Source organism: Phaseolus vulgaris, chromosome 7 (assembly GCF_051622355.1).
Source record: "Phaseolus vulgaris cultivar YP4 chromosome 7, ASM5162235v1, whole genome shotgun sequence".
Classification (NCBI taxonomy): Eukaryota; Viridiplantae; Streptophyta; class Magnoliopsida; order Fabales; family Fabaceae; genus Phaseolus; species Phaseolus vulgaris.
In genome coordinates this window covers 9,314,804-9,458,982 of record NC_143504.1, presented here as the reverse complement: position 1 = coordinate 9,458,982, position 144,179 = coordinate 9,314,804, and the positions used below count along the sequence as shown (strand labels likewise).

The window sequence follows — 144,179 nt, the reverse complement described above, 5'->3', positions numbered from 1 at the left end:
CATTAATATCCATTATTTGATAGAATTCATATGCTTCACTGGTGTCAATTTTTTCAGTCTCGTCTTGTATACATGTTGTCATCCTTTCCATATGTTCTTCCTTGATAATATATCCATTAACTACATATAAAGCCACAATACATCTAAAATCTTAGTCTGTAATGCCATTATTGCAGACACACCCCAATTTCAATGGTCATAAAAAAATCTACTCTAGCATTGAATGAAACTGTTTCTCTAAACTTCCATTTAACATTTAAAAAGGAAAAACAGCAACCAACCATCCCTAATACATGTCTTCCAAATTACATCATATTAAAAAATTACTTCACAGAAACTTGTACAGGAAACATTATAAGCTCTTCTAGGGTTACAAAAATTATAATCAATGAAAAATTAACAGCTACCACAATCTAATGATGAATCTCTAATCTATACAAAACCATTTTGCAACAACCAGTGAATGTACAATACAACTCATGTTATCTTTGGGGATTGGAGAAAAAACAAGTTTAATAGCCATTGCATGTTAGAGAGAATGATGAACAAATGTGGCTTCTATATAAGAATTGATCATTACTCGCAACCAAGACACCGTCTTCTTCATTGTCATAGACAATTACAGCTTCGAAGCCAGCCTTTTGTGCCCTTCTGACTTTCTCCTCAAAGCTACATCCCCCTCTAACCACCAAAGCAAAAGGTGAACTCACATTGAGAAGTCGTTCAACTTTATTTGTCAGTTCTGTACACGCATCAAGTGGCTCCGCCAAATATAAGACCCCATATTGTCCAGAACCTTTGACTGTTGGAGCTGAAACCAAAAAACTTTCATGTCAACAAAAAATAATTTATAAAAATAACATCCACACACCATCACATGCAAACAACAACATGACACACATTTACATTCTTCATCAGTTCTTCACCACTATTTTTATTCCACACAAAAAATAGACAACATGAATTTAGTATTACAAATACAAAAAATTTGAATTCACTTTACAATGATAGGCATATGCATAAAGCACACGCTTCGTTAATCCATACTTCATACCACATATAAGCATCTACTGTTTGATACATACCCACCCCCACCCCCAAGTCATTTCAAAAACTCTTTTTTTCACTTCTTCTCCTCTTATCCACAGTAAATCGGTCATACACTTTCTCTCTCTTTCTCTCTCTCCCTTCAGACAGGATTTTAAATTTCTATCATGACAAAATGCTTCAGCAGAACCAAATTCTTAGCTGAACAAACTTGCCTTCATGATCCTAGATCGAAAAGTTGAACTCGTTTCCCACTGAAAAAGCTGCCCCAAATTAGTACCCATCACCCAAATGAAATTTTCAATACTCATATGGCCCAAAGACCAAAACCACATCCTCCCTTGACCAGAAGAGTTAATACACAAAGCACACTAAATCCTAACCTGGTAGGAGAAGAAATAGCCTAGAAAACTCACCAAAATTTGCTTCAATATCATCGAAGGATAGAGTTATATTGTTCCCAATAAGCACCACCTTCGCAGCAGCCATAGCACACAGACTCACCAAAGAGAAGAAAAAGAGTAGATTCAACGTACCCATCAGAGCAAAAGATTCGTTAAGAAAAAAGCACAGATTTTTTGTTGGAAATCATTCGAGGGAAAGAGGGAAAGGGGCAGAATAATAAATTGGGATTTTTGAAATTTAGGGTTTTGAAAACACAGCAAAAATAATAGAAACATCAGCTTCCATCTCAGAAAAAACTGAATGTTCTAAATCTCCATTCCACGATCCTTCTGTTATAATCTTTTTCTGTTCCAAATTGATTGCTAATAATAATGTTATGTCAGCAAAATGGGAAATTTAATATCAGAAGATAAACTAAACACTAATCTAGATCAATATTGTACGAGAAATACGTAAATAAATAACGTGACTGAATCAATTAAAAATATTATAAACTGAGCCAATTGTTGTTTGTTTCTTATATCAGAACAAATATTTTATCAAAATAAACAATAAATGATAATATTCAGAACAAACAACCAAAATCTTCTAAAATATATGTATATAATAACATTAATTTTCTTAACAGAATTTAGTTATATTTTAAAAAATTAAAAAGTTACCTAATGAAAACGTGGGACATGTATTATTGAAATAAATAAAAATAAATCATGTCAATTATATATTAAAATTTGATAGTTTTAGTTATCGCTGTCCTATCATTATCTTTAACAAATAAAATATTATCTAATATCTAAAACTTATTAATATTATCTTATTATCAAAAATTTAGTCCCAAGAGTCTTCATTACTCTGTCCACCTCTGCACTCCAATCTCAAATCTTAATTTATTTATTTATAAACTAATAATAGTTTAAAGTATTCATAAAATGGAATATTAGAGGATCGAAGAAAACAAAGTACAATGTACTTAATCAGTGTTCTTTTATTACATATTGATATGTATTTATCATAGTTTATAATTAATTGTAAGAGTATTAAATAATCTTTTTATAATTTTTATATTTACTATTTTTTTGTATATTGATAAAAAAATTAATATTTTCATTTAAAATGGAATTAAGTAAACATATAAAATGTTGACTTCATAACTTACTTTGTTATTGAGAAAAATTATGTGTAAATTAATAATAAATATTGAATGTAACTTTTTTTATAAGTGAATTAAATTGGTTTATTCTAATATAAATAGTTAATAAAAAGGTGTTGATTTGGTGGATGCACAAGGACCCATGGCAAATGATTTGTACAATGATAAATAAGGTTGTGTCATCTTTGCATCTTTGCCTCTTTTATGTAATTAGGTCATCTTCTTCTCCTCTTCTATTTGTGTTATTCTTATCTTCTTCTAGGTTTATGTGTGTACTTCATTCTACTAAGCTTCATCCTCATGCAATTGTAATGTCTTACGGTTGCAAAACCAATGTAATTCCTCTCATGATTATGGGAGTAGGAGTTTTGGGGTTGCACCTATTTGTCATTGTGTAGATTTTTAAGTATTGAAAACAATTACAACTGTTAAGAATGTTGAGAAACAATTTTGGGGTTATCCTAACTGCAAGGTTATAGTTATGGAACTTTGTTTTATTAAATTTGGGATTTCTTTATATTTTATGTTTTATTTTTGGTTTTGTGAAGATTAGTTGGATGTGTGTACTTGATTTGTTTTATGTTATGGTTCTATTAAAAAACATAGTGGCGGTAGGGTGTAATTTTTTCAAAATGTTACATTAAAGAGGTTGGTAATGAAAGAGATGCATTGTGAGACAAATAGATAAAATATATAATCTAGATAAATGTATAAAGGTCTCTATAAAATTGGTGCAATTGTTGTTAGTCATTGTGTGTTTTCTTATTGTAACTAACATAATTATGGTGGTATTGTTCATATTACCCTGAGATATTTTAAACCTAGATATGTTTGTGGTCACATTGTATTTGCATTAAGTGTAGTCAAGACATGTATCATTTTGTAATGTAATGCTAAATGAGTATATGTAATATTGACTATAAGCAATGAGTATAAGGTTGTTGTTATATTTGTATTTAGTATTGATCCGATCGGTCATCGGTCGCAGATGACGTCAGCAGTAGAGAACCACGTGGGCCACTCACAGGGTGACACGTGGACCAGGTGACAGAGAGACAAGAGAGACGATCGCCAAGAGAGGTGATCGGGGGGTCCGTAACCAAGTGACCACCGACAGATCAGGCGGCATAGAGGTCAGGGGACAGATCATCCAGAACGATGATCGGTGGTCAGTACCCAAGAGACCACTAGCAGACCAGTTCTCAGACTAACGCCTGGGAGCAGAACGCGAGAGGCAGATAAAGCACTGATCAGTCTTCGGTGCATAGTCATCGGGGTTTTGTGTTACACGCAGTTAAACTAGGACTGAGGTTCCCAGCGAGAGCGTTACGCATAGACCTCGCATGAGCACATCCCAGGGAATCATGCACGAGAGTGGCCTGAAGGAACTAGTAAACCAGTCAGTGACTGGTGATTCCCTCAACCCATTACGTGCGTGACACTGTGAAGGGTAAGCTGTATACGCAGAGAGCAACGATCGGTGAGTGTGCCTAGACCAGCCACACCTGACGTTCTCCTGAGAGTACACACTTACACAGTTGAGAGAGATATCCTTCGTTACTCCGCAAGGGCGTAACTTAGGCACACAAAGAGAAGCGCCAGAGCCCCTCCAGTAAGTGAAGCGTGTGTGGTTAGATGTGAGTTGCAGGCCTCCACGTGTCACCATCTGAGAGGAGCGCGGTCCAGACAAAAGTGCACTCCGTACCATCAGAGGTACAGACAGGCGCAGCCAAGCGCAGAGACGCGCAGACATGCACAGACTCTCACGCTCCCACTATTGATTCTGAAGGTACGCTTTCTCTGAAAAGCATAACAGGGTTCTAACACATGCCAGAAAAGCATAACAGAATTCTGTTATGCCAGAAGCAGGGAAAGAGAGATAAAAAAGAGAATCAGGGTGAGAGTGGGGGGATACGAAAAACAGAGAGCAAGAGTTTTCTCATTTGGTGGTTTTGTGGACTAACTTGATCGTCGGAGTGCAAACGGCCGCTAGAGGCGCCGTCTGTGTGTTTTGCAGGCCACGTTTGGAGAAGCAAGAGAAGGTTCTAAGGGTGATTCTGCAGAAGACGCAGACGCGTAGACAGGGCAGAGAGTGCTACGAAGCGATTCCTCCACGTTCGAGTTGCCGGCAGGATCAAGTATATTATGAAGGGAACTTATGGAAACATGGACTTATCATATAAAAAAGAACCATGATAAAAGAGAGATGTTTAGGTTTAGTCGAACTTCATAACTTAGTAATAATAGTGTTTGAAAGATGCATCCAAATTGTCCTATAAATACGTGAATACATCCCAATATAGAATTGTACTTCAAAATACATTCAGATAATAAATATATCTGAAAAATAAAATTGTACTCCAAAATACATGTGAAAAACACAATAAATTAAACATAGTCATGACTTTCAAACAACTTCCCTCCTATTATGCAATTTATGTTTGTTGTTGGATCTACCATTTGTTGATCTTGATGAGAAACCTCTTTTGGTTGTTGTTCTATTTTGAATATTGTCACTATTTGGTGCATGGGTTGGTTGAGAAGACTCTGATGGTTGACATGGATGAGTTGAGATGGTGAGATGGGATGGTTGGATGTGTTGGTTCAGGTGGTTGAGAATGATGGATTGAAATAGAGGAGTATTCTAATTGAGAAATTTCAAGGGCTTTTGGAGGAAGTTGTGGATACGATTTTATTTGTGGCTATCCCTTGACAAATGTCACACCTTTTGCGTACACCATCTTTTTCCTAATTGGGTATTATCATTCTTCAATTCCCTAGGTTCCAACCTCCTTTTTTTTTGTCTTCCAAGCTATCTCTTTTCTTGCAACAAGTGGAAACATCTCATTATATTCAATTCTATATTTTTGCATATAGCTTTTTGCCACCAATCAAGCATTGTGCTTAGCTACCTCTCCATTCTCCTTCAGCTTAGTCTTGTAAGACCCATTTAACCCTAATTTACTTTGCACCAGTCAATAATTCAGTGTAAGACCCATTTAACCCTAACTTACTTTGCACCAGTCGATAATTTAGTGAGTTGTCATGTGTCATTTCTTTCAATAGCATCCATTTTAGAATCCATAGTTGACCTCCATTTCTCATATTACATAATTTTTTCAGAGTATATTAGATCAATAGAATAGATATTTTTAAATTAGATTCAACATCTTCCTCTAGAATATTTTTACCGCTTATATAGTCTTTCATCCACACTGGAGCGCAACGAATCCTTGTTTCATTGGTATCAGATGACAAAACTATATTTGTTGGAGATCCCACATCGACTAAAGATGAGAGCCTTTCATAGTATATAAGTGGGTGCAAACCTCATCTCATTGAGCCGATTTTATGGGGTTGAGTTAGGCTTAAAGTCCACTTCGTAATATGGTATCAGAGCCATTTTGAGCCTATCCTAGCGAGTGTTTGTGTTGGGCCTATCGTGCCACCCGCTATCGGGCCTCTATCGGACCACCCATAATGTATAGTCCCACGCACGAGTTGGCAGTCTCGGCGTGAGGGGGGTGTGTTGGAGATCCCACATCGACTAGAGATTAGAGTCTTTCATAATATATAAGTGGGGGCAAACCTCACCTCATTGAGCCGGTTTTATAGGGTTGAGTTAGGCTTAAAGTCCACTTCGTAATAATATTTTCTAAATTGAAAGAGTTGACCCTCATTTCTTCATTTTTCTTATTCTCATTTTCATTCTTTGTGTAATCCACTATAGTTATATCTTCATATCACCACATTCCAAATTGACCAGAACTTGCTCATCATAGCTTCAATCCCAATTTCATGGCTAGTCTTCCTCAAACACAATGTCCCTACTAATCATAGTCTTTTTTGCTCTTAGGTCAAAGAGTCTATATGCTTTAGACTTCTCACTTACTCCAAAAAAGACACATGGAAAACTCTTATCTTGCAACTTAGTTCTCTTATCATGTGTATGCACATGTATCACACATCTAAGCATCATGAAGTGTTCAAAAATGGCTTGTTTCCACTCCAAGTTTTTAGATGGGTCACATTCTTCACAATTAGAGTAGGAATTTTGTTTAAAACATATGTTGTCCAATTCACAACTTTAGGCAAAAAATCTTGAGAATCTTCTTCTCAGATAACATGTATCTAATCATATTCATAACGGTTTGATTCTTCCTTTCAACAATTATGTTATGTTGTGGTGTCTAAATTGTTGTCAACTGCTACTTAATTTCCTACTTCTTTTAAAATTCATTAAACACTTTATAAAACAACCAGATTCCTTATTAGATTATGAGTTCTTTTTTAGGTTTAATGATTTTGTCGTCCTTAAATATGTATAATAATTTTTGTAAAGTCTTTAAATATATCAAAATTTAAAATCAATCCCAAAAATAAAATTCATTATTCACTTAGTTCTTAGGATGTATGAAGTTTTAATTACATGACATATTATATGAAATACTACCTTTCATGTAGGTGCCTGTCACTTATATAGAGATAAAACTGAAATATAATCAAACTTAATACATATTATTTAAATAATTTTTAATTTTTTTTCAAACAAGTCATTTTTTCTCTCGTTCTATGTCTTCTCTCCTCTTCCTATTCTTTCCTTGTTTTAATTTATTGTTTTTCTTTAGAAATTGTTATATGTGAAAACATGCTCTTCTATAATTTTGAAATTTCTTAGAAACTTAAAGTGGATTTTACAATCTAACTTTGTCATTTATTTTTGTAGTGGTTTTGTTTCAGCTTTAAAAGTGACTTCCGCGTAGTTTTTACGAGGGAAGTTTGATGTTTTTTAATTTATTTTTTTAGGTAATTGCAAATTAGAATTTTATGAAGTTGTTAGAGTTGATGACGAAGTTGGGAAAATTTTGAGTTTTTGGATTGTTTTTTGGAGTTTAAATATTGGTGGTGGATGGTGATGCGATTTAGTTTTATAAAGTAGGTGATATTGTATTATTGAGAATATTAGAATTTGGAATTGGAATAATAATGATGATGGGTTAGGAGAATGTTTGGGTAGAAAGAAGAAAGAGGAAGATGAAAACAAAATATTTGAAAAAAAAACCTATTTAAATCGTATATAGATAGAATTTAATTATATGTTAAATTTAATAGCTCTAAACATTTTCAACTTTTCTTTCAAGGAATTAAAATCGTAAAATTAATCTCGACTTTTACATTTTCTTATAAAAATATTAACTCTAAATTTCTTTTTCGTATTTGTGTGAAGGATGTAAAAGATTATTTAACGAAAAGATGTGGCCACAAGAAAGTTCTATCCTTGTTTCTTCCGGATTCCTATCAAATTCCAAACATCATATCAATTTTCAAAACACTTTTTATTTTATTTTTTAAATGATTTTTGAATTATCTTTTTTCAAAAGTTTTTCAAAACATTCTTTCCAGAATTTAACAAATGTATTTCTTGAAAAGATTTTCTGAAAAAAATAAATTTGGAATAAAATTTTCAGAATTTATATAATACATTTTTTTAGAATATTTTTATGAAAAAAATTTCTAAGAGCAAATTAGATGGGACATTTTATGTATTTGATAGGGGTACAAGAAGAATTTTAATGGATTTAGGAAGAAAAACCCTTATACTAACTAGTCAAATGCTTCCTATTTTATAAGACTTTTTTGTTCTGCAACTCTATAATTACTAACTGCATGCTTATAATTTGTAAAATGATCCTTTTACCTTTTGTGTAAGCTACTTTTAAATTATTTGTTTTGAAAAAAATTTAAAACGAATTTTTTAAAATTCCAGGAAGATGATTTTATAAACAAAATTTCAAGAATTTCAAGAACATGATTTTCAGAATAGGATTTCTAAAACATGTTTTTAAAAATATATGAATTCCAGAAAACTTTCTAGAACAAAATTTCAGAAAATTTTGAGAGGCGGTGGCATGGTGCGGTAAGCAAAGGTATTTTTATCTTTTTCTGTATAAGGGTGCAATTAGTAATAATAGGGATGCAAGAATATAGTCTTTTATACTCATTGACCTTTAAGGGTTCTTTTTCACACAAAAGAACGATTACTTCAGTATAATAGAAAATAAATTACTAGTGATAAATTTTACTAAAATATTCTTTCTTACTCACTTTCTGTGGTTTCCCTGTTAAATATTCCAAGATATTTGTATTTATTTAAAAGTAGAATTGAAATAAAGACTTTAATATTTCATCAAAAACTGAAAACATCAATCAAAATACATATTTTTTAAATTTTAAATGACAATTAATGTGAAATGAAGAGCATAATTACTAACTAATATCTAGGAAGGATACAAATAATAATAAAGCTAACACATCACTGTCATGTTTAAAGTAATAAATAGTCCTTTTGGTTCATCTTAATAGCCAGTGAAAAAGTGTAAAAGAAAAGGCGAATCTGGGCAGTACTAAAAAATTATGGAGATTCACACTCAAATTATAATATTTACACATACCAATAGGTATGGTACTTCTAAAGTTTCTAGAATGCTCCTTATCACTGCACTGATTATCATTCTATATGCTAATTTAATCTTCCTTGTCACCTGGTTTATACTCTTTGCTTTCAGCTTCTGAAACTGAACTGCTTGGATCATCTTCTTGAACTTGATTTGGTACAGGATGGTATTCATCATCTTTACTGAAGGTCTGAATAAGTATCAGTACTGCCACAACAAAAACAATGATGTATACCATTCTAATGTCAAAAGACCGATGGATAAATTGCATCAGAGAAGGTCCACTAAATGTTTTATTTATGGTTCTTCCTTCCCTATACCCTTCCAGAAATTTAGAGATTTTAGTTGCCTGATCCTCCCCATCAATGCTTTCTGAATCAACAACCTGAAAAATCATTTAAAAAATGACATTGCATACATATGTACACAAAAATCAGCAGATTGATGTCTATAGGACCTTGATATGAACAAATAATTCATGTTACCGTGCATTAATTTAACGGTGGAAAGATGTATCTGAAAGTTTTGAATGAAACAATGACATTGATAATATATCATAGACCAATGCCTTTCAATTCTTCATAACTGATGAGTACAGTTCATAGTTTATCTGGAAGACATATATTATATGAAAGATTTTTCTAACACAACTCCATTATATTGAAGTTACTAAAACATAACAGTGAAACTAGTACATATTCAATAAAAGCTCCATTTGACAGTATGACGGTACGTTCCCTTGAGATATATACAAAAATCTTGAGAGGAAGAAAGGTAAGATGTGGAGAAGATATTTGATTCATTTGAACAAATTTTCCAATAAACACTTGCCCCAAATAGGTATTAAAACCCATTATGAACATACAACAAGATTGATAACACTTCAACATCCCAAATTGGTTTGAGTTACTAATTTTAATAAATTTTCCAACAATCACTTGCCCCAACTAGTTTGAGTCATTATTTTTTTTAAAGATGGTAGAAGTATGTAAAATCCCATCAACATCGTCAACCTTAAAAATGAAGAACCAATATAGGCTAGTTCATGACATTCAGGTGAAATATCACAAAGCAACCTATCAACTGATGATCAAAGGAGAAACAGATTTATAGCAGTAAACAGAAGCATTTAGTATGCTCACAAATCCTCACCAAAAAAGCAAGACACCCCATATTTTTAGGACACTAATTTTGAAATGCTGGGTTAGTAGGAATGTGTAACACATGGCAAGAGGCAACCCATAATCTTATTCTAGTGTATCCCAGCTATAAATGAAATAAAGTTTAAGCAAATTAACATAGGGATATTAAGTTCCAGGTATTTTTAACACCAGGGAATCTCAATGCACACTTCTATTTTAGATTCAATGTCAGAATAGGAGTTTTCTCCAGCTTCACAACTCATCTTGAAAATACACAAGTATATAAATATAGGTTCAAATTGCTAAAAGAATAAACATGCAAGAGAAGAGTATCAGCACGTGAAGACAAACTTAAAACTAGGCATGTAAATAAGAGTACAAGACAACGAGGGTCCAAACTACACATCATTTAGAGAATTAGAATTTGATGTACTAAAATAACTTTTAAAAGTAAAGACCATAGACTTACCGAAAGGTAATCATCACTTTTATCCCAAACGACCATTTTTGGTAGTTTGGTACTAATATCAAAATTTTCAGCAAATTCTTCCATCTGTTTTACTCCAACATAACCAAATACTAAGTCACGATTAGCAGATGCAGCAGCCTTCAATAACTTAGTCAGTTCTCTTGATCTTTCTTCATCTTCATCCTCAACAATTGTCAAAACTATTTTCCTACCATCTGCTTTCACCAACTTAAGTGTTTCGTAGGATACAGGCACAACCAAAGGAATCAGGTTTTGTCTAACAAAATCTTCCAAAAATTCATCTGCTTTATGAAAACAAACATTATTCATCAAATGATTCCTACAATGCTATATTAAACTTTAAACATTTAAAGAGTATACAAACAAAAACAAAAACATTCCAGCATAGAACAATGCGGGAGAAGAAAAAACAAAAATATGACACTTAATCCAAGAAGTGCTACGAGCTTTGGACATCATAGTAACTTCTAGTCACACCCACACGAAAGGCATTCTTGATTAATAGCTAACATTTAAGCTCAGATTTATTTTTAAAAAAAAATCACTGAAGTGTTTGAGTTCAAACTTCAATTCTTACCAAGAATAAAAAAAAAAACTCTCAAATGAAATCACTGTGTTAAGCTTAGATTTCAACTTCAGTCAAATTTTCTTGGTAATTTCTTCATACCTTATTCACGGTCTAGACAAAGAAACCAAAGGCAGAAATACAAAAGGATGCCATAAAAGTTACCTTATCCCACAAAAATTGCAAAGATGAAGACACAGCATCAACTTTTATTATCATTCCACTCAAGTAAAATGCAAACATCTTAAAACACTAGAGACTGGGAAATACGAAAAATGTCTTAGAGTTTAATTCTCTCTTAGCCGATTCATTCATTTATAAGGAAACTTACATCAGTAGTGAAATAAAAAAAATATGATGATCTACACATAGATGTAGATAGGTGATACAAAGGATAAGTTAACTTATTCTAACAAGTTAACTCTTTTACATAAGCAATTCTGACAAAAAGCAGAGCTTAGTTCCATAGATATATACAATTTTTATGCCTCCAGAACCTGGATAGTGGTGCTATGCACTCCAAATTCCAAATAGCCAAACAGACCCAAAAGTAGCAAAATAATTACTCCAAAGCTTCCAAAATATCTTAAAATGTGATAAAAGATTATTTAATGACTACAAGTTCTGTATCCACGGGGAAACAAACCTGACTCTTCAGAAAGAAACAGTGCGACTTGGGGCTAAATTGTCACTCATGGGTATCAGATCAAGTACTTCCTCCGTTCCTATATACAAGACCCTTTACTAATTGCCTGTTTCATTAAATATTTTTCCCTAAAGTACCATCAATTAATTAACAATAATAAATGCTGGAAATTAATGAGACAAACTCTTTATCCCTGTTAATAGGATTGGAGAAAATAGGTACCCAAAAACCATTATTCTCTCTCAATATTTATGAATTAGGTGAGAAATATTTAAGAGGACAGAAAAAGATTATTAATTTAAAAATATTAAGAGTAATTTTAGAAGAACATACAAATTTAAAGTAAATAACTAAATTAACCAATTTTCTTAAAGGTCGTGAATTACTTGAAAATGTATTCTAAATAAGGACTGAGGGAGTATTTAATAATTAAATACAACTAATTAGGCACAATGGATTTGTTATGGATGATTATAAATACTAGACTAATGATTTTTTATTCTATAGAGACACTCACCAAATACCAATATCTAAATAAGGTGTGACAAATAATCAAGTGAAGTCAGCACAATCACAAAATATAGTGTTTAAACATCATTATTGGGACTCCATGTAGCAGCTTTAGCATTACGAGAGTTGGTCTTTGACAGGAAGACGGTTCCTCTTTGACCAAGTAGTTAGAGTTTGATCCATGACAACACCATTCTTGACTCTTCAAACTGAAGTAAAAACTTCAGCACAAGCACAAGATAAAATGAGGATTTGCATTATCCATGCTTTAAGCCCAAAGGGATCTTGTATGAAGAGGTGTATTAGATACTAAGGTATATAAAAATCATTCTAGATTCTCTACCAAGCGGCTTCAGCTTTTAGGAAAATTAACCTGTGACATACACTAACAGGTCTCGGTCCATCAAGCCTTTTTACCAAGACAAGCTGTGTTCAACAGTGTGTGAAGTCTAAAAACCATACTTAGAGAAAATAGTAGAACAAACAAATCAACTACCGTTGTCTATGTTTATTAAAAATGTAAACGAACCAACATTTCACTATCAAAGCAGCACATATTCTAGGATGTCAAATTCAACTCAAAGGCATGAATCTTTAGGAGAAGTGAAGATGGACTAAGTAGCACATAAAATAACTATACACGATAACCTCGATTATCGAATATCAACCAACCTTCAAAGGGTCCATAGAATGTGTTCCTCTCACTGTACTGTGGATTCAGGGAAACCAATGCAGGAATCTTATCAAAGTCATACAATACCATGAGATCCTCTGAAAAATCCTTTGCCACAGAAAACCATGCCTGTTTCTTGTACTTTATGCCAAACTTTTCTATTAGCATGTTGTTCAAACCAAAACCTATAAAAACCGGGAAAAAAGTGCCAGCTTCTGCAACGAACGTATTCACAGCGGAATCTGAATCCAGAATGGAAACATCAGAAGCAGCAAACTTCTTCAGATATCTAACAAGTAAATCTGCCTTCCTTGGTCCACGGTATTCTGTGGGGATGCCATGATTAAACAGCAAAATGGTTGGATATGCACTACGAAACAGAATAGAAGTATTGTGAGTTCATTCATGACATACAAGCATTTGTCTCCTCAATTGCTGAACCAAAAAGTAACACTTATATGTCATAGTTATTGAGAAACAAAGTCAGCTCCATCAAGTCATATAACTCTTGGGCCGCAGAAACATACCTGACATCATATTTTTTTCCAAGGCGGGTATGCTTGTCTGCATCAACTTTTGCAATGACTATGGGTTTGTTCAAGGTTGCAAGTACAGGCGCAGCTGCATCTAACTGCAAGGGAGAAAACCACAGCTATTATCTCACACAAGCAGCAACGACAACAACAACAAGACTTATCCCACTAGGTGAGGCATTATCCTCACAAATAAATGCAACATAAAATGACACTCGTCAATCTCTCGTCAAGCAAAATTAAACATGAAGTGCAATGTAGTATAAAACTCACATCACAAGTCAATTACTATCTCAGAGATCTTGACAAAGTTCACACATAATAGAAACAAGCAGCGCTGCTGCAACATTTAAAACCAACACTCGTCGAACAAACCACTAAAGAAAAAAAAAATGAGCAACATGCTTGAGATGTACTGTCCATCAATATCAAAACGAGGAGCCCTAATAACACACTAGAAACAACAAAATCATGACTGAAGTTCATTCCCACTTATTAAATAAGGAGTGAAACCCACAAAATTTTGCAATTTCAGATAGATTTCAACCAATAGCAGAGTGTTAGAAACAGTACATCAAAGAGTGTCCTGCTGGCATTTCTCTTATCAAGATACATATGCTTCCATAAATACATTACATACTATATTGTCAAGCAAAGGGAAATAAAAAGAGAATTATGAAAGAGTTTGAAATCAAAAGGAAAACTTGAAGCGACCCATGAAAGAAGGGTATAGTGGGCACCCACCTCGGGAGCAAGACGCTTGCAGTGACCACACCAGGGAGCGTAAAAGTCAACCAAGATGTTATCAAAGGAGGCTATGGCGGAATCGAAGTTGGACTCGTCCAAAATCAAAACCCTTCCATCCACCGAAAATGTCTCAGCTTCACCAGGCCAAAACTGGATCAACAACACAACACTTAAAACAACCGAAACCCTCATCCTCATGTTCTCTCGTTAGTTTGTGTCGGATCCCAACACGACACGACCCAACACAACACTTCCAACTCTGTTCTCCGCCTTTCAACTTTCTAACCACTATTTCCTACTTTGCATGCTTAATTTTCATTTCTCACGGATCAGATCGGATCACATAATGGGATTGGATCAAAACTTAAACTTAATTTCACTTTACTATTCAAAATATGACCTTACCATGGCTGGTTCGGTACATGAGACGTGACTAAAGTAAACTCCCTCGGAATTTCTATTAAATTTAGATATTGTGTGTACAAATTAAGTTATACAAATGATAAATAAATTAAAATTAACAAGTGTTTTATAATATATATTTTTTTATAAAATAAAATTATCTTGATAGAAAGTATGCAAAATATATTAGTTCAAGTCAAGAAAATTTGTTGTTGGTTACTTTTTTTCTCTAAACGTAAGGTTTAATATATTTCCACACATTTTCCTTGATTCGTATATAAAGAAAATACCGTCGTGTAAAAGGGGACGTATTAAATCAGATTGGACCAATATAAAATTACTCAAACTTCACTTGTAATATCATAAATTTTCGAAAGATCAAACCCAACCTATTGTTCTTTAACACAGATTATGTAGGTAAAATAAGGATATTTTGGTTTAGAAAAAAAATAAAACAAGGAAAAGAAAAGTAAGATGATATTTTTAAAAATAATTTAATATGGAAGAAAATAAAAAAGAGAAGAATAAATTTTTTTTTGTCTTATTTGAATTTTATAGAAGGTGAAAGAAAAAAATGTTTAATGAAATAACACATATTTTATAAAAAAACAATCTTATTTATTTTTTCTTAACTTCATCTTCCTTGCCTCACTCTTGTTTTATATGTCGTTCAAGCTATCCGTCATGTCACTTGAAAATGTTGACTTTTGTGAATCTCTATATGTTCACTGATAGTGGATGATCCGATCTAAGAAGGTTTTGAATTACATAATTTAGAACCAGTTTTAAATTTTTCTGTACATTCTAATAATGTATTTTTGTGTCTAGAAATGCATTCCAGAATGTAAAATCCATAATGTATTAAGACATTTTGGATTGCACAATCCAAAACATAATACATCTTTAGATCTGGAGATGCATTCCAGAATGTGCAATCTGAAATATCTTATATATTATGAAATGGAAATTCCATAACACATTTACAGATTCAAAAGTGTTGAGTGTGAAGTCATGACCAATTGGGTTGAGCTGACTAGACACCATGTTTTAGTGAGTCAGCTTAATTATTGTGTCCCATTTATAATCTCTATTTAAGAGATCTTTGTGCTTGTAATAAAATATGTTAAGTCTTATGTTGTTTATTTTCTGCAGTTGATTTGTGATTGTGTGTTGCTTCCGCGTGCGTTTTTCCCCATCAAAAAGTACATTTTAGATTGTGCATTATGGGTTGTATTCAAGCATTCAGGATTGTACATTCTCCAATGCATTTTTGGATCTGAAAAGGCATTAATGATTATTAAAGAATATGGATACAAGAGTTATAGAAGGATGCTAATATTAATTTTGTCTTTTTTAATTCTTAGTTGTTTATCTTTATAGAGGTGAATGACCTTTATTTTGTCTTTCCACAATGACTGCAAATTTTGGAAGTATATCCTCTTCCATAGCTTCCTATTTCGTATCCACCACCTTTGTCATAGGTTGTAGCATTGTTTTTATAACTTCCTTTGCTAGTAGGAATCATTGTCTTGGATTGATCACCAAAAAATTGCCTCTCTTGTTGTGTAACGAGAGAGCAAACTCTATTCAAGGATGAATTATCTGATGAACTAACATGTTAAGGTGAACAAAGATCTTGTGAGGGGTCAACAACTTTACCCATGGATAAATGTAGCAACCAGAGCTCTGATAGCATATTATTTAATAGAACATAGATGAACAAAAGAGAATAGAGATGAACAAAAGAGAACAGAGATGAACAAAAGAGAACAAAGATGAACAAAAGATATGAGAAATAGTCTGAATATATACAAGCAATAGACTCATTCTAGGTCTAGCTAAAGAGAGAAAGAATCAATCAATAAATACTAGAATCATAACATACATAGACAAAAAGAGAAACAACTAAGAATTAGAAAAGACACAATTAATATTTAACATCCTTCTATAACTCTTGTATCCATATCCTTTAATATGGATTGTAAATTCAAAATTATTTTTTTTTCAAAAATAGTTTATTAATAAAGAAATTTTGGCAATTATGTATAGAACTAGAAGTGATACATCTTAAGGCAATCTAGATAGAGACCAATAACATAGTTCATAGAAAAGCTCATAAAGAAGTTTTCATTGACATTAGTGGTGATGTCTTGCATGAAACTACAGGAAGACATGATGAGCAACAAGGATTCCTGATAGACCTTCTGACATGCATTAAGACTGTGGGAGATTGACATAAGAAATAAAACCTTCAATTAATGACATTATGTTTGCTCATTTATTATTTTTTATAGTTATAAACATTGATATATTTATTTTAGGATTGAGAGGAATTAAAACTGGCATCACATGGACACAAGTTAAGTAAACTTGGGATCCCTCAACCATAGATCAAGGTTGTCGTGTTTAACTTTGGATTATTGTTTTAGTAAAACATCAATTATGAGACTGCTGATAAGGGTCTCATATCAACCTTTATGAAAAAGTGACATCGGGACACCAACATTTTTCACCTTCTCATTGGTTAGATGACCATCATGTTAGATGATGTGTCTATGTTGCTATATATCCCATGGAACAATTTTGTGGATGTGTAACGTTAGATTTCACATCATACATTGTTCGTAAAGCTTCTTAAATTGGATTTGGGTGTGACAACATAGTTGAGGCATCGTGGTGCACATGTCAGGCTTAGTTGGCAATGAAAGGTCTATGAGAAATATTACGTCGACCAAAGGTGGGGGTTTGGAGCTTGAGTTTATTTGTTGCATCTTGTGAGATGCCCAATCTTTATAGATCAAAGTGCAACATCTATTAATATGTCATACTTGTAGGTGTTTAGTAATTTGTGCATGTGTGATGGGTACTCATGGGGTGCTGCTACACTCATCCACATGTCTCACCAGTCAAGAAATGTATGCTTTGTGCACAAAAAACAATTTGGTAGTTATATCACGCTTTTGCAAGTAAATAATATACATTATCTGAACCACTTAGATTTATGTCCAATTAAATACATGAATATTGTATTCTTCAAATTGCAACAAGTCTTAATATATGAGAACTTTCCAAGAATGGGAAAAAAGGATATGAATCCCCAGTATTAAGAGGTTCACCCTTCGTCTGCGTGATACATATATATGTATAGTTGACATTGTACACATTTATTTAAATGGTCTCACCCATAATGGTATGATCTACAATTCTTACAAAGATCATTGTTACAGTAGATCATTCAAGTTGATATTGATGTTCTTCAGATACATCTGTATGGATAGTGCATTCATTGTCATTTGTCCAAGCGTGTCTTGTAACAATATGAATATTAGCAAACGGTTCATCAACCTTTTGTTGCATATGAGGACGATGTTGTGGTTGTAATAGATGATAAGTTGTTGCACTTTACCAACCACCTTGTCACGGGTGTGATATACACATTCATCTATGTGTGCAGCCGGATACATACGTTGATTCATATTTGTTGCACTCCTACATACTTCATGGGATGAAGGAAGATTGACCGTCAGCTGCATAGTTCAGATGATGATAAGACATGACTTACGTTAGAATGAGTAATTTAGCTTTTTATATATCTTTATTTATCATAATTATTTATTTCAATATATTCAGTAACTCATGTCAATTCACTGAAAGCAAGACATATTCAGGATGATTGCCAACATCCAGTAACACATGATTAACAGTAGGCATGTTTACGAAGATACTTCAACATGTGAGAGAATCTAGAATGCACTATAGCTGGCCCATGACATCACAAATAAGAGGATAGTCTACAATAAACGTCCACATGTTATTTGCGACGTGACCAGACATAGTACCTAGATACTTCTCTTATGTACTTAGATTTTTCCTTATCTTAAGTTTCAAATTATATTGTACATTAACTTTAATTTATAGAAATATTGTAATTATTTAATTTATGAAATTTTTTTATTATTAATAAAAAACAATTCTGCATTAAAAATATATAAGTTTTGTATAAAAAAATTAAATTCTATATTAAATAAAATTTATTTTATGTTAAAAAATATCATATTGTCTTAATAAAAACCTTAAAACATAAATAAAATTTTTAAAAATTTATATTCAAGAAAGTACAATCTAAAATATATATGCATTCTGAAATACAAAATACATATCTCAGATTGTATATTCTAAAATACATATTCTTATATGATAAAATTGAAAAGTTAATCTTTATAGAGAAGCAACATGAATATATGAGGGTGCAAAATGCAATTACCCTAGTAAAGTGGAAGAATTTGGATCCAAAATGTTAACGAGAACCCAATTTACATTAGCCTTTTTTCAATAAAAGTAACATAATTTTGAACTATATGTATAAGGCCTTTGATTTGAAAAACTTATTATTGAAAATAAAATTCAGTCAAAGAGTTTTAAAATAACTATTTTAAGAAGTTAGACAGCCAAATTAAAACAAATGAATAATAACTCTTAGTTCACTAATTAAATAATCTAGATTCATAAATTTGTATTTATATAAATTTACAAAGATGTAGACACAAGTTATATAAATAAGTGAAATATAATTTTAATCTGCAAGACCTGGAGAATAAGTGAAATAGAATAAAATTATTTAAATATTTAACAATAGTACACGAGAATTATTTCATTCTATTATTATCTGAAAAGAGGGAACAGAATTAATTGAAATAAACAATATTCATTTCAACAGATTAGGATGAAATTTGCAAATACAAAATAGTAAGCAAAAGAATTGTTATTGTTATATAATATAAAGTCCATATTGGAAGAGAAGGAAATCAATATTAAACAAACAAGAGAAGCAATATCCATTGTTTATGTTTCATTTCTGTTTTTTTTATAACTTTTATAAATAAATAAAAAAAACGAAATAACTTTTCCTTCCACTCATCCCTCCGCTACTGCCATCAATATGCATCCACCACCACCACCCAAAGTAACTTCATCCAAAATGTAACCTTTGGGGCTACGGTATTGATGTCGTTTTATTACTATCACGACACAATGGTTACTTGACTCCTAATAGGAATATAAATACCATTGAACAAGATACAGGCTACCAAAACAAGGCTATGAGATTTTCACCCATTCTAGCACAATTAGCAATAAATAAATAATTATATTTTACCAGGGCGTACATTTACATCCTAAAAGTCAGTAGGAACTGCTTCCGCCTTTATAAAAGTTGCGAGTGTCTGAGCAACTTCAAGCAAAGAATGTTTGAAGCATTCCCGGTATCATCTCAAGTCACAGCCAGCTGGGTAAGTTTCCTTCATCCAACGCAGGTTCTCTCAATCCAAAAAATGAGAGGGAATATACAATCGATATGGCAATCAACCTCACTGCAACTTAGCACGCTTAGAATTTGTTTCTCTCAACCATTCAATGCAATCCTCTGCAGTTCCAGATGGATGGGCAAGTTGCCAAGCCATTGCTTTATCCAGCTGCAAGTGAAAATGAAAATCTCAAATTTCAAGGCAGCGAATGAAAATGCATTATAAACCAAACAAAGTATTTGACTTACCCACTCCTTTACAAGAGGTCCTCCTTTAAGCTCTAAGGTATTCATAACATCTTTGCCATTGATCAATTGTTTGACGTCCCATACCTTCTCAAGGCCTGCTATCCACGAAAACGTGTTAGTTAAAAAATGTAATTTGAGGCATAGCAAACTACTTGAGTGGCGCCAGCAGCATACAAAATAAACACACCTCTTGTCAAACACGCTTTTGTGCCACATGATAAACAAACAATCATGTCTTTTTTCCCTATTACCCTAGCAGTTTTTTGTTTATAATTTTCTAGTGTAAACTATACTTTGTACCACAATATAGTTTCATTGTCATTCTCATTGAAACAGACAGTCACTAAAAACAGCCGCAGGCTTGCAGCATCAGGGGCAAGTGCAAAGTTTTCCTATACTAGAAGAAAACTTCCAAATTCCAAATCCAAAGGAAAAATAAGAAAAGGATGATTACCCAAATGAACATTCAATTATTCAGATCAAAGGAACACATATGACAAGTTCAGATATAATACAAAAAGAAATAGAATTCAACTGCTCTACAAGGACAGGATAATTTGTATGAATATAGTTGACAAACAAGTATTTGCCTTCTTAAAAAGATATAAAGCACAAAAACAAGAAGGTACTGAAACTAAAAGTTAAGACATCACAAAATAGACAATTGAGACACTAGGCTCACCGAGTTTGGTTATAGAATTATCCACAGTATTAAACAGGTCTCTTCTTTTGTCCAGCAGCGAGGGTCCATCTTCAATGTCAATAGGATGTAGTATAGTGGATATCAACAGTGCAACTCGCCAAAAATCTTTGAGCTCTCTCAAGAGAAACCCTAAATGAAAAAAATATAAAAAGCTCAGCCATAACAGATACAATTCATAATGCACAATAGCTTAGCATTAACTTCCTATACAAGCATATGGAAGAGCAGGCAAAAATCGCACACAATGCAGTATCACAACATTGAATTCAGCCATCATATTTCAAGGAAAACCCTAAACTTCTGTTTCTTTCTTTTATTGACACAATCTAGTGAAGTGCTTAAAAACTTTTGATGTCTTCTTAAAAGGTAAAGTATGACTGCAAAAGAAATATAAGGAAATATGGGCTGTAGGCTTTAGTTACTTTCTACTACAAATCCAATAGTACAATTGAAACTGCAACATCCGGAAACATAAAAAACTACTGTCTACAGCACAATATGTCAACATGAAATGACTATAAATGAAGATTAAGGTCAACAATAGATATTTGTCATTAAACAACTATGCCAAAAAACTTAAGCTACTATATTAATGTTTAGCATGTCCCTTTACTAAAAAGCCATTTGGGCTTGGGACATGGACAATGCCCAGGCCTGGCTGCCATGCTCTGGAATTTAACCTTTTTATTAGAAGAATGGGAAACAGAGATTAAAATCTAGACCATTTGGTCATAGAGGCTCACTGTGATTACCATGTCATGCCATGAACAAACGATTCCAAAAAGCTTAAGCTGTTCGGTGAAGGTCCATAAAAGGTTCTATATTAGATTTTTAACAATCCAAAAACAGCACACTGCAAATGCAAAACCTTGGTGGCAAAGCAAGAAAACTATACCTGTCAGTACCCTGACTCTAGAATAGACAGGGACATCAACCAAGTCTCCCATCCAATCATGATCCACAACTTGGACATCTTCATCAGATGCAAGACAAGGGAACAACGACAAGAATTTATGTGATGCTTGGTGTAAGTTAAGCACCTAGATTTTGAGGAAAAAATGCAAATATCAATACAAATTATCAACAAGAGTCAATAATACAAAAAATAAGTAACATTATAAAAGTAATTATACATCCTTTGGATCTTAAGAAGGCTAAAAAGAAAGAAAACTGACCGTTTCTGCATCCTTAGCTTTCCGTTTAAGTGACTCCCGGATAATATGATTGACAACAGGAATCTATAATTTAGAATCCAATATAAGGCTATTGAAGCAACATTTTATTTGAAATATAATTGAATGAATAGACACATGGTACAATGATCAGATGCAGCAAATATATTAGTCTCCATCTTAAGGAGAGGAGGAATTGAGACGAGCGCAAGACAACTGTCCAAATTGATGAACACAGTAACTAACTTTTAGATCAAGGCTTGACTGGCTAAGCTCCACTCAAATAATTATTTTTAAATGCTTTTTTCAAACTAGAAGTGCCTGCAATCTGCAATGCAGGTACTAAGACAATATTGTCTTATTTTCTAGTTTAGAAGAAGAAAGATAACTTTATTTCATATTCATTCAGATTTACAGAGATTGAGATTTATATGCAGAGTTGGTTAGGGATTTTCAAACCAGTCAGTTTACAATTCAAATTAAACAAAAAAAAAAAAGATAGATACATCAGGAAAAACTAAACAGAAAAGACAAGAATGAGATCGCTATTGTAAGGGTTATAGGATTCATTAATCTGAAATATCCCTAAAAACTTCCACAACCTCCCCTCAAGTTAGTGCATACATATCCAACACGTCCAATTTGCTTACAAGAAATTCAGAATTAGGGTAAAACATTCAACTGGTTAGAATGTCTGCCAACTGTTGGGAAGCTAGAACAGATGGCATACAAATAACTCCTCCATTAACCTTTGATAACTGGCATACAAATAACTCCTTCACAAAACAACAACATATTGTGCTAGATGTTTAAACTACTAAATTCAAATCCCAGAGCTCATAGTTACTTGCCGCTTAATGTTGACAAATCACAGATAGTACTAGCATGTAGAAAAAGTCTTGTTTATATACCTTCTTTGCTTTCTTTTCTTTGTAAGTGGTATTTCTAAGAGGTAGAAACAAAGCAGCACAAAGTGCTAACCTTTTTTGTTCAGCCTAAAATACATAGAGAAAATGTGTATCAGCACATAAGATACATCCCCTAGACTCATAAGCAAATGTTTGGTAGACTTAAATATAAAAAAATTTAAATTCCCAAAGCATATTTAATACTACTATTAAAAAATACCGTTACCTTGAAATCAAAACATCCAACTAAATAAATACAAATGAGGGTAATTTAGAAAAGTTAGAAAAGCACCTCTATTGTATAAAACAAAAATATTAAATTAACTCACCTTTTATTCTTAATGAATCTGAAAATAATTAAATTTGCTTATATTTGAGTCTAGAGGTAGTACACTGCTAAACAAACATAAAGTGATACAGGAGTAGCCATGCAACTCCTACTAGAAAAGAATAAAAAGAACAAAAGAATACATGGCAAAAATTAATCTTCCATTTATTACTTACAGTAAAAGTTGACTCTCCAAGTAAATGAATAAGGTTCCAAGCGGTTTGCAAGCAAGAAATGCAAAGCCTGGAAAAAATTTATAAAATAATTGATCAGCATGACCCACGAAATATCATGCAAGAGAATAGTAAAAAATAACAATTAAGCATAATGATAAGGTTTACATAGAGAAGTAAGAAATGAGAGTAAGTAGGTTCTCAAAAATACCAGATTGATATAAGGTATATATAATACAGGATATACCCAGAGTCACTCACTTCATACAAATAATCAGGTCAACTATTAGCTGTATATTGCCGTTACCAGCTAAGATAAATAAGGTTTCTAACCTAAAAATCATAATATTCTTACAGCATGGATGAAAGATCTTGAATTTGCACTGGACTGAACTCAAACCTCCAAAAGCTAGCTCATGAGGTGAGGATTACCCAAGCCTTAAAAAGCTTTATTTTTAGCCAGCCATATCTATAGGTGAGTAGCTTTTTTACTAGGACAAATGAATGGCCCAATATTAAATTTATGATAAACTCTTGTAACATCTTTAGGGTCTCAACCTCAACAGCTATCTCATGAAGTGAGGTTTGCTCAAGACTTCCTATATATGTTGGCTAAATAGAAATATCCATATTATATATGAGGATTCAATAACTAGTTGACAGAAAAAAGAAAAATAATTATGCCTTCCGTACATGCATAACAGTAGATACACATACACTTGTGCACATTTCAAAAGGTATACTGTTTCAAATGTGAAATTCATCACAAATATCAATCTTTTTTTTATCTTTCTATTAACTGCTTCTTTGTTTTCTGACAAAGTGGCAATAATATCCAGCTAATTCCTACTCTGTACAGAAGATGTAAATAAAATACTCAGTATTAATGGATTTGCAATCATTACGCACTTTCAACCCACAAAGAAACAATTTTTTTAATCTATCTACAAACAATACCTTTCACATCCATCTGAAATAGCAGGTTCGAATTCAGGAGGAAGACTGAATACAATCCAAAATAGTGTCAGATCACAAATATAAGTCATTGCTTTGACAGGCTGATTTCCAGATATCATAAGATCAATCTACAAACAGAGAGATAGCACAAGATTTTCAATGCTGAAGAAAAAGCACAAGTACATTCTTGTAATAAGAGGCACCAATAGCATTCCAGATTTTAAAATAACATTAAGGCACATAACTACACTAGAGTAATAGAAGAGTTAGAACATACCTCTGTTCCAATACGCTCTCTGCTAATTTTAGCAGCCAGAGCATCTTTCACATCATCACATGCAGCAGCTACTTTCAGATCTTCATCTAGGGTGAATTCAAATCTAGCACCTAGAAATAATAAAAATGTCTCTTCAATATAACAGGAGAACAAGTTCTAACTTCAAAAAAAGCAAGGGAAAAAAGATTCAGAGGATATACAAAAATAAATTGATCATGAAGATTAGAAAATACCAAATCTAATGGCTCGAAGAACTCGTAATGGATCATCAAGAAATGTGGCCTTTGGAGGTAAAGGTGTCACAATCTTTCCAGACTTAAGATCTAGGATTCCTGAAAAGTGCCAAACAGATTATTAGATGGACAAACAAGTAGCTCACAGAATCCTTGTTCAGTAAAGATCCATTCTAACCTCTCTTAGTGAAATCTTCAACCGAGTCAGTGTTGATATTGTAGAATAAGCTGCCATGCACAACTGAATCAATTTATGGAACTATCTTGTATAATGAGTACAAAAGGAGAAGAAAACTCAAACCAGCATATAGATAAAAGAAAGTTAACCAGCATAATTATTATGTATCATTCCACACACCATGAATGCTCAAATGTTAAGCAGATTTTTTTTTTAATTTCTCCCAGTTTTGTACTTCTTTCTGTTTTATCCAATGATAGGTTTCATTAAAATAGTACATAGAGATACCTGTTAATTGTTAAATCTCTCCTATATGCATCCTCTTCTGCTGTTCCAAATCTTTGCTGTTAGACATGAAGCATTATTTATTCTGTTGAATTTGACAAGGATATGGAAAGGACAGCCAAAAACTCCAAATGGCAAATAAATGTTTCATCTTAGCATAAAATTAGCTAAAATATCAATAAAAGAGCAACGTACAGATGCATTGAACCAAAACAACAATAATTTTTCTTCTTTTTAAAGCATTTAACTAATTATGAGAATGCATGTATGTGATTCCAACTAAGAAGAAAATGGAAGAATGTATGTTTTAAATGACCAAACTGAACCAAAAAAACTAATAAAGAAATTTAGAAGAAAACAAAAAAAAAATGCAAATATGCAACCACAGCAGAATAGATAAATTTGTATCGAAACAAAAGACTGGGCAATAATATACCTTAGAAGGAATGCGACTATTCTCAGTGTACTCTTCACTCCGTAGGTTAACAAAATCAATCCACATATCAAACAAACGCATCCTGGCTGTTTCCAAATGTTTGGACTGGTCAGGATTGCTGCAAAAAGAAAGGATAACAATTAAAGCTTTACAGAAAAAAGTAAAAAAAAAAAAAAATCAACCAAAAGTAAACAGCTTATTATATATATTTTCAAACTTGAACATTTTCCAGATCGTTAACACCAGTGACAAAAATGTGTAAACTTACTTCCTTACTCGTACTCCAGTTAAACACATCCTCCATACTCATCAAATTAAAAATCTAATATTAAATTCAACTTTCAGTTACAAAAACTTGCTTAATAAATTATGCGAACAAGTTTGGAAAAAACAAAAAGTGAAAGCCGTGCTGTGATTTCTTCGAGTTAGACCTCAATAATCTAATACTATATCTAAACACATCATTACTTTATTTCAGTTTACAATTCATCCGTATAATTCTTAGTAACGAATATCGAACATGTAGTTTCCCATTAGGTATTTTACGGCAGTAAGTTAGTATGGCCTGTTTGACAATCACAACCTAGTCCAGCAACAAGACCTGTAAAGAAACACAAAAGAAAAAGAAACAAAAAAAAACCTCTCGATGACACAAACTCCCTGTGCATCTTCGCCGATGGTCAACAAGTACTCCCTAACCTTATCCACAAACTCAGTTCCCATCATATTGTCCAGAGCGATATCGATGTCATAGCACTCTTTTCCCAGAAGCTGCAGAACAGAAAAAATCAAAAGAAGACAAGAAGAAAAACAAGGAAGGAAATAGGGCTGAAAATTAATGGAGTGTGTGACCTTGTCGCGAACCCAGCCACCGGCGACTCGGAGCTGAGTTTCGAGGTGAAAGTGGCGAAGAGTGGCGAGAAGCCTATCGAAGATGCTTCTCTCGATGTCTGAGAGGTCGATTCTATCACGGACCTGAAACGTAGACATTGGTGCGCAACCGCAATTCCGAAACGACGGCGCGGCGATTCGAACGAGGGTTTTGGCGGGACGGTGAGAGTGGAGAGGAAGAACAAGGGTTGGTGTTAATGTGTGAGACCGTGAGAGTGAAAAATTCGTCACACTCAAATTGGAAACGGGATGCGCCACAAGAAGCCTTGCAGCACTTTTCAAAGACACTCTCATCAAATGGGTTTTCTTATGTTTAAATACTCTCAAACCACTTCTCATTCGCTTCCCAGTCTCATATTATGACATGCGTTCGGCTGGGTTCTTCACCACTTTTTCAACTATCTTCATTGCCATGTCACTCATTCCACGTCACCTCCTCCCATTCACTCTCTCTCTCTCGTTTTTTTTTTCTTTTCTAAAATTAATTTAAAAAGGTTCTTATTTTTTTCTTTTTAAAACAAAATTGTTTATCCTGTTGTAGTATATTTTTATATTTATTAGAAGGTTATTAAAAAAAATACCTTTTGGTAAATTCCATTTTAAGAAAAATGCATTTTCTTTTATATATCCCAATGGCATTTGTATACATTTGTGCGAGAGGCTGTGGCAAGAAGTGGAACACTTGTTGAGGAGTGGTATTGCATGAATTGCCATGGCAAGTTCACATATGCACGACTTTCTAAGAAAAGTATACATTAACAAGAACACTTCACTGTAGTGTAGGTGGTGGCATCAACCACTTTCTATCTATCAGAAAAGGGGGAGGGAAAATAAAAAAAATAAAACAAATGGAATATGATTCATACTATTTTTCATCATCATGTGTGTTAAGCCTTTGTGATTTTGTTTCCTTTACAGTTCAAATGTTACTTAGCTAAGAGAAACAAGCAATGTGCCTCTATACAGGTCGCAAGCCTAAATCCAATGCATCTATTTCTCTCAAGCAGAGCCAAAAACTTAACCTATGTTCTTGCATTTCTTCCACCTCTTCTGCTAACAACCTCACACAATCGGCATGGCAATGTGTCAAGGCTCATGGCTCGGGTTTTTCCATAGTTTCCCAGCACACCACACCTTCTCCATGCATGGTATTCTGCATAGGCTACTGGGTCGTTAGCAACTGCCTTCACATACGAGGCCAACTCTTGCAATGAGTTGAATTTTCTACCATCTATGATTGAATGTGGAGGAACGAAATCCATGACATTTGGTGCACCAAAGTAGATTGGAACTGCACCAGAGTCCAAGGCATAGAATAACTTCTCTGTTACATAACTCTCTGTAAAAGTGTTCTCAATGGCAAGAACAAACTTGTAGTGAGACATGGCACAATGTAAATGATCCCACCATTTTGGGGTAACATTGACATCATTTGCGCATTCGGGATAAAGCGAAAGAGCTGCGTCTAGACCACCAACATTATTTAGGCACTTGCCAAATGAATGATGAGGCAGTAAGCTCAGGAGTTTCTTGGCAAGTTCATTCCTTTGAGAAAGACACCGTGATGAAGACCAATAAACAAGTATATCCTACAAATGATAAATGGGGTTATGTTACTGTGAATCCATCTTTTGTTATCTGTGATTGAATAATATATTCTTGATAAATTACTTACTCTGTTTTTATCACTGGAGACATGATAGTTTCGACCACTGTGAAAGAGTGCACCAGCATAGGTTGATTGTACATCATCCTCAGCATGATAACTAATATATATATCCTCTTCACCTGATCTATGTCGGCCAGCTTCAAGATCCATATATACACGAAGTGGTTCTCCCATGCGTCTCTGAAATAAAAAAGAAACCGTAACAAAGTGAGCAATATGCAATATTTATATGTTTTCTCAGCCAAAAAAATCCTAAAAACCATGCAAGACAACCACGCATGAGAAGCATTTGAGCAAGAAACGGTAGACAATAGAAGCACCCTTCACCACAAAAGTAAGGAGATGATTTCCTGGTGTGATTTTCAACTGCTTAAAAAAGTGCTTACTAAAGTCTTCTACAAAGATGATTGTATCAAGCTAATGAACTCAGAAAAGATAGTTGAAACTGTAAGCATGTCTTAACCAGATTTTAAAACACCTAAACCTCAAAGGAATACATGACTTCATATATATATGGCAGTGTAGATATTATCACATCACATTCATACCACCAAATAAATTACGCCTGGTTTCGTGTTTATTTTGTTTTGGTTATATTTTGTATTTTGAGACGGAAGGATCACGTTTCATGAAATAGAATACTTTGAAAACAACTAAACTAAAAGGCATTTTAGTTGTTGACTTACTTAAATCCGATCCCTCAGAACAGAACAATAAGTTAAAACCAGGCTCACAGTTAAAAATATTGAAGAAAAATGAACCCAGCCACAGCCCAAATGGAAAAAAGGGAAATATAATCACCAAAAGAATTTTTCATCACCTATAGTTGCAGTTAGTTAAGTTGTGCAAGGAACCAAGAAGAACTTCTTCTTGCTATTATTAACCCCAGAATGGTAGAGACACAAAGGAACAAAAATGGAAATGTAGCCGTTTTGCTTAAAAGAAAAGGAGCTATTTTGCTATTATTAGCTGCTTTTACCTCTATGCAGCATTCCTAAATAAAATGCATTTCCAACACATAGCAAACAATTACAAAGCTTTCTAGAACAACTACACGAAATCATGATGAATAAATGATGTCGCCAGATCCTACCCTAGCAAATAGTTCTTGCCATGAAATCATTTTGCCAGATATCTATTATATGCTACGACTAGCTTAAGTTCAATAAAAAAGGACTTTAACTCAGTTTTTGAGGCTTCACACAAAATCTCAAATTCAATATCTATTAACCCAATCTTCACACAAAGGCCACATCATACTTCCAGATAACACTGCTTAGAAATGATAACAGAAATGCCTAGGCTTGTTTGTTTTAAAGTAGGGTAGAGTTGATTTTGATAGAATTAATTTTGAATAAGTGAACATAATTGGAATGTGTTTTGATTAATCTCAGATTCTCAGTCATAGATTTTCATTGGAAAGTGCCAGACTTAATATTATAATTTATAACACCAAAACAAACAGGCTTAGTAAAATAATCTGCCTTCCAAGGTGCGAAGGCACAACTTAGGAGAGAACCTTTCAAATTGAAATGTTATTTCCTTCTAGTTATTGACCAACTGTTCCCCATATGTTCTCATAACTTTCTAAAAATCAGATCAATTTAGCTGTTTTTTCCAAAAAATAGTGACAGTCAATGATTTGTGAACATCTCCTTCTATGCTAGCATATTAACACACCATATGTCACAGATCTACTCCAATATCGAATCTTCAAGAGCAATCCAAGATAGATCATATGAAATTATCCCTATCTTGATCCAGTCGTGAAAACTGAAATAAGAAATGACAACCAAGTTTCAAAAGAGCCAACCACAAAGCAGGGATCATAAATCGAACTCTCAGCAATGGCAGGGTATGATCACCCAGATGATTCTACCCGAGATAAAACACCATTCATGTCCTTAATACATTCTCATTTTCCAATCAAAATGCGATTTTGCAAACAAAACTAGCACATCCATTTGCATTCCTACACATTCCAAACAACCATTAGAAGCAAAAACCCACCTGAACCGGAGGCGTGGTCGTTTCAAACAGCAAGGCATCAGGCTTGTCGGCGAGAACAGGCGATTTGGTCCACAAGCAGCTCAACCCACAAGTGCACGAATACAAGTTATCCAAGTTATCAGGAATCCAAGTCCACCCTTTGACCAAGACACTAACATGGTTCAGTTTCAACCCCGCACAGTTTCCAATCTCCTGCAAAGATGCGACCTTTGACTGGTTTAAGGGCACCCCGTTTGGTTTCTCTTTGAAGCGTGCGCAACCCACTTGCGAGTCCCATTTCCTGAAGGCCCCCACCAGATCAGTGAAGGGTTCAGCAGCCTGCGGCGTGATGGGGCGGCTAATGGGAGGGAAAGAGGAGGAGACGGAGGGGAATTGTAGGAAGCCGGAGAAGAAGAGGAGGAAAAAGGTGAAGGTGAGCATGATAGTGATGGCGAAGGTGTTGATGGGTTTGGGAGGGACTGGCATGGTGGTTCTATCCCTCTTTCGGAGAGAGAGAAGACATGGGAATGACTGGGTCGCAGTAAACGATCACGTATCAGTTGTTTCTTCTTCTTCTTCTTTAGTCTCACGTTTCTATGAATCCGTTTGGTGAATTTTTCAGGTCTGGATGAATTTTACATTTTCACTTGCACTAAGAAAGTGACACAATTATTATGAAATTCTCAGAATCATTGTACTTTATCAAAAGAAAATCTTAGTTTTTCCGTAATTTAAATTGGAAAAGTGGGTTTCTTCTGATTGGTTTACTTTTTTAAAAACAAACACTATCAATAATTTTTAAGAGCAATGTTAAGCTAAGTATTTTACATAAACATTCTAGTACAGGAAATGAAAAATTAACTTTCACAAGCTGAAAAACATGTTACTTTTTAAAATCATTTGATATGGCAACTATTAAAATTTTGAAAAAATAACATTCTTTTTTCATTTCAAAAAAATTATATAAATATTTCAAAAATATATTTTACTAACTTAATAAAATTATTAATTATTAAAAGAAGATGGATGCATGAAACGTACGATTTATATATAAAAAATTATGTATTTCATTAATCAGGTATGTATTTAATCTAACGTACACTACGACTATGAAATACTTATGAGCAAAAAGAATGTGAGGTAAGAAATGTAACTCGTGGTAACTCATACAATAAATATCTCTATTTCTTTCCCCTCTTCCATTTTCTCATCTTCTACACTCATACTATAAATATCTTTGACATAATATATTTTAAAATTACTTAATTTAAAGTATGATTTTAGATTAGTAATTTTGAACAGTATTTTAAATTGTATAAACTAAAATAAGTTACACAGTATAAAATATAATTTCAAATTATTTATTTTAGAATAATATTCTAAATTATGTAATTATAATGATGTTATATAATTATTGAATTATCAGAATGTAGGATCTAATTTTTATCAGGTGATCTAGAATATGTTTATTTTAAATTACACAATAAAAATATATTTTTGATAGGAATTTCTCGAATTAAGTGTTTCAAAATATTATTTTGAGTTGATTATAATATGGTATAATCGAAATAGGTGGGTATTTTTTATACTAGGGAGGTGCAGGAAGAAAAATCCTAGATAATAAACCTAATCAGCCCATTGTTGATGGCAAAAAAAACAGAAGATATGGCCCAGACCATTTGCAAACGCTACTTCAGGCTCGTTCGCTAACATCTCTATTTCTTGTTGGAAAAAATATATTAATAACGTGTTATTTAGATATAAATGAAAAGAATAATTATTTTTAATAATAATTATTAAAATTCATATTTATATATATAATATATTTATGAGTTATAATGATTATTATTAAACAAAAAATAAACATATTTATTCAATTAATAAATTTGTAATATTTCTTAATATTTAATATATTTTTAAAAAATTACTTTCGTTTATTTAACTAAAAATAATTAATAATATTTTTACTTGATATAATTAATAATTAATCTATTTAACATAATTAATAAAAATTATATTTAAGGTTAATAACTAATAAAAGCGATTTTCATAAGAATAAATATTAAATGAAATTATTAATAAAGTATTAATATTAATAACAAATCATAGATAAAACTAGAAATATGAAATAGAAGTAAACCAAAGTAGTGTTAATTCTTTCGTCATAAAATAATTTTCACTTTTAAATAGACAGATGACAAAGTCTCGTAGCTTTACCACTGAGTTGTTGCATAATCACCACTACAAGAAAATCATGAAATAAAAATTAATTTTAGAGACAAAAAATAATTAATTTCTATAATGATTAAATTAAAAATCATACTAGAAACTACAAAATTTGTTGGTTTCTAAATTAGTTTCTATTATTGTTAAATAGTTTCTAAATTTGTATTTAATTAACAACCAAAGTTGTTAATTAAATACAAATTTAGAAACTATTTAAGAATAATAAAAATTATTTTTAAAATTATTTTTTTTAATTTTTAAAATGGTGTCTAATTTAATTATTATAATAATTAATTATTTTTTTTATAATTAATTTTTATTTTATGATTTTCTTATAGTTCCTGAGTTGTTTCATGATCATAAAAAAAACACTTATTCATTAAAAAATTTCTCAAAATGAACAAAAGTGGATACCGAAAGATGTGGATTTATTGGAAAAAGGAGGGTGGAAGAAATAAAGTGTGACAGTCTACACTTTTGCAATTTAGAAGGATAAGAGACATTGAGAAGTTTCAAGACACATACATAGTTACTTCCTTTTTTGTGGGATTAGTTTTAGAAAAAGAAAGAAAAAGGCAAGATCTATTTATTTTTCACCTTTTTTACTTTCATTTCTAGCAAGCACATTAACTTTTTGACTTATTATTTCCAATATACTTTATAATTTTTATGTTTTTAAATAAATTCCACTATGAAAACTTTTGGGACCACAATCTTTTAGCAGATGTGGTTATAAATTGCAGTATTTAAATATTTGACATTGTGTGTAAGATGTTATTTAGACTTAAAAGTGGCAACCAGTTAATCTTATACAAAATATTTTATCTTATACAATAATCAAATTCTATTATTATATGTATGATATAGTTTAAATTTAAATTATTGCAAGAATGTTAAACTATACATTTTAGAAAAGTTACACTTGATGCTAAGTTGTAAAATGATTGCAGTGAACTTTTGAATTTAAATTTATTAAAATAATTGTATTTAAGATTTAACAGAGATGTGAAATTCAGATTTTGAATTAAATTAGGATTGAAGTGTAGGAAGATGCAATACTAGTCTATTTTTAAACTTAATTACCAAATAGAAGTAAGCTAAAAATGAAACTATTTATTGTTTTTATATATGCATTGAATAGAATTATTACCTTAATTTCGCAGAGAGAGTTGGTTTTGATAAAGTGTGCGTGAAGACAAGTATTATAAATTTTTCCAAGAGTCTATAACTTTTCGTTTTCTTTAGGGGTTAGTAGGGCTTTGAATTGAGAATCATGTCATGGAACTTGTAACCGAAAAGGACAAAAGGAGAAAATGTGAAGCAAAGGAGGGTGAAAAAAAATCTGGAGAATTCCTGAATAAGTTTCATGCACTGGCTTTCTAGATTAAAGCAATAAAAATTCAGATTTCAATATTTTAAGTAAAGAGTTAAGTAAATTTGATTTATTGAATGCTGGAAAGTGACTATAAGAAAAACCTGGTTAAACCTGTTATTTGTATTAGATTTATCAGTAGTTTTGGTATGGTGACTTTTGATAAACAGAAAGTGATGATAGAAAAATGTAAACAACGATTTTACTGAAGTTGGAGTGAAGTGATCTCAGCAGCATCAATTACTATGTTGGAGAGGAGAAAGATTCGTTAATCTCTCTTCTTCTGTCAAGTTCATCCATCATCACTTGCCGTGACATGGAAGTAGAAACCTTTATTTCAAGTCTTGCTTGGTTAACAAATTTTTTTATTCTCACCAATCATCACACCTAATTTAGCAACTTGATCGCTGCTGCTTAAACAAAATTAATGTGGTAGTGGTTGGTGCTTTGCTACGTTCCCCCAATTAAAAAACATGGTAGTGATTCTCATGCACTCCAAGTTGTAATCAAAGTAGTTTCAAGTGAGACAGCTAGATCTGTTCTCAAAATGCCAAAACCACAAGATTTTGGAAAATAAGTATATTTGCAGACTGAGTTAGAATGTTTGGCTCCACAGTTTATTTTTAGAAGCTTGTCCCATAATTGGTAATCAAGAAGCCTGCGAGTTAATTAGTTTGCTAAGAATTTTTTATCCATGGGTGATTGAGATGAATTGGTGTAAAAATAGGTGCAGTGTTATTTATAAAAATTGAAGGAAAAAGAAGAAGGAAGTGATCCCTTGGGTTGGTGGAATCCAGGCAACATATATGTTATTATTGGATGGATTAAGATCCATGCATTATGCATATGCATGGTAAGTTGAATCACTACATCCCCTGAGAACCCACAGTTACGAACTAATATATAAATAAAGACAGGGCTGGGTCCTGCTTCAACAGGGTTATGTACAGCCACCTCAAACTTTACAATTAAAATGACTGTTATTAGTCATTCATGCCACCAAAACGGCAATTGTAGCATTTCTTGGGACCTAAAACCCTTATACTGACGTCTTCAAACAAAACAAAAAAACCCTGCTCCTTTTTTCCATATTAAAACACTTGGACAAAAAAGAAAGATTATCAACTCATTAATGGAACCCTCCTCCGGTTGCGGTTGCAGCTTTCGCCAAATCCGGCGGTGGAGATGGCAGCAGGATTATGGATAAAATGCCACTCGCCGCAGCCGCCACGGCACCCACCACGAAAGCCGGCAAGTTGCCTCCGCCAAATAGAGCATCCCATGGTCCACTTATCACAGACACCACCATCTATATATACACATAGAGGTTGATAGTTAGTAATGGTAATTCACAATACAATGAAGGAATTGAGTGGAGCAAGATGAAATAAATGTAACCTGTGGTATGACGATTGCAAGATTGAGGACTCCCAGAGATAAGCCTGAAATTTGAACGCAACACAAGACGTTAAGCATTGACTGATTGATTATACATGCACACATCCCAATTCACTGAAATTGCTCAACTCACCTTGGCCTGCCCCTGAGGTGGTGGAGAATATTGAGGCCAGAGCAAAGGGTATGCTGTAAGTAATCTGAACACATGCACAAACAAAAATTGTTAAATGGAAACAACTTTCCTTCTACACGGAAAACCCACCTACGCTGCCTTTTCAAACTTACAACGCAGTACCTATATGCATTAAATACAATCACGATATGCATAAACAGGGACCTCAAACTTTGGATAACTAAAATAATCATATCATTCATTTATTGTAGTAGTAGTAGTACTTTTATAACATTTTTTTAAGTCTTTTATCACATTTATATATGTAAAAAATGAAGTGAGGATAGGGTACAATAAGTCCTCTACCTCAGCAGCTTTATGCCAATATTAATGTACAAGTGACGAGTGGGAAGGTATCTAGCATTTGTAATCAATCAAACTGGCAATCGCAATCAAAAGATACTTGAAAACAATTTGAGTATTGTTTTTTGCAGCGAAAACAAAAACAACAGCCAAACACACAGTTTTTATATCAGGTAGAGTCCAAATAAATATTGTCCACGTAAAAAAAATTGATAGCCCCGTTTTTGTAGTCACAAGGCGTGCCCCAAAGGCCTCCCTGCACTATCTCCCACCAAAAATATTTGAAAAAAAAAACTCCTTCATGCATGGCATTGGCATGCCAACGGTGAGATTCCAACCCCCTTCTAACATTTTTAATAAAAAATCTCCTCGTGATTATTTTTTAAATTTTCTAAAAAATGATTCAATTGAGGGAAGAAAAAGATGAGAGGAAGTTGAAGTTGATTGGGGAATGAGGATTACCGCTAGAGGGACCCCGAGGACGGAAAAGAGAGCCAACGCGCCGGCTTTGACGCCGGAGGGAGGAGGCAGAGGCTCCTGGTGGCCGTTGGGGAGGACAGTGTACTGGCGAGAATGTTGGGCCATCTTGGTGATCAAAACCGTCATGGCCAAACAAATAGCGAGCAAGAAGTTGACGATTCCCCAGAGCCTCTTGACGCCCCCAACTCCACGCGCGAGGACATCGACCCCCAGGGAGGTGGCTCCGAGGACGAGAGAGTTCAACATGAGACCCAAGGCACCGGCGCGGACGCCTCTATCGTAGGCATTTCCTTCTCCAACGGTTCCGCCGTAGACCTCATGGCCCATCCAGTCGGTGTCGAAGAGAAGGAAGGGGAACCAAGCAATCCAGTTCAGACACGTTACCAAGAGAAGGATCCACATGGGACGCTTCAGTTCCCGAAACGCACCGAATAACTGCCCGAAACAGGGCATGCCCCCGCGGGACCCATCCTCTTCCGCTACGTTCGCGCTGCTTTTCTCCGACGACACCCTTTCCTCCTTCACGTAAGTGAGGGCGATGGTGGCCAGAGTGAGGAGGAGCGCGATGGAGAGGAAGAAGCAGCTTTTGAGGTTGGCGCAGTAGACGTCGCAGGCTTTGGTTTTCGTGAAGGGGAAGACGTGGTGGAGGCCGCTGTAGGATCCCGCGGCGTAGCCCAGGACGTTGCCCACGGCCATGAAGAAGGAGAAGAAGGCGTTGGCGTTGCGCGTCTTGCGGTGGTCGCCGGCGGATAGGTCGGCGAGGAGGGCACGGCAGGGGCCCTGGAGCATGTTGTTGGCCACGTCCAGGATCCAGAAGCCCACCACGAAGATGGCGATGGCGCGTGGGCGGGTTTTCTTGGCGAGGGAGTCACCGAACATGTGGCCGAGGTCGGCGGCGTAGCCTATGAGAAAGACGGCGATGGCAACGGCCAGCGCTCCGGCGGCGATGAAGGGGCGGCGGCGGCCGAAGCGGGAAGTGCAGTGGTCGCTGTGGTAGCCGACGATGGGCTGGACCAGCATGCCAGAGATTGGGCCGCATAGCCAGATGAAGGCGGCCCAAGTGTGGGGAATTCCCAGGAGCTGGACGTAGGGGGTGAGAAGGGAGAGCTGTAGGGCCCAGCCGAACTGCACCCCCGCGGCGATGGACGCCACGACCATGATCTTCCGGAGAGGACTGGGCTCCGGCGGCGGAGCCTCCATGTGGAGGGAGGAAGGCTTGGCGAGATTGTTGTGGTGTTTGGTGGCAGAGAGAGGTTCCATGTTGGAAGAAGAGAGTGTGTGTTGTTTAGTTTTGTGTTGTGTGGTTTTGGAGAGTGTTGGGGGGTTTTATAATTGAGGGAGAGAGGAGTTGCATGTAAATATAATGGAGAATCTGTTGGCTTTGAAAATCGATAACTGTGTTACTGTTACTCTCTGTGGATATGGTAATTGGAAACCCAAACCTGCACCCTTATCCGTTTCGGTAAAACTTATAACTCACACTGCTCTCTCTAACTAATTTCCACAACCCAACTTTTCTCATTAAAACTCAACTCCACATTAAACACACCAACTATCAACATAATAATATTATCAAGGACTCATTAATATTTGCATTCATTGTGAAGGAATTAATAAGATTTGAGGAAATTAGGTGGGCTTATGAATCAATGCTTCATATCTAAGTTAATTAGAGAAAAACATAAATCATAGGAGAAGTATATCTAAACTGAACCCAAGTTAGATTGAGTGTGAATAATAGCAATAAAATAGTGTACATATATATTAATAATGAATGCAACGAATTCCAAGATGTATAAACTAAGAATTGATGCTGAAGACTAGACACTAACGTTTTCTACCTATTTATAACACAGAAGCAAATATAAGTTGAGTTCCCACGTGATTTTTGTTGTTGTTGTTGGATATAAGTTGTAAATCCTAGGAAATTATATCTAGTTTAGGATGCTGATACCTATAAAAAGTTGATAAGTTCTTTCTCTTCTCACTCACACAACCATCAATGAAAAATCTATATGGATCAAGTGTTAGGGAACTTGTCCTAGATATCCGAATCATGTAGCTCATTCTAAACAATAATTTCGCAATCCATTACACCAATAAATAAAGTTTAGCACGGTTTCAAATCAAGTAACTGATAACGGTTAAAGCGCATGCCTTCTAATTTTTTTCTTTTCACTTTTCATAAAATAACCAGATAAAGAAAAAAAAAACTCCTCTCTCATATTTTGTGGGAAATCTTGAAAAAGAATCAGATTCGCAAAAGTAAAAATAAAAAAATAAAAAAAATAAAAAATTGAAAGCTTTGATATGAAAGGTTGATCGTAAACCCACCGACACCCTTTGACTGGTGGACCCAGCAACCGTTTACGATGTAAGAAACTGTGCCAAACACCACGACGACGTATTAATGTGATGGCGTCACCCTTCCTCTAAAACAAGACTTTCATATTATTTCATACACTTTTTTTAAAAAGATAAATATTCTCCATGTATTATATATATGACGATAATGGTGATATATATAAGATAAAAAGAGTTGGAAAAAAAAATCAGAGTTGTGTTTATCTTTATATTTAATATAAGGTCCATTCTCTCTGCCTTTAGATTCTTCTTCTTACAAGGGTGATAAGATTTCACACATTTACATGCACTTTGTTCAGAATAAATTGAAGACGAAGGAACACTATGAAAACTCACTTTTTGATCACGTAGGAACATTAGCGAGAATAGCGAAGGCAATAATAAGCTAATCCTAAATAGTAGTGTATTTTTTTTTCTTATAAAAGTTTTTAAGGAAATATTGTAGAGTGTGTATAAATGTGGTTTATCTGGTTGAATTGTGGCAATTAATAACAATAAGTAAGGGTCATTGACTTTGGTGCATTGCATTGAATTTGCATTGCATGCAGAATACACATTGAATTTGAGTTATGTAGGGTAAGATGAGCATCAGAGATGGGATAAGGGGTTGCCTTGGTAACTGTGACCTCTGAGCATCATACCACATTGTGTGTGCTATCTTGGCTCAGAATAAATACTGTCAATTCTAGAGCCTCTATAATGATTCATTTGACCTTTTTTATGTTATAAAAAAACTTCAATTTCAACTTTAAAACAATTATTTAATTAAATACATTACACATATTATACTTTTATAGTTAATATTTTTATAAAGTATCCTATTAAAAATTAAAAAAAATCAAGATAAAAATATATTATTGATAAGATAAATATTATTATAATTACTAAGTTTGTAGTTTATGACAAGTTCTGTCCAGTTTATTAACTCACTCTAGATTTTAACTTAATACCTTTCTTATAATCTCATGTAAGTTTTACTTTTTCATAACAAATTGGATTATTTTTATATAAAGTTCTGTTTGATCGATTCTCATCCCTACTGGCCCTTTCTTAAAAAAAAACAAAGAAAAATATGTAGTGAAAATGTAGATATAGAGTGAGATTAAATGAAAAGTAAAATAAATATTATAAAGATATTAATAAAAAAAAAATTGCTTACCACTATTAGTACAAAGTAGTGTATTTAAAATATAAATGAGCCGCTGAATAACAAAAGAAAGATAATTATTAATCATGAACCACACCAAAAAAAATATAAAGCAAAATAGATATGAATAATTGTCTCATTTATTAATAAGAAAAACTTTACTGAAGTATATATACTTTAATTTTATTTTCTATATTATTCGTTAAGTAGAGTTATTCTTATTTACACATTATAAAAAATTATTAAATTAAGTTAGAGATAAAAAAAATTATTTATATATAAAATATTTTTTATTATTAATAAAAATTTATGAATAATTTTTGAATTGGTATTTAAAAGGTTGTAGTTACTAACTATTTTAATTCTAATTTTTTTAATTAAATTAGTGATTAATTTATAATTTAAAATAATTAGTAAATAATAAATATTAATTTAAAAACTACTTTATAAATTATTAATAATAATAACTACTCTAAATATCAGTAATTTATAAAATAATATTTATTTTAATTAATATGATGAATAATTATTTTTTATATCTAATAATTTTCTTATAGAAATAATAATACTTAAAATTACGTGACAACAAATAAGAATGCCTGCAGTATAATATTTACTCAACATACAATTGAATCTAAGAGACATACCTATAACTATTAGACCCTGCAAATTTTTGAAAGAATTTAGTATACTAATATTTACAATTTCAATAACCAGAATTTGTTAATAATAGATAAATTATAAGGAGAATGCATGAGTAATAATACTATTGTTCTAATTTTTTTTCCCCTATTGTGTGTAAAAATATATAGAAACTCACATTTTTATTTTATTTTCTAATTTAGAAGTGAGACCACTCAAAAATATGATTTATAATAGAGTCTCACTTGTACTTTTTTCTAATATACGTAGAAAGAAAAAAAAACAAGAATAAAGAGTTTGTCCAATAAAAAAATTCATTCTATTCATCCTGCCTAATTTTTTAAATTTAATTCTATTGATTCATATGTTCATATTTTATTTCACAATACGCATTATTCTTTTAGTTTCATAAATTTAGTTATAATTTGAATTTATTATTTAACTTGTATGAAATATATTTATTTTACTTTATTATATTTTTAAAAAATTGATATGCTCTAACAGTATTTTTTTAATTTTACTAATCAACTAATCTTACAATCTGATTTTGTAAACAAATTGATGCATCTCTTTTTGGGTTTACCTTTGTTTTTAATATCAGTTTTGTATAAGGGTTGAGACACTTCAAAAGTATTTTTTTTAATTTATTTATTTTTTATTAATAAAAAAAATAAAATTATTGATGCATAATTTTATAGAAGGACCAAATTAATTAATTTTATGAAGATTAGAAGAGGGATCATGTAGTTTCCTAATTATTTTTTCCGCATTATCTAAAATGTTCTATGATCAAAATTTTCATTCTACTTTTCTTTTTAGTTCTACGAGTGTGACATATTTCTTCCCAACCGACCATCTACTATAATCCCTTTTCTACGCCATTCTCTTACGTGGTTTCGTTCCTTCATAACTCATATCTCTCACTACCATCATTGTCTTTTCAATAAATAAATATATTTTTTAATATAATATATTGAATTTCTAAAAAATATAGCATAACCTTTAAAATAAAAAAAACATTATATATATTTCTCAATAGATTAATTCAGGATATTGATCAGAAGTTAAACCATTTTTTGCTTGACCAATTTGAAGATGTATAATCTGATTGCCAAAATACCTTACATGATCACATCCGAGCAAACAACAACACCTCAAGGTAGCACACACTATATTTTTCTGAGTTTCTTGAAATTCAAATTGTTATATTTCTCTGAGTTTCTTGAAATTCAAATTGTTATGGGTTGCTGAATTTGATGGGGTTATACATGTTATGGAAGAAGCTCAAAAGATGGGCTTACTAATGTTTGGTTGACTGTGATTCTTCTTTGGTTTGTGTTACATTTACTGTTATAAGACTAATGTTTTTTTGATGTTTCGTAATCAATGAAATATTTGTTGTAATTATTATGGAAAAATCAAGTTTATGGTTACTCATATTTTGAGGAAAAGAATGCGTACGCTGATAAGTTGACTAATTTATGATTTATTCATAGAAAATATTTTTATTGGTATAATAAGTTATCATCTAGTATGTTCTTATAATTCTTTATGAATATGTATAATCTACTCATGTATCGTATTTGTTAACATATGAGTTTTGGTTTAATCCTCCATATTTTTGTATTTTTTTTTAATAATATTTTTTTTCATGTAATGACAAATAATTGTTGTTACCGGATGTGTTAGCATAGTTGAGATGTCAAGTTATATAATTATACCTTACATAAAAACTTTTATTTAAAAAAGGTTGCAAGCCCTATAGCCATTGGTTTACACCCACTGTAGAATGAAACTACCAAGAATTAATGGACTCGTGAAGCACACATGAAAGAGATTGCCAAAACCAAACATCAGACTTACGATACTGAGCAAATCAAATCTATGTAAATAAATAGAATTCAGACCCTACCCGTGATTATTAAGTAAAAAGCAACTATCAGAATTTGCTTCAGATTAAATCATGATTCTGACAGTACACAGTTCAATTTGGATATAATTATAGACAACAAAGTTCTCTCTAAATGTTTCACACTGAAGTTGGAAATGATTTTGTTTTAATCAAAGAGTTGATGCCTATAAGAAATATACTGTGATGGAATTATGTATGACTTGTGGTGGCATTATGAGATGAGAATTTGAATCATGATGGAGCTGATGATTGCGAGAGAAGAATATATGGTTGTAAGAGAAGGGAATAGTGTGGACTGAAACCACCATGATTAGGTTTAAGGTAGACAATGAGTGTTGCAAACATTATGATATTGATGTTGGAATTAGTGGTGTCATTTTCCACCAAGCACCCTATTTTATATTTCCTCTTCGCATTTTCACGTTAGCAACACTTAGGATACAAGTGAAAAAGATATGTCAGTATTTTCAAATTAAAATAAGGAAACTCATTACAAACTACAGCATGTTTGGTTAATATTACCGCAAGTAAACTGAAATATATCACCCTTCTGATAATGCAATGTGATATTGGTTTTGATAAAACTAAACTCACTCTGCTTAGGATTTTAGACAGAATTTTAGATGGGATATTTTGGTACAGTGATTAGTTTTTATTTTGTGTTGTGCACTATATGAAGCAGAGAAAGAGCCAAATGGCAACAACTGGAAAACACAGGAGTTGAAACGAAACATAACCTAACTGTTAATGGGGACCAGCTAGGTAAGCCGTGTGAGGTCAATATTTGAGAGATCAAGGGTAGTGCTTGTGACCCATTGTGAAAGGACGTGCCTTTTTCTAGTTGATCTAATTATTCAGATTTGGCATGTGTGTTGACTAGAGAAAACCTTTGTCTGAAGTGGAACAAAGTGCAGTGCAAACACAAATCTGATTCTCTATTTCACTTTCATTTCACAGTGTTAACTATTTTTTTTCATTTGGGACCATACGGAACAATTAAGAGCCTTGTAATTCACTAGTGGACATAACCATTAATCACCTAATTTGTTTTCAAGACGGAGCTAATAGTTTTCGTTCATAAGAAAAAGAGAGAGAAGCATCCATTTTGATAGTGACAAATACATATAGATAGGACAAATGAAGTTAATTCAAGTAAACCCGTAATTTAAAAAAAAATTAAGAAAGTGGAAGAAGAATATGTATATTAAATAAACCACCACAGAATCCAGTGCTTTATGCGAAATGATAAGGTTTTAGGCATGTTGGTGGAAATACCAAAAGTGAAATGACATAAAAAGATTAAAGACAAGATCGGGGAGAGAAGAACTTAATTCACATTCTTACAGGCTTTTAATGTTCTCCATTTCACATCAGTTTCATTGTTCTACCTGTTCCAGTACACAAATTTTCAGTCCTTTCCAAAAAAATGTTTCTGTTTCTTCACTGTTTACACCTTTGTATCTGCATGCATTGATCATGCGCCAAACCATTATATTCGCATTAGAATTCAAGCCTCAGATATAAATAAAAAAAACTCTTTGTGCCACTCTTTTCTATCCATACAGGTAGATATGTTCTTTGCCATATAATTGAATATAAATATATGTATACTCTATATTGATGAAAGACCTTTTGATTCGCATTAAAATTTATAGAATATTTTTTTTTGTGGTCACACCATTGGCAATTTCTTATTTGATCACAATTTGCAGAATGTCTTAAAAGGATGAGATAAATCAGAGAGGGAAATATCTATGAATTCTCAATCTTTTTAGTACTCAATTAATGTTCCATATGACCTTTTTTGTCTGTTCCTCAGACATTGCAATAACTTGTATCCTTTTAAGTGCATATTTTGATCTGACTTTTCACCTCATACACGTATTTATAGTATCTAATTCGAAGCTAAAAAGGAAAACAAAACAAATTATTCTGGCAGTATAATTTTTCATTAAGTTACCCTTTTGTTGGGTCATCATTGGTGGTAATAAAGCCAACCTAAACAGTAGCAATTGCAGTATTTGAAGTAAACTCTATGAAGCTACTGTGATCTTAACCAGTTATTATGCATGTGTCCTCCTTTTCAGTGTTGCATTTTTTATAATCATAACCATCCACATTTGGCTTAGCAAGGTGTTTCCAATATTCTTTTGTGATAGAAGAATCAGTGCATTCTTGTTAAAAACAAGTGTAGTGTGGACAAATAAGCAAAAACTTTAGCCGTATCAGTCACGGGTGTTTACCTTCCAATTCCATGTTCTAACAGCAACCTCGAGCCACGAGAACAAATCCCAGGTCCACAATGCAAATTCTATGGAGCTTGATTCTCTGCCTGCAATGCTTTTTCATATACCCACTTACCCACTTCAGGTTTTTCTCTATGCCCACCTTCACTTTTTCATACCCAATTTTGGTTCATCTTCTCTTTCTCCCACAACTCTTAGCTGCTACACCACTTGCTTAATTAACTTTGGTTTTTCTACACCCTAAACTTAATATACACACTTCAAAACACTTCCCCACAACTTTCTCTTTCCAGACCAAAGTTTTAAATCAAATTTTCCAACACATGCATTTTATTTCATTAATTTATCGTATTTATCTTCACAAAAATATGCCAATAGATAAAACTAGATCACTTTTGATAAGTTCACAATTCAAAAATGAATACAAAATAAAAATTTTCATATTACAATTGTTAAAAATAAAATAAAAAATCTTATTAAAATATGAATTCCCGTGAAAAAGATGAAAAAACTATAAAAAATTGTTAATTGTTCGATTTCACTTATGAGTTGTAAAATTAACATTTTTCTAGATAAAAACAATAAAACACAGACATTTTTTTTTTAATTTCCAATCCTACGTAATTCTCTCAGCGGGACCAATGGTATGTAATGGTAATAATTGGAGTGATGGACCAAACATACCATACCATAGCAAAAAATAAATAAATAAAATTATATATATATATATATGACATGTCTTTTGGCCTCTTTTGTTTGGCAGGATTGACTTTCCTTCCTTAAATTCTGTCACTTTATTAATATTCAAACTATAATAGTAATTAATCATTAATTCCAACTGAGTACACGTACAATGGAATCTAACAGCTTTTTAATAACCCGAAAAATTATTTGTTTTTGTATAATTATCAAATTATTATCTGCTTGATTAGTTATTTTTTTTTCATCATAACAAAGTTCGCTGCTTATGACATTAATTTATAATACTTTTTCAGATTTTTGAAATGTACTCTTTGTTCCTTGACATGCATAGTGGCAATATGATAAACAAAAATTTAAATCATTCTCTAATATTATAATGCCAACATATTATTAAAAAAAGAAATAGAATAAGAGTAAATAGTTATATATTAGTCGTACAAATCATTTTCGCACTCTCATAAATTTATTGACTCCCATAACAATTTCATTAAAAAACCATAGTTTTTATTGGATCACGGTAAAATATGTTTTACGCGTAAATATAAACTAAATTAATCTTATATTAGCAATAATTTTTTAATATAATTGGGAACGAAAAAATAATACTAATTGTTAAACTTAGTAAATTTATATATTTTTTTAATTTTCTTTAGAAATCCTAAACTTGTCTTAATTCAGGTATTGATCAAATAATGTGATATTTTCTTGATGATTATACGAAATAGAAATCAATTTTTAGAGACAAAAAATAATCAGTTACTATAGTGACTAAATTAGAGACCGTTTTAGAGATTACAAAAATTTTGGTTTCTAAATTAATTTCTATTATTGTTAAATAGTTTCTAAATTGGTGTTTAATTAGCAACTAAGGTTTTTGCTACCAATTATTTAGATTTTAAATTTGGTAACAAAAATTTTGGTTGCTAATTAGACATCAATTTATAAACCACTTAACAATATTATAAACTAATTTAGAAATCAAAATTTTTTTAGTCTATAAAATGGTCCATAATTTAGTTATTATAGTAACTAATTATTTTTTGTTTCTAAAAATTATTATCTATTTCATGATTTTTTGTGATATATATAGAAAAATTTGTAATTTTAGTAGAAAAAAATACTTTTAAGTGAATTGACCTATCACATATAATTAAAGAAAATATTAAGAAATATAGAGACGAAGATTAAGGTAAAATGTAAATTTAAAAGTTAGAAGCCCTTATAATTAAGGTAGGTATAAGGGTATAAGGTGTAGGTTGTGCATATAGAGGTGTTTAAAGAAGTCTTTTTCACTTTTTGGAGAAGAATACATGAATGAAGTAAGGCATATGTGCCCTACTCAGATTTCGATAACGACAAATAAGGGTGACCCAATTCTGCCAGAAAACTACTCCTGCATCCATTCTATATTCTCTCTATGCAAAATTCCACTAATAATTGACTTCTAACAAAATAATTAAGATGCCTTATGACCATTTTAAATAATATTCTTTCTCTTATTTATTCCTAATTATTACCATTCACTAATAATATATATCTTCATCCAATAATCGTAATCTCACTCTAAAGGATAATCAAATTCGTAAACTCAATCAATGATAAAAAAAAATCAATAAATTAGAAATGCGTTCAAATATTTAATCTTCTTATCAATCATTAAAATTACTATTTATTTATTTATTTATTTGGAGGTGTTAATCCATTTTTCGCATTTATAAAAAACTTTTTTTTCATATATATGGATTTTAAAATTAGTTCAGGAATTGGTTATTTGAAAGAGTAGATCACCTTCCATTAATGAAAATGAATTTATAACCACTCGTTAATTTCTATTTTGAAACAGAGCAAACAATTGAATGGGTGATTTGGGGTCATCACCATGTAAGAAATCTCATTGAATCAGTATTATTCCTTTATTACCCTCATTCTCTCTACCTCTCGGTTAAGCACGAAGCACAGTCCCCACAAACAACCGGCTCGTGACTATCTCGACCTATTTGTTCTAGTAAAGTTTGAGTTGATCCTATAAAACAAGTTCAACTGAATATTATCATTATAAATATAATTTAAAAATAAATTAAATAGGTCAAAGAAAATTTTATCATCAGAAATGTGTATAAATAGATATCTAATGGAAAGATATAAAATATCTGTGGAAGTACCTACTTTTATTTTGTATTACGAAAAGACTAAGAAGATTTTCAACAAAGATAGAAAAGACCTAGAAAATCTCCAACTAAAAATAAAAAAATAAAAAAGACTTTTGGACGATGGAGATATCTTTAATTATAATTACGATCAATTACATTCAAATCAATAAGCGTTCATATAATATAATATTCAAGACATATAAATCAGACAATATCTGTCCATTTAATATTATATTTAGACACGTAAATTAGACCATAAATCAGTTATAAGTTTATAGGGTTTTCTTAATGATAACCATTCAATGATTTTTTTAATGGTCTGAGTCCAACCAGACCTATAAATAGTTGATGACTCTCTCACGGTGAGAGGAGACACAAAACTTTATTTTATACTCTTACTCTTAGCTCTTTGTTAAAAATTTATCATTATCTTTATGTTCTTACTGACTTAAGCATTGGAGAGTTTTTGCTGATAAACTTTCCTCTCTCATCAAAAACCAACTGAAAACTTGTTTTCTGAGAAATACACCATCCTCGCTAAAGTACCCTCCGAATCTATTTTTATAAGAACAGAGGAAAAGACAAAAAAGAAAAAACATTTTCAACCAAGACAAAAATAAATAAATAAAGAGAGAATGAAGCCGAAAGTAGAAGGAAACATAGAAAATTAATTGATAATGGAACTTATTCGTGCTTATAAAAACGAGTTTTATCTAATAAATAATAAGGTAGCAAAATGTGGATGTTGGTGGGCTGAAGTGGGAATTTACGTTTTATTTATAGGGTGAGTAATTAAATAGAAAAGGTGTGACGGTTGAGAAGGGGACTCCAGATCTCACACATCAAAGGTTCAGAATTGTGACCAGGAAAAAAGAGAAATCTATTTCATTGCTTATGTCATCATTTAGCAATGGCACCACCAAATCACCCAATTCCAACATTATTATGCTTAATACCAGGCTAATTACATATCAATTAGGAATCCAGATTTTAGTTACATTTAGATTAATACCAGAAATAGGTTTATTAGTTAGGACCTTTTATTTTTATTTTTCAGAATTACTAATATTTTTTTAAAATTAAATATGGCTACCGTGTGATGTCTCTATATACTAGATGTTGATGTACTAGATTTTTTTAACAATGCACCATTTCCTTTCTACGTAGAGAATGAATATTATTAACACTAGCGCGGTGTTTATGATTTTTTTTATTCAACTTTTATGATGATAGAAATTTAACATACATAAAGAATTAATTTTGGATGAGTTGAAAATGAAAAATAAAAAGTAACATGTAAAATATCATTTTCGGTTTGAGTCTCTCTTTTTCTTTAAGTCTTTTTTTCTATTGATAGTTTGAGATCAATAATGTAATGATGTTCAAGTTAATATTATGATTGACTTGATGGTAGATAAAAAAAATAATAGTTTTACTAAAGAATATAGTTGCCTTGAAATAAGAAATTAAAAAAAGAGTAGATGATGATTTTATTCTTTATCTAAAAAAAATTAAGTAAAAAATAAATATATGATTAATTTAATTTAGAAAAATATAATGTTTTTATATCTGTCTCTAGAATCAATAAAATATCAAAACAGTTTTTAAAATAGTTAATAATAAATTTAAGTCTTCCTCAATTTAGTATGAGATTAGAAATTTGTGAATTTTATAGAATAAGTACAAAATAACACAATAACAAGTAATATGATAGATTGAATAAGTTTATTAAGATAAAATTTAATATTATATTAAAAAAGTTTAGATTTATTTATGAACTAAATTTACTTATAAAATAATATTTACATTATTTTTATACATATTTATTGACAATACCATATTTTCACCATCAATCTTCCATTCTATATTAATTTTGCATAATCAATTTTGCACATTTCACACGTTGAATGTATGATTATGTGAATTAAAGACTAATTTATAATTTAAAGTATTTAATAACTAAAATCTTAATAGTTAATATCACATTCGAGAAATTTATTAAAAAAATTAATTTTATAAACCAAAATAATTACTTACTATTTGATTAAATTATATATCATTTTATAAAATAAAAAAACTATCGGTATCTAAAGTAGTTTTATTATTAATAAAAATTTATAAAATGGTTTTTAAATTGGTATCTAACCATTAGCTACAAGGCTTTAGCTACTTACTAATTTATATTATAAATTAGTCCCAATTAGTATTTTAAAGATTAATTTAGAATCTAAAATATTAGTTGCTAAAAATTAGATAGCTAATTTAAAATCATTTTATAAATTTTTATTAATTAAAAACTCACTTTATATAAGAATAATTGTTTAGTCTCTAAATTAGTATCTAATTTAGTTAAAATAGTGACTAATTATTTTTTGTCTCTAAATTTGATTACTATTTAATTATTTTTTTGTAATAACATTTTATAAATTAGTTTATAAATTTTTATTAATAATAGAAACTACTTTAAATATTAATAATATTTTAATTTATAAAATAATATTTAATTTAGTTAATATAGTAATAATATTTTAATTTATAAAATATTACTTATAAAACTAAACTCAAATTCACTTGAATCAACTGTGTTTCTTTGTGACTCAATTAAAAATCAGTTTGTTTGGTATTTCTTTAAATAATTATTATAATTCATAATCAGGTTTAGGATTTAAAGTTGATTTTACATTATATTCGTTTAAAAGCATGGCATTATACAAATGCAAAAGGTTTAACTTGGTGTGATATTTTGGGATTGGAGATAATGAAAAATAAAAGATAATTACTTTAACAATATGATTCTCACATATTGTTTATACGCGACAACACAATCTCAATCCTACTATAAATCATATTATGAGCAAAGTAATGTAAAATTATTTTATGTATTTAACTTCAAATCAGACGATTTCAACAAAGTTTTTTTTTATTAGTAATAAATAATAAAGAAATATAAATCACTTTAGAGATGATTCAATCTTTATATAGAACATACAACTTTTAACCTTTTTCTCTCAGACACGTCCCGCCAAAGTCTAAAGATACTACTTCTTAATTAAATTCGGAAAGAATTAAATTCGGAAAAAATCATCTACGACACTCATCTTTATTTCCAAAAATATATCATAACATCATTTTCATAAAAACCAAATGACAAATACACAGATAAAAGAAAGAGAAAAACACAAGAAGCAGAAAGAGAAAAACACAAGAAACTGTAGTGGTATTCCATAAGACTAATTATTCTCTAAGCACTTCTATAACTACATCTTCATGTTCTAGAAGAATTTGACCTGCAAAACCAGAGAAGCATGACACGAAGTCACATTTCCACTAAGAAAGTTATGAGAAATCGTAATTCAGAGCCCTTTGCATATGCATATGATCGAAGCTTCTTGGGACCAAAAGATACACATTTTTGTTTTCCTTAGAAAAGTGTCCAAAAGCAATGGAAAGTTAAAAAAAATCTGTGGTTTGGAATTGATAGCTCCTACACAAACTTTTGAGTAGGCTCAAACGTGGCCAATGCCGACATCTAAAAAGCTGATTGTGTTCATGAATATGAATTGTGGTTTCTGGATTACTCACGTGTTACAAAATCACTGGTTATCATAAATACTATTAACATAAACAATGCTTATTATATAACTAATTAATACTTATTATATAAAGGAGGTTGCTGCGTGCAATTAGGAACACCCACGTAGCTTTTCTTCAGATTTAGTATTCAAATTCGCACCTCCAGCATAAAAAAAAAACTAATTAAATGAATAATGAGGTCAAGTTTAATATTGTTTAAATTATTTATTAAAAAAAATCAGTGACTCTAACATGTTTTGTCACTGAAGTGAATTTATTTATTTATTTTCGGGATGGAAATAGATAAAGTTTTGGCTGGTTGAAAACATGACACCTAACTGAATTAAATTATATGGATATTTTTTGGAAGTTGGAAGTATGAATTGATTTTACTTTTTTTTTAATGTAAGTTGGAAAAATGTGATGAAATTGAACGGATACCGTACCTAAGGATAGAGACCTAAACCAACTATTTTTTTTAAAAAATAAGAATTAAAAATTGTGACGATAAAAGCTCAAATTAGCGAAAATTATAATCATTGAAATATTTTAGACCAATGTATTTTAAAGAACTTTATCACCGAAAGTAAAATATTCAATGCATTAAATTTTTGAAAATTTTATGAATTTGAAATTTTATCTAACTAAAATTAGAAGAAACTAAGTAATAAAAAGGTATTCATGATAGTTGGTTTATAGTTAATACTATCATATTTAAGCTTGCGTTTAAAAAATAATAGAAATACATATATTAAATGTTTTATGGTTTTAATCATAATTTTCCTATTAAATTACTGTACTAAAAATTAACATTAAGAAATTTATGTATTTACTTAAAATAAGAAAATAATTAGTTCTAGAATATCTTGACCTCTGCATTTGAATCTATTTAGCCTAGTGTATATCCGTAAGAAAAAAAAGTAATGGAACAGATCGTAAAAAGAATTTATCTAAACTCTAATGTTAAATATAGGAACAAGAAAACAAGTATAGAAAATAGGAAGGTAATTTTTTTATTTGATTTAAATTTTACCATCATTTAATTTTATACTTTAATATTTTATGATATGTTTCAATAAAATAAACATAAATTTTGTTTAGAGATCACAAATGTCCACATTATATGACATTACACTACAAAGTGAAAGATAGAGATTATTGTCAAGAAAATAAAGTGTTTTGAAACAAAGGTTTTATGGTGTTTTACGATAATTTAAGGTTTAACAGATTGTTTGTTAGTAAATATGATGTCAAAAATCTTTATATACATGTAAATAAAATAAAATAAAATAAACAGTATTTTTTTCTAAATTTTAGAAGGGTGTAAAAGAAACCTTAGACTTGGACATTAAATAAATCTTTCTAACTTAACATTAACTACAAGGTTATCAATTTTATTTATCATTTACCATTTTCCATAAAATGTAAATATTTATCTTTAATAAGTTTATACTTTAAATAACTCTTCGACAAAATATTTTTCTATTTTTATTTTTTAAAAGAACTTTCAATATTTTTTAATAAAGTGATGGAAGAGAGACAAGTCAAAACATCATGATTACCAAAAATAATTTATATTACTACGTAAAATTTAGATAAATAACTAATTTCAATTTAAAAATTATTTATTAACAATAGAAATGAATTTAAATATTAATAATTTTTATTTTTTAAAATAATATTTAATTTTTTTTAATATAATAATTAATTTTTTATTTATTTTTAAAATTAGTTAAAATAATTTTTATTTAATAATTTTTTTATAATTAGTCTCTTGAGTCACGTTAACAAAAGCACACAAATCAAAAGTTTCTAAAAGTTATCTTTCCCGCCACAGACCACACAACCTTCATCTACTTTCTAGAATAGATACAAATCAACGAAAAGCAATAGAGAATGGTAAGAGCTAGAACATTCCAATTTGGACATTAAATTAATAATATAATTATGTTCTTTTATCTTTTAATATTTTTCAACATGTTATCATAACCTTGCCTCTTCAACATAACATATAATCAAGAGTTCCATGCGTTAAATAGTAATAAGTATTCACTCCCTTTCAATTACTTATATCAACATTATAAATTATGATAAAATGTAAAATATATAGATTGTTGTAGTAAAAAAAAATTAAAGGATCAAATTAAAAAATTAAACATATTTTAGAAACTTAAACTAAAATAACCACAAATAAATATTTTATTTAAAATTTCAAAAAAAATATTTATGTGGAAGTAGTTTATGACTTTTTCCAGAAAATACTTCAATCTAGAATTTTTTTTATCGATACTTAGTTAACTTTTGCATGATATTGATTGTTATTGTATGATGTGGTGTATGTTTCTAAAATATTTTAAATTTAAGAGAATAAGGGGTTTATTTACATAATTATTTTAAGAAATATTTTTATGAGATAAAAAATTATTGAGTTAATTTATAAACTAAACATAATTATATACATGTTAAATTATAATTTTGAAACTATGAATTTTTTTTTTCAAATTAACATATATTTTATTTTCTAAAAAGTAATAAAGAGAAAATTTATATAAAAACCCAAACATCAAAAGTATATATATATATATATATATTGTTGATTTTGGCTTAATCCCAAGTCCCACATCGGTGGGTTCATTGTTTGGGAAGGAGGTTTGAGGGTTATAAATTAAACTCTTCTCCTTCACTGTTATATATCCCAATTTGTAATATCTTCTCTCATAATAATAAAAGGAAGTTGTTTTTGCTGTGCTCGGAGATTAGGCTAAACAGGCCGAACTCCGTTAACAATTTTCGGGTGTGTTTTTTCCTCTTTATCTCTTTTATTATTCCGCTTTATTTATTCAATATTATTTGTCGGGTAGCTCTGTTAGGGTTTTGTTTTAGTGGGAAAATTACCCGTTTTTCCCAACAAGTGGTATCAAGAGCCGAAGGTTCGCCTTGGGTTGTTTGAAATTATTTGTAATATTGAATATTATATTGTGAGTCTGTAATGGCAAATTCGGATCAAGAAGGGAAGGCTCTGCAAGATGCAAATGTTGCAGAAAGCAAAAGTGATGTGTTGATTGTCTCGCTTTCAGCATCATTGCATCCAGATGAGTGGATATTGGATTCAGGTTGTACCTATCATATGTGTCCCATTCGGGAATGGTTCTTTGATTTTCAAGAACTCGATGGCGGGGTTGTTTACATGGGTAATGATAATCCATGTAAGACAGTCGGGATAGGTTCAATCAAGTTGCGGAATCACGATGGATCCACCAGAATTTTGCGGGATGTACGGTACGTGCCAAAGTTGAAGAAGAATCTCATCTCATTGGGGGCTTTAGAATCTAAAGGCCTAGTTGTGACGATGCGAGATGGAATTCTTAAAGCAACTTCAGGAGCACTGGTGATGTTGAAAGGCGTGAGGAAGAACAATTTGTATTACTACCAAGGTAGTACAGTGGTGGGGACAGTAGCGGCAACAACTTCTAGCACTAAGAAGGATGCTGAGGCAACGAAGTTGTGGCATATGAGGTTGGGACATGCTGGAGAGAAATCCTTGCAAATTCTTACCAAGCAAGGATTGTTGAAAGGTACGAAGGCTTGCAAACTTGAATTTTGTGAGCATTGTGTTCTGGGAAAACAACGAAGAGTGAAGTTTGGCACTGCAATTCACAATACCAAGGGTATTCTGGATTATGTGCATTCAGATGTGTGGGGACCTGCCAAGACTCCGTCAATCGGAGGTAGGCATTATTTTGTCACTTTTGTTGATGATTTTTCCAGGAGAGTTTGGGTGTTTACTATGAAGAACAAAAATGATGTGCTTGGAATTTTCCTTAAGTGGAAAGCTCAAGTTGAAAACCAGACAGGAAGGAAGATTAAGGTTCTCCGAACAGATAATGGAGGAGAATACAAGAGTGATCCGTTCCTGAAGGTATGCCAAGATTGTGGCATAGTTCGGCACTTCACTGTTAGAAAAACACCACAGCAGAATGGGGTTTCGGAGCGTATGAACAAGACACTTGTGGAGAAAGTTCGTTGTATGTTGTCTAATGCTGAGTTAGGCAGAGAGTTTTGGGCTGAGGCTGTGACATACGCTCAACATCTCGTCAATCGTTTGCCATCATCTGCTATAGATGGCAAAACCCCGTTAGAGGTATGGTCTGGAAAACCTGCAACTGATTATGATTCTTTGCATGTTTTTGGTTCTATTGCATATTATCATGTGATTGAATCAAAGTTGGATCCACGGGCAAAGAAGGCTCTTTTCATGGGCTTTAGTCCTGGAGTGAAGGGATACCGTTTGTGGTGTCTAGAGGCAAAGAAGACGATTATCAGCAGGGATGTTACCTTTGATGAATCTGCCATGTTAAAGAAGGTAAATCCAGAAGGAGCTGATAGTACTCCACAACAGGTGGAGTGTGTTCGGAAGCAGGTGGAGTTTGAGCCGACAGTGGTGATCCCAACACGAAATACCACAAGTGACTCTCCTATGGCAGAAGAAGAGTCAGATGAGGAAGAGGTTCCTACCCAAGAATCTCAACAACAATCAGCGCCAATTGCAGTTAGAAGACAAAGACGAGATATTCAGAAGCCTGCTCGTTTCATGGATATGGTTGCCTATGCACTTCCAGTTGTTGATGACATTCCATCCACTTACCCAAAAGCCATTCTGAGTTCAGAAAGTGGTAATTGGGCGGGTGCGATGGAAGAGGAGATGCAGTCTTTGAAGAAGAACAAGACGTGGAAGTTGGCACAATTACCAAAAGGTAAGAAGGCAATTGGGTGCAAATGGGTATTTGCAAAGAAAGAAGAATTTTCTAATAAAGAAGATGTTTGCTACAAGGCAAGGTGGTTACAAGGGCCAAGTTTGAATATTGTTTAGACTTGGTTAATATTTTGCACATTTGAAGTTGGCGCCCGGAGGCGCAAATTTGAAGCACTGTAAAGTTTGTTTTTTGTTATGTTGTGAGAAGATTTGTTTTAGGTGGGACTTGAAATTAAGCCAAGGTGGAGATTTGTTGATTTTGGCTTAATCCCAAGTCCCACATCGGTGGGTTCATTGTTTGGGAAGGAGGTTTGAGGGTTATAAATTAAACTCTTCTCCTTCACTGTTATATATCCCAATTTGTAATATCTTCTCTCATAATAATAAAAGGAAGTTGTTTTTGCTGTGCTCGGAGATTAGGCTAAACAGGCCGAACTCCGTTAACAATTTTCGGGTGTGTTTTTTCCTCTTTATCTCTTTTATTATTCCGCTTTATTTATTCAATATTATTTGTCGGGTAGCTCTGTTAGGGTTTTGTTTTAGTGGGAAAATTACCCGTTTTTCCCAACATATATATATATATGACTTAAATTTATTAGGGAGTTTGAGAATGAAATATGTTCTATAGACTGAATATTTGAGTTGTGAACTTTAAAAGCAATACTTAGATATGTGCATATTAGTGTTCATTGTAAAGTAGTGTATGATAGTGTAGTTAAACTTTTTTTTCTCCATATCTATATGTTTCTCTGTCACACAATTCAAATGCAAATCTTTATTTTAAAAGTTGTGGTTTGTTCCCCTTAAATTCAATTATCAAACTTATTTAAGAATCGGTATAACAAATCTAACTCTATTTTTCTACCCTAATTTGATCAGACATAGACTTTATAACCTATTTGGGATTACACAAATTTTTTTAATTATCCTTTCACACCATTAACATAGAACATTATTATATGCATAAGTAAAATAATTTTTTAAATAAAAAAAAATGTTTCAAATGATTTGTGAAAATATTTTAGATATGAAAAACTTGTAATGTTTCAAAAGAGAAAACAGATCACGAGTCTTCAAATCTGGTGGTTATGCACTATATTCTTCAAATTTAAGCTTTAATCTAAATTTCTTCATAAATCTATTGTCAAATGAAAAGGAGTTTTGAAATCGAAATCTAAACTTTGAGAGTTCTCAAAGTCACTCAAAATCCATCTGAAATCGTTACTGTGATTTGAAAATATATTATCTAAATTTCCCATATATTTCTGAAGTTGCAACATAAATCTCTAATCTGTTTTTCAAAATCTACACCAAAATCTCCTTTTAATTTTTGAAAACGAAATCCCTATGAAATTCAGGAATGCAGTCACGATTTCTTCATTCGTAATTTCTTCCACTCCATTCGCAACCTTAGTTTTTGCAACTACCATCTCATTGTTGGAAGATGAAAGATGTGATGAAATAGAAAATTTCTTTAAGATTTATTAAAATGAAAATATACAATAAGGTTTATAGGGAATCGAAATGTTCACATGCGATGCATTCACACAGTACCAGGACTACTAAGGGACAATATAACAAATATTTATCCCAATTAATTAATATAATTTCTTAAGTTTTTTTGCACTTCATGTAATCCTCAATTTTATTCAAACAATAGATTTGATATTTTTGATAAATTTTGTTAAATTTGAGATGTGCTACATTTAAGCTTAGATGAATATTGTTTAGTTTTTAATGACCCGTGGCCATTAGGCAGGTGGTGGAGAGGGCGGAGGAGGAGAGCTGACAGGTGGTGGAGACTGAGCAGGAGGAGGTGAAAATTGAAGAGGCAGCAAAGAGGAGTGGTGGGAGTGAGAGGCGTAAGAGAGATGGTTGGGAAGGTGGATGGAGCCTATATAATTACTACAATTAATTAAAAAAATAAATCAACAATAATTAAATAACTATTGATCCTGTTGCAAACTCAAGCGTGGAGGAATGGATGCTCTTAGGACCTTCTCCGGGAACTTCAAACGCAACCTGCAAAACACACAGACGGCGCCTCTAGCGGCCGTTTGCACTCCGACGCTCAAGTTAGGTTACAAAACCACCAACAAAAAATATCACTGAATCTCTCTCTGTGTCTGTGCCTAACAGAATTCTGTTAGGCTATCCTCTGCGTGTGTCAGAATTCTGTTACGCTATTGTGCGAAAACGTACCACAACCATGATATTGACACGTGGAGGCATGCAACTCACATCTAACCGTTCACGTGCCACCACCTGAAGGGCTCTAGCGCATCTCTTTGTGCGCCCAAGTTATTCCCTTGCGGAGTAACTTAGCGCGTTTCTTCCATCTGGGTGAATCGCACACTCCCAGGAGAACGCCAGATGTGACTGGACTAGGCACACTCACCAAGCATTGCTCTCTACCTATTTCCCCTTCACGATGTCATGCACGTAATGGGTTAAGAGAGTCACCAATCACTGACCGGTTTACTAACTCCCTCAGGCCACTCTCGTGCACGATTCTACCGGCAAGCAGCTCCTCTTTCTTTGAGATATGATCATGCGAGGTCCATGCGTAACGCTCTCGCAGGGAATCTCAGTCCCAGTTTAACTGCGTGTAACACGAAACCCCGATGACCATGCACCCGATGACTGATCGGTGCTCTATTGCTTCTCACGTTCTCTCCCCAGGTGTTTGTCTTGGAACTGATCTGTCGGTGGCCACTCGGTTACTGACCACCGATCACCGTTCGGGGCGATCTCCTCCCTGATTTCTCTGCCACCTGATCTACGTGTCACCCTGCGAGTGGTCCACGTGATTATCTGCTGACGTCATCGACTACCGATGACCAACCGGATCAACTATATTTAATAATAAATGAGAATTATATAACTTTAAACTATCTCAAATAAATAAACAAAGAAGTTCCTATAAATAAAATTTCCACCAAATTTTCTCGATTAAAAAAAACAGATAACACTCTAAACAAAAAAATATCAGCACCTCAATTAAATAAAAAAACCCAATTTAGTGCGGCCAATAACAAAAAAAAACCCTAATTTCCTAAATCACACTACAGAACAACGTAACCCTAATTCCAAGCACCGCCCATCTCTAACGTTATATGTGAACGGCACCACCGTCCACCGCAACCCGCGACCACCGCACGGCGCACGAACCACCACCACCGCGCGACCTCCTATGCACAATCGCTACCACCGCGCGACCTGCTCCGCTCGAATGCCACCACCGCCGCACTCGTTCAGAGAAGACGCACGACCTCCGCACTCTAGAGAAGACGCAACAACGCCAAAACGAAACGCGAATCCCTAAACTGGTCAGTTTATTTCATTTAGTTTTCCCCATTCAGAACGAGTTTACTACCGAGTTAACTCGGTAAGGTGTGTGGAAACGTGAACTCGGACGAGTCAACGAGTTGACTCGCGAGTTTGACAACCGTGATCATGGCCTTTAAATGCAAAATGAAATGGAAATTTGTTAGTTGTTTGCTTTTTCTTGCTTTCCGTGTCTTTTGAACATGTGTTATGCGTATTGGGTTTTGTATATGAATATTTTCGAGGGCACAAGCAACTTGCTTTCGCTATAACTAGGTGCTTCTTTGTCTGTGATTTTTGTTTAATTATGATTTAGATATTATTTTAACGATGTTTCCAACAATCCTATCCTATGAACTGATCAATTGGTTAATATTTTAAATTACAGCTTTTGAACTATGGAAGACAAGACATGGGGATGTTCTTCAAGTGAAGATAGTGATGATGAGGTCTATTTGCAAAATGCAAGTGATGAAGAGGAGCTTGACTTTTCATCTGGTTCTATACCCAAGTTGCAGTTCAGGTCAAGCATCTTTACATTGTAAATTAGTACGTACTAGTAAAGATATTTCTGTTTCCCCTGCTTAAGTATGCTTTTCAAAGTGAAGACTTTTCTATTTCATTTACCAGGAACGTGAAATCCAAAAGCTGTTGGAATGAAGAAATGGGAATGGGAGAAGTCATTGAGAAAAATGGCAAAATGTGGATAACAACTGGAATTGTTCGTAGTGGCAAGATTTATTCTTCAATTGAGGAGACTTTGTAGGTGATATGCCATCTTTTTTTTTTTATCCTTTTTCGACATTCAGAAGTAGGGAAGAGTCACATAATTCTTAAAGCCGTAGCTTTCTGTGAATAATAAACTATGTAACTAGGCAGTACACTTGTTTGGATGAGAAAAAAAGTATATACTGATGTTTTGTAAGCTGTTTTGAAAACTCTTGCTTATGTAAAGGCTGATATGGCAGGTATCTTATGGAACTTGGAGCCTTACACCAGTTAGAAAATAGTGGTAGAAGCATATCTCTCACAGAAATGTATGAAAAGGTTGTTGCCGGGACGAGTGGATGTTGTTGGGAGCTGTTTGAGGTTTACAGGCACCTCAAGTCTCTTGGTTACATAATTGGGCGGCATGGTGTTCTTTGGAGTTTGAAAAGTATTAGATGTTCCCATAGACCTGCTGCTCTTGAAATCACAGAAGAAAGCAAAGAACTAGTAGACATGGGTGCTGTGCAAAGATTATTTTCTGAGTTGCGAATTAATGAGTTGAGGCCAGATTTTGATGTTTATCTTCCGAATAGCCGGTTTAGAAAGTCTTCCCCTGGTGATCCCAGTTTTTTACTGTACTTATCTAGGTAATAACCATGTCTCATTGCATCAGTATGATTACTTTAGATTCATAAATTTAATGGTAAGTGATCTTTATATTGTTATTAAATGGACTAATTGAGAACGTGACTAAGGAATTCAAGCATATTATGACCTAATTTTTTGCATTCATTCCATGGTATCAAAAGAATTAATACTGGCACAAACATGCTGTGCTTCATTTTGTGGCATGTGTGTGTGTGGTAGGGTTTGGGATTTTTAAGGTGCAGGTGGGAAGTAATGTGGCCATGTTATTTCTCACAGTAAACACTAGGAATTGATAAAGACATTGTCACCGTCTGTTGTCTTATAGGATTTAAAGGTGACTGACAGTAGAAAAATCCAATTTAATATTGAAAGATATTTGTTCTGTTAAATACTCTTCAATACATCCATGAGAAGTTGATACCCATCTGAAACTTGGATCAATAGTTCTAATTCCTGGAAAACAAGTGGAGCAAGTAACTGTTGTGGGTATTTACCAATTATGGTTATTTATTTTAGAAAAGGAACTGAAAATGATAGATACTTGATAATTTGTCCCTTATTAATTAATAGCTAAGCAAATTTGTCCTTGGTTCTGATTTCTTTCTTTTCCTTTTTTATTACCTGTTGATGGAAATCTATTTAATCATGTATGTATCTTCTGTTAGGGGTTATCCACCATCTAGAACAGAGATCGAAGCCCTTGAGAAACAATGTGGTGGCATTCCTTTGAAGATCTGCCTCGTCACAGAGGGAAGGGTCAGTTTTTTTTCCTTTAACAAGGTAGAACTTCCTGTTCTACCCTGAACTTCTGATACCAAACGGGTGTAACAAGAGAATGGGTTTGTTGTAAAGTTGTAGCTTATAGGATCTAATGATGTCCCAGAAAGCTGTAGAATGGGCTTAGCGAACACAACTAATGCCTGACTCTAGTCAAACTGATCATCATTAGGACCTGATCATCATTACGACCTGGGAGCGTGCTATTGTTGATCATAGCAAGAATTTGAAGACAAGAGGACCTCTGATTAGAGTATCATACTGTATAACATCATTCAAGTGATTGTTTATTATATTTCTATTTTAATTTTAAATGTTTCATTTTAATTTTATTGATTTTTAGCTGATAAAAATAATAATATATTTATTTTTGAAAATTTTATATTGTTGAAAATTATTATTTGACATAGAATGTTCTCACTTGCAATTTCAGTTACGAATATAATTAGCATAAAATGTAAACTTTCTACATAGAAGGAAGTGTGATGTTGAAAAGGTTTACTTTCAACTTCACCACTTTTAACATTCATTGTGAGATGATATCTATCTAATACCTCCATCAACCAACACCGTCAATGTGGGACTTTCCTACTTTGGATTTGGACAACTTAAGTACGGTTAATCATATATAATTATAATTATAACTTTTGATCAGTTTAACTTGAAAAATATACTTCAATTTTATATTTTATTTAATTATTGATATAATGAAACATATGGTCCTTTTTTTAATATTTATGCAGAAAAAAGAATTTTAATTTTAATTTTAAATTTTAAATAAAAATAAATGAAAAATGCTTGGATTAATTGATTTTTTTATACGAAATTTTGTAACCTTAATATAATTTATAAAAGTTATCAATTTAACTATTGAATTAGTTAAATTTTTATTTTTAAAAAAATCACGTAAGTACAAAAATTAATAATAATTTTGTCCTATATAGTTTATGAATCTTATTGAGAGAAAAAAAGAGAAAAGAGAGAAAAAAAGGATATATTTTATTAATTAAAATTGTTGCCATTTATTGAATACTATATTTATACAACACATAAAAAGATAAAAAAAGTAAAAAATAATAATATTTGATAATTGATAGAGTAATTATAAAGTTATGTCTAATAGAGTGGTTATAACTAAAAAAAAGAGTTACGAAATAAAAATATAGAATACTATATAAAATCAATGTAATAAATTCGATTCCGGTGAGTTGGAGAACAAAATGGTATTAATTGCTAAAGAGCTTTCTTGTATGAATGCAAGAAAGACGTGATAGGGAAGAATATCTTCTTCCTACATAAGCATAGGTATATTTAAAAATCCGACAATTGCTGTGAGTTGGAGAACAAAATGGTATTAATTGCTACACGCTGCGTTTATATCTTCAGTGAATTAAACTAATAATTTATATAACTTAATTATCAAATTCAGAGACTCAGTACGTATTCCTTTATATATTATTAAAGAAGTAGATGTGTAGACACAAAGCAAGCATGAAGGGTTAATTTAGACAAAAAGTTCACAGAGAAACAAATCAACAGCATGAATGGGATGATAGGTTCAAAGATATCCACTGCAAGATAAGTTAATCGCGTTCATTCAAAGGCCACCAAAGAATGAAAGAAGCTGGACATGTAAAAGAGTTTATAACATGGTCGGTGGGAAGTGGCAAGAGATTAATCTGACAGTTTCTGAGTTTTGGTGACGCTCACATTCATCAGGTAGTCTTTTATAGAGGAAGAAATTCAGAATCTATACCTATATATGGTCCTACAATGCTATACGTATACTTTTAATCTATGAATCAACAAATTAATTGTACATATATATACGTCGAAGATGGATGCATGCATGCCCTTTTCATGGACCCCTGTCAATTACTACTTTTCTGTGTCAACGAGTCAATTAAGTATGACGAGTCTAACTGAACCAATTGAGAAGAATGATCTGCAGTTACAGATCTGATGCGATCAAGTTGTCAATTGACATACGTATGTATATATATGCATTGGAGAAGGCAAGAGGAGGTGGTGTACACGTTGTCATGACATTAATTTTGGTACAATACTTGTATATACTGCATATGTATCGTTGAGATGAAATCGTATCATATCTGATATTGTGACAGAACATTTATACATAATTAAGAGTAGACGAGAGAATGGGGTTGTGGGGTTTAGTTTCTTTGTTAGGTATCAGGTTCTCATTCACCAGTGGTCACACCGCACTCTTGCTAACATATCTGGCTTCTACATCAAGCCTTCACCGTTGGTATCTTAAGAGGTAAGTGAGGAATTTTCTCAGCATGACTTCGGGTACTGTGCATCACTTATCTCATCTGCATTAGCCATAGCCACTGTTCCTATCCACTCTTCAGATGCCTGCTATAATGTGTATCAGATATATTTATATTATTCCCTGGAGAGAAAGAAGCATAAGAAGGAAAGACTGATAATGCAGTAGTAGTTATGTTATCTTATGTTGTGTCAAATGAGTTTAGACTGTTAAAGCGTTATAATCATGGAGTAAATTTGAGTTTGGTTTAATTTTCGACTTGATTTAATGGAATATAGCTAGGTTATAGTTGGGTTTGTTCTTGTTGTTTAAGCAATTCATCGTAACTTTAGTTCAGGTTGGATAATTACACTGATTAATTATATTATATCCATATATAAATATAATAGTTGGGTTATGTATACACACGTATAACTTAATACAAATTATCATATTTCAACCCTTTTAACTTAACCAAGATTAATTTAATGTTAATCAAACTGAATTTGATAACAATTATTATCTATTTCGGAGGCAAGATTTTCTTTTGTTAGTAAGTAATATAAGACAGATCGAAAGACAGCATATCTATCTCTTTGTTATTTTTTCTTATTTTAGAAAAAAATTATTCTTCTTTCTAAAATTCTAATAAATATATTTCTTATTGTTTTGCTGTTATGTTCTTGGCTGTTAATAAATTTTAAATAATTTAAACAGGTATATATTGTATTAGATAGAGAGAAAAATAGGTAAAATAAAAAAGAGTACAATTATATTATTATAATCAAGATTTATAATTAATTTCATTTATGTAAAATAACCTTACAATATATATATATATATATATATATATATATATATATATATATATATATATATATATATATAACGAATAGAGAGGTTTTTTTTTTTTTGGTTTTTACTAAAATGGGATCCGTTTATAAAAAATTACAAATTTAGACAAATTGTGCCAATTCGATACGACTTCATATGCAGAAGTCGTCCCAATTAGGCACGACTTCTGCCATGTCATACTAAAGTCGTGCCAACTTGGCACGACTTCAACCATGTCATACTGAAGTCGTGTCAACTTGGCACGACTTCTGCCATGTCATAATTTTTTTTTAATTTTATTGTTTATATATTGGGTAGTAAGTTATGTAATGTTAAAAATTAATTTGATACATAATTTTTCTAAGAGTGTTAGTTTTAAGGACAAAAAATTGGATAATCGTTTATGGATATGTTTGATGGTAATGTAATATAATAACTTGATTATTTGCCTAAATTTTATTTCATTAAAGATATTAAGTTAAATTTTATTTCGTTAAAGATACAATAGACATGTTGGTTCTGCCACAAATGATATGGTGCAGGAATAATCTCCCTTAGTTTATGCCTCCCTTTAGGCCTTTAAAAGGCCTTTGCTCATTACTCTGTAACCCACTCAAATATATTCCAGAAAAAAAAAATGCTGAGCAGTAAAAAATACATGATGATGACACCAGAAGTTTATTAAATAAAAAATGAAATGTAAGAAAAATAAGGACATCCATGCATTCTACATATATTTAATAATAGGTAAATTAATTACACACTCATATGTATGAAATTCCAAAGCTTGAAATTATATTTGATAAAGAATTTAATGTTGATATTTCGTCTTTATTATTTTCGCTGTCACTGAATTTATTTTTTCTTTATCAGCATCGTTGTCACTGAATTAGAATATATATTTATAGTATGTAATTTAAAAAATATACTATTCAATAAAGTCTGGTTGCTTCGTTGAAAAAAAAAACATTGATACATATATACAGTAAATATATACCCTGTACAATTTAAAAAAAATAATATTTTAATTATTTTTGTTTACTTTTTAATTTAAAATATTAATATATTATTGTAAGGAATTAGTAGGTAAATATTTTTTAATGTTTATCTTCTAGAACGAAGTTGGAATCAAGAGAACTATTTTCCTTTTTTTGGTTGAACTCTCATCCTCTCGCTCTTCCACTCCTCCTCCTTGCTCGCTCCAGACTCAGATGGTATCTGCAAAAGGTACTCCAACGCTTAGGTTAACTCTCAGCATTCAACACTCAATATTTAGGATTAGATGATTGTGTACCTGTTCTTTTGGGACCTGTGCTAATTTATATGATTAGTGTGGAGCCATTATTGTTAATGGACTTAATAAAGATTAATAAACGCGAATTATTAATCAGCTTTACGGTTGATCATATCGGTCGGTGTAGATCCGAATTTGAATCGAGTACCGAGTCAGTACCGGGTTAGTCTTCACCGTGTGGACAATATTGGGTTTTTGGTGTCAAAGAATCTTTATTCAAAAGAAAAAGGGATTAAAATAAGGTAGTGATCACTACATAAAAATCATAAAATAGAAACCAATATTTAGAGACAAAAAATAATTAGTTGTTATAGTGACTAAATTAGAGACTAAAAAAATTTCGGTTGCTAAATTAGTTTCTATTATTGTTAAATGGTTTTTAAATTGATATTTAATTAGCAACCAAGGTTTTCGCTACCAAATTTAGAAACTAAATAATTGGTAGTTAAAACATTGGTAGCTAATTAGATGCCAATTTAGAAATCATTTAACAATAATAAAAACTAATTTAGAAACCATTTTTTTTAGTTTCTAAAATGGTCTCTAATTTAGTTAACAAACGAATTTAGAATTTATTTTTTGTCTCTAAAATTGGTTTCTATTTCATGTTTTTCTTAGTCGATACATTGATACTCATTGTCAATTCACCTACATAAAAAGTAAAAAGTGATATTTATCATTTTGTCACATCAGCTTCATCTATCATAAATAAAATAAATGTTCTTTAACAAGAACTTGTGTTAGTTATATCTTGTTCTAGTTATCACTATTTATTGCGTTTGTGTTAATAAAAGAAAATTTATTTATTTATTACTTTTTACTTTCTTATTGTTATGACTCTGCATGAAAGAGAGAACAACTATTTTTTTTTTCAGCAAAAAATTAAATAAAATAATGGAGCACTTTAGGGGTGTCCCAACCCTTATACAAACCCACTAAAAATGGGAAAGGGAAAGTAAAAACAAACAAAAAGAAAGCAAAAGAAAGAAAGAAAAACTTACCTTCTTACAACTACTTATAAAAACCTGACAGCAAACTAACAAAACATGTGTAACCACACAACCTAAGACAAGACATCTGCATAAAGCTAACCCCCAAGCCATTTATACATTCTAGCATTACAGGACCTCACTAACACTTACTGCACAAACCAGTTTTGGTTTCCAATAATCTAACTTCTAAGGTAGCTCCTTTAACAGAAAATTTAACAGCTTAAGATTGTGATTGTTCTATAATCTCCCTATGTCCCAGCTTTCATCAACATTCTTCTCTTCCGCTTCCCTTAAACTTCTAACATCTTAAAAATGTTAGTTGTTGTCCTCCCGTTTACCTGCACCAAGACAAACACCTTCCACGCCACTGCTTGATAGGAATCTGCTGATTTTTATCTGATATCCTCCCTATTTCCTGCAATAAAGAGAGAAAACACCTTCCCCACCTCATCACAACTTAGATAAGCAAAACCAGGTCCAACCCATAGGTCTTAAGCAATTTAATTTTAAAAATGTTGTAGCAGCCAACCAACAAGCATGATATTAATAACAGAATAAAACATTATCTATTAACCATATTGATACATGTTATAGGAGATAAAATCCAATCGGAAAATGAAAAAGTGGCTTTCCTTTCTTTGTGTTTCATAAAAACCCATGATTGTACTTGTGCCAAAGTGAAGATTTCCTCCACATCTAACTTGGCTTGGTTAAAGATAATCCTATTTCTGTGCTTCCATATACACCAAACAACTGATACCCAAAAGACCTTTCCATAACCTATTGACCTCTTGATTAGAACATATGCCAGGAAATTGTTCAAAATGATGATTCAATACATTATAGTTCACCGAACTTACTCCCATCCAACTATAGCACATGTTCCATACTTTAATTGATTCTTCACATGAAACAAGGATATGTGAACATGTTTCTTCCTCTTTTCCACAAAACACACATAGAATATCCCCCAATAACACGCCCCTTTTATGCAAATTCTGTTTTGTTGCTAATCATCCGATAATGCCCTCCACACAAAAAACTTAGCTGATGGCATGACCTTTAAATTCCAAAGTAGTTCGAACACCTTCAAACCCCCCCTGTATTATGCTTTACTAACCTGTTGTAGGCTGATTTCACCGTGAATGTATATGACGGAGGATCGATCCAAATTCGAATATCCTCAACCTCTTGTTGTGGTATCGCTTGAGATATAATTGTCATGAATTCCTCAACCATACTTTTCTCCCATTCAAACCAATCTCTTCTCCAACTGAAGTTCCACTCCCACCCTTCCATAGTCCAGCTTCCACAACTACCAATATACTTGTCTTTGAGTTCCGAGTTATTATATAACCTCTCATATCTTGTTTTGAGTTGACCATTGGTTAACCACTCGTCCTCCCAAAATTTGATCTTCTCCCCAGAACCCACTTTCCAACCCAAATTCTGATTGAACCAATTGGCCCCTTGGTCAGAAAGACTAGCCTTGGCTAGATCACTCCACCATCTAGATGTATACCCCTTTCGAATTGGTGCATATGATATCGCCGTTCCCCACTGGCCATACTTTGATTCTAGAATATCCTTCCAGAGTCCAGACTCTTGAGATCCCAATCTCCATAGCCATTTTGCCAGGAGTACCTTATTGAACAACTCAATGCTTCTAATACCTAGGCCTCCCTCCTCTTTTGCCTTACAAATATTTTCCCAACTTGTCCAAGCGATTTTCCTTCCTTCCGCTCCCCAACCCCACAAGAAAGTTCTTTGTAGTTTCGTTATCTCCTTGCACACTCCAATCGGTGCTTTGAAAAAGGATAGAAAGAAGAGTGGTATAACACTGATGACAGATTTTATAAGACATACTCTTCCTGCGAAAGACAGGTTCCTCCCCTTCTACACTGAAAGTTTCTTTCTAACCTTTAAAAGCACAGGTTTCCAAAAATGAACATCTAGATGGATTACCTCCTATAGGTAGACCTAAATATGTAAAGGGTATATTCATTAGACTGCAATGAAGTATTTCCGAGTACACATTCATCTCATGCCTGCCTACCCCAATTGCACCAATTTTGCTCTTATGGTAATTGACTCTAAGACCAGAGCTTAATTCGAAACATCTCAAGATTGCCTTAATGCATATGATATTCTGAACCTTAGATTCACAGACGAAAAGGGTGTTGTCATCGAATTGGAGTAAATTCACATCCACCTTTTTTCCCCCAACTTTAATTCCCGAGAGCAGATTTTTCCTTATCGCTTCATTTACTAGACCCGCTAATCCTTGTGCGACGATCAAAAACAGAAACGGTGCCATCGGATCCCTTTGTCTAAGACCTCTAGAAGGCTTGAATTCCTTAGTCGGGCTACCATTTACTAAAACCGAGACAGAAGCAGATTCTAGGCAAGCTCTAATCCACTGGATCCATTTTTCACAAAACCCTAGTATTCTCATTATGTAAAATAAGAACTCCCAACTCACTGAGTCGTATGCTTTCTTAAAATCGAGTTTCACTACCACCCCACTCTTCTTTCTTCTTTTCAGCTCGTCTATAACCTCATTCACCACTAAGACACTGTCTAATAAACCTCTATTAGACAAAAAAGCTGATTGTGTCCCATCTACCACCTTCCCAATAACTTTTTTAATCCTGTTAGCTAACAATTTGGTCAGAAACTTGTACACACAACCGACTAATGAAATGGGTCTGTACTCCTCTAGAGATTGGGGGTTCTCAATCTTTGGAATCAACGTTAAGAAAGAAGCATTACAACCCTTCGGTATCTTCCCTTCTCTGTAAAAGCAGTTCACTACTCCCTCCACGTCCTTTTCAAGAAGACCCCAGTTGTTTTTAATAAAGCTGAAGGTTATACCATCTGGGCCCGGACTTTTATGGCTATCACAATTCCAAATGGCTTCCTTTATTTCTTTTCCATCAAAAGGTTCCGTCAAGAAATTGTTGTCATGATCAAATAACTTCTTGAACTCCACATTATCCAACCTTACTCCAATATCATCAACAACAATCATTTTATTCTTGTAAAACTCTTTAACCATCTCCTTTACCGTATTAGGTTCTTCCACCCAACTACCTGAATTCTGACAGAGTACTCCTTTTATCCCATTTCTCATTCTCCTCCACTTGATCGAGGCATGAAAAAATTTAGAATTGGAATCCCCTTGCTTAATCCACAGTGCTCTTGACTTTTGTTGTAATAACGACTCATTCCTCGTATTTATAACCTGTAGCTGATTTAAGAGATCTTTTCTTTCCATAATCCTGTTCTCATCCAAACCATCTTCATCATCTCTCATATCTAACTCTTGTATTTTCTTCACGATGTCTAGTTTAATCTTATCAGTATGCCCAAAGACGTCTTTGTTCCACCCTTTCAAGTCACTCTTTAGCATTTTCAGTTTCACCTTTAACACTAGGATTTCGTTTCCTTGGACAAAGTAATTCTCCCACTTACTTTTGACAAAAATTTCAAACTCCTTCTCTTCCTGCTAGATGTCAAGAAACCTGAAAGGTTTTGGCCCCCAATCCACCACGTTTGATTTAAGCACCAGTGCACAGTGATCAGAAATTTGTCTATCTAAAACATATTGCTTGCTTCCCGGCCAATGTTGTAACCAGTCAAAAAGTAGTTAAAAATCTGTCCAGCCTGCTCTTAGCTTTGCCATTGGGCATGTACCAAGTAAATTTTCTTCCAATACAGGGTAAATCCACCATCCCCATACTATCAATGAAGTTATTAAAACCTTGCATTTCTCGGTTAATATCGCTAGGACGATTTATCCCCCTTCGTTCCCTTTCATTTCTTATCGAATTGAAGTCTCCCAGAACACACCAAGAATTACATTGTTCCCTTTGTCTAATCTCTAATAAATCTGCCCACATTTGCCTTTTCACTTGCATAAGACACGAAGAATACACATTTACAATGATAACATGGATATTTTTCTCCTTTGACAGACCAATAAACACAATGAACCATCTATCAATAATGTGATTAGTACACTTTAAAAACTTTTTGTGCCATATCGTTAGAATACCCCCTGCCCTATTTGATGGTTCACTATAAAGATAATCAATGTCATTGTCCCCCCATAGTTGGCAACACTTATTTAAACTAAAACTTTCCATTCTTACTTCTTGCAAACATACCATTTTGACATCTTCCTTTCTAATGTAGTCCTTAACATACCTCCACTTCACAGAGTTCCCGAACCCTCTCACATTTAGTGGTAAAATTCTCATTAGAACCCCCGATGTTCCCCTTCTTCCCTTCGAGATTTGAGACACCTATCCCTTACTTTCAGTTCCTCTAAATTTAACATTACATTACCTTCTTCCCCACAAGACGCCCCTATCTTTTTCCCCAATTCCCATAACCTAATCGTTTCTAGACTACCGTTTTTTTAACCAAAATAAACGATTACAATTATAAATAGCCAAATTAGAAACAGAATTGCTAATTTGAGATAATGTTGACCTTACATATTTTCGGTCTTCCCGCGTGTTGTTTTTGCTTGTTTCACCCACCCAACAGACTTTTCTTTCAGATGTACCTAGGGAACAAATGGATAAGGATTCGTTGATTACCTTTGTTAAATTGGGCGAACCATCCGCAAGCGTTTGAGCCCCCCTTTCTCTTTGTTCGCCAAACGGTAGGAATGAATTTCTTATTCTGCCCGGATTCGACCCCAAATTGATGTTGCACTGCTTGTATTTGTGCTCATCGGCATTATCTATTTGTTGCCTAGGTAGTTTGTTAACTTCCTTTTCACTTGTCTGAAGTAAAGAGCCCTCCACCCTCGAAATAGATGTCTTTGGTTCGTGCTTCCCCGCGGTTTCAACCTCCTTCAATGATGTGGATAGAGAATTGGAAATTCTAGCCCTTTGTTCAGACGAAAACGACGCGCTTAACGTTGCCCTTTTCCTCTACGCCGCGTCTCTGTGCGATCTGACAAGAGTCGCGGTCTTTTCTTTGTTTTTGTTCTTCAAAGATGGTTCCATGGTGGTTTGAATCTGGCCTGCTTGTTCTATTTCGCCCAAAACGTGACTCCTTTCGGAGATAGGCGGGCTTCCAAGCACACCGCTCCATAGAAACTCCTCCCTACCTGCGGATGGGCCTTCAATGAAATTAGGGTTTTGATCTCCGCACCTCCCAACTCCTTTCGCAGCAGTTTTTTGACGCTCCACACTTTGGCCCAATTCAACAAGCCCAAACCAGTTTGCCACGTCAGCCCTGGTTATGACCGTTGGGGGTTCTGACACTAACACTTCCTTTCCCTTAGTTGTAGATCGAATAGGTGCAGGGATAGGTCCAGTAGGTCTTGCCAAAAGCGGCACGCAACATCTTGACGGAAAAATCGGTTCCGATCTGCGGCGGCTTTGTACTATGGGAGGCGGTTCTACCGACGAGTCTTCCTCTTCAACTTTGCTTTCCTCAAACTCCCTACATCCCGATTGGGCTGATGCTTGGGACCCAATTGATTCCGCCTCTGTATCGGCACTTCCAGTTTCGTCGTCCCACTGGCATTGGCAGAGCTTATAATCTGGGATATTGCATTCTTCCTCTACCGATACCTGATACAGAACTTCATTGATTCTCATATAGCTTGTTAACTTTGCCTCACAACCCACTGATACTCTAATTTTGAACCTTGCGTATTCGAGCTCCAGTGCTAATGTTGCTTCATCCACCTCAACCAAAGTTCCCAATAACGCTGCTACGTGTTTGAAGAAATCAGCGTTCCATAACTTCAATGGTAGGCCCCTACACCTCACCCATACCAATTTGTCTACCGCTACAAATTGCTCTTCCCATGGTATGATTGTGTCAAATAATTCTTCGAACCACTCTTTATTATCGTCTACAGTTTCTTTGATTTTTGTGTCATTTTCCCCCTTCAACAATACATGAAAACCACCCAGATATTTAACCTTTATATGACCGAATCCTCCCAGGATGAATCTTTCGTTCAAACTTAGAACTTTACTTAAGTCTGATACTCTCCCAATATAACACATCTTTAGCCATTCCCTGGTAGATTCTTCTGCTCTAAAGTGAATAACGTGCAAGCTTGCCCTGTCATTGGATTGTGCTCTGTTTTTGTTTCCATACTTGACAGTGTTAGCATACGAATTACTACCTTTTGCCCTCCACACTTGCTTGATCTCTTTCACTATTTCTGTTGCCTTTTCTTTCAACTTAGCATTCCATTCTTTCTTTGTATCAGCTGCCTTATTGTATTTCGGTCTATTAGCCTTCATTTTCCAACTCCCAATCCATATTGTGTTTAGTTTATTCTCCAACGTCCTGACATTCTGCACACCCTGAAATCTAACAAAACCAAACCTTTGTTTCTTTATATTCAATCTACTTGAAATGAAAACATCACTCACCCTTCCCCATCTTTGGAAAATTTTCCATAAATCTAAGTTAGAGAAGAAGAAAGGAGTCCTTCCTCTGTGTTCCATCGGCGTCACCCTTTACACACACAAGTTCTTTCAATTAAGTTAGAGAGAGAGAGAGAAGTGTTTTGAAACTACATCTCAATAAATCTTATATATTAAATGATGTCTAAAATCAACATAATACTCATGAAAATTGCATTCATAAGATTTATAATTAATATCTTCTCATAACAATTGCACCAAACCAAAAGACATTCTTCATTTACTAATAATATTCATATGAGTTACTTATAATATTCACATGAGATCTTTCTATATAATCCGAAAAAGGCCAAAGGCACAATTAATACTGTTGTTGCAGAGGATTTGCTGTTGTATAACTTTCCCCAAGAAATCTCTAAAGTCTAAAATGAGTTTCCTGAACACAACTATAAAATAGTGATTAGTGCCACATTAGTCAACATTAAAGTTAAAAAAATTCTTATTCGTCAGGAAAACTTATTTAACATTTTATATTGGTCTACCTTTCAAAAGCTGGGTATCCCTCTTCCTTTCTAAAGCCCTATTCAAAACCTTTGGTTTCGTTAACAGGAAATGAACTACAAACAAGAGGATGTGTTAGTTTGCTAACAACATTCGGTACCAATTCAGATTTTCGAACTTTGTCAGTCAAGTATATTTTAGTTGAAGGAAACGCACCATATGAAGCCATCATCGATCCTACTACACTTATTGATCTTGGAGCTATTATCTCTATGATGCATGTGTGTATTAAGTTTTCTACTCCTGCTCGATGATACCATCGTAACAGTAAAAGTGAATTTAACATGTGATGACGATTAAAATTATAGCATATATGATGATTAGAATTATAGGAATGCAAATGATTAGAATTATAGGGATGTAACATATGTTATGTTTTAAAAATAATTTAATGTTATTCAATTTTGATCGTTTGTTGGTTGACATTTCAATTAGATTGCTTGTTTTTCTTATATATTGTTATTTATTGTATTTTTTTTACTTTGTTTTTACAATAATTTAAATATTATGTAAAATATTATTGTTTCTTCTAATATTTACTTTTATTTATTATTCATAATGTATCAAATTTTTAATTTATTACATGTGTAATTGCAGAAATAATATTGCATTGCGTAATTTATTTAATTTATTAATATTATAATAAATATAGTATTATAATTTTTAATTATTGTCATTTTTTATAAAATATTCGTGCTGGGTACATCCTAGTATAATATATTTGAGAAGAATAGTTATACATTTACGTATTTTATTGAATAAAATATTTCTTTTTTCATCAAATATAAAGTTGTTTAATTAAATATTATAATAAAAGTAGTTAGAAAGATAAATGATTAATTTTGTGAAAATAAAAATTAGGAAACTACATCTCAATGAATCTTATATATTAAATGATGTCTAGAATCAACATAATACTCATAAAAATTGTATTCAAAAGATTTATAATTAATATCTTCTCATAATAATTGTACCAAACCAAAATGCATTCTTCAGCACAACTATAAAATGGTGATCAGTGCCACATTAGCCAACATTAAAGTTAAAAAAATTCTTATTCGTGAGGAAAACTTATTTAACATTTTATACCGGTCTACCTTTCAAAAGTTGGGTATCCCTTCTTTCTTTCTACAACCTTATTCAAAACCTTTGGTTTCGTTAATAGGATATGAACTCCAAACAAGAAGATGTGTAATTTGCTAACAACATTCGGTACCAATTCACACTTTTGAACTTTGTTAATCAAGTATATTTTAGTTGAAGGAAACACACCATATGAAGCCATCATCGATCGTACTACACTTATTGATCTTGGAGCTATTATCTCTATGATGTTTTTTGGTGATGAAAATTTGGAATATGTAGTGGATTGTTTAGGAATTGAGCTCAACTATGTAGAGGCTGACTGTAATAGAGGAAGGTGAAGTGGTATTGCGGAAGAGTATCAAACACTGCCCTGTAATTCTAAATGAAAAAGGAATTCTCTCTAAGGGATTCGCTTATGTATCTCTGCTAAATGCTATCACTGGCAAAGGATTGACACGTTTGACTTGAAGTTATACTGGAATTGAGAAAAGAATAGTTTAAGGTGATGGCAATGTTGGAGTGAGCCTCTGTTTATGCTAAGGTGTCAGATATAAAGTTGGCTAGGGGTTATATATGCTATGGTAAGGTCCGATTGGTGCTACCAATGATTGTGCTAATTGGCAAGTTTTTCTGCATAACTTGGAATGTTGTATATCTTTAATATGGTTGCTGCCACAGTCAATATAATTTGTTAGGTGATGCTGGCATACCCCTTGGTGCAGTCCTTAGTGGCTGCAGCTACATGATGTACTCCTCCCTTTTTCAAGGTTACAATGCAGGAAGGGGTGCGGGTTTGTTTTTGTGATTTTTTTGTAAGTGCTGGCGTAGAATCTGTAACCAGATTAGTTGTTGTGGTGCAGATTATACCACACAATGGTTGTTTTTGTTCTTGACCATAAGGGGAGTACCTTGTGAGTATGTATACGGGTTGAGATACCCCTAAAGTATATATGTTATTTAATTTATTCATTGCTGATAAAAAAAAAAAATCTATGATGCATGTGTCTATCAAGTTTCCAAGAATATTATATTTGAGAAGAATATTTATACATTTACGTGTTTTATTGAACAAAATATTTCTTTTTTCATCAAATATAAAGTTGTTTAATTAAATATTATAATAAAAGTAGTTAGAAAGATAAATGATTAATTTTGTCAAAAATAAAAATTAGGAAATTACATCTCAATGAATCTTATATATCAAATGATGTCTAGAATCAACATAATACTCATAAAAATTACATTCACAAGATTTATAATTAATATATTCTCATAACCATTGCACCAAACCAAAATGCATTCTTCATTAGCACAACTATAAAATGGTGATCAGTGCCACATAAGCCAACATTAAAGTTAAAAAATTCTTATTCGTGAGGAAAACTTATTTAAATTTTATACCGGTCTACCTATCAAAAGTTGGGTATCCCCTCTTCCTTTCTACAACCCTATTCAAAACCTTTGGTTTCGTTAACAGGATATGAACTGCAAACAACATGATGTGTTAATTTGCTAAAAACATTCGGTACCAATTCACACTTTTGAACTTCGTCAATCAAATATATTTTAGTTGAAGGAAAGGCACCATATGAAGCCATCATCATCGGTCGTACTACACTTATTTATCTTGGAGCTATTATCTCTATGATGCATGTGTCTATCAAGTTTCTTACTCCTGCCCGATGATACCATCATCATCGTAAAAACGAATTCAACATGTAATGATGATTAAAATTATAGCATATATGATGAATAGAATTATAGGAATGCAAATGATTAAAATTATAGAGATGTAACATATCTTATGCTTTAAGAATAATTTAATGTTATTCAATTTTGATAGTTTGTTGCTTGACATGCTTTTTCGATTAGATTGCTTGTTTTTCTTATTTATTGTTATTTATTGTATTTTTTTTACTTTGTTTTTACAATAATTTAAATATTATGCAAAATATTATTGTTTCTTCTAATTTTTACTTTTATTTATTATTTATTATTGAATCTAATTTTTAATTTATTACATGTGTACTTGCAGAAATAATATTGCATTGCGTAATTTATTTAATTTATTAATATTATAATAAATAGAGTATTATAATTTTTAATTATTGTCATTTTTTATAAAATATCCGTGCTAGGTACAACCTAGTATATTATATTTGAGAAGAATAGTTATACATTTACGTGTTTTATTCAATAAAATATTCCTTTTTTCATCAAATATAAAGTTGTGTAATTAAATATTATAATAAAAGTAGTTAGAAAATAAATGATTAATTTTGTGAAATTAAAAATATGGAAACTACATATTAATGAATCTTATATATTAAATGATATCTAGAATCAACATAATACCCTTAAAAATTGCATTTAAAAGATTTATAATTAATATATTCTCATAAAAATTGCACCAAACCAAAATGCATTCTTCATTAGCAAAACTATAAAATGGTGATCAGTGCCAAATTAGCCAACATTAAAGTTAAAAAAATTCTTATTCGTGAGGAAAACTTTTTTAACATTTTATACAGGTCTATCTTTCAAAAAGTGGTTATCCCCTCTACCTCTCTACGACCCTATTCAAAATCTTTGGTTTCGTTAACAGGATATGAACTGCAAACAAGAGGATGTGTTAATTTGCTAACAACATTCGGTACCAATTCACACTTTCGAACTTTGTAAATTAAGTATATTTTAGTTGAAGGAAACGCACCATATGAAACCATCATCGTTCGTACTACACTTATTGATCTTGGAGCAATTATCTCTTTGATGCATGTGTCTATCAAGTTTCTTACTCGTGCCCGATGATACCATCATAATAGTAGAAGCGAATTCAACATGTCATGATGATTATAATTATAGCATATATGATGTTTAGAATTATATAAATGCAAATGATTAGAATTATAGAGATGTAGCATATCTTATGCTTTAAGAATAATTTAATGTTATTCAATTTTGATAGTTTGTTACTTGACATGCTTTTTCATTGCTTGTTTTTCTTATTTATTGTATTTTTTTTTACTTTGGTTTTACAATAATTTAAATATTATGTAAAATATTATTGTTTCTTCTAATTTTTACTTTTATTTAATATTTATTGTTGAATCTAATTTTTAATTTATTACATGTGTACTTGCAGAAATAATATTGTATTGCGTAATTTATTTAATTTATTAAAATTATAATAAATATAGTATTATAATTTTTAATTATTGTCATTTTTTATAAAATATCCGTGCTGGGTACAACCTAGTATATTATATTTGAGAAGAATAGTTATACATTTACGTGTTTTATTGAATAAAATATTTCTTTTTTCATCAAATATAAAGTTGTTTAATTAAATATTATAATAAAAGTTGTTAGAAAGATAAATTATTAATTTTGTGAAAATAAAAATTAGGAAACTACATCTCAATGAATTTTATATATTAAATGATGTCTAGAATCAACATAATATTCAAAAAAATTGCATTCAAAAGATTTATAATTAATATCTTCTCATAACAATTGCAGCAAACCAAAATGCATTCTTCCTTAGCACAACTATAAAATGGTGATCAGTCCCACATTATCTAACATTAAAGTTAAAAAAATTCTTGATCGTGAGGAAAACTTATTTAACATTTTATATCGGTCTATCTTTCAAAAGTTGGGTATCCCCTTTTCCTTTCTATAGTCCTATTCAAAACCTTTGCTTTCGTTAACAAGATATGGACTGCAAACAAGAGGATGTGTTAATTTACTAACAACATTCGGTACCAATTCACACTTTCGAACTTTGTCAATCAAGTATATTTTAGTTGAAGGAAACGCACCATATGAAGCCATCACCGGTCGTACTACACTTATTGATCTTGGAGCAATTATCTCTTTGATGCATGTGTCTATCAAGTTTCTTACTCGTGCCCGATGATACCATCATAATAGTAGAAGCGAATTCAACATGTCATGATGATTATAATTATAGCATATATGATGTTTAGAATTATATAAATGCAAATGATTAGAATTATAGAGATGTAGCATATCTTATGCTTTAAGAATAATTTAATGTTATTCAATTTTGATAGTTTGTTACTTGACATGCTTTTTCATTGCTTGTTTTTCTTATTTATTGTATTTTTTTTTTACTTTGGTTTTACAATAATTTAAATATTATGTAAAATATTATTGTTTCTTCTAATTTTTACTTTTATTTAATATTTATTGTTGAATCTAATTTTTAATTTATTACATGTGTACTTGCAGAAATAATATTGTATTGCGTAATTTATTTAATTTATTAAAATTATAATAAATATAGTATTATAATTTTTAATTATTGTCATTTTTTATAAAATATCCGTGCTGGGTACAACCTAGTATATTATATTTGAGAAGAATAGTTATACATTTACGTGTTTTATTGAATAAAATATTTCTTTTTTCATCAAATATAAAGTTGTTTAATTAAATATTATAATAAAAGTTGTTAGAAAGATAAATTATTAATTTTGTGAAAATAAAAATTAGGAAACTACATCTCAATGAATTTTATATATTAAATGATGTCTAGAATCAACATAATATTCAAAAAAATTGCATTCAAAAGATTTATAATTAATATCTTCTCATAACAATTGCAGCAAACCAAAATGCATTCTTCCTTAGCACAACTATAAAATGGTGATCAGTCCCACATTATCTAACATTAAAGTTAAAAAAATTCTTGATCGTGAGGAAAACTTATTTAACATTTTATATCGGTCTATCTTTCAAAAGTTGGGTATCCCCTTTTCCTTTCTATAGTCCTATTCAAAACCTTTGCTTTCGTTAACAAGATATGGACTGCAAACAAGAGGATGTGTTAATTTACTAACAACATTCGGTACCAATTCACACTTTCGAACTTTGTCAATCAAGTATATTTTAGTTGAAGGAAACGCACCATATGAAGCCATCACCGGTCGTACTACACTTATTGATCTTGGAGCAATTATCTCTTTGATGCATGTGTCTATCAAGTTTCTTACTCGTGCCCGATGATACCATCATAATAGTAGAAGCGAATTCAACATGTCATGATGATTATAATTATAGCATATATGATGTTTAGAATTATATAAATGCAAATGATTAGAATTATAGAGATGTAGCATATCTTATGCTTTAAGAATAATTTAATGTTATTCAATTTTGATAGTTTGTTACTTGACATGCTTTTTCATTGCTTGTTTTTCTTATTTATTGTATTTTTTTTTACTTTGGTTTTACAATAATTTAAATATTATGTAAAATATTATTGTTTCTTCTAATTTTTACTTTTATTTAATATTTATTGTTGAATCTAATTTTTAATTTATTACATGTGTACTTGCAGAAATAATATTGTATTGCGTAATTTATTTAATTTATTAAAATTATAATAAATATAGTATTATAATTTTTAATTATTGTCATTTTTTATAAAATATCCGTGCTGGGTACAACCTAGTATATTATATTTGAGAGGAATAGTTATACATTGACGTGTTTTATTGAATAAAATATTTCTTTTTTCATCAAATATAAAGTTGTTTAATTAAATATTATAATAAAAGTAGTTAGAAAGATAAATTATTAATTTTGTGAAAATAAAAATTAGGAAACTGCATCTGAATGAATCTTATATATTAAATGATGTCTAGAATCAACATAATACTCGTAAAAATTGCCTTCAAAAGATTTATAATTAATATCTTCTCACAACAATTGCACCAAATCAAAATGCATTCTTCATTAGCACAACTATAAAATGGTGATCAGTCCCATATTATCTAACATTAAAGTTAAAAAAGTTCTTGATCGTGAGGAAAACTTATTTAACCTTTTATACCGGTCTACCTCTCAAAACTTGGCTATCCCCTCTTCCTTTCTCCAGCCCTATTCAAATCCTTTGGTTTCGTTAATAGGATATGAACAACAAAGGATGTGTTAATTTGCTAACAACATTTGGTACCAATTCACAATTTCCAACTTTGTCAATCAAGTATATTTTAGTTGAAGGAAACGCACCATATGAAGCGTCATCGGTAGTACTACACTTATTGATCTTGGAGCTATTATATCTATGATGCATGTGTCTATCAAGTTTCCTATTCCTGTCTGATGATGCCATCATAATTAGTAAAAGCGAATTCAACATCTAATGATGATTAAAATTATAGCATATATGATGATTAGTATTATAAGAATGCAAATGATTAGAATTATAGGATGTAGCATATCTTATGCTTTAAGAATAATTTAATGTTATTCAATTTTGATCGTTTGTTACTTGACATGCGTTGCCAATTAAATTACTTGTTTTTCTTAATTATTGTATATTTTTTTTTACTTTGTTTCTACAATAATTTAAATATTATGTAAAATATTATTGTTTCTTCTAATTTTTACTTTTATTTATTAGTTATGGTTGTACCTAATTTTAATTTATTACATGTGTATTTACAGAAATAATATTGCATTGCGTAATTTATTTAATTTATTAATATTATAATAAATATAGTATTATAATTTTTAATTATTGTAATTTTTTTATAAAATATCCGTGCTGGGTACAGGTCTAGTATATTATATTTGAAAAGAATAGTTATACATTTACGTGTTTTATTGAATAAAATATTTCTTTTTTCATTAAATATAAAGTTGTTTAATTAAATATTATAATAAAAGTAGTTAAAAAGATAAATGATTAATTTTGTGAAAATAAAATTTAGGAAACTACATCTCTATAAATCTTATATATTAAATGATATATAGAATCAACATAATACTCATAAAAATTGCATTTATAACTTTTATAATTAATATATTTTCATAACAATTGCACCAAACCAAAATCATTCTTCATTACCACAACTATAAAATGGTGATGAGTGACACAGTAGCCAACATTAAAGTTAAAAAAATTCTTATTTAACATTTTATACTGGTTTATCTTTCAAAAGCTGGGTATCCCTCTTCTTTTCTAAAGTCCTATTCAAAACTTTTGGTTTGGTTATCAGGAAATGATCTGCAAACAAGAGGATGTGTTAATTTGCTAACAACATTCGGTACCAATTCACACTTTTGAACTTTGTCAGTCAAGTATATTTTAGTTGGAGGAAATGCACCATATGAAGCCATCATCGGTCCTACTATAGTTATTGATCTTGGAGCTATTATGTCTATGATGCATGTGTCTATTATGTTTCCTACTCCTACCCAATGATACCATGTAAGAGTAAAAGCGAATTCAATATGTGATGATGATTAGAATTATAGCATATATGATGATTAGAATTATAAGAATGCAAATGATTATAATTATAGGGATGTAGCATATCTTATGCTTTAAGAATAATTTAATTTGTGATTTCACCCTTAGTGAGTAATTAACTTTAGATATATTTAAATTTTTTACAGGTGTATGTTTTACCTGAAAAAATAATTTAGTCTAATCTATTTTGTAAGCTACAGCTTTTATATTACATTTTAAAAATTAATTTATGATTATTTATATTAAATGGTTTTAAATTTGAAGTAGTCAATCACTTAAAATGAAAAATAAAAAATTATTAGTTTAATCAGAATCTTTAATTTTTTTAGAGCAAATTCTTTTTTAATAGAAAAAAAATTGTACTATCAAACAAGAAGAGTTATAAACAGAGAACTCTTAGACTCAACTCATAAACTTAAGAATTTAAAATATTTTAATAATATAATTACTTAAATTAGTAAAAAAAATAAATCAACAATAATTACATAATTATATTTAGTATTAATTAGGATGATATATCTCAAATAAAGAAGTTTCTATAAATAAAATTTGCACAAAATTTTCCCAACTAAAAAAAAACCATAACACTGCAAAGAAAAAAAAAATCTGCACCTCAATTAAATAAAAAAAATTCAATTTAGTCATTAAATTAAATAATGTTGATATTTCGTCTTTATTATCTTTGCTGTCACTGAATTTATTTTTTCTTTATCAGCATCGTTGTCACTGAATTAGAATATATATTTTATAGTATGTAATTTAAAAAATCTACTATTCAATAAAGTCAGGTTGCTTCGTTGAAGAAAAAAAAGACATTGATACGTATACAGTAAATACATACACTTTATAATTTTAATTATTTTTGTTTTATTTTTTAATTTAAAATATTAATATATTATTGTAATGAAGTGTTAGGTAAATAGTTTTTAATGTTTCTGATGTCAAAAGAATCTCTATTGAAAAGAATTAGGGATTGAAATATGTAGTGATACATTGACATTCATTGTGAATTCACCCACATAAAAAGTTACATTTATCAGATTACTTTTTGTCACATCAGCTTCATCTATTATAAATAACAAAAATGATATTTTCTAAATTGATGCTCCATCTCCCACTTACAATAAATATTAATATTTTAATCATTTATAAAAATTTATAATTTTTTTAATTTTAAAAATTATTTTAATATTTTATATTTTACTTATATTTTTATTAAGGATATTTTTTATTACAAATATTAATATTTTGTTATGAATGTAAGGTGAAGTTGGGTGTAAAAATATCATAACCCTATAAGTTGGGTGTAACAACCATATTTGAATTTTCTTGGAACAACAGGTTGATTATGAGAAAAAAATCAATTGAAATTTTGCAACAAGATGATCTGCCAAAAAAAAATGGAGATTATGAATTTGGATGGAGAGACCAACTTGAAGATGAACTTTTTGAAGTGCTCTAGTGTTGGTACTGCATATGGTGTGCACTCTAGTGAGGTTGAACTTGCTGCAGCAAACCCAAATGGCTTCTGATATTGGGGATCAAGTTGTAAGGCTTTATAAAGAAGTGTCAATGAAGGTCAACTTGTTATTTTTCGGCCATTCTTGTACTGGTACTATGTTGTGATGGGTCCGTAGAAAGTATGGGTCATGTTCATGATGGAGATTTGGACTAGTATGCTTGCAATATGGAATTGAAACTATCCAAGAAAGTTGTTCCCAAATCCTATCCTACAAATGTCAAAAAGAAGTATTCCTTGCAGTGTCGATGTTGTTGGCATTGTTGGTACCTTCAGTTTTCAATTTTTGAACTTGATAAAGCAATACCTTGATGTCTTCCTTGAAGGAGAACTACTGCATTGAGAAGAGAAAGGGAGAGAAATTGTGGTTTCTTTGTTGTTAAAGTCACAATCTTCATGTAATATCTAGAACACCACATGGTCATTGACTCTAGTTTATGGTACATATATTGTATACAAATATTTTAATTTGTAAATAACTCAAATATGTATACCCAAGTTAACGACATTCATAATTTCAAATACAATCGGATCTCGTTTCTTCTAAAGTCTTTGTAGTGGGAAATTATCATCGATTGCTTTTTATCGTAGAAGATTTTTTTTTCATTTTTAAAAGGAAAAAATGTTAAACTAATTATCAGAAAACAAACCTCTTAAGATGCTCAAGAAGGTCTTCAACAAATTCTTCTTCCCAATAACTTACATCAGTATATTGCATACTCTAAAACAAAACTGAAACAAAACCAAAGCCAATAAATTGTCAACTTCTTTTGTTCCTTGAAAAAAAAAGGCAACCTTGGAGAGATTTTCACATAACATACCGTAAACACCAAAGCTTCTAGAGATTTTCCCAATCAACGATCCATAACCACTGCAGAAAACCCTGAACATCCACAACCAATTAACAACAAAAAGGACAACTCTAATTTTCACTCAACAAAAGATAAAAATCAAAAGAGAGAGAAAAGAAACCACATGAACATCAACATGAAAAAAGAGCATGTGCCAATACGACCGTAAGTTCTTTGATTGAACTAACTAAAATAGTAAGAAATGACAAAGTCAAATGGAAAAGTGATCCGTAAATCAAATAAAATTTTTCCCATTATATCAAATGGAGAGCTGCCCCTTCGCGCTTTCCTTCGCTTATTCAAACTGTGGAAAATGAAAAAGATGTTTGATGGGTTTATAAAGCCTTTAGTTTAGTTTTTAATTTAAATATTTTAAAAAATTTAAAATTCAAAAATTTTGAAAATTTTAAAATATGAAATTTTAAAATTTTAAAATTTTAAAATTTGAAGTGTTTCGAAAAGGTTTTAGGGTTTGAAAATTTGAAAAATTAAAAAATTTTAAGTGTTTCAAAAAAGTTTTAAGGTTTGAAAATTTAAAATTTAAAATTTTTGAAAAAATAGAAAATGACGCAATGTCCATTATAATGAAATAAAATCAAATATTGATATAAAGATAAAATAGGCAGAAAAAAAATTAAAGAAAGTGAAAGAGAAAAATATTTTGAAAAGTTAAAAATTTAAAATTTTAAAATTTTAAAATTTTAAAAGTTGAAAATTTAAAAATGTTGTAAATTTCAAATTTTGATAATTTAAAAATTCAAAATTTGAAGTGTTTCGAAAAGCCAAGTTTAAAAATTAGAGAAATTTTAAAATTTTGTAAATTTGAAAAATTTAAAATATAAATTATTTGAAAATATTAAAATTTGAAAATTTAAAATTTTTGAAAAAAATAGAAAATCGCGCAATGTACATAATAATTTTAAATAGGAAAAAAGTCTTTATTATCTTCGCTGTCACTGAATTTATTTTTTCTTTATCAGCATCATTGTCATTCAATTAGAATATATATTTATAGTATGTAATTTAAAAAATATACTATTCAATAAAGTCTGGTTGCTTCGTTGAAAAAAAACATTGATACACATATTCAGTAAATACATACACTGTACAATTTAAAATATTAATATATTATTGTAAGGAATTATTAGGTAAATTATTTTAATGTTTATGTTCTCGAACGAAGTTGAAATCAAGAGAACTATTTGAACTACTATTTTAGTAGGTCGACTTGTACTTTCTTTCCTTTTCTTGGTTGAACTCTCATCCTCTCATTCTTCCACTCCTCCTCCTTGCTCGCTCCAGACTCAAATGGTACCTGCAAAATGTATTCCGACGCTCAAGTTAACTCTCAGCATTCAACACTCAATGTTTAAGATTAGATGATTGTGTGCCTGATATTTTGGAATTTGTGCTCATTTATATGATTAGTGTGGAGCCATTATCGTTAATGGGCTTAATAAAAGAAGATTAATAAATGCGGAGGTGTAGACTTGAATCTGAATCGAGTACCGAGTCAGTACCGAGTTAGTCTTATCTGGACAATACTGCGCTTCTGGTGTCAAAATCTTTATTCAAAAGAAAAAAGGATTAAAGAATCTTTATTCAAAAGAAAAAAGAATTAAAAATAAGGTAGTGATACATTGATCACCTACATAAAAATTGACGCGTTTATTGTTAATTAAAGAAAATTTATTTATTACGTTTTTACTTTCTTATTGTTATGACTATGCATGAAAGAGAGAAGTAATGTATAGAGAAGAATAAAGATTGTATCATCGCAGAAATAAATTGTGTGCAAAGAAAAACAAAATTTGCCTCCAACATCTTCTTATAATAATTTTCAGTAGTGTTTTGATTTTTTTTTTGGGTTTGAAACAAAATTTACATTTATGTATGTCATTTACATATTTACTATTTGTATATTTCAATAATACTTTATTTCAATTCTTTAATATTTTATTGAGTTAATCTTTATGTTTGATATTTTTGGGAGTGATGAAAATACTTTATATTCTCGGGGTTGAAACTAAGATAATGATTTGGGTTACTCCTTCGCTTAGTAGATAGTAACTAATAGATATACATGTCATTAATATTCTAAAATTAATAATATTAATATAATATAAATAATATTATTAGTATTATATGAATAATATTATTATTAATAATATTAATAGTATTAGTAATATTAATAGTATTAATAATATGACTAAAATTAGTAATAATAATATTAATAGTATTAATAATATTATTATAATAATTAATAATGTTATTAATTTGAATAAAAATAAAATTAATAGAATTAATAATATGAATGATATTATATCTATGAATAATATTAATAATATTTATATTATTAATTATTTAATATTGATAGTCATACTAATAAGTATAATAATAATAATTATATGATGATAATAAAATTTGATAGATATAATGGTTAAAACTTCTTTATTAAAAAAATTATATTATTTAATTTGGATCGCTCGTTGGTTGACATGCTTTGTTAATTAAATAATATAATAAACTTTAAAGTAAAAATAGCACATACACTTATAATCATATAACTATATATTTTTTTATTTTATTTATTACTTTGTTTCTACAGTAATTTAAATATTAAGTAAAATATTATTGTTTCTTTTAATTTTTATTTTTATTTGTTGTATATAATTTTTAATTTATAACATGTGTACTTGAAAAATAATATTGCATTGCGTAATTTATTTAATTTATTAATATTATAATAAATATAATTTTTAATTATTGTAATTTTTTTTTATAAAATTTACGTGCAAGGTACATGCCTATTATATTATTTTTTGAGAAAAATAGTTATAATTTACATGTTTTATTGAATAAAATATTTCTTTTTTTAATTAAATATAAAGTTGTTTAATTAAATATTACAATAAAATTAGTTACAAAAATAAATGATTAATTTTTTTGAAAATAAAATTTAGGAAACTACGTCTCAATAAATCTTATATATGAAATGATGTATAGAATCAACATAATACTAATAAAAATTGTGTTCATAAGATTTATAATTAATATCTTCTCGTAACAATTTCACCAAACCAAAATGCATTCTTCATTTACTAATAATATTCACATGAATTACTTGTAATATTCACGAGTTACTTGTAATATTCACATGAGATCTTTCTATATAATTCCAACAAGGCCAGAGGCACAATTAATACTATTGTTGCAGAGGGTATTTGCTGTTACATAACTTTCCACAAGAAAGAGACATCTCTAAAGTCTAAAATGAGTTCCCTTCTTACCATTCCTACCATCACATTTACAGTTGGGTATCCCTCTTCCTTTCTCCAGCCCTATTCAAAACATTTGGTTTCGTTAACAGGATATGAACGACAAACAAGAGGATGTGTTAATTTGCTAACAATATTCGGTACCAATTCACACTTTCGAATTTTGTCAGTCGAGTATATTTTAGTTGAAGGAAACACACCATATGAAGCCATCATCGGTCGTACTACACTTACTGATCTTGGAGCTATTATCTCTATGATGCATGTATCTATCAAGTTTCCTACTCCTGCCTGATGATACCATCATAATAGTAAAAGCGAATTCAACATGTAATGGTGATTAGAATTATACCATATATGGTGATTAGAATTATAGGAATGCAAATGATTAGAATTATAGGAACCCACTATATGAAGCCATCATGGATCTTACTACACTTATTGATTTGGAGCTCTTTTGCTTAATCGATCATAACTAATATATATACATGTCATTAATATTATAGAATTAATAATATTAATATAATAATATAAATAATATTATTAGTATTATATTAATAATATGAATAATTATATTATTAGTAATATTAGTAGTATTAATAATATGACTAAAATTAGTAATAATAATATTAATAATGTTAATAATATTAGTAATATTAATAATATGACTAAAATTAGTAATAATAATATTAATGATTTTAATAATAATAATAATAATATTAATAATATTAGTAGTATTTAATAATATTTAATAATATTAATAACATTATTATAATAATTAATAATGTTATTAATTTGAATAAAAATAGTATTAATGAAATTAATAATATGAATGATATTATATATATGAATAATATTAATAATATTTATATACTATGATAACAAAATGATTGATGTAATGGTTAAAACTTTTTTAATAAGAAAATTATGTTATTTAATTTTGATCGTTGGTTGCTTGAAACATACTTTATTAATTAATTAATATAATAAACTTTAAAGTAAAAATAACATATACACATATAGTCATATAACTATATAGTCATATACCATCATTTACAGATAATGATTTTAGCACAAATGACCACATTAAAAAATGGTGATCAATGCCACATTAGCCAAGAAAGTTAAACCCATGAAAACTAATTAAGAGAAATTAAAAAAATATAAACTAGCGAGATGATTCTATAAGGTTACTTTTTCCGAGACCTTCACAAATTATATTATTCGAGATGTGTTCAAGTGATTGAGAAAGGGGGAAAATTACTCCTGTAGATAAGTTAGTGAAAAGTGATCGACAGTAACTAAAACATGTTAATCTATTTATAAAGTTTTGATGAGCCTTTTATTTAAATCAATAAAAGTTAATTTAATTGAATTATTATAAAATTTTATTAGTACTAAGTTTTATCTTTTAATTATGCGCATAATCTTGTTTATATAATTAATATGAGATAATATTGTTTTAAGTAACAAATATCATTTAATATACATATTACTTTTATTAATATAAAAAAATTTAGCTCAATAATCATTACTCATTCATTCAGTTTATTAACACAAGTAATATATATATATATATATATATATATATTAGATGGTTTTAAAGAGAAAACCGTGATGGAATTATGTGCTCTAAAATGGACAATATCTAGTATGTGAGAATATTTTTAAAGTAAAATGAACAATATCTCTTATGCGATAATTAACAATATTTTTTCAACAAATTTGATGTCAGAATATTAAGCCGTCTGTGAGAATGAAAAAGTGGTTTCATATATGAATCATTGTTCTCTTAGTATTCTTTCATTCTCATAAACAATGCCAATGTTCCAACCTTAAATTTATTGAGATAGCTCATTAGGATCAATAATCGTATTCGTGGTACTATTCGATTTGAAACTCGAAGTTTCGTCTCTAAAAGGTGCCTTGTAAATTTAAGGGAGAAAAATGTATTTAAGTATTGACTCTTAAGTAACGTGAGACTATTGGACATACTATCAATAATAAATAAATTGGATGTGAACAAAATTTTAAACAACTTCTCTACTTTGGAGCATCCACCATACACTATTAATATTTAAAAAATAATAATGTGAGGCCTTTAAGATAAAATAACCCAAGTTATCAATTCATTAAGTTAAAAAATAAAAATATTAATATAATATATTTCAAATAAATATTTTTTTTTAAATGTCAAAGTATCATCTCCCTAGTATAAATAGTTGTTTCTCCATTTATTATTTTCATAATGAATATTTATTTTTAACTTATTTAGCAGTATCATTTTAATTTAAATCTAAATTACTTAATTACCAGACACCAGTTACTAACTATTATTTGCTCCAACAATAAAAAAATATTACTTATTAAATATTGTGCAAATCTTCGTGAGAATAATAATAGTTTTAGTGGCTATTACTATTTCACCATACGCTGTAGTTGAAAAAAGAGAGTAAGAACAACTCATTAACAATGAAAACACAAACATCAATTTCACTTACTCCATGCAATTGAAGTGATGTTATATAAGTCAATTATGTGATTATAATTGTTAACTGCTTCAGTTATATTTGTAATGTCAAAGCTAAGATAGAAATTAACATTAAACAGAATATCTTGCTTGCGGAGCATGCCATCATGGATGTATATGTTGTGAAAGGCACATAAACCTGAAAGCAATTACGTTTCATATGCTGTTAAAGCCACAAAAACAGAAAAATATTTACGTGGGAATAATCTCTTGCGAATTAGGTCGATAGTTAACTTCATTGGTGTTGCCGTTGATGACATAATGCATTTTCAAACCTCCCAATCTTCTCATCACTTTGAATAATCTTATTAGTTCCCTCTCATGCTATCAATTTGTTTCTATATACCACAGGAATAACACACATTTTTAAGATGTTTGGCATTATCTTTTCAATAAGGCTTTATTGTCAAAACATAAATGGAGCTTGGGTTTATTAGAGGTAAGTCTATAGAAGGATGTTTTAGAATCAAAGTATGACTTCGGGAGGAATCTAAATTTAAATTTATCTAGTCTAAAAAAGCACAAATCTAGATGGTGGAATGACTTATGTCAAGTGTGTGATACATGGCTAGCTAACACTTGGTTTGATTCCAATGTTGTATGACAAGTGGGTTCAGGATCCAAAATCAAATTGTGGGAGGATATTTGGGCAGAAAATATTCAGCTTACTGGAAACAACTCATTGCTCAAAGACAAACCAATAAATAGGTATGGTAGATGGTCTAGAGTAGGTTGAGTGTGATAATATAGTTGGAGAAGGGACTGGTTTGACTGGGAAAAGTCGCAGCTAGTAGATTTCATGTTATACTTAACACAACAAACCTTGCACACAAAAAGGGAGGATAAATGGTTATGGAGAGACCCACACACTAATATTTTTTTTCTATTAAATTTGCGTACACAAAGTTGACAAATCTTAGTATAAGGGAAAATCAGAAACGTTTCATTCGTTGTGGAGCCTAAAGGTACTACCTTCTGCTCAATTTTTTGCATGGAGGGCTATGTTGAACAAAATTGCTACCAAGCAAAATCTAATAAGGAGGGCGGTGCAATTGAGGCATACATTGTGCGCCCTCTGAGGGAGGGAGTAGGAAACGACATCAAACCTCTTTATTTCTTGTAACATATCAAATGGTCTGGAACATGTGCAACAAATGGATTGGGGGTAAGTTTAGTAAACCACAACTCTTTGCTTAAACACTTTGATCAGTTTAATTGTCTATGTTTTAATAATGAAGGAAAAAAGTTGTGGAAAAGTTTGTGGGTATCTATCATTTGGTGTATTTGGAAACATAGGAACAAGATAGTGTTTAATCAAGCAAAGGTGAATGTAGAGGAAATCCTAGCCCTGACACATGTCTAATCCTTTGTATCAATTTGGCAATCAAATAATTTTCTTGGAACTGCTACATTAAGTGATGTCAAGTATGGAATACCACATATCTATTTTGTGTTGGCAATAATAAAGCATCTACAAGTGGATTGTTCTACATCCCTTTCTTTTGCACTCACATTTTGCCTTGTGGGGCTTTTCCTCATTGTCACAGGAGCATTACGTTGATTGCTATTTTTTTAACTGACCAAATATTTTATCTAAATGCATAATAATGTAGATGTGTTTTCCTTTTTTTGTTTGGAGGAACAATATCAATGCAATCATATGGATATTGTAAATGTCCTAAAATGGGTTAGGGGCTTTTTTATATGTTTTATGGCAGTTTTTTGAAGGATGGTTGGCTCCATTTTTGTATACAAGTTAAGCCATCTCTCAAATGTTCCAATTATTATTTATTTTATTTCTTGTCGAGTTAAAATAATCTATTTTGAATTGAATAAAAAGTAATATCAAAGTTTCCATGGATTAATGTGATTTTACTTTATTAGGTAAACAATAGGGAGGGGAAATTTCAACATATGGTCCTACAACGTATATATATTTATTAATAAAAATAATATGTGGAGCATGCATATAAATGCCATTTTTATTTATTGTCTATGTATTTTAAGTCTTTGTATACAAGTTGGTACACTTCAAGTGTCTCTATTATATTATGTATTTTTGTTGTTGGGACAAAAAAGATATAAATGTCCATCTCTATTTGTTCGAATTTCCTCCATCAATTAGTAAATTTATGATTAATATAGTATCGGAATTGAAATATTCATTCTATCTTTTCCAACATATGAAATAAATGTACTCATTTTAGATTTTCTTCTTCACACCATTAAAATGAATGTGGTTCATTTTTAATATTAATTTAATCTATTATCAAATATCTTGGGAGTTATTTGATACCTAATTAGTGTATTGTTCCAAATCGATTAAAACTTTATGATATGTTAAGTTTTATAATTGGATACAAGTTTTATGAGGTTACTTTCCTTTTCATCATACAACATCATTGTGTACTAGAGAGCATGAAGAAGTTGTTTCCTTTTAACTTTCTTAATTATATAATTTAAATGTATTTTTACTTAATATTTTATAAAAAAATAACATAATTTGGTAGTTCTATCATAGAGTTACATGATAAGTCTAATTTAGTAAGACTTTAGCCTACAAACAAGTTTTATGTCTCTAAATTCATGAATCAAACACATGTTTGAATTGGTGAAATATAAAATTTATTCTAGCTTTGCAGTTTTTCAATCTATAAATACTTGTGATACTAAATGATAGAAAAAAAATGTTTCTAATAATCTAAACATGATAAAAGATTAAAAAAAATATCATACAAATGCGACAATAAAAAGATATAATCTCTTACTACTATTATTGTAGGTACTCCTTCTAATTTCTGGATTCTTTCTCTCCACAAATGATTTTTTTATCGAAAAAAATAATAATATTTAAAAGATATCTCAATTCTTATAAAAAAAATAATCCACCTAATTCTGAAAAAAAAAAATTACATCAATTCTCCAAGATGTTAGACAGATCTACAAAAGTCCTAGAAGTTCTTAACAGATAACCTAATAAACATTTAAAGATGACGTACTTCATCTTAAAAACATCATACCAGCCTTTTCCTAGCAGCGTTGAAACAAGAAAAATTAAACTCTTTATAATAAATCATAGTCTTGTATGATAACAAAGAGAATAGACTAAAGCCCAAAATATGTCTCCAATTTATAAAACTACTCATAGTAAAATTTTGACTGTTTTGAAAAAAAGATGCAATAATCATGTATCAAATAATTCACAAGATATTTGATCTTCAACCTTTATAAATAGATCCATGGAATTTGTTACATATCCTTTATGGTGATGAGTATGGTATAAAGTTGTTGACATGAAATTATTAGGTAGGATGTATATACTATATGGGTGAGATAGGTGAAATGGTATAGCATATGCAATTAATTGGAAGTGGAATAAGCATATATAAAATATGCTTATAAAAGTATATATATGAGAAAGTGAACATTTTTGAGGAACAGAATAGAGGAATCTCTCCCATCTCCCAACTCACCCTCCATCCCTTCTTCTCATACCTCCATAACATCAGAATATACTTCATATAATCAAATTGCAATATATTTTACATTATATAGCTTTAAATATAATTCTAAATTTCTCTAATACAAAATAGGATTTGTAATTAAGAACCAAGATTATGTAATTTAAATATACTTCCATAATACATCATTCAAAATAATATTACATAATTCGAACCAGGATATTACACTATTAAAAATAAAGTTTTACATTAGGTAGGTAGCCTAAGATACTATTTCAATAATATGATATAATATGAAAAATCTAGTATGTGTTTTATATTTTTGGTTTATACAATTCGACTTGAATCTAATACATAATTGTTTTTGTCACTAAAGGTCAAAAAATGGTAGTGCGAAAGTCCGAGTCAAAAAATAAAAACTTAGTTTAGTACAAATGTTCTCCTCAATAATTATGCTCTAATGTTTCCTCTATGTTGGTTATTAATTTTGATTTTATGATTATTAATTCTGATTTTATGATAGTATTCCTATTTCATAACTTCCAGTAATTGTAATTTTATTTATATATATTATTGAAATAAATCAAAATGAATAAGATCACCTCAACAGTTTTACAATCTTGTACAATTACCTTCCATCAGTTTCTACAACTTTTTATCTTCTCTTATTTCTTTCAATTAGTTCCTTTTTTTTATCAGCAATAAAAATAAATAAATAAATAGGGACCACTTCAGGGGTGGTCCAACCCTTATACAAAAATACTTAACACCATTCTCCTATTAGAACGCCTACCAAATTAGCAAAGGGATAACCATACCAACACTAACCAATATTAATGAATCAACCTTATACAAGCCAGAGGATTTAAAACCCAACTAGAATAAGGGAAATAAGCAGAACGAGACTTTGCAAAAATCCAAGACCATACATTTACTTGCACCGAAGCGAACACTTCAGACACATATGCCACACCTCTATTGAAGATGACCGAGTTCCTATGTTTCCAGATTTCGCTTACAATGCCAACCTAAATTGTACCCCAAACTTCGTTAACCGAAACAGAAGCCTGACTCATCCTGAATTGTGAAAAATTGACTTAGGTTCCTTGTGAATTACAGACGACACACCAAGCCACTTAAAGCACAGATACCAGACACGCCAAGCAAACCTGCAAACAAAGAACAAGTGACAAGACGACTCCTCCTCCTCTCCACACAAACAACATAAGAGATTTTCTACCGCCACTCCACGCCTTACCAAGTTAACCCTAGAGGCAATCCTATTCTCCAACACCCTCCAAGCAGTGAACAAAGCAGATGGCAAGGCTTTGCACCTCCACAACTTACTATACACAGGAGAATACTCCCCTCCTCTAACCCGCCTTACCTGAACATAGGCAGAGTTGACTGAGAAAGTTTGACTCCTTCCAGACCCAACTGTCCGCCTCCCCAAAAACCAACTTCACCTCTTGCAGACTCTGAAACAGCTGTTCCACCAAAGACTTCTCCCAGTCGAAAAAGGATCTATGCTAGACCAAATTCCACACCCATTCACCATTATACCAATATCCAAGCTCAGCCATTTTTGTGTTTTTAGCTGAGCTTAGAGAGAAAAGTCTCGGAAAAACTCCCTTCAAAGTATCACAGCTCAACCAACTGTCCTCCTAGAAAGAAATCTCCTTACCATCCCCCACTTTCCACTTAAACCCGTCTTCAAAACTTCTACCCCAACCCTCTGAATCCCACACCTCCTTCAAATCTTTCCACCAGAGAAAGCCCCTTCTAGACTTACCGCCTTCTCTCAAACTTCTCCAACCACCATACTTAGAATCAAGAATCTCTTTCCACAAACCTCCTTTATCCGTACCCAGTCTCCAAATCCACTTTCCTAATAAAGCCAAGTTAAATTTCCTAAGATCAATGATTCCAAGACCTCCAGAATCCCGAGGCTCACACACCTTATCCCAAGAAGCCCAAGCGATCTTCCTTCCAACAGAGCCCCACCCCCAAAGGAAATTCCTTTGGATCCGAACTAACTTGTCTGCCACCACAGAAGGTAGTTTAAATAAAGACATAAAAAATAACGGGATTGAAGAGAGAACAGACTTGATCAAACAAATCCTCCCTGCCATTGATAGACACCTGCCTTTCCACCTAGACAGTTTATTCTGAACTTTCTCTAACACCCCATTCCAACAAGCACTGCGCTTATGACACCCTCCTACCGGTAGCCCCAAGTAAACAAATGGAGTTACCATCGCATTACAATTGAGAATAGCCGCAAAGCGTTGAAGCGAACTCGAATCCATCCCCAACCCGCCCAATCTGCTTTTTAAGAAATTCACCTTAAGCCCAGCAGCAAGCTCAAAACAAAGCAAAATCGCCTTAATATTGAAGATACTTTTGGTATTAGCTTCACAGAAGAATAAAGTATCATCAGCATATTGCAACATATTCACCTTTACTTTAGCTCTTCCAACCTCCAAACTATTTCTTCTCTTCTGCCATCCTAGAAACACCAGCCAACCCTTCTGCAACTAAAAGGAAGAGAAACGGAGCTAGTGGATCACCTTGGCAAAGACCCTTCCTAGGAGTAAATTCCCTAGTAGGACTACCATTCACCAACACAGAAACTGAAGCATATTCTAAGCAACATTTTATCCACTGAATCCATTTAGCACAGAAACCCAACTGATCAAGCATATAATAAATGAATTCCCAACTAACCGAGTCATACGCCTTCTCATAGTCGACTTTGAAAAACACACAACTCTTCCTCTTTCTTTTATATTCCTCCAGCACCTCATTAGCTACTAACACACTGTCCAGCAAACCCCTACCTTCAAGAAAAGCTGACTGTCTCAAATCAATAACTTTACTAATTACCCTTTTCAAGCATAGAGACAACACTTTTGAAATAATTTTATACAAGCATCCAACTAACGAAATAGGTCTGAACTCGCCGAGTTGTTAGGGGTTTTCTACTTTCGGGACGAGACAGAGGAATGAAACATTTGAACCTCTAGGCCAATGACTTTTAGATGCGAAATCCTTCACTGCTGACACCACATCCAACTTTACAATATCCCAACAGAACTTTAAGAAACCAAAGTTAAATTCGTCAGGACATGGATTCTTTGAACTTTCACAATTCTAAACTGCATTCCTTATTTCTTCTTCAGAGAAGTCACCTACCAACATCATAGCTAGCTCATTTCGACCACTAAAAAAGGAAGGTGTTGTCGTTAAAGAAAAAAAAAATGAGATAAGAAGGTGCGGTGGTTTTGATAGAAAATGATTAAGGGAGGGTGTGAGATTCTAAGTGAGATAATTAGGGTTTTAAAAAAAAAAATTAAATAGAAACGAAAGTAACTTTTCAATTTTTATATGCAAGGTGTAGAAAAAATCTGTCAAAAATTATAATTAAAAGAGTATCTATAAAATTAGTAACTTTGCCATTTATCACTTATGCAAATAAACAAATAGGAAGTAAATTAATTTTGAATTAATGAATTGAGCAGCTATACAAAACATTATTATTATAAAACATGTGTTTGAGGTTTGAAAATCATGTTATAAAATATTTTTAGTGAACCTATATCGATAGTTGTATTTTTTTTATCAAAATGGTGCAATTCATTAAGATATTTATAGAATTCTTTTTATTTTTTTATAAAATAAATAAATAATATTTGAAAGCATGCTTTTAAAATTTAAAAAATCATGCTTTCAAAAATGATTTTCGTTTTAACATAAAATTTTATTTTTTAATTGAAGGTCAGTTTTTTTAATTTGAAGTCGTGACTCGGTTACGATTTTAGGTTTAGGAATTGTTTTTAGTTTTTAGGCTTTTTGTTTCTTAATTTTTTTTTATTTTGTTGATGTCGTGACTTAAATCACACTTTAATGTTAGGGTTCTAAAATTTCAGAATTTTTTTTTTTTAAAGTGTTGATTGAGGTTGAGAAGGATTTTAGGATTGAGTTTTATTTTTAATTTTCAGACTTTTTTTTTTGAGTCGTGACTAAGAGCGCGAATTTAGTGTGAAGTTTTTGTTTTAAATCATAATCGTTAACTTTTTTTGAGTTTGTATTTCATGTTAGTTTTAATGCCTAAGGAAATATGATTGTTGTGATTTTTTAAAATTTTATTTTATGTTTATGATTTTTTTACTTAATTTTGTAAATTGCTTTTTTTTTATTTAATGCATGTTTTGTTTTTAAGTTATGTATTCTTAAAATTTTAAAATAAATTAAAATTAAATAATTTATTTAATGTATTGATTTTAATTTTGAATTGGTAATTCTATTGAATTTATTAGTATCTATAATTTTTTTGTATAAATAAGTTTATTGATTAAATTAATGATATTAATTGAGTATAAGAAAATAAGTTTATTGATTAATTATCACTTTATTAAAAAAAATTGTTTATGTATTGATCATTTTTATTTATTTGTACAATCTTATTTTGTTTGTCACTAATTACATTAAATACAAATTTTAATTCAAAATTAAAGTCACAACATTTATTTTAAAATTTTCAAAAAAACAAAAAAAAATTACCTGAAAATTCGATTCTACCCGGACACTACTAAAGTCATGCTACAAGACATTATTTCAACAAAATTAATAAATAAACCTGAAAAATAAAAGAAATCTCAACCCTAAAGTGGTGACTTGAAATAAAATAAAATAAAGTCTGAAGTCAGAAAAACATTGTTTTTATACAAATAATGTGTTCGGACTTCAACTAAATATATATATATATATATATATATATATATATATATATATATATATATATATATTACGATTTAAAACGAAAGTCATTATTAGAAGTACTTGAACGTTTGAAATCGTGCTTTCAAGCACCATTAATTTATTTTTGTAAAAATATAAAAATTTACTCATTTCAGTAAATACCTTAACCAATTATACCATTTTTAGTAAAAAAAAGAAGCCCCAATAATAATTCTAATAACGTCAACCATTATATTGAACAGTCTTTTTATGATCTTTCTATTATATACAATTCAATTGGTTCAGTTTATAAGTCGTTGGTTAAAGAAATTATTTAGTACCTCACTAAGTCAACTTACATGCCAGTTTTAATAACACTAAATGCCTTACACATCAACATCAAAATCCACAAATGAAGATGAGAATCTCTATTGCACTTATTTGCTAAGAAAGCTCCTTTCTCTTCATCTGCTTTACACAAGGTTGTTACCCATTGCCTTTTCTATATTCTTATGTCAGTTTATTCTGAGTTGTTTCGTATATGTGTATATATATACACACAAAAGATTGAAAGAAGAACAATTATTATATGATCATGTAATCTGTACATATACATCTAATGAAAACGGTGACCACCTTTGTCCCCGTCCCATAATCATCTACAACAATATCAAAAAGGCTAGGCTCACATCATATCACTCTTGCCAAAGAAATTAACAAACATTTCTCATGGCTCAAAAGAAACATAGGGGAACACTTAGCTTCAAGAAGGCAACATACTCATTTAATTCAAGCATTCCCTCTGGCTTAAAGGCCAATATATGCCACACAACTATCAACTTCCAATGTTATCCACCCTATCAATCACATCCAAGGCCTTCATTCGGTCAATATCAAAGTCAATGACAGGAACAGATTTATCAATATTTTTGCCTTCACTGATTGGGGAGTGACTACTACTCTTGCTTAGCCTATGGTGTTTGCTCAACTTGGTCTTGGCAGTGTCAAATTCCTGGCTCTTACTAATGCCTGGTGTTAGCTTCCTCTTGCCGACATCCCGAAGCATTTGTTGATCTTCAACTGTTAGCATGGGGGAAGAACAGGCTTTATGTGTAAATAACTGCCCTGTCTTGTGGGTAGGAGAACGGATTGGTGATTTAACTGGGGACCTTATTCCACCATTTCCAACTCTTACTTGGCTGACAAGATGATGAAGCCAGATAACAAGTTCAAGTATATAGGTTTCTGTTTTGTCTTTATCAGCATGGTGTAGTGTTTCAATTCTCAACAAATCGGTCTGGCCAGCAGGTTTACGGTTGACCTCAGACCTATACAAACTGACATTAGAAAAAATAGGTTGAACATACAAAACAAACATAAAGGAATAGACTCTAGTGATCTGTCCTCACCCAGTATTTGCCCATTCTCCAACCCATCCAAAGCCATGATGAGCTCTGCATTAATCCAAAGTGAAAAAGAGATAGTTAAATTTGAGAGCAGAACATGTAGAGGTTACTTGTAATTGAATAGTAGAACATAATTTATGAAAGCTAATGCCTAATAGTAACACGGTTAAAGCAACTCTATATGTAAAATGGTGTCTGTAGAAAGAGCAACCAGAAATGCTCTTCAAAATAGAATGATGAACATTGCTGTTTATTGACCATAATGGAAAACAAATTTAAACAGATTTGTTGTGCCAAATGCAATACTAGGACATCCAGGAATTGCTTAGTAGGGATTAGCAAATATACTTTGTTGTGTTGGCGGCAATAGGGACAAGCCACTGCAATATTTTCTCCATTTCAGCTTTGATTTGTGGGACAGTAAGCTGCAAGAATGTTTCCTTCATTTTAGATATAGATTTAAAAATTTGGTCACAATCAATATTGGGAATGTAGTATAAGCTTATTTGTACAACTCCTTCGGCAGAAAGAAGTTCAATAAAAATCATTAAAAGACAGAACTGGTAAAGTCATTAACAAGCATTTAATGTATTTAAAATAAAATCTTTCTCGTCAAGTATGGGTTCTAAATAATATGTACAGACAAGAAAATTGAAAATTCTGATGTAAACTATAAATTTGTAAAAGACAAATATCTTCTGCTGAGTAAATTATGTGGAATATATTAAGAGAATATCATAAAGAAAACTACATATTAATTTAAACAAGTCCTTATAGTTTCAAAAGTATAGACAAGCATGTAAGTTTGAAGTACATAAAACATGTAAACATTGCGTCACACATACAACAAAAATCAGTGTTATAGTTCTTCCCCTTGTTTAAGTCAATTAAATGCTTTCATGCATAAAACTTAAATAAAAGGGGGAGAATGGATTTATATATTCAAATCGATTAACTGGAATACATATGTGAGAAATAGTGCATTTTACAATCTTAATATATTAATGATCTTACTTGGAAGAAGGTGAGATAAAAATTCCAATTAGATTCAATCTTTCTAAATGAAAAATTCAAGGGAAACATATAATAACTAATCAAGTATTTATGGCATGGATACCCAGCTAAAAATGTATGATGGAAATGGAATATGCACCTCTTCTTTAACCTGAAATGATTGTAACCTTGAGCGCAATGCTGATTTTACATTAGGCGGAAGCCCCTGATATAAGGCATCCCTTGTATTAGGAGGCACAGAACTTGATCTAGACACCTGTTTAAATTAAAATGTAAACTCAGGGCTACCTTCCTAATAGTCTTGCTATCATTTTTTTCAGAAACAAATAACAGTGCAGTTGTGACCATTTGTGTCTCTACCACCAATTGAGTAGCATAATATATAAAACTACACAGCCTTTCTCCTTTTACATTTCGCACCATTTATTCAATAAAATATATGCAACGATTAAATAGACAGCCATAATCTTTCCATGCTGTGAGTTCTTTACCTTGATCAATTCTAATAATATCAGAATCACAGTAATCAGAAATAATGCCCAAAAAAAAATTAAGCCAGCCCAAAAAAGAAGATACACTTGACTACATTGTCACTGCAGAAGGCAAGTTTCAGAATGGATCAAAGCTTAATGAACAAAGGACCAGCAGACAGAAGAGGTGAAAAAGAAAACAGCAAATAAATGGACACTAGAACCTCAAGATTTGGCCAGAAAATCTCAAGCATTTTACTTTAGCTTTATATTTTTTCCTGGTATGTCAGGTGTCACTCGCTTATTGGAGCATGGCTACTCGTTAAGTGAATCATGATCTTATTCGTGCAAATATAAGAAAGGGCTTCTGTGTTCATCTTACTTCTCAAGGGAAGTAGCTAACACTCAAAACAGAAATGAAAAATAATTGCATTTCCTGATTGACAGGCTTTGCTCCTTAGTGTGTATATCAAAAGAAACGAAGTGGCCAATCAAATTTGATCAACTTTTAAATTTTTCCTCTAACGGACAAGCTTAACTTGTAATATTCAAAAGAAACAAAAAAATATCACTCAGTTTATTAACTGCTTTTAGTTATTAAAAACTTCACTTAGACAAATGACCACCCAGAGAGCTATAGAATCAAACTGATTTTAAAATGTGGTAGGAAAGCCCAAGATGTTCCTTCAGTACCCAACTGATCAGTTCCTGTTTGCATTAGAGGGGTAGTGTTCTTCCTTCAGGTAACATTTTTTATATAAAGTGAACAGAATAACAGATTAGGTCAAATGACAGAAAGTCATTAAAGAATTCAGAAAAGAGGAATTTTGTAATATGTAAAATGTCTTCTATAATCAGATACCTTGAGCTGCAACCTAGTCAATTAAGATCTAACTGTATATAACAAACTCCAGCTGGCTCAATGCTGAGAATAGTCTAATACTAATTATATCATCAGTCATTCACACGGTCGTGACAAATATGAATAGAAGAGAGAGAGAAGAGAAGACAAGAGAACTGTTTCATTTCATGAAAATAGTATAAAAAGACAAGTTGAAAGAAACAATGCTATCACACCATATCCCCAACATTACCGTGAATAGGAAGCTGAGTTTGAGGTGATTTTTTTTAACACACTATTATGCTTGTTTGTGACTTGTGTAAATTCCCTTCTTTTCTTTCTCCTCTCCAATTTTTGTTATTAACAACAATATTTTAGAGCAAACAAAGACAAAGAAAGATAATTGAACTTCCAAGACCACAACAAATATTAGAGATTATGTAATTTAAGTAGAATCCTAAACTCACAAGAGTGTCAATTTGAGTGATAATGTTCGCATAATGCAAAGCAAGACCTGCAGATCCCAAATTCTTATGGTTGCTTTGAGAATCTTTCCCTTGCTTATCAGTATCTGCAAGGAGGAAGAGGTATAACAGAAATGTTTTATTTACCTGATATTTTAACAATGGCAAAGGATGGTCTACATTTTATCAGTAAAATGAAAGGAGGAGCAACTAAATTGAGTGGGATTAAAGAACAAAATAGGTCAGGACAAGGTGAACAGACAGAAAATTCATTCACTAAAAACATAGGATAAGTTAATAATAAATTATGAGAAACAAATTATTATTTCATCAAATTTATGCACACAACTTCATATCAAACCATTGAAAGTACATAAGCTTTGCAACTATAACTATATCAATGAATGGCCCTATTGCCCTTGTTGAATACCATATCCAGACTATAGGTCAATCATGTAGCAAAGAGTTTCTTTCATCAATAAATCAAATATTATTTCTATAAACAAACTCCAGCAAGTTTGACAAATACATGGGAAATAACTAGATATGTCATGTCCACCCTAACTTAAAAATACTAGGAATTCTTGAGAGCGTACCAGAACTACCAAATGCTTCATGGATCTCTAAGTATAGAAAATGGACGATGTCTACAAGTTTTTCCATCACCTGTAAATAAATACAACAATCAGATCTTATACTTGTATGATAAGAAAGATGCTCAAGAAAAAGGACGCTGAAAGGAGGCGGAAAGAATTCGAAAAGTAAATTTTAGGCAAAAAGAAGGGAAAAACACAGGGGAAATGAATGTAACTGAAACAACAACAAAATACAGTAAAAATAATTCAAGGATTTCAGAGAAAGCACTTTTCAGATGCCAAATCATCAATACTACAAAACTAAACAAACAAAAAAATCCTATATTTAAGATCAACTTCTATTACAATAATTGCATTCATCCAAAAAAATTATAGAAATAACACTGTTTACCTCTTCCAAAATCTTAGACCATAATGATTTTTTCTTCAGATTTCTTACATGCTTCTTTTGACTCTTCAGTTCTGCTCTTAAAATTGCAAGGCTGTCTCCTACACAGTTTATAATCATTGATCACTTAAAAATATGAATGTCAGTGTGATAACAAAGACCAACATAGTTTTAACAAAAGGAATATGACTAGGAGGTAAATTTCATGTTACAGTTTTTTAAGTTTAACTAACTAAGATAATGATAGGAAAATGAACTAAGATGTCACACACAAGATACAAGCTCAGTAGTTAAGATGGAGAAAGGTATCAAGGGTTATTTGTGACAACAAAGTACCAACCAAACTAAAAAGAAAGCTTTATCATATTGCTACTATATGGTACTGAATGTTAGGTTTTAAAGGGATATCAAGAGAAAAAGGTGAGGCCGAAGAAATGAGTATGTTAGTATGGATGAATCTGTAGCCACACAAAGACAAATACAAAATAATTGTAATATTGTACATGAGGAGACATTGGCTGACACCTATTGAGAAAGAAATGGAGAAAATTGGTTAAGGCAGTTTGAATACAGGCAAAAAATGCCATTAGAGGATGGAACAACATATATTTTGGTGAAAACTACTATAAATAAGACATTGACTCAAACAAATAACTTTTCAAATGCACAATACAAGAACATGGAATTTGTTGTAGCTCATATGTTATTCTTCATTATTTCCTTTGTTTATTTTTTTTCAGATTTAATTACAGTTGCTTCCTCACTGTATGTAACTAGGATTTCCTTATTTGTACCTGAAGTAATCAGTTGCCGCCCATGGTTCTAGGATAGCATTTATTATCAAATCTGTACACATCGTAACTCTCATTGTACAGTTTTCAATTATCAGAAATAATATTATTTTTTCCTCATATCTAAAGAGGATTTAATGACAATGGATAAGTAAATCCAGCCTAACATGTACCTCTTTGTGTGGCATTTGAATTGTCCTCTTCTTGAAGCTTGCGCTGATAATCTTGATCAAATCTATCTAAGGCATGCAATTCATGATATAATTCCTGCACTCAAAGAAAAAGGTCTAACTAATTATGTCAAGTCTTAACAAAATCAGCTATGCAGCTTAAAGAAATAAGAATCAACTTTCCTTTCGAATGTCTAATTTTGCTCTTATTTCACAAAGTAAAGGGAGGAGATGATTTGGAATCAGATCATGACTCATTTTTCAATTAAAAATAGAAGAAACTTTGGACTCTTCTGTGCTCTCCAAGTTATTATTATTTGGTCTTTGCTTCATTGTTTTCTGTTTTGTTCTTTAGTTGATGAACCCAACCCTCCCTTCATAATTTTTCTCTTGGTCTTGTGAATTTCTTTCCTTCTCAAAAGAATATAATAAAAATTATCTTCAAGAAGGTTGCATTCTGTCATTATTGACTCTGATGTCTCACATGCATAATACTATATATATAAAACGAATGCAAGTAATTCAAAAATATTAAATTGACAAGCTATTTACCCACAAATGAAAAATCGATATCCAATTAGAAGCACAGATGTTGTTTGTGTTTGTTGAGTTCAAAGTTGAAAATTAAAATAAAAAGCTGATAAATGCCACATATGTGTAGCTAGAGGTATGTAAAATTGTCAAAGTATAGTTTGTAAGGACAATTTCTTATCAGAAAAGTCTAATATAAAAACTTATTCGTAATCCCAAAACTAAGCTACCTATAAGGCAATGCAAACATTTTTTACTGATATAAAAGATAAGATAGTACCGGCCCTGTTCTTTTTAAGTGTCAGATTTTTGTTTCAATTTATCTGGAAGTTTGAAATTTCAAGAAACATTAATTACTCTTGTGTCAATTATAACCTTACTCTTCACCTAATCTTTAATCATAAGCTTTTATTGTAATGTGAAATAAAAAAATTCATAACTATTTTATTAAGATCTAGAAAATTATTGTGTTTCTTGATTTCTACAAAAGAACCTTAAACAATTGACTAAAATATAACCAGGCAAATATTTATCTCAAACTACTAAACCACTATATAACTTAATTGTCCAGATCTGATTCATGATTACTATTTTATATCAAACTTCTTTTTTCATAATAAAACAACAATATTTGCGAATTGAAATAATGGATATAAATTTGGAAATCAAGCTTAACTTAAATCATACAAGTGTTGAAAAATTGTTCATAGTTTTCCTAATATGCATAACATGACATGTGAAAAAAAGTGGCAATTTCGTTGAGAAACAATCTGTTAAATTCAGACTGTAAAACCCAGAAAGCACAGGAAAGAGGTCCATCTAATTATCTCTCAATCTCAATGTGTAAATGTATAATCTGTTTATACACATTCTTTCTTATCATAAGTACAATATCATAGATATCTAAGATTAAAGTTTCAGCTATAAAGTGGAAATATACTAGACAGTAAATTATCAATCTCTCAAAATGAAATTTTATATCTAATTAAAGATGGAGGGTGACATTGAATCTCTTAAACAAGCTACCTTTACACAACATGGCTGCAGCATAAAACAGAACTGAATCCAACTAATATCATGCAATTACCAAGCAATTGAGACAGCTTTATTTTCTTCATATGATTGTAGTTTTGCTTTTAGTGATATTCTGGTCAAGGGAATGAGGGTGATCAAAGAATTTCAAACTTCAACAGAGGTTTGTTTGAATAAACTTCTTCATACGCACTTTTAAGAGAAAAAATAAAATGAAAAATGAAATAAATTTCTCTACAAGCTATTATATAATAGTTTCTCCAAAATCTGTTTTCAAACTCTAGCATAAGTTAATTTAAGTTTATGGAGAAGTTTATTTCATTTTTTTTCTTGTTTTCTTCTCCTAAAAGTGTTAATAGAAAATTTACTCAAAGAGACCCCAAAACACAGTTTCCCGTTAGTTTTGTGCAAACTGTATGTTGAACACATTCCTTAGTATTATATAATACTCAAATACACACTTTAACGAAGAAGATATAAAGTGTTATGAGTTCAGCATACAAAACTGAAGAAGATGACAGGCATATGCACTGTTCCTTTTAACAGGATTACTCACAGCTGTATATTGAACAAAGGTCATTAGTTGTTGCATCACCATTTCTGCCTCCTCTTTCAATTGTTTTTGTGGTGTAAGCTCTGAACCTAACCTAAACATCAACAAGGACAAAGAAAACCATAACTAACACAATGTTAGATGTTACAAGAAAATATATAAATAAAGACTAAATCCATTCAGCTATATTTGTTCTTAAGAAATGTAAGATTAAATCAATTCAACTACAATTACTTCTCAAAATAGCGATCCAGATTGTGCCACTGAGGATCTTTACAACGATTTCCAAAACGCACAACTTCTCCAGAAAATATTTTCAATTCTTCTCTGTCAAAAAAGTATAAGAAAGTGAAAACTTTAAGAGCAGTAGTAGCTGAAGAAAATAAGCTTCAAAGAAGTAAGAGTTCTACTAAGTTGATCATGAAAATATCCATTATAATCTACCTCTTGTCTGCTGCAGCGATTCTAAGGAGTTCATCCATATCTCTGGATATCAAATTTTTCACTCCTTCAGATGGTAGAACTACCTCTTTTAAATGTCTGATGTTCTCTTTTGAAAGAGATTGCATCAGATTGGCACCCTTAACAATTGTGTTCGCAACTTCGAAGGCCAAAATTGAAATTTTATTTCCTTTTGTTGACACACCTGATGTAAAACCACTACTGAGATTCAAATTTGTCATACTACTACCTAGTGTGTCCAAAACTTCTACTGCCTTGCCAAGCCCAGCTGTACCAGCCCTGCCTAAAAGTGAACTCACTTCTGATACCTGCAAAAGATAAGACAAAAAGCCAATCTAATCCCTTGTTTGCATATATGGGAGGCCTTAAAGACCTGAAAATGGGGAAGGGGGAGAGAAAGGAAATGGTAAAGAATATAGATCTAATCTAATCCATGAGATAAAGAACAAGTTCTTCTTTGAGACCAATGTTTGGCATCATGTGAGGTATTAGCTCATTAGAAAAAAGAAGTATAATTAATATAATTAAAAGCAACACATATGTAAGCACTTCTCTGTAAACTCACATATATCTTTTAGTAGAAACTCCAGCCCTTTTATGACAACGACCAGCAATTACCTAGACATCTAACCACACAATATCAATTAGCAAGGAAAAAAGGAAGGGCCTTTCTGTTGCACCTTCCAATCAATTGGCTGACATATTCACTAAAGCTCTCCTTCCTAAAAACCTCACAATGTGTTGCCAAGCTGGGACTCTTGCACATCCACAGTCCAGCATGAGGGGGAATATTGCAGTTGCAATTTGTTATTATTTTCTCCTTTTCATAGATTTCTTATGCATTATATGTAGTGGGACACATGTCACACAACCCTCTCATTCTCTCCCTTGTTTGTTAGGACACTTGGCACACATCCTTGTTATTCTTTTTCTTGTTAGGTCCAGTTTTCTATACAGCACCTTGTACTGATCTTTTCTGCAATGAGAATGCATGAAATCATTTCATAAGTATCTTCAATACTCACTGTAGGTTCAAATGTAATTCGGTTTTACCTTTGCTTTGATATACTAATTTTGTTGTATCGACCTTAGCCTTGGCCTTAGCTAGTGATGAATCTTAATCAGATTTCCAGAGAAAGATAACAGAGAATTTGTATTAATGTTAAATGAATACCAAAGTGACAGAGTCTCTAATTTACAGGCCTATATATACTATCAGGACTCAGTAGAGGAGTTAGTCAAAACTCCTAACAGATACAGCTCAATACAAAATACAAAAGAGAAGAGTATTCCCTTAAAATCTTCAAGCGAAGAAGATTCATTGAACCAATTTAGAGAATTAAATACAAAAAATAATAAGACATCTCACATTAATAATTAAAATTAGAATAGTTTTGAAAATATTAGAATATTTTATGGATTGTTTTATGTAAATACATGCTAAACTTCATGAAAAATTACAGAAAAATAAGGAATTCGCTACCATTGCCCAGCAGCAGTCTCATCATCACTATAGGTTGAGGAGTGCAACCTGGCCCAACCTCTCTGTAATTGCCAAAATCGTTTTTAGTAACAAGGAAATCCACCCCAAAATTTTGCCACTCTTTAGACACACAACAACAGGGGAGAAACTGGGGAGTTAATTTTAGTATAGTATTTATATCTTTGGTATTTGTACCAATAGAATCTGAAAATAAATAAATAAAACTCCAAAATTCTCTGCATAATATAATATGAAAAATCTGGAGGGATCTGCACAACAAAATATATTATTACAAAATTAAGATAATTCAAATATGGACGGATTATACAGGTATTCAGCATGGTTGTTCATTTTGTAATCCTATGAATTCATCAACAATACCACACTCTTTAATAAACTTGAATAAATTTTGGTCGATATCATAACACAGATGTTTGATAGGTTATCCAAATTCAAAACAATATAATGATGATGGAATCCTTGGCATCCTTTGTCTCAAATAGGAGATCATTATTCTCAAGAGCAGTCCCCTCAAAATGACCAATGTTGAACAGACTTTATGGGTATTACAATCAAGAAGGCGTTAAAACCTAAAATGAAAAATTATACTTACATAATATGTCACAATATTAAAACAAACTTTAGTTGAAAAATCAAAATCATAATAAGTCACCAGAGAAGAGAGATGAGAGAAAAATTAAATGACAGAGATTGAGCATGAGACTAGGAGAGAAGATAGACTAGAGTGAGATTGAGAGAAGAGGTAAATACTAAGAGTGACCTTCAGTTCCCATGATGATACAACAAGATGCAGAATCAGTCATGCAATCAAAGACATAAAAGGCCATACCCCAGGGCAGCAGTGGCAATATAGCATGGTGACCATTATGTATAAAGGAGAGGTCCAGTGGTGTTAGGATAAAGAGATTTGCAAATGGATACGGAACAAAGAAGGTTGCAAATGGGTAGGGAAGGATTTCGTAAATGAGAAGAGATTTTAGGGATTTTGGAACCTGGTCAAACAAACACAAGCCAGTCTTTTTTACTTGCTTTGCCTTGCTGGGGACCAACAATCCCACAATTGCAGATTGAAGATCGCAATCCAGCTCCAATCTTACTCCTTGGAAATCCCAACAACAATTCAGCTAGCCAAGGCATGTTCGATTGGCAGATCATAAGATCCTATGAGGTAAATCACAATTTTAATAACAATGGTATAGATGACTTGGGATCACTGGAAAAGTTTCCCCATGTAAGTTGGATTAAAAACTATAAGGTCATTGTTTTAGAGGAATTGCCAGTATGGAACTGCTTTATGTGGCAGAAATTGGAGATGCAGACTGCTCAAAAATCAATATGTTGTCACTGTATGCAAATTTGGCAGCTCTTTAGTGAATTTCATCAGTGTATATTATCAGGAGCTTTGACCTAATAGCTTAAGCTTTTTGAAGAAATAATCTTGATATTGTATCAAAGCCTCTATGGACAAGAGCTCACAGGTTTGATGCTTGATGCCTCTATTCTAAAAAAATGTGAATTGCTGTGTTGGCGATGCTAAAAACAATGCCTGAGTTTCCACAGAATAGCTTAAGCTTTTGGGAGACTTTTATGTGAAGTACGTACATTTTTAAGGGTATCTCATTTTAGCTAAATATGCTTTAAGATTTTGTTCATGGCTTCACCCAAGTGCTACACATGGTTTTCTCAAGAGAGTTTTCTTTTCTAATCTGAAGACAATTTGTTTTCTTTCTCTGAAGTATCTTGTCCCCCCGACCGTACCTCCCCTCTTTTCTCTCTAATGAAATTACTTTTTCTATTATAAAACTTCTTGGCTTTCCTTCATATTGACACAAAAAAAAACAGCTTTTCAGCCAGAGGCATCTTTGCAGCATATTGATTACAAGCACAAATACAAAATAAGCTAATCCAACCTACAAGAATAAAAAGATCAAACAGGAGAAAGGTAACTCAACTTAACAGCAGCTTGCTTGGACTTGGATTTATGTGATAAAGCCCTGGACAGGCGAGGAATCCCATCATTGATATCATCTGCCATTGACCCATACGAAACATTTTCCAATCCAGTAAACGAAAATGACTCTCGTTGAAGTTTATCCAAGTCATCATCATCAGGAAGCACATTTGAATTGCTATCTACACTTCTGGGAGGTCCAATAGACTGATAAGCCATTCCAGGTTCACTATTACCATGACCATTAGCATACCTCGAGCTTCCACTAAGTGCATTATCCACAGCTACCCCATCAACAGTACCTTTCCATGACCTCGAGCAAATACCACCCATATTATGTCCAATTGCTTGTGACTCTATAGTTTTACTCTCTTTACACAATGTCCATACAACACACCCTATAACTCAAACAAAACCTCAACACAAAGCCTTCAATTCACAGGAATGGTATAATCAAGGCACAAAATTTGATGATACCAATTTTGATCACCCTTACTGCTCCACTCCATCAACTCTGTTCAAGTCACAAAATCTTTGAATTAAAAAATATATTAAAATTCCATAAAATCTGACATAGTATAAAAAATTCTGAGAAAAATTGGAGACCAAATTAACTAATTTCATCAAATGGGTTTTTTAAAATAGAGAAAGAAAAAAGAAACACCTCATTCCATGAATCAAAGCTATTCTACAGAAACCAATAGAGTAGTGGATCCAATAAAGGTAATCGGCAGGGTAGAGAGATACCAGAAGAAGAGATCTGTGATAAGGTGCATGTGTGTCATTCTGAGAGGAAGAAAAAAAGCAAAAGGGTGCAAGAGAAAATGAATGGCAATGGAGGGTCAAAGGGATCCGAGAGAAGCAAAGAGAAGTTGAGTGAGCTTTTTTTTTTTCTCTCTCTCTCTGTTTCACAGACACAGAGTCCTCTGCCCCGGAAGTGATACAGGAGCAGCTGGCACACGCAACACAAAGGCACAGAGGGAGAATCACTGAATCAGCTATTCTCTCTCTTTCTTTCTCTCTCCACTCTGCAGTGTTGTTCCATTTTCAGCGATGGTCAAAACGCAGAGTTCACACACGCATCACAACGCAACACAACCCCACTAACTGTTGTTTTGTTTTTATTTTGACTGTGAGTGAAAATGAAGATGAAAATGTTCTCCCAACTACCAATGAAACGCATCCATACATTGGGTCGGCTTCGTCTTTTTCACTGCCTTCATTTCTCCTAATGACAACAATAACCTTTGTGTAATAAAAACACATTTTCTTAAATTTCTTATTTCATTCCAAGATTCGGAAAACACAACATTGTCCATTTCCGAAATCAAATTATACACTTGTCACAAAGTTTGAAAAAAAAAAGTCTTTTACACACACAAAAAAAAAATATGTTAAACTTTGTTTAGACGAAAAGAAGAATAAAAAAAAAGTGTAGAAGGTAAGATTGTTCAATTGAAGAAAGCAAGGAAAAAATAAAATTAGGATATTTTGGCATGGAAATAATGGAAATTGTCAATCCGAAAAAAATTATATTTATAATTGACAATTTTAATGTACATTCTTTTAATATATAACGATTTTATTGTATAAAAATATAATGAAATTGAAATTAACTTTCTTAATTAAAGTTATCATTTTATAAATATGAAATTGTTGATTTTTTGAAGTCAAAATTTTTCATTTGTGTAATCTTTTCTCGCAAATTATGCATTTACGTTATTTTAGTGTCAAATTATTTTATTTTTTATTTTTATTATAAAAGAGTGTAGATACTTTGTAATAGATGTAATTTATATAATAATAGAATAATATTTTTGTATATATTAACAAAAAATTACAAAATATTTATTTTGAAATAAATTCATATGAAAGTAAATTTTAAAGCATAAATTAGAGTTCAAATAAATTTTAAATTATAATACAAAATTATATACAATCTTAATAAATAACGTATTATATTTTAAAATAATATTATATTAAATAAATTACTGAATAAAATATAAAATTTAAATTAATTAATTTTATTATGTTTATTATTTATTTATTTTTATTCTTTATTCTATTACACTATATTAATATATTTAACAAAATATTAAATTAATTAATATTTAGTAATAAAGTTTTTCCTTAACACACTCTTAAAAATTAATAGCTTGTAGTGTTGAGGATAATGAAGTGATAGAAGATTGTATTTAAATGTTGACTGTATTGCATGGATAAATATTAAGATGCAAATCATATTTAGAAATTGTTTTTGAAACAATATCAGATTAACTCCTAATAGTTAAAATTTACTCTATTAATTGAAATAAACTATTATATTTAAAAAGATAAAAAAAGAAAAATATACGAAAATGTTATTAATTTTACATTAAGATTATATCAGTGTGCAATTTTTATTAAAATATTCAGTTCTAATTATATTAAAGCTTGTCTCTACATCTTATATTAACTTTATATATATATATATATATATTAGAAAATTAGAAAAAATATGAGAAAGTTATATTCTTTTAGTTCTTCGAAGGTATAACTTTCTCGTACTTTTTTTCTAAATATTTTTAATATATAGATATTAAATTATATTTTGATTCTTCACAATTTTATTTCAATTTTGTTATTCTTTAAAAAAGTTTAATCAAGCATTAATAAAAAGTAAATATTTTTTTAAATTCAATTAAAAATAGTATATTTAATTTGTATATAAAAATAAATAATCCCAATAAAAATATAAATTTAACTATTTAAGTAATTATCATATCTTGGATTTTCCATTATAATATTTATAGTGACTTTATATATTACTGTTCTTTTATGTAAAATATTCAATCTTGAAAAGTGCTATAGTTATATTTTAAATATTAATAAAATTTACTAAGTATTAACATGTTTCTAAACTTAAGTTATAAAGCATCCATTACCAGTATAAAAGTTTTTTATATATTGACTATTGATAAAAGATTACTTTTGATATGGTTTTTAAAATTAGTATAAAAAAACAGATTTATTATGTACTAAGATTTGCAAGTTAAAAACACCATAGGAGATTTTTACATTATCCATGTTATCATGGTTTCTTTTATTTTATTTTTATAACTTAGATATTAGCTTTTTTTTCATGTAAAATCTTCATTTCAATGTGATGCAAGTCATTTAGTTCTAAATCTTAACATGTTTTTACCAAAAAAAAACATATTATGTAGTAGTATTTGTCTTTCGTAACCTATATGTCAATAATTTCTCTGTATAATTTATATAAAAATTAGATATAAATATTTAATGATGATTCGAATTTATATCATTAAAAGAAGACAAACTTCTTTTATAAAATAAATTAAAATAACTTATACAAAAGACAATCCATGCATTTATATTTTAATCCCTTCTTCCATACCCAACATCCATCACAAATTAATTTAAAAAGGAAAAAAACAGTGCAAAAGTAACCAAATTCCATACAGTTCTGTTTGGGATACTTTGAGAATTTGTTAAATGCTAGAAAATAAATAAACCTTCATGGTACATTTTTTATTCCTAAAATGGGATTACAAATATTTTCTGTCTCTGTTGTGATTAATCCACTCATATTGTAATGTTTGTTTCAGTTTTGTTATTTGGATTTTGTCATAACGTAAATATCTGTTTTTTCTTCTAATTTTTTTTCTTCAGCAAAACGAATTAATAAATATAAATCACTTTAGATTATCTAACATTTATACAATTGCAATTTAATCTCTTTCGCCCTTCCAACCTTCCAACATAACATGTTTGTTTTAGTTTTGGTTTTGTTATTTGGATTTTGCCATAACATAAATATTTATTTTTTTTATCAGCAAAACGAATTAATAAATACGAATCACTTCAAGAGTGATCTAACCTTTTTACAATTGTAATTTAATCTCTTCCACCCTTTCAAGAAATTCCTGACAAACAAACAAATCCACAAAAACTGAGGAGTCAAAGGGTTCCAACACCAATTAAGATAAGATGTTTTTTCTCCCTCTATCAATGCAACAATTCCAATTAATTTAAGTCATACATTTCAAAGAAGTATGTTTTAGTAAAAAAAGATGTTTCTTAATCATTTAGTTTAGTATAGTCAGAAAAGAGTAATTTGATTCTCTTAATCACAACATTTAGTTTAATCAGAAACAGTAATTTTTAATCAGATATTCTATCTTGATGAGATCATAATGTAAAAGAGACTTTTCATTATTTCGATAGAAACATTAAAGACTTATGATTTGTCTCTGCCAATGATTTCACAAAATGATTTTGAGGAATGAAAACAAGATTTTCTCCATCGTGATTGCACATCCAAAGCACACAAATACGTATATAAGTCACTATGCAACTCAATTTTGGTACAATCTGGAGTTCTCGAGTTAGGCTGTGTTTGGCCTCACCAGGTGAAACAATGAGTCTACTTTGATTTCCTGTGAAAAACAAAAGTAAGTAAATTGAAGAGGACAAGCCAAATGCACGGTTAAACTTTCAGTTGTGTTAAGCACGTTTCATCTTCTGAAAACTATAACTGCTGATATTCCAACATATTAAAGCAAAATTGTTGGATACTTTCTTCTGAGCAATCTTGTGGAAATTTCATGGAACTTTCTTAAGGATCAATGAAAAACAAAACAAAAAAAAGGAAAGAAAACTATTTCTCAATTATTTGCCAAGAACATAGAAGTTGGTCTTGTCAGTTTGTTAAATCCCAAACGGGGCTTACATGCATCTTTAGTCTTGACTGATGAATGCTAATATCTTGTCAGTTTATGCTTTTCTTTTTCCATATCTAGCCATTGACAAACATCCAACAAGTACATGAATATCACTCATTTAGAAGTTTCAAAACTTGTCTGAACTTGTTGTTCTAGCAACTTTTTTAAAATAATATATGGTCATTTTTCTTTATAAAGAAGCTTTCCAGAATGGTTTGGTGGTTCTTTAGAGTTAAAAAACAATAAAATGAGAGTAGGAAAGGAGGTGAGATGGGTAAATGAGCATGGATGTATCACATCTTCAACTTGAAGAACTAGGGATATTCAACTTCAGTGGGATGTTGAAGCCTATGAATATGGTAGGATACTGAGAGCAAAAACACCACCAAAGAGATTTAAGGAAGCTGGAAATAAGTCTTTGAATATGGTACTCATTAAGCACTTATGTTTCATAAACAAAATTCTTCTAGTATGATGACCAGGGTACTGATATTTGTTAACTTTTAACCCAGTTTGATATTATAAATTGTAGTTATATGAAAAGAAGAAGGCAGTTAAAATAGATGAAAGACAGTGATAGAGGAATATAGTTTATAATAGCAAGCACACAAACTACAAGCAAGTAGTTACTAACTTACTACTTTATATAAAGCTGAAGCATAACTCAAGAACTCAAGCACTGGCGCTTCTTTCTAATATAGATTAAAGTTTAAGAATAGCATTCAGTTCAGCCAAATTCATAAATATCCAAAAAGCTGATGCTACAACTTTTTTATAATTAAATTATTTTCATATGAATTATTTACTATTTTTATAAATTATCATAGAAACCTTACTAAGATAAATTAAAAATAACTCAAATGAAATCTAAAGTTATTTTCATAAATTCTTTTAAATCCTTACACAAATGTTCTTATGTCATAATATAAGTTCGAAAAAGTTGTAAATAAATTATTCCAAATAAGTGTTTAAAGTATGTCTACAAGCTATTTTCTTTCAACTTATTTTAATAAACACTTTAGGAAAATTTATAAAAATGACCCAACAATTCAGCCTTATTTGTTCGTCTATTATAAACACAACTCGTATATAGGTGCTTATAAATAAACAGGTATCCTATAAGTGCTTAATTAGGCTATGTTCCCAAATGGGTCCGAAAGTTATTAATCTTCATTTTATTTTAATTAAATCATACTATTCAATGCATAGATACTTATTGTTCTTGTAACAAAATAGAATTTGCATTCTTGTCAATGTGGACATATTAATACACTTTTTTTTCATTATAACTCGTAATTTTCCTATTATTTGATAGTAATCATATTTTGAATTTAATAATTAAGTACTATCAATGTAAAAAGATTTACAGTGCCAATTAATCAGAAATCATCGTTAATAAGCTTTTTTAAGACAATAATTGTAAAAAAATCAAACTTGTAATACAGAATACTGTGATTAGATTTATGTAGTCAACGCATGGCTTATTTTTCTATTATTTTTCTTAAACTTTAACTAAATATAAAATATGTAGCCATAAATTGCCCGAGAAATTTGCTATTTTCTGTGATCTTAGCTCAAGTTGACTAATCTTAAGGCTTAAACACATAAAATGGGATTATTTAACTTCAGTAGGGATGCAACTGTTATTAGCTCTATGCAATATAGCCAATGAAATTTCTTCACAGCGAAAATGGGGACAAAAAAGGGAAGAGGAGGCGTAAGAAAAAGAAACGAAGTAACAGATGGGCGATGGACTTTTGATTATTGCAGTCATTAATAATTAAGCCATTCTGTTCCCCAACATAATTCTAACAATATAACCAAAAGGATGCTAATATCTGTCAGCTTTCCCCTGCCTGCAGTTATACATGAAAAGCTAGAGAATAACAGTCAAATTCATAAAATATCCAGAATGCCAATGTTTCAGTGTTAGCAGCCGGGAGATATGACCATTGCACGAACCAAATAAAAGATCGAAGAATTGGAAGTTAGCTTCAAAACGAGGCAAGCAGCTTATAGCATCTTTCCAGCTCTGGATTTACATCACACACAACACACCAATTCGTTAAGATATCAAAATAACTTTGACAAGGGTATAGAGAAATTAAATAATCCAGGAAAACTAACCAACAATTCCTATCCTGCAGAAAAAGAATTTGTGGAGCTAATATTTACACTATTTGAAAAACTAGAAAAGGGAGCAGAAGTACGTACCCTTCTACTGCTGAGATACAAGGTCTTCCAGTTCATCTATGATAGCTTTATAGCAGAAAATGTACTGATCCTGATAAAGTGCAGAGTCACCAAAAAGGTCAACTAGTAAGCATATAGAAGAAAAGGGCCACATAATAATAATAACAATACTTATGGTTTATGATTACAAATTATAGGGATGGAGAGAAGGAATATCAGGTTAAGATAGGGAGCCAGACAGATCTGTACAATAAGCTCCCAACTAGGATCGATTCCTAAGTGTCTGGTAAACTGAGGCCATCTCAGCCAACAAGCCTTCTGGAAAGAACGGTACAATGCCATCTTCCTTAAGATTTTCCTCAATTACACTAACCTCTCCTCTTGTTTTTAAAATTACACGAATTTTCCTCATCTTTGATTTTTGATTTGTTAGGAGGGATACATGTCTATACAAAACTTTAGTAGGAGGGTATTCATCTGATAAGAATTTGAAACAGGTCATTTAATTTCTAACAGAAAGCTAGTAATAAATTTCCAATGCCCCAAAGCTCAAGGATTAAAAAAAACCCTTCGCACAAAATATTTGTGCTAGAAGTACTGAATACAGTTGTCATAAATAATCACAATAGTGTTGGGAGATTGGGCTCAAAAGATTGTCTCAATTCCATAAATTCAGTGGCGTTTTTTGGTGGAAAATGCATAAATAATTGTCATAACCTGAACTCTAAGACAGTGCATTAGTTGTTGATAGTTGTCAACCGTATCTTAATTGTCACGCTTCTATCTCGATTGTCATTGAACACCAGTTTTTTTATTTGATGAAAAAATGTTTTTGCTCAACCTGTGCAAGACCATGGAAATTAATCTTCCAAGTTTATTTCCGTTCATTTTATTCTTAGTTTGAAAGCAAGTTGTACCCCATCTCGTTTCTTAGAGTACTTATGTCGGTTGGAGGAGCCTTCACAATTTTATTTATTTTTGCCTTAATTACCTTTATATTCCACATGAAAAATAGTAATAGGAGCAACGATCCTCGTAATAAACTAGTTGATAGAACACACTTATCATGTAATCAAAAAATAGGGATGGATACTTTCAAAGTAGGACACGGTTCCTCAACAGAGAGTTTAGATACATCCTTGCCTGCCTATATATCTTGCCTAGTTCCTTGCAACAATCTGCCTTCATTACCACCAAAATGTTACTATTATTAGGAGTTCCAATCTGGGCAACAAAATATTCCTTTTTTCTCAACATAAAGGAATTGATAGAATCTCCACTGAAGGAGAATGGTGTTCTTTCAAACTTCTAATTTAGACATCCTTGCCTAGCCAGCTAACCTAGTTCGTTGCAACAACCTGTCTTCTTTACCATCAAACAAAACAATATACCATATCATCACTGTTCTTTATATTTCAAAAGCTCCTGTCTTTTTATTTAGTTAAGAAATGGAACTTGACTAACAAGCGGCCCACCTAAATCTTGCCATTTCATGAAAAATCAGTATATTCATTAAGCATACTTAAATATTAAATCAACAAATCTTGATACCTGGGTCTGAACCATTCCAATACGCTGGGCCCTGAACACAGCTACTGTGTTAGCAATATCTACAGCAGACATATCACCAGCAAGTATTCTCTGAATTGTGTTGTGAATTGTGCAGTATGTTCCAGTTCTACCAATACCTGCACTGAGTGAGAGAGTTTGACATGCACGTGATTTTTTGTCATCATCACTGTCATAGAGTGAATAAACACAGAAAAAGAAGGAATGAGATGAACCTGCAGTGAACCACTATTGGACCAAGGTTTGGTGGTAAATGGTATAATCTTTTCAAAATTTCACGCACAGCTAATGTATCTTTGGGAACTCCGTGGTCAGGCCATTCAGGATACTGAATATGCAAAACAGATATCGGAGCATCTTCTACCTGCAACAATAGATAAAGATAAGCATGAAACAGGATGCTAACACCTTGAAGATGGAGAGAAATTTTGAGTGCCTTCCAAAATTAAAACAAAATATTGTGATATTTTTTTTTCTTTTGGTAGAAAAGGAAAGTTTATAAGGGGGAAAATATGATATTTTGCAATAAGGTAAACCCCATATATATATATATATTGGGATGAATAATATTTCAGGCTAGTACGCATAGATGAATTCATCCACCTAAAAACCAAGTTAATAACTAAAAAAGTAGTTTTCCATCAATCAATGCCAGTAGGCTAGGCTTTTGATCAATGTTTTCTTTCTAGCTTCCTGTGTTTATCTAACTCAACACCAAATTGCCATCTTAAGACCACAAAGTAAAATATTAATAAAACAAAATAGATACCCTCCACCCAACTTCACTTGGTATGCAGAACATTTAAAAAACAAAAAAAGATGAAAGGTTATCGTGATGGAAATTTATCTTAGAGCAAAACAAATTTAATTTGAAAAAAAAATGGAAGAATATACAACCAAGGACAGGACAAAAAAAATCTCCAAATTAAAAGAAACTAACAAATCGAAAGAAGGTTTATTTGTTATACTTATGTTACTTGTCCTTCCTCAATGTTTAATTCAAATCACTTATATAGGGAAGATTATGTGAGCGCAATAACTAGAAACTCAACCAGAAAACTTGGCAAAGCTATGTGTTATAATAATTAGAAGTAAAGTAATCACTTTAAAGGGTGTCGTTTCTTTCACATTGATAAAAGTACCCATCGTTATTTAGCTTAAAATATTTGAAGAGAGTACGCAAAAGAATGCCCTAAACTTCCAAAAACAAGACTAAGAGTCAACTCTAGTTCTAGAACCCCTATCCCCGGCAAAGCATAAGCACAATCCATCATTTCATTAAACTTGCATAGTTAAATTTGGAGTGGCCTCTCAGGTTCTGGTGTTAACAGCAGCGGTGTTGAATGGTTGAGAGATATATTATTATTAAGGAAAGTATGCAGTTTAAGCATTAAAGTGAGGGGTATCTAACAAAAGTTCTGATATCCTAGGGTTTAGAGCAGGCTAGGATGTATTATAGTAATACAATTACAAAAAAAAAAGGCCAAGCATTAGATGAAATAATAAAGTTTTCAAGAAGAATGGGACCTCTTCCCGAACCTCACATCCTCCCATTCACAGACTATTACCCCTGCCAGTCTGTAAAGAAAGATATATAGCCTAAACATCACAACCATTACAAGTGGAAAATCATCTGACCTCTCTATGGTTCACCTCTAAAAGGCGCAGCACCAATGAAGTTTCGGTAGTGTTCACCCATTTACCAATAACAGAAATATTACCAACTTCTCTAGGTCCGTCCTCCGCTTGAAAATAATCTCCACACTTTACCATCTATAGAGAAAGTAAAAATAATGTGATTAAAAAATACGAGGAAGAAAAAGTCAATATGTTAGTGAGTAGGCTAGGAAGGGCCAAGTGATAAGTACCTTATAATTATCCACCAACCTTGTAAGCATGATAATTGCAGGGCAGTGATATTGGATAATCATCTCCCAGAAATCTTCATAAGTATGTGGAAGTGGACCTTGTGTGGCTACAAACTGTGACACGTTTCCAGGGGAGGAGGTCTACACAATACATTGAAGAGGCACATGCAAGCCAATTTAACTATCTATCTATCCCTCTAAAGCTCCTTGCACAACAGTTATTTAATTAAATGCACATTAAATAAACAAACAGAAGAAGCAAGTTTATACCGAGACCAAGCTTGCATTGATATACCCCTGTGCTGCAGGTCTATAATCTGTACTCGATTTGAGAGCAACCCTGTTACTGTCAACTGAAATAAGAAGTGACTAAATTCAATTTCTTTTCCCGAAAATAACACAATAATTGAATAAACCCTCGGTAGTAAATTTACATGGCAAAACGTCCGTGTATCGGTTTTTGCTCAAATTGACGGCGTCAAGAGCGACGGTGCATCTTCTCCTCATCTCACTCGGCGTTATTCTGTTTGCCTGAAACCGCAACACAACACGGTGGGTTGAATCTTACTGTGTTTGATATGAGATTAATGAATTAGGTTAGGGTGCGAACCTGCAAGTGTGCGAACTCCCGAGTGATGGTGTGAGGAGCGTGGAGTTTTTCCTTCAAAAGGTTGAGGGCTTGGGCGCAGTGGCTGACCTGATCCGCAGTGAGGGTGAGTGGGGAGGGGTTATCGGGGGAGAAATTGAAATTCACGGGAGGTGATGCGGAGGAAGAAGTGGTGATGGGGTTGCCGTCCATGGTGGATCTCCGTCGGGGACGAGAGCGAGTGGCGACGAGGTTCCCCAGCTCCAGCTACGGTGTATTCTCACTTCCCTGTTGGTCTCCAGTGGAGTGGAGTTGACCCGACGCAATAACTGAATGCTCTCTTTGTGATTCGTTTTTCCGTTTTTATTAGGCTGAAAAGTGAATGGCGTTATTCAATTTATACGACCTCTCTAATTTGGTTTCTGAAAATGACTAAATTAAAAAAAAAAAATCTTTAAACTTTAATCTGTCTTTCATGTTAGTTTCTAGGTGTTGTTTGTTTTTTCCTTTTGATCACTTATAAATAGGGATGTTGGATCGATGTAAAGAATATACTTATCATTCATTTATCATTTTTCTACAATATACGTTATTGGACTAATTATTATATTTTTATTCTTTGCATGTTAACGTGAAAATACTAAATTTATCTCCAAATTTGCTATTATTATTTTTATTTTAAATTTCTTATGATTTGATTGTAAAACCTTATCCAAATAGAAAGCTTGTGATTAGAAATTGTTGGAGATTAGTTGTCAATAAGTGACATCATACGAATTGTAACTACAAATCTTGTAAGAAGAAAAAACTTGAATTTGCAATATAATCATATAAAGATAAATGACATATTTTCTATGCCTCAAAAGTAATTTGGAGTTGATAAAGTGGTAAAAGTGGTGAAGGTTCTCTCAATATATATCATACCTTATATCATTTACATAACTTTGGTCATAGATGGCCTCCGAGATTATTGTTCCTTTATGAAAGAAAAACAAGCAAGAAACAGTATTTTCACATGCTCCAAAGTTAATTATTTGGCTAATCAATCTTCTCTCAATAACTCTCGTGATGTTATCTTCTTAAACTCTTAGGGCTTGTTTGCTTTTGGGGGTGACATTGTAGGTGCAGACGGATGTTGGGTGCCACCTTCGTTTGGATTTGTAGATGGGTGAGGGTGAGTGGAAAGGAGAGTGGTTTTTGGTTCATCTGTGATATGAGGAGATAGGAGGGTGAGAAGGGTGGAAAGCCACGTAGGATTCCTTCATTTACCATGCTGCCCCTTATTCACGTTATGCACAATAACTCTTTCTGCATTGGTGAGAGAGTAGGTGCATGATGAACCATTATATAAGTGCCTTCGAAGACCACCATATCTACACCACTTCGAAGACCACCATATCTACACCACATATACATCTGGCTAGCCTTGACAGAGAAAGAGTTGCATTGATATAGTGCTTGGAGAGGGTCTTCAGTGAGAATAGAGGTAGGAGAGTGAGTTTGGTGGTTCATGTGTGCCTTGGGTTACGTTTTTTTTTATTTCAGTTTGAACCTAATCTATTATTTCAGCTTCATGTTTGCTGACATAATCGGTTATCTGGAAATTTTTGGCAACCATAATCGATTATGGGTCATGTGTTATTTTGACCATAATCGATTATGAAACTAACATAATCAATTATGTTGGTTTTTGCACTACAAGCATAATCGATTATGTCTGTGGATAATCGATTATGTGGCTTTTTGAAGGGAACTGATAATTGATTATGTTCATAGTTTTTAGATTTATGTTTAAATTTTCTTTGGAATTGAATTTGTTTAAATTATCTGAAAGTAATTATTGATGTTAATTACTTTGTAATTTTAGATCTGAATATTTAGGAGAAATTTATTAATTATATTAGTAAATTAATTATTGTGATAAGTTGTTTATGTAATTATATATTGGAAGGAAAGATTATATTGAAATATGAATATTTATTTTGTTACATATAAATTGAAATTATAGATATGAATACGTATTTTAAAAATAGTAATAATAATAATGTTTAGTGTTTCTTTTGTTAGGTTATACATAAATTATTAATCTTATAATTAAAAAATTATAAAAAAAGGTTGTAGTAATTAAAAACACAGTCAAGGTTTAGAGAAGAAAATGATAGAAAATGATAAAATTATACTTATATTTAAAATTATATTTAATTATTTCTTTGAATTTTACATTTTTTTATTTTATTTATAAATAAAACTTTAAATTATTTTAATTAACTAAAATATGCACAAAATTAATAATTATTGTAGATAGTTATTAGTGTTTAAAAATTAAATTGTTTATAAGAAATAGTTTTTTATTTGTAAATAATATTTTTAGGGTTTAGGGTTAGTTAATATTTTTTTAGATTGGACATAAATTCATATTTCATTTCTATATTCTATTTTTTTAATTCATTTCAATTTTATATTATTTTTTAAGTTATAATTGAAACTTACAATTATTTTAATTATGAAAATTATGTACAAAAGTAATAATCATTTTTTTATTATTTTTTTACACATGGACAAAAAAGTATACTTTATTATTATATAATGTAATAGAAATTAAATAATATAATACTAATTATTTTAATTAACTTAAATATCTTTTAAACTAATTAATATTTTATTTTCCTATTTATTTATATACAAGGGTAAATTTGTAATCTTACAATTTACACTATTTAAAATATATTAAAATACTCTCACAACTATCACATCATTCACACTTTTCAATAAACTTTTTTCACACATCCACTCTAACATCTCCCAATCCAAACACCCTCAACTTTTTCCACACTTTCTTCACACTTCTACTCACCCACACCCTCAACTTTTCACTCACCCACAACCTCTAATCCAAACACACCCTTTAGTAATCTCACTAGAGAAACATTATTTTATTTGTTTCACTACAAATGATAATGGTCTTCTCGTAGGATGTGCTTGTAATGGCAGTTAGTTTAAAATTTGCGTACAAGCATATTTCATTGTAAGAGATCTAATGTATTTTATTAAAAGTTGTATCGTACATGATTATCTTCAACTCGGATATTGAATAAGGTCTTAAGTGGACTTCAATCAATGTGGTGAGTTGATTTAAATATATAACAATTCGAATTTTAATTTAAAAAAAAAACACGTCTACCTAAGGTCCAGTTGCACAATTTTACATGTCTTCACACTCAAGGTTCATTATTCTTAAAAGGGATGTGTATTAACTCTTTTTAGGTCTATAAATAGATTTATCCACTATCACTACAAATGACACACGATGAATGTTTCTAACTTAGGGTCTCTCGATATCTTTGACTAAAACATTTTGGCACTCATGACTTCGATAAAACACTTCCCAACACCTTTCTTTTTAGATCTTTGAATGAACTTAAACATAAGAAAGTTCATCAGCTCCACTACCACCACATACAATGTGAAACATTTCCTTCGAAGGTGATCATTAACGAACAAGTGCTTCTTAGCATGGGTTCTTAGTGTTGGGTATGAATCCAAAACCAATTGGGTTGAGCTGACTAGCCACTATGTTTAATGAATGGGCTTAATTATTGTGTCCCTTTTATAATCTCTATTTAAAGAAATCATTGTACTTGTAATTGGTGTGCAAGAGGATATAATGAAAACCTAATAGTTGCCCGTGTGGATGTAGGTTGCAGTTGGCAACCGAACCACGTTAATTCATGTGTTGTTTATTTTCTGCAGTTGATTCGTGGTTGTGTATGTTGCTTCCGTGTGCTTTTTTCCCATCAAGTGGCATCAGAGCTTGGTTCGTTTACACACTAGAGATCCGATCAGTAGAAATTAATTGACGAGACGTGAAAATTGCGGCTATAGTAGCATCCTAGAATTAGGGTTTCACAGAGGCGGCAACCGTCCTAAAGTTAGGGTTTCACATGGGCAGCAGTAGCGTCCCAAAGTTAGGGTTTCGCAAAGGCGGCAACAACATCCCAAAGCTAGGGTTTCGCAGGGGCGGCAACGACATCCCAAAGTTAGGGTTGCATGTGCGTTCTACAAATGTGCTGGTCTGAGACGGCACGGAGTGCAGTGCGACGGTGGTGGTGCAGAGTGTGAACAATAGCGGTGTGCGTCCTGGCAACTGCAGTCCAGTGCGGCAGAGCGCTAGTGCATTGGGGACTGCGACCAAGTCTGTTGGTGACTGATTTTGGGTGGTGCAATTTTTGTGGTCTTGATTTAAAAAAAAAAGATTGCCAAGATCTGAAATTAGTTGTACCGAGTATCTCGACTAGTCATTTGAGATGGCAGAAAACGGGAAGTTCCGAATTGAAAATTCGATGGTACAAACTTCAGTTGGTGGAAAATGCAAATTGAGGATTTGCGAGTTCAGTTACTGAGCACATCAATATGATCTTAGCCAGACTTACGTCGATGGACATTAAGTTCGATGATGAAGTTCAAGATTTACTACTGTTATTGTCTTTGCTTGACAGTTGGTCCGGAACGGTTACAGCAGTTACCAGTTCAGCGGGATCAGATGAATTCACTTTTGAGAAGATTCGTGATCTCATTCTTGGCGAGGATGTCCGAAGAAGGTGTTCTGGGGAATCATCTAGTGAACCGCTATATGTCATCAGAGGTAAGAAAAATATCAGAGATAGTGGGAGCAAGAACAAAAGAAGGAGTCAGTCAAAGACTCGGGATTGCTCAAGTGTAACATGTTGGAACTGCAAGGAGGTGGGGCATTTCAGGAATCAATGCCCAAATGATAAATAAGTCAACATTGCAGAAGACTTCGCGGACGAGGACCTTTTAGTTTGTTGCGCGGATAACAGTGTGGATTCCTGGGTCATGGATTCTGAAGCATTGCATAATCTAGTTATTGGGGACTTTGGAAAGGTAAGACTAGCGGATAACACTCTTGATGTTACGCGCATGGGTGACATAGTGTTGAAGACACCAGTTGGTTTATGGACTTTGAAGGATGTCAGAGTTGTTCCAAGCTTAACGAAAAGTTTGATTTCTGTTAGGCAGTTGGACGAATAGGGACATGAAGTGAAGTTCGGAAATCAGCAGTGGAAGGTCATCAAGGGAAATCTTGTCATGGTTTGCAGAAGAAAGAGAGGTTTGTTGTATATTGTCGGATTACCGTCTGAGGGATTGACCATCCCGGTTCAGAATATAAACAAAGTCTGATTCACAGAATTTTGTGGGCAGAAGAGGGTTGTCTTTACAAGAGAGAAACTCAGAGCCACAGGTCAGATTCAGGATGAACAAGCAAGGAAAGGTTCAGGTAGACCAGTCAGAAGTACTTATGGGGGGACGGGTCGTGCTTCAGCTAAGGTTCCTAGACGACAGTGGGTTAGGAGAACTAGTATTCCAGCTGTTGAAACTTCTCCAGAAAATTTCTTGTTGAATATGGAGAGTGTTTGTTATCAGGTTGTTTCAGGATCCGACAGTTCCTGTAAGTGGGAGCCGGTAGGAACAGAGAACGGGTCAGTGACTGACGTGTTGAAACTCAGGGGAGTTTTAACGAAGTCTTCAAAATGATTAAGAATGCTGGTGGCAACTAGAGGTGGAACATTGAGTTTCGTCGACAGATTACAGAAGTACATGTACACAGTTGAAGTGCAGGTGAACATTGTTCCGTGACTTCAAGTGGGAGATTGTTGGGTATGAAGCCAGAACCAATTGGGTTGGGCTGACTAGACACTATGTTTAGTGAATAAACTTAATCATTGTGTCCCTTTTATAATCTCTATTTAAAGAGATCATTGTACTTGTAATTGGTGTGCAACAGGATATAATGAAAACCTAATAGTTGCCCGTGTGGATGTAGGTTGCAGTTGACGACCGAACCACGTTAAATCCTGTGTTGTTTATTTTTTGCAGTTGATTAGTGATTGTGTGTGTTGCTTCCACGTGCGTTTTCCCATCACTTAGAAGTCGACCACTCCAACATGCACATCTTAAGCTCGTCACTCACGCACTGCCTCGTCGTCAATCTCCGCTATCGAGGAAGATCAGTACCATCAAGGGGACCTTCAATCCTTCGTCATTTAACCCCTTTTCATGAAGGTGCTTCAATAGTATTACAGTAGCAGTTTGAAGAGAAAAAAAAAAGTGTCTTGTTGATTGAGAATATGAACATCGCATCCCTTATGACATTAGAGGTTGTGTACCATTCAAAACTTTCTTCAATTCAAACATTAGATGATGTCTTAGATAGACTCATCATACTACAATTGATGTGGTGGGTTGACTTAAGTACATGACAATTTGAATCTTAATTTTTTTAAAAATACGTCTACTTCATTGAAACTATCTCCACGGAGGTAGTTTGGAGTCCAACCCTAGAAACTTACATGCCTCAACACTTAAAATCCATTACCCTTAAAAGGATGCATAACCATTTTTAGGTCTAAATAAACCTATAAATCATTACTACATAAGACATACATTGAAATTGAATGTTTCTAACTTAAACCTCTCCATATTTTTAGCTAAAATAGAAGTGTAAAAAAAAGTGTTATCTAATAAATCAATTTAAAATTTCACAAAATAATCTGAATCAAAAGAAAAATAATTTATAAATTTAATCCGATCATGTTTAACTTCACTCACTTTATTTGTAACTTCTATGATTGGATCAAGTTAATGAATTAATATATTTTTTAAAATAATTATTTATGTTTAAAATAAAAAAATATCATTATGTTATAATTTATATAAAAATACTTTATCTAAAGTTAAAATTAGTTGGACTTAAATTTTAAAAATACTTTTCTATTTTATTTTATTTTATTTTATTTTTTTTATCTAAATTTATTATTTATTATTTATTTTTGAAGAATGAGACAAAATAATCCTTCGTCTAACATCATAGAAGTTACAAATAAAAAATGGAAACCACATTTTTATACACCTTGATCCCTTAGGTGGATCCATAGCACAAATACGGATACGGACACTGACACAACACGGATACGGTCACGTAGATACGTATAATCTCTAAAATGTAGGACACGGGGACACGAATCTATATATTATATAATTTTAATTATATAAATTGAAAATAAATATTTATGTGCAAAAGTATGTTTCAGATTCTTTTGGGAGCAGGAAGATATTTTTCATGACTAGTTCAAAAGAATTTGTTCATTATTTTTATAATTATAATAAAAATTTCTACAATAAATTTGAGTTTTAAAAAATTTATTGTATTTATACCTTTCATAATTGTGTTAGAATCGTGCTAGAATTTTCAAAAACCCTACAAATATTTTTTGAATTGAACATTTCACCTATAAGTGTCGTACGAGTGTCGACACTGATACGTGTATCCAACACGGATACGCCATTTAAGAGAAGTGTCTGAGCCTCATAGGGATCCAATCATCCATTTGAAAACATTTATGTATAATTGTCTTTACATTGCTTATATTTTTTAATTCGTTTATTACTTTATTATTATTTTGATTTGTTATTGACATGAATAATTAGAGTTTTCTTTCTTTCAAGATTTTGACTTTATTTTAGTTTTATAATATCTATGATATCGCCTTTCGTGTAACCACGCTTTTAAACAAAAGCTATAGACCCCCTGTGCCTTCATTTTTCTTTTTTTTTCTCTCTCTCTCTTCATATTCTCTTCTCTCCCTCTCTCTTAATTTTCTCTCCCAATCTTCATCTATTTTAGAATCTAATCATACCACGCTGTAGCTGAGGAGTTAAGGAACATTTCTACCCGATCAGATTTTCAAACAGAGTAAGTTCATTTTTACTCTAAATATCCTTTGTTCTCTGTTTTTCCTTAGGATTTAGTCATCAATCTTGGTGGGGTTAGTTGAGAAGTTTAATCCTCTCAACTTATTCTATTATATACTGATGTTTTTGTTCTGTTTGGATAACTTGCATTAGGCCCGTAAATCTTGAAGCTTATCCAGACTGTGGGAAATAAAATTCTAGAAGTTGCTTGGAAAGCAAGCAATTGAGGTAAGGGAAGCTAAATTTAATTTTTAATAGTACCCTAGGCTAGAAGATCTGGATGTGGAAAGGACGTGGTCCCAATATTCAATTTCTCTTGCAAGGATGTTATTTGTTTATATATTGTGTGTTTGTTTATATATTATTTAAACTTTATAAATATTATATTTTGATAGTTTGAAAGTTAAATATTGTTTTGATGTTGGAAAAGTTCTTGAATGGTATAAATTTTTTAAATGTTATCTGGTTGAATGATATGTATTATATATGAATGATGTAAATTGTATGAAATTGATGTCATACATTTGAGATAATGTATGAGTTGTTGTTTGATGGTACATTAAGTATGAAAAGCCTATGTTTAACGAAGATCCTCTGGCTTCACTGATGATGTAAGTCATGTAGACTAAGATATCAGGTGGTGAGAAGCCGAGAGGGAGTTCATACACATCGGATCTCACTGTAGACACTCGGTATTGGATGTCTGAACTTACCCTGATCCTTTTTATTGGATTCGCTGGTAATCTTTGGGCCAGGTGTTAGTCTCTGGTAGGGGCATACTTAATGAGTCTTCCGGAAGATGAAGTGGGATTGAAATGAAATCCAATGATTATGATTGAAAATAAATCCATGTGTGGTCTATATGAATGATGGAATTGGTATTGAAATTTTACATGAAATCATTTAAAGAAATGTTTATAAATTATTAGTCTAAATTGGTTCTATTTCCATGAATTATGTTATGGATTTTCTTTGCACTAGCTTACCCTTGCTTCTCGTGTTGTGTTTGTATTGTGATGATTGTACTATGTACACGAGCAGATGACCATACAGGTGCAGGAGAGCCTTAGAGGTTTCAGAGTTTTATTTTGAGCTATGGATATGTAAATATTTGTATTTCGATAAATCTTAATCATGTATTAGGAATGTTTTGAAAAACTCCAAGTTTGTATAGAATCTGGTAGAACTTTTATTGTAATAGTTATATGTAAATTATGGGGTGTTACATTTAATGGTATCTGAGTGGTTCATCCTTAGGATAACTTGAGGGTAGTGAGTTTATTCTGTTTCTCCTGCGTGTAGATTTTTGTTTAAGTCTAGCCTCAAAACTTAGTTAAAAGTTTCTAATAAGATGTTTGACAAAGTTGTTTTTCTTGAAATCTTGTTTTTGTTCAAGTCAAGTTAATTGTTATGAATAAAGATGAAAGTATTAAGAATGAAAGGAATCTTGATAGAGTGGTAAGGGTGCACACTCATGACTAGATCAAGATTATTTTCTATCTTAATTCTAAGTAGGTAAAGTACATTTTAGAGATAAGTTTTGATTGGTTTTTACTTGTTTCGTATGTTAATTTGTCTTAAAGATGTAGTTGGAAATTTTTAGTAATTTCTAATCCAATTCTTTATGTGCTTAGAAGATGACACGTAGACCACCTACTCCTCCTCCACCAGTAGATATGTCCAACTTAGCTCGGGCAATAGAGATGATGGCAACAGCCTTACAACAACAGAGTGCTACTATGGCACAACAACATCAGACCCCCCTTCATCAATTAGAAACTACTAGATTAGCAGCTGAAGCATCTCAGCTTCATCAACAACCCCATACCTTTAGTTTGGAGAATTTTCTGAGACACAAACCACCCAAGTTTAATGGGAAGGTAAATCCAGATGAAGCAGACCAATGGGTGAGAGACATAGAAAGAATCTTTGAAGCTACTCAATGCCCTGAAGAGAGAAAGTTATCTTATGCCATCTATATGCTTATTGAAGAAGCTGAGTTTTGGTGGATAGGCATGAAGCAAATGATGGAAGACAAAGGAGAAGATGCCACTTGGGAGAACTTCAAAGTAAGATTCTTGGAGGAGTATTTTCCTGATAGTGTCAAGTATGCAAAAGAAATTGAATTCATGCAGCTGGAACAAGGAAATCTTTCAGTCACTGAATATGCTGCTAGGTTCAAACACCTAGCTAGATTCTACACCCAGACCATGACTGAGGCTTGGAGATATAGAAAGTTTGAGTTTGGGTTGAAGCAAGAGCTTAAAGAAGTGGTGATTCCTATGTCCATTAGAGTTTTTCCTGCTCTAGTGGAGAAAGCAAAAGTAATTGAGAGTTTGAAAAATAGTAGCAGACTTGCTAAGCCTCAAGTGGGAGGACCTTCTAGAAGCACACCCAAATATGAAGATAAAAAGAAGTCTTATTCCAGACCTCAATCCTTCAAGAGTGGAGAGCCTACTTCTCAGTTGCTATCAAATGTCAAATGTTTTAGATGTGGTGGGGAACACATAGTTAAATTTTGTCCTCATCCAATGTCAAACGTTACATGTGATAGATGCCATAGATATGGTCATGCTATGAAGGACTGTCGTACTAGACTTCTAGTCCCAAATATTACTGGAGTGCAGCAAAATAATAATCATAAACCCAGAGCTATTAGTAGAGTTTTTGCCATTAGTGGAGCTAAAGCTTCGCAGTCCGATAGCCTTGTTAGAGGTATTTGTTCTATCTTTGGAACACAATTATCTGTATTGTTTGATTGTGGGGTAACCCATTCTTTTATATCTTTTGATTGTGCTAAGAAACTTAAGTTGCCAGTCTGAGAGTTAGAAATTGAGTTGGTGGTATCTACACCAACAGAAGGTATTATAGTAACTTCTTCCATGTGTGCTGAGTGTCCAGTAATTATAGATGGACAGAGATACAAGATCAACATGATTTGTATACCTCTAAAAGATTTGGAGGTTATATTGGGAATGGATTGGTTGTCTGCTAATCATATCCTTATAGATTGTGGTCGGAAGAAGTTAATTTTCCCTAAATTAGAAAGAATGCAAATTATCTCAGCTCATCAGTTTGAGAGAGAGATACAAGAAGGTGCATAATGTTTTATGCTCATGGCTTGTTTTATAGTGACTGATAAAGTACAAAAAGATATGTTTGTAGTTCAGGAGTTTATGAATGTATTTCCTGATGAGATTCCTAGACTTCCACCTAAAAGAGAGATAGAGTTTGCAATAGACTTGATTCCCGGAGCATGCCCTGTGTCAATTTCTCCATACCGAATGGCACCAACAGAGTTAGCTTTATTGAAGAAACAACTAGAAAACTTATTAGAGAAACAATTCATTCGACCTAGTGTTTCTCCATGGGGAGCTCCAGTGTTATTATTGAAGAAGAAAGATGGTTTGTCACGTTTATGCATAGATTACAGACAATTAAACAAGTTAACAATAAAGAATAAATATCCTTTCCTAGAATTGACGATACGATGGATTAGTTGCATGGGGCAGTTGTCTTTTCTAAAATAGATATGCGCCCAGGTTATCACCAAATTTCAGTGAAAACGGAAGATGTTCAGAAGACTGCTTTTAGATCAAGGTATGGTCACTATGAATTTCTGGTCATGCCATTTGGGGTGACCAATGCTCCAGCTATTTTCATGGATTATATGAATCAGATATTCAAACCTTTTCTTGACAAGTTTGTGGTAGTATTCATAGATGACATCTTGATCTATTCTCGTACAAGGGAAGAACATGTAGAACATCTTAGAACCGTCCTGAACATTTTGAGAGAAAAACAATTATATGCTAAACTTTCAAAATGTGACTTTTGGATGTCAGAAGTACAATTTTGAGGACATGTCATCTCTGCACAGGGAATATCAGTAGATCCTTCTAAAGTGGAGGTTGTACTTCAGTGGGAACGTCCTAAAACAGTTACAGAAATTAGAAGCTTTGTCGAGTTAGCAGGATATTACATGAGATTTATAGAAGAATTTTCTAAAATAATGGCTCCTTTGACCCAATTGACTAGAAAGGATCATCCTTTTGCATGAACTGAACAATGTGAGAGAAGCTTTGAAGAGTTGAAAAGAAGGTTGACTAATGCTCCTGTATTGACAATCCCTGATACCAATCAGTCTTTTGAAGTTTTCTGTGATGCTTCCTATCAGGGATTGGGTTGTGTTCTAATGCAAAATAAGAAAGTTGTTCCCTACGCTTCTCGTTAGTTAAAGGTGCATGAAAGAAACTACCCAACTCATGATCTAGCATTGGTAGCAGTTGTCTTTGCTTTAAAAATATGGAGACATTTTCTTTACGGAGTTATTTTTAATGTGTTCAGTGATCATAAAAGCTTGAAGTATTTGTTTGATCAGAAGGAGTTAAATATAAGGCATAGGAGATGGATTGAATTTTTAAAAGACTATGATTTCCAGCTAATATATCATCCTGGGAAGGCAAATGTTGTTGCAGATGCGTTGAGTCGTAAAACAATACAAATGTCTTCGCTTATGATTAGAAAGCTAGCAATGATTGAAGATTTCAGGAGTATTAATTTGGAGGTTTCCATATCTTCAAATTATATTAGTTGTAATACACTTGTTATAACTAATGAATTTCTGGAGAAGGTGAAGAAGAAGCAGTTGGATCATTAAAAAGTGAAGAACTTCATGGTTTTATTAAATACTGACAAAGCTAAAGACTTTTCTTTAGGAGTGGATGGTATTTTGAGATTAAAAAATAGAATATGCATACCAGAGGATAATGAACTAAAGCAAACAGTGTTATCTGAAGGTCATAAAAGCAAACTCATTTTACATCCAGGAATGACCAAGATGTATTAAGATCTCAAGAAGTCTTATTGGTGGCATGGCATGAAGAATGATGTAGCTAAGTTTGTAGCTGCTTGCTTGACTTGTCAGAAATCAAAGATTGAACATCAACGACCTGGAGGCATGTTAACTCAGTTAGACATTCCAGTGTGGAAGTGGGACAATATCTCAATGGATTTTGTTACCCACTTACCACGTACTTTGCGGAAGCATGACTCTGTTTGGGTCATAGTGGACAAGCTGACAAAGACGACACACTTCCTACCTATAGACTTGAGAATCTCTATGCGGAAGTTGGCCCAGATTTACATAGATGAAATAGTCAGATTGCATGGTGTACCCTCCAGCATAGTTTCAGATAGAGATCCCAGATTCACCTCAAGATTCTGGAAAACACTTCAAGAAGCCTTGGGGACTAAACTCAGACTTAGTTCAGCATACCATCCTCAGACTGATGGACAATCAGAGAGAACTATCCAGTCCTTAGAGGATTTGCTTAGGACTTGTGTTTTAGATCATTTGGGCAGTTGGGATGAAATTCTACCACTGGTAGAGTTCACTTACAATAACATTTACCAAGCTAGCATAGGAATGGCTCCTTTCGAGGCATTGTACGGAAGAAAGTGCAGGACACCTCTGTGTTGGTTTCAGGATGGTGAGAGTGTGTTAATTGGACCAGAATTAATACAACAAACCAATGAGAAAGTCAAAATGATTCAGGAAAGATTGAAAACATATCTTAGCAAGCAAAAATCTTATGCAGAACAAAGAAGAAGACCATTAGAATTCTCTACGGGTGAGCATGTCTTTTTGAGAGTTACACCGTTCACTGGTGTAGGAAGAGCACTCAAATCCAAGAAATTGACAACTAAGTTTATAGGACCTTACCAAATTCTTCGGAGAATAGGCCCTGTGGCTTATGAAATTGCTTTGCCTCCTCCTTTAGCTAACATTCACAACATTTTCCATGTATCCCAGCTAAGAAAGTATGTACCTGATCCTAGCCACATTCTAGAGTCTGATTCCATCTAGGTGAAAGAAAATCTATCATTTGAAGTGAAGCCAATCAGAATTTTAGACTCACAAGTGAAACAACTTCGTGGAAGAAGTATTCTCATGGTGAAATTTTTGTGGGATCTCATATCTAGAGACTCCACTTAGGAAATAGAAGAGAAGTTACAAGCATCATACCCTAATCTCTTTCTTGGTAAGTTCATTTTCGAGGACGAAATTTTTTGTAGTTGGAGATAATGTAACAACGTTTATTTTAAAAAAAAGCTACAAACCCCCTGTGCCTTCATTTTTCTTTCTCTCTCTCTCTCTCTTCATATTCTCTTCTCTCCCTCTCTCTTAATTTTCTCTCCCAATCTTCATCTATTTTAGAATATGATCATACCACGTTGTAGCTGAGAAGTTAAGGAACATTTCTACCCGATCAGATTTTCAAACAGAGTAAGTTCATATTTACTCTAAATATCCTTTGTTCTCTGTTTTTCCTTAGGATTTAGTCATCAATCTTGGTGGAGTCAGTTGAGAAGTTTAATCCTCTCAACTTATTCTATTATATACTGAGTTTTTGTTCTGTTTGGATAACTTGCATTAGGCCCGTAAATCTTGAAGCTTATCCAGACTGTGGGGAATAAAATTATAGAAGTTTCTTGGAAAGCAAGCAATTGAGGTAAGGGAAGCTAAATTTAATTTTTAATAGTACCCTAGGCTAGAAGATCTGGATGTGGAAGGGACGTGGTCCCTCCCAAAATTCAATTTCTCTTGCAGGGATGTTATTTGTTTATATATTGTGTGTTTGTTTATATATTATTTAAACTTTATAAATATTATATTTTGATAGTTTGAAAGTTAAATATTGTTTTGATGTTGGAAAAGTTCTTGAATGGTATAAATTTTTTAAATGTTATCTGGTTGAATGATATGTATTATATATGAATGATGTAAATTGTATGAAATTGATGTCATACATTTGGGATAATGTGTGAGTTGTTGTTTGATGGTACATTAAGTATGAAAAGTCTATGTTTAACGGAGATCCTATGGCTTCACTGATGATCTAAGTCATGTAGACTAAGATATCAGGTGGTGAGAAGCCAAGAGGGAGTTCATACACACCGGGTCCCACTGTAGACACTCGATATTGGATGTTTGAACTTACCCTGCTCCTTTCTATTGGATTCGCTGGTAATCTTTGGGTCAAGTGTTAGTCTCTAGTAGGGGCATACTTAATGAGTCTTCTGGAAGATGAAGTGGGATAGAAATGAAATCCAATGATTATGATTGAAAATAGATCCATGTGTGATCTATATGAATGATGAAATTGGTATTGAAATTTTACATGAAATCATTTAAAGAAATGTTTATAAATTATTAGTCTAAATTGGTTCTATTTTCATGAATTATGTTATGGATTTTCTTTGCACTAGCTTACCCTTGCTTTTCGTGTTGTGTTTGAACTGCGATGACTGTACTATGTACACGAGCAGATGACCATACAGGTGCAGGAGAGCCTTAGAGGTTTCAGAGTTTTATTTTGAGCTATGGATATGTAAATATTTGTATTTCTATAAATCATAATAATGCATTAGGAATGTTTTGAAGAACTCCAAATTTGTATAAAATCTGGTAGAACTTTTATTGTAATAGTTATATATAAATTATGGGGTGTTACATTTCGAATCTAAATTTGTAAGTTTTATTTATTAATCATTTAAATCAATGAGATACTAAAATTGATTTTTTTTATTACGTAAGAACATGTGTTCTTTGGAGTTCTTATATAAGAATGATTCTTGCACCACGTAAGTCATATGAATATGCTTTGATCTAATAAATATATATATATATATATATTACTAATTTTAATAATGTGTTTTTTCATGTAAAAATGTTTAATAATTAAGAAACATAAAAAAAAATCCGAATTAGTATTATTGTAATGTTCCCAGTTGCCTTATCAAATTAACATGTCACGAAGTTTACATAACCTTTACATAATCATTATAATCATAGTATGATATCATAAAATATTATCCATTTTTTTATATAGGAATTTTCAAATATAATATCATCAAAACAAAATATCAGAAGAAACAAAAGAAAAAATCAATCATCTTCACTTTAGAGTCCCATAACCTACAAGATCATCTCCTCACATACAACACACGCATATTTTGTAAAAAAAAAACACCAACAATAAAAAAAAGGTAAGCTAATGATAATTAAAACTTTCGATAAAACTTTATATTTTAATCATTCAATAAAAATTATATGAATTATCACAATTCATTCATTCCAAATATATTAAACAACCAAGTGCATGTAAATATCTCATGTTTCACATTAGTCATACCAAAATTCACTGACATCCATATAACAGACACTTGACTCTACTTCTGGAAGACCCGTGTATTGATTCAGACTCAGAGATCTACACATCATACTACTCCCGTTGTGAAATCTACACAACCATATATACATATGAATCAATTCAACCAACTATCTCGTACAAGGTTAATTCATATGATCTTCCAGACCAGATTATTTTTCAAACCGTAAACATAGTTATACGAACCTCCTTCGACTCTCACCACCTGATAATCTTCATCTATATGAATCCAGTATACCAAGTTAGAGTATCAGATCCTAACAATTTCCACACAATATTTCTTGTCCTGAAAATATTATGGCTCAATCACATTCTACATAATTCATATTTCAACTTATTTTTCAACATAATCATTCAATCACACAATCACACAAAATTATAATTTAAAACAATTAGAAAATATCAACAATAATCACGTAACATTAAAATCTCACAAATCAATTAAATAAATTGTTTTAAAACAAGTATAGGCCTTTGAAAGTTGTAATCACTTCCAATTTACAAAATGATAAATTTTCAAAAGATTCAATTCAATTCTATAGTCTTAAGAAAATAATAAAAAAAGGTAAATAAGCAAAATAACAAATATTGTCAAAATAGCTCGAGTTAATGAAACTAGGTCTTAAGCTCAGGAAAAATCTGCTTAGCACATGGATTTTGACTTGAGCAAATTTGAGATACAGAACACCCAAAAATTGCAGCTCAAATTTGCTTAGCACGGGACAAATTTCACTAAGTGGATTTGAGGTCGAGAGCACCTCAAAACTGCACCTTAAATCTGCTTAGCGCATGACAATTTTGCTGAGCGAATTTGATTTTGTGATCTCTCTTAAATCTGCATGTAAAATTTCTTAAGCGCGTGGAAAAACACTGAACGAATTTGGGATTGAAAGCACCCTAAACTCTGCATGTCCAAATTCGCTTAGCACATGGAAATTCTGTCAAGCGAATTTGAGACCAAAAGTAGGTATACCTCATTTTAAAATCCAAATTGTCAAATAAAAACTAAGATTAAACTTCGTAATGCATATCACAATCAATTTGAATCATCAACCACTTCTCCAATTGCTGATAAAAAAACCACTTATCCAATTGTTTAAAATTTTCAATCTTTTTCATAAATTAACATCTATTTCAATAAAAAAAAAAAGCACACCATGTTATCCCAAAGATCTAGAGACGTAAATTAAGTTATCCAAACATCACCAAATTTCAATATAAGGTTAAGAGGAACATTTTTCTCAAATGACCTCACCAAGATTAATGATAAAATCATGGAAAAAAATAGAAAACAATGAATCTTTAAACTAAAAAGGAATTTACTCTGTTTAAATTTCTGATCGAATATGATTGAGTTATTGGGAGATAGAACCAAATTATGAAAAAGATGAAATATGAAAGTGAAATATTTGAGAGAATGGAGAGAAAATGAGAAAAAGAGAGAAAAATGGGGTTGTTATGCGTTTTGGCAAGAGGGGATTACAATTTAATTTAATATTGTAATGCTAACAAAAATTTATTATTTGTAATTAAATAAATCAATTCTTTTATTAAGTCTAGAAAGTTACACGGGTGATAAATTTCCAACGAATACCTTGTTTTTGTTCCATCCACGGCGAAAAGTTTGGTCATTAGTGATGTGTGGAAATTTGGAAAGTATAGTGGCAGCAAATGATCCTTATTATTTCCCTTATACTATTATAGGTCTATCATTCCGTAAGGTGATATCGGTTATTAGAAATATGCGAAAGTTCACTTTTTTATTATTATGATTATAAAAAATAAAAAATAATTTTATTATAATTATTAAAAGAATTATTTAATTAATTTATAAAAAAATATTCAAAAAAATAATTATTTTTTATAATTTGATTATAAATAATTACTTAAATTTAGAAAATACTTACCAAATGTAGAAAAATGACAAAAATAAATTATATAAAAAAAAATTAAATAATTGATATTAAATTAGATATCAATTTAAAAATTATTTATTAATAATAAAAATTAATTTATATATTAATAATTTTTTTGTTTTTTAAATAGTATCTAATTTAGTTAGAATAAAAAATAATTATATTTTATTTTTAAAATTAATTTTTATTTTATAATTTTTTAACGGTATATGAATAGGACGTTGGGTATGGGAATGGAGATAAGTATGTAAAAAAATTTCTCGTCGTCTCTATCTCAATACTCGTCTCATATTTAATTTATTAATTAACCTTTTAGATTAATTTTTTTAGTCTGGTAGCTTACTTCTAAAACATACGTTTAATATTTTTATCCTTATTTTCTTATAGAATTACACCATAAATGAAAATAAATAATATCAAATTTTCATTTTCTTAAATCCTTTAAAAATGTCTTAATACAAACGTCTTCTTTGGTGCATGATCCAAAATCGTTTTCTGGTGGAGATTGCCATTGATTGGTTGGGCAGATTGCGAAGAAATTTCTTATCGAAATCATGCAAACCTAAATACAAGTCCTTGAACACAAATATTTATTTGTGACTGGTTTTTATAAATTTTTTTTCGTATTTTTATCTTATTTAACTAATTTTTTATTTAATGAAGTATAATAAATTAAAAGTGTTTTTATTATATAATTATTGTACCAATCGGAATCGGACGAGAACTAGAAGTTTCGTTACTCGGTTCCGACCGATCGACATATTTAAAATGCATTGGGATAAAAAAAAATTAACAAGTCTAAACATAAACTAGGTAATATACCCTTAATTACGACCGAGACGTTAATTTTGAGCCAAATTGATCCATTATAAGCATATAAATACATAACTTTTGAGAAGAAAAAAAGTACGTCATTATTACATACCGAACACCAAATGTCAAATACTTATTTGAACTTTCGAAGAGTTTGATGGAGCAGAGGAACAAAAGCAGAAAAAGGAAAATTAAGCCAAATAAACCAATAAACCCGAAGTGGAAGAAAAAGAATATACTGATCGAACCATAATGAATTGTTGAACTCTTAAGTGTTCTCTCAACCACCCTTTTATTCGAAAACAATTATAATAATATACAAAAATTAAAATATTTTCATAAAAATAATATATATTTATATCAAACTTTTGAATTGTCTTCATTTTTTTATTATTAAAAAGAGATGTGGACATGCAATTGTATATCCAACGCCGGTAATAGATAAGAAAGATTTGTTGAAGAAACTCTAACCAATTTAAATATAAGTATCCTCTGAATGAAGTTAAAACCATCCTAGCCCTAGTTTGCCCCTTCATCTCTGGTACCAATGAATGCCTTTTCCTCTCAACATGCAATCATTTTGGCATGGTTACTGTGCACACTCATGCTAAATACTGGCACGTGCAATAACTTCACTATTGGTTGTAACCAGAAAGACAAGTTGGGTCTCTTGAACTTCAAGCAAAGAGTAATAGACCTGTCAGGTGTGCTCTCTTCGTGGAATCCTGATCAAGATTGTTGTCAGTGGAGAGGAGTTAACTGTGATCACATCACCGGTCGAGTCACTAGGCTTAATCTCCCATGTTCTACAACACTTCCAACTTACATTGACAAACCAGATAAATCACATTGTCTCTCAGGTTCTATTCACCTATTCTTATTGTTGGTGGAGTTGGAATTTCTGAATTACTTGAATTTGAGCAATAATGACTTCTTAGCTCTTCAATTTGATTCTATACATCAGAATTGTCATAACCTATCTGTAGTTTCTCATTTTCATCGGTGTGTCAACTCTTCTTTTCTTGGTTATCTTAATCTATCATTTAACGACAATCTTGCCATCAATAGTCTTCAGAGGCTTTCTCGCATTTATTCCTTGAAATATCTCAACCTGAGTGGAATTGATCTTCACAAGGAAACTAACTGGCTTCAACCACTCACTATGCTTCCATCACTTTCAGAACTCATGATGTCTGATTGTCAACTTAAGGACCTTAGTCCATCTCTTCAATATGCCAATTTTACTTCACTAAATGCTCTTGATCTTTCTAACAATGAATTTAGCTCAGAGTTGCCTAAATGGTTATTCAATCTTAGTTCTTGTATTTTTTTTTTAGAATTTGGGAGAAATTCTTTAAGAGGCAAATTACCTGAGGCGTTATTAAATCTTCAACAGCTAGAATTCTTGAACTTCGAATTTAATGACCTGGATGGACCCATTCCTTATTGGTTTGGAAAATTTCAATATCTAAAATATCTTATTATTGGAGGGAACATGTTTTCTGGATCCATCCCCCCAAATTTGGGAAATCTATCATCCTTAATTGCCTTGAGTGTTAGCTCAAACCAATTCACAGGAACTGTGTCTGAGAGAAATTTTGCCAAATTGTCAAAATTAAAGGCATTAATTATATTTTCTTCACCACCATTAATCTTTGATTGTGACTCCCATTGGGTTCCACCTTTCCAACTTGAACGATTGTTTCTCAGATTTGTAGGTCCTAACCTTCCAAAGTGGTTGTATACACAAAGATATCTTGAACGTTTATCTATTTCTGATTCATCATTTGTGGCCCAAAGCAAATTTTGGAATTTTGTATCAAGAGTGAGTGAATTTGATTTAAGCCATAATTTGATAGTTGGGAACCTGTCACATAATGTGTTGTTGAACTCTTCATTCGTCAGTCTATCATCAAATAGTCTAAAAGGTTCCCTGCCTCGATTATCATCAAATGTGACGATTTTCGATGTATCGAACAATTCATTATCTGGAACAATTTTTCCTCTCTTGTGTAATCATAAGATGTTGAATGGAAAAGGCAGTTTGATCTACTTAGACATCTCTCGTAATCATCTATCTGGAGAGCTTACAAATTGTTGGAAGAATTGGAAATCATTGACTCATGTTAACTTGGGAAGCAATAGTCTCACTGGCAAGATACCATCGTCAATGGGCTCCTTAGTTAGTCTTGCCTCACTACATTTGCATGATAATAATCTCTATGGCACGATTCCTACCTCGCTACAAAATTGTCACTCTCTATTGATCTTTAATGTGCGTGAAAATAACTTATCAGGAAATATACCACATTGGATACCACATGATGCTAGAGCTCTCCAACTAAGGTCTAATAATTTTAATGGTAACATCCCAACACAAATTTGTCAAATATCTTCCCTCATTATTTTGGATATTGCTGACAACATAATCTCTGGACATATACCAACCTGCCTGCATAATATAACATATTTAGTTTTTAACAATGCTTCAGAGAGCAGCCTTTCTTTATCATTTCCTTTTTCTGGTTCGGTCACATACTTCTACCACGACAGTCTTGAGCTGATTACAAAAGGTCGAGTATTCGAATACGGTAAAAATTTGCACTTTATGACCTTAATTGACATGTCAAATAACAATTTGTTTGGAACAGTACCTCCCCAAATGTTCAACCTCATTGGATTGTGCTCTTTGAACTTGTCTCACAATAAATTAATGGGGAAACTACCATATGAGATTGGCAACATGAGAAGTTTGGAGTCCTTTGATCTTTCAGCAAACCAATTTTGGGGTGAAATTCCTCAAAGCTTGGCCAATTTGTTCTTTCTCGAAGTCTTAAACCTATCATTTAACAATTTCAGTGGCAAAGTTCCATCTGGGACACAACTTCAGGGGTTTGATGCAGTGAACTATATTGGCAATCCTGATCTTTGTGGACCTCCACTTCCCAAAATCTGCTGGCAGGATGGTGAACATAAAGACTCAAAGCTAATAGATGAAGATGAGGATAAAGATGAATTTTTGTCATGGTTTTATATTGGAATAGAGTCTGGATTCGTCACTGGCTTTTTGGGAGTCTCTTGTGCCCTTTTCTTTAATAGAAAATGGAGGCATGTTTACTTCAAGTTTCTTTATAATATGAGAGATCGACTTTATGTCATGGTGCTCATCAAAATAAATTCCTCTGGTTGAGTTCAGACATATACTGGTGAGTCAAGCCATGCAGTTCAAATATTTCTTTAAACTTCATCATCTCTTTGTTATAAATCATAAATGTTCTCATTTCATTCGCGTTACATGTCTCAAAATGATGAAACATTTTTCATTTTACAACATTTCCATTTTACAACATTTCCATTTTAAGACCACCAATTACATTTGGGATTAGTTTTTAATATTTTAATTTTAATTACAAAAAATTGCGAAAAAAAGAAGAAGTAAAATTAAGAGTAGAAACATTATTTCGCGGATATTCTACGATGAATTGAACATTTAAATTTTAATGACAAACACTTTTTAAAAAATAAGGATAAAAATATAATTTAATTAAGGATATTCTATGATGCATTAAAAATGTGAAGGTAACAAATATTATAGATAAGTCCACTCAAAGCTTCTATGCATTTTGATTTGTTTCACTTTGGTGATAATGCGTTTATTATGTTATATCTTTAGGGCTTTATCATTTGTGAAAAGAAACAAGTCATCAAGTGAAGGTAAGAGAAGAGCTATTGTAAGTGAAATTTGGAATCATAGGAATAATGTTGTCTTTAAGAATGGGCGAGTAGATCTAGTTGAGGTCTTTAC

At 31.7% G+C, this 144,179-nt stretch overlaps 9 protein-coding genes across 14 annotated transcripts in view; 2 read left to right on the top strand and 7 right to left on the bottom strand.

The window, feature by feature from the left end:
* Positions 1-1,981, bottom strand: part of LOC137829614 (receptor homology region, transmembrane domain- and RING domain-containing protein 2) — a 5,615-nt gene extending 3,634 nt beyond the window's left edge. The window contains exons 1-2 of the mRNA XM_068636457.1: positions 1,464-1,981; positions 581-811 (exon numbers count right to left, since the gene is read on the bottom strand). Coding sequence (XP_068492558.1) covers positions 581-811; positions 1,464-1,587 — 355 coding nt within the window. The 5' untranslated portion in view covers positions 1,588-1,981. The remainder of the gene's footprint in view (positions 1-580; positions 812-1,463) is intronic.
* A 6,915-nt stretch (positions 1,982-8,896) lies between these two features.
* On the bottom strand, positions 8,897-14,846 carry PDIL5-2 (PDI-like 5-2). The gene is made up of 5 exons (XM_068634043.1): positions 14,361-14,846; positions 13,611-13,714; positions 13,083-13,453; positions 10,669-10,970; positions 8,897-9,442 (listed from the first exon to the last, which is right to left on the bottom strand). The coding sequence occupies exons 1-5, from the start codon at positions 14,559-14,561 to the stop codon at positions 9,128-9,130; spliced, it is 1,293 nt and encodes a 430-aa protein (XP_068490144.1). The 5' UTR covers positions 14,562-14,846; the 3' UTR covers positions 8,897-9,127.
* Positions 14,847-19,554: 4,708 nt separating this feature from the next.
* On the bottom strand, positions 19,555-27,224 carry LOC137827777 (Polynucleotide adenylyltransferase family protein). The gene is made up of 15 exons (XM_068634094.2): positions 26,819-27,224; positions 26,607-26,737; positions 25,967-26,084; positions 25,534-25,589; positions 25,246-25,295; positions 25,068-25,166; positions 24,835-24,944; positions 24,558-24,685; positions 23,604-23,670; positions 23,103-23,186; positions 22,195-22,257; positions 21,915-22,059; positions 20,999-21,148; positions 20,317-20,411; positions 19,555-20,236 (listed from the first exon to the last, which is right to left on the bottom strand). Exons 1-15 carry the CDS (start codon positions 27,194-27,196, stop codon positions 20,132-20,134), a joined length of 1,779 nt encoding a protein of 592 aa, XP_068490195.1. The 5' UTR covers positions 27,197-27,224; the 3' UTR covers positions 19,555-20,131.
* A 473-nt stretch (positions 27,225-27,697) lies between these two features.
* FUT13 (fucosyltransferase 13) lies at positions 27,698-31,191 on the bottom strand. The gene is made up of 3 exons (XM_068634095.2): positions 30,537-31,191; positions 28,533-28,706; positions 27,698-28,446 (listed from the first exon to the last, which is right to left on the bottom strand). The coding sequence occupies exons 1-3, from the start codon at positions 30,999-31,001 to the stop codon at positions 27,880-27,882; spliced, it is 1,206 nt and encodes a 401-aa protein (XP_068490196.1). The 5' UTR covers positions 31,002-31,191; the 3' UTR covers positions 27,698-27,879.
* A 3,705-nt stretch (positions 31,192-34,896) lies between these two features.
* Positions 34,897-38,281, bottom strand: LOC137830635 (sucrose transport protein). The gene is made up of 4 exons (XM_068638089.1): positions 36,449-38,281; positions 35,645-35,708; positions 35,512-35,555; positions 34,897-35,422 (listed from the first exon to the last, which is right to left on the bottom strand). Exons 1-4 carry the CDS (start codon positions 37,724-37,726, stop codon positions 35,243-35,245), a joined length of 1,566 nt encoding a protein of 521 aa, XP_068494190.1. The 5' UTR covers positions 37,727-38,281; the 3' UTR covers positions 34,897-35,242.
* A 20,704-nt stretch (positions 38,282-58,985) lies between these two features.
* On the top strand, positions 58,986-61,786 carry LOC137828799 (uncharacterized). 3 transcript variants are annotated; one of them, XM_068635505.2, is made up of 5 exons: positions 58,986-59,284; positions 59,671-59,805; positions 59,913-60,044; positions 60,251-60,586; positions 61,304-61,786. In XM_068635505.2, exons 2-5 carry the CDS (start codon positions 59,681-59,683, stop codon positions 61,440-61,442), a joined length of 732 nt encoding a protein of 243 aa, XP_068491606.1. In that variant the 5' UTR covers positions 58,986-59,284; positions 59,671-59,680; the 3' UTR covers positions 61,443-61,786. The 3 variants fall into 3 exon arrangements, with proteins under 3 accessions (XP_068491606.1, XP_068491605.1, XP_090161598.1); XM_068635504.2 differs by having other exon boundaries at positions 60,251-60,637; XM_090305472.1 differs by lacking the exons at positions 58,986-59,284; positions 59,671-59,805 and having other exon boundaries at positions 59,913-60,048; positions 60,251-60,637.
* Positions 61,787-99,095: 37,309 nt separating this feature from the next.
* LOC137827772 (Ikzf5 (DUF668)) lies at positions 99,096-111,916 on the bottom strand. 3 transcript variants are annotated; one of them, XM_090304453.1, is made up of 14 exons: positions 111,449-111,916; positions 110,703-111,215; position 109,116; positions 107,229-107,554; positions 107,019-107,111; positions 106,788-106,878; positions 104,672-104,765; positions 103,711-103,808; positions 103,320-103,389; positions 102,727-102,830; positions 101,088-101,204; positions 100,283-100,359; positions 99,938-99,982; positions 99,096-99,856 (listed from the first exon to the last, which is right to left on the bottom strand). In XM_090304453.1, the coding sequence occupies exons 2-14, from the start codon at positions 111,032-111,034 to the stop codon at positions 99,364-99,366; spliced, it is 1,941 nt and encodes a 646-aa protein (XP_090160579.1). In that variant the 5' UTR covers positions 111,035-111,215; positions 111,449-111,916; the 3' UTR covers positions 99,096-99,363. The 3 variants fall into 3 exon arrangements, with proteins under 3 accessions (XP_090160579.1, XP_090160578.1, XP_068490188.2); XM_090304452.1 differs by lacking the exons at position 109,116; positions 110,703-111,215; positions 111,449-111,916 and adding an exon at positions 108,730-108,791; XM_068634087.2 differs by lacking the exons at position 109,116; positions 110,703-111,215; positions 111,449-111,916 and having other exon boundaries at positions 99,096-99,865; positions 107,229-107,596.
* Positions 111,917-117,161: 5,245 nt separating this feature from the next.
* PTP1 (protein tyrosine phosphatase 1) lies at positions 117,162-122,014 on the bottom strand. Of its 2 annotated transcripts, none has more exons than XR_011083814.2 (9): positions 121,666-122,014; positions 121,490-121,586; positions 121,326-121,408; positions 121,056-121,196; positions 120,826-120,960; positions 119,403-119,551; positions 119,170-119,306; positions 117,640-117,709; positions 117,162-117,457 (listed from the first exon to the last, which is right to left on the bottom strand). XR_011083814.2 is itself a non-coding variant. In XM_068634567.2 (9 exons), exons 1-8 carry the CDS (start codon positions 121,852-121,854, stop codon positions 117,644-117,646), a joined length of 1,002 nt encoding a protein of 333 aa, XP_068490668.1. In that variant the 5' UTR covers positions 121,855-122,014; the 3' UTR covers positions 117,162-117,457; positions 117,640-117,643. The 2 variants fall into 2 exon arrangements, 1 of the variants encoding a protein (XP_068490668.1); XM_068634567.2 differs by having other exon boundaries at positions 119,170-119,311.
* Positions 122,015-140,826: 18,812 nt separating this feature from the next.
* On the top strand, positions 140,827-143,575 carry LOC137828669 (receptor-like protein EIX2). Its single transcript, XM_068635340.2, has one exon. It carries the CDS (start codon positions 140,922-140,924, stop codon positions 143,562-143,564), a length of 2,643 nt encoding a protein of 880 aa, XP_068491441.1. The 5' UTR covers positions 140,827-140,921; the 3' UTR covers positions 143,565-143,575.
* Positions 143,576-144,179: the final 604 nt, after the last annotated feature.

Coding starts and splice junctions, on each gene's coding strand:
- PDIL5-2 (XM_068634043.1), bottom strand. CDS start 14,561: ATGAGGATGAGGGTTTCGGTTGTTTTAAGTGTTGTGTTGTTGATCCAG. Junction 13,715..14,360: donor GCAAGCGTCTTGCTCCCGAG/GTGGGTGCCCAC, acceptor TCTCCCTTGCAG/TTAGATGCAGCTGCGCCTGT. Junction 13,454..13,610: donor GGAAAAAAATATGATGTCAG/GTATGTTTCTGC, acceptor TCTGTTTCGTAG/TGCATATCCAACCATTTTGC.
- LOC137827777 (XM_068634094.2), bottom strand. CDS start 27,196: ATGAGAAGTGGTTTGAGAGTATTTAAACATAAGAAAACCCATTTGATG. Junction 25,590..25,966: donor ATAGTCGCATTCCTTCTAAG/GTATATTATTGC, acceptor CATGTCTAACAG/CAAAGATTTGGAACAGCAGA. Junction 24,686..24,834: donor GAGAGCGTATTGGAACAGAG/GTATGTTCTAAC, acceptor CTCTGTTTGTAG/ATTGATCTTATGATATCTGG.
- FUT13 (XM_068634095.2), bottom strand. CDS start 31,001: ATGCCAGTCCCTCCCAAACCCATCAACACCTTCGCCATCACTATCATG. Junction 28,707..30,536: donor CGACCACGCCTCCGGTTCAG/GTGGGTTTTTGC, acceptor TTTTTATTTCAG/AGACGCATGGGAGAACCACT. Junction 28,447..28,532: donor TCTCCAGTGATAAAAACAGA/GTAAGTAATTTA, acceptor TATCATTTGTAG/GATATACTTGTTTATTGGTC.
- LOC137830635 (XM_068638089.1), bottom strand. CDS start 37,726: ATGGAACCTCTCTCTGCCACCAAACACCACAACAATCTCGCCAAGCCT. Junction 35,556..35,644: donor CACCTCAGGGGCAGGCCAAG/GTGAGTTGAGCA, acceptor TTCAAATTTCAG/GCTTATCTCTGGGAGTCCTC. Junction 35,423..35,511: donor TTGCAATCGTCATACCACAG/GTTACATTTATT, acceptor GTGTATATATAG/ATGGTGGTGTCTGTGATAAG.
- LOC137828799 (XM_068635504.2), top strand. CDS start 59,681: ATGGAAGACAAGACATGGGGATGTTCTTCAAGTGAAGATAGTGATGAT. Junction 60,045..60,250: donor TCTTCAATTGAGGAGACTTT/GTAGGTGATATG, acceptor CTGATATGGCAG/GTATCTTATGGAACTTGGAG. Junction 60,638..61,303: donor TTTTTACTGTACTTATCTAG/GTAATAACCATG, acceptor ATCTTCTGTTAG/GGGTTATCCACCATCTAGAA.
- LOC137827772 (XM_090304453.1), bottom strand. CDS start 111,034: ATGGGTGGTATTTGCTCGAGGTCATGGAAAGGTACTGTTGATGGGGTA. Junction 106,879..107,018: donor CTGGATCGCTATTTTGAGAA/GTAATTGTAGTT, acceptor GTTGATGTTTAG/GTTAGGTTCAGAGCTTACAC. Junction 99,983..100,282: donor ATTGCCGCCAACACAACAAA/GTATATTTGCTA, acceptor GGATTAATGCAG/AGCTCATCATGGCTTTGGAT.
- PTP1 (XM_068634567.2), bottom strand. CDS start 121,854: ATGGACGGCAACCCCATCACCACTTCTTCCTCCGCATCACCTCCCGTG. Junction 121,409..121,489: donor ATACACGGACGTTTTGCCAT/GTAAATTTACTA, acceptor TTCTTATTTCAG/TTGACAGTAACAGGGTTGCT. Junction 119,552..120,825: donor TAGAGGTGAACCATAGAGAG/GTCAGATGATTT, acceptor CTATTGTTGCAG/GTAGAAGATGCTCCGATATC.
- LOC137828669 (XM_068635340.2), top strand. CDS start 140,922: ATGAATGCCTTTTCCTCTCAACATGCAATCATTTTGGCATGGTTACTG.